Source organism: Coturnix japonica, chromosome 26 (assembly GCF_054131305.1).
Source record: "Coturnix japonica strain WE chromosome 26, WE-NBRP24, whole genome shotgun sequence".
Taxonomy (NCBI): Eukaryota; Metazoa; Chordata; class Aves; order Galliformes; family Phasianidae; genus Coturnix; species Coturnix japonica.
Window position 1 is genome coordinate 2297152 of NC_140688.1, and position 130349 is coordinate 2427500.

At 45.1% G+C, this 130349-nt stretch overlaps 2 protein-coding genes, 2 long non-coding RNA genes and 1 pseudogene across 5 annotated transcripts in view; 2 read left to right on the top strand and 3 right to left on the bottom strand.

Moving 5' to 3' along the window:
* The first annotated feature begins 9533 nt into the window (after window positions 1-9533).
* On the top strand, window positions 9534-11485 carry LOC146756590 (uncharacterized). Its single transcript, XR_014937320.1, has 2 exons — window positions 9534-9674; window positions 10267-11485. It is a non-coding gene; the product is annotated as an uncharacterized LOC146756590 (long non-coding RNA).
* A 3847-nt stretch (window positions 11486-15332) lies between these two features.
* On the top strand, window positions 15333-46847 carry LOC146756591 (class I histocompatibility antigen, F10 alpha chain-like; annotated as a pseudogene).
* A 992-nt stretch (window positions 46848-47839) lies between these two features.
* Window positions 47840-100944, bottom strand: LOC146756592 (ankyrin repeat domain-containing protein 26-like). The gene is made up of 32 exons (XM_085524237.1): window positions 100669-100944; window positions 99606-99720; window positions 99174-99347; window positions 98956-99062; window positions 98397-98530; window positions 97500-97652; window positions 94640-94690; window positions 92239-92272; window positions 92089-92158; window positions 90786-90846; window positions 90236-90420; window positions 89310-89457; window positions 88284-88426; window positions 71773-71821; window positions 71601-71629; window positions 71436-71499; window positions 71312-71347; window positions 68408-68493; window positions 65178-65395; window positions 63410-63593; window positions 61678-61824; window positions 60137-61093; window positions 59745-59897; window positions 58300-58475; window positions 58038-58104; window positions 55458-55570; window positions 54909-55050; window positions 53866-54159; window positions 52946-53178; window positions 52312-52558; window positions 50345-50390; window positions 47840-48831 (listed from the first exon to the last, which is right to left on the bottom strand). The coding sequence occupies exons 1-32, from the start codon at window positions 100869-100871 to the stop codon at window positions 48689-48691; spliced, it is 4962 nt and encodes a 1653-aa protein (XP_085380363.1). The 5' UTR covers window positions 100872-100944; the 3' UTR covers window positions 47840-48688.
* Window positions 100945-102539: 1595 nt separating this feature from the next.
* Window positions 102540-106332, bottom strand: LOC146756593 (uncharacterized). Of its 2 annotated transcripts, XR_014937263.1 has the most exons (3): window positions 106057-106332; window positions 104697-104756; window positions 102540-103639 (listed from the first exon to the last, which is right to left on the bottom strand). It is a non-coding gene; the product is annotated as an uncharacterized LOC146756593 (long non-coding RNA). The 2 variants fall into 2 exon arrangements; XR_014937264.1 differs by lacking the exons at window positions 104697-104756; window positions 106057-106332 and adding an exon at window positions 104528-104578.
* Window positions 106333-126706: 20374 nt separating this feature from the next.
* The window catches only part of LOC146756594 (uncharacterized), a 7918-nt gene continuing 4275 nt past the window's right edge, over window positions 126707-130349 (bottom strand). The window contains exons 3-8 of the mRNA XM_085524085.1: window positions 129628-129696; window positions 129415-129486; window positions 129222-129323; window positions 128375-128518; window positions 127709-127850; window positions 126707-127523 (exon numbers count right to left, since the gene is read on the bottom strand). Coding sequence (XP_085380211.1) covers window positions 127427-127523; window positions 127709-127850; window positions 128375-128518; window positions 129222-129323; window positions 129415-129486; window positions 129628-129696 — 626 coding nt within the window. The 3' untranslated portion in view covers window positions 126707-127426. The remainder of the gene's footprint in view (window positions 127524-127708; window positions 127851-128374; window positions 128519-129221; window positions 129324-129414; window positions 129487-129627; window positions 129697-130349) is intronic.

Here is a 130349-nt window from a genome sequence, read left to right on the forward strand (position 1 = left end):
CGGGGCAAAATAAGCGTAGGGGAGAGCAGCAGCGAAGTAGCAGGCCACAGATCGATGAAAAGCAGAGAAGATGGTCAGAATAGCGAGGTCTCAGGAAGTGGAGTCTTGGGCAGCGAGGTCCCTCAGAGCAGAGTCTCGAGCAGCAATCCCAGAAGAGATAATAGGCAGCAGTAGGACAACGGTGGAGGAATCTGAGGTCAGATACCTAGATGCCCACAAAGGTTCTTCAGCATGCAGGCATCTTCTTCAGCATGCAGGCGCTCGCGTAGAGAGGCATCTGATGACAGAAAACATCCTTGTTTCCATAGTGAGGCATCTGGTGTCAAAAAACCTCAAATTTGGGGTTTGTCCGTGCCCTTTTTATCCTTCTTTCCAGCCTTCGAGACATTTCGGGACCGCTCAGGTCAGAGTCCTGTGATTTCCTCAGAGTTGTCAATCTTCCTTGAGATGGGCCAACATGGAAGACCACTTGAGGGACATTAGTCCTCAGAGATGGCCATCTTCCTTGAGATAGGCCAACACAAAAGACCACTTAAGGGCCATTAATCAGTATCTTATCTCCCTTTGGTAGCTCCCCGACTTGTCCATCTCCTAAACAAAGGGATTTCTCGAACCTTGGTTCCTGTGTGTCTCAGTCCTGGAACCTTGGTCAGGACTTGCATGAACTTGTCCATTTCAGCAAACTTTGAGACAGTAATGTAAAAAGCATGGCCTCTTACAAGGGTCCATTGCGGGTCCTCAGTTCGGTGGGTGTCCCCATCTCAGCCATCGTGTCATGCTCCAGCACCACAACATGGTCTGCCTTCTCCAGCATCTGGGGTTGATGGCTGATGAGCAGCATTGACTGGTCCCCCCTGTTGGGTATTGGGTAGGTTTGTGGCGTGGCATTAAGCTGGTACATTCGGTGCTACACGCTGTGTGTGAGTCCCGTCTGTTCCCATGTGCGGAGGCACGGTACTTTCACACAGCAGCCTTGATTTGTCGCCGGATCGGGAGGCGACAGCCTTCATGTCAGAAATGTGGACAAATGCTTCTGTTGTCTGAACCGTCTCTTGGCCCTCAGCACAATGATGCGCTGCCTTTCCAACCCTTCACAGCACTGCTAGGTGCCAAGTGCTGTGCTTTAAGTCTGTTGTACGATGAGTGGCAGCAGAGACTTTCCAAGTGAAATGCTTCATGCTGTAGATAAACAACAACAACAAATACAGCTGGGTTAATGTGGTCGTCTTCCTGTGGCATATTAGTTGAAGCAAAAAAGAAAATCCCCATCCCTTCTTGCTGGTGCTCTTTGCCACCCCCAGGAAGGGCTGAAAAGCTCTTCCAGGTCCTTTCCTTTCAGCCTTTGCTGCAGAGGGTCCCCACAGATTCCATTCCAAGATCTCCCTAAGCCTCCCTGTTTCCTACAGCTGTAGGCACTGATCCTAAAACAGCTGGGCTCTGTTTCCAGCCTGTGGGACCACAGGAGTTCCTCACACCATCTTCTGCAAAGCCAGAGCTGCCCACAGTCCCCCACAGCCACTCTTCCCACTACATACGTCAGGGTGCGGATGCAGTGCGCTGAGTCCCAGATGTCCCCGTACTTTGATGTACGACGTTGACACGGTGAACACCAACCCCGTGTGGCTGCAGTACTTGATGGAAACAACATTATTTGGCTGACCCTTGAGGGAAGCAATTTCCTGACCTGTCACCAAGTTCCACATCTTACAGCTCCGGTCTGTAGGAAGAAGAACGTGCCTGAGAGAGTTGGGCTGGGGAGTTCCTCCGTGGCGTGGAGGCACCGACTCCTTCCCAAGCGCTGCCTCCCACCACCCACAGCTCCTCTCCAGGGCAATGGAGCCAGCCTGCTCCAGCACCTGGACATCAGAAGGCAGGGACAGGGGAGCAGCCCAGAAGGAGCCATCCCTGCCATGCACCCCAATTCCCCACGCCAGCCTGGGGAGATCTATGAGAATAGCGCATAAAAAGCCAGCAGCCCCCACACCTGTTCTGTCCAACAAATACCTTTTTAGGCAGTGAAAAGCAGTTCATCAGTGGCATCCAGGCAGAGCACAGGCTTGGTGTGTCCTTCTGCCACAGAGACGCACTGCAGTGGGGCTGTCCGGGCATTCTTGGTGCCACCCACTGGATTAATGATGCCCCCTGCATGGGAAAGAAAGAAGGTGGGGTAGGTATGTGGAAAGGCACAGCACTGTAAGGTCCTACAGGCATGGGAAAGCACGAGCTGCCTCACCCCCAAGCATCTTCCACTTCCTGGTAGGGCAATGGGCCCCTCCATCTGAACTCAGGCATATCTGAGCAATCATCTTCATGTTAAACCTTGGCATCTCCCCACTAGCAGCCCCTGCCTAACGGCTCTGCCCAGGTGACACAGACTGTGAGACATGATGCTCACGGCCTCTGCTCTGAGCCAGGAAACTCAGCTCATTGGACCTCAGCTCAGTTGAGGACAAACTGCACTTTCTCCATCCTGAAGCTCTGCCAGGAACGTTTCATTAGACCAATTTCATGGCAGTTCCTTCAAGCTGCCAGCCAGCCTGTGGTTGGCAACATTTGGAAACGGAGCTGTACTCCTTTTAAAAACAAAAGGATGACAGGGGGCAGCACTGGCATTTGCACCCAGCACCCTGTCCCCGATGCTGGCTCAGAGGATCCATCCTCACCAAACCTTCTTCCAAGGGATGCCCTGCAGGCACCTCATCCCTCCGGCCACAGCATCTGCCAATCACTTCCACATCAGAGTGTTCAGAACACTGAGGTCCAGCAGCCCCACTGTTGCAGTCCTGAGCTATGTGGACACCAGCAGCTCTTTCCTGCTGGCATTCCAAGTGCTGCCTGGGGCTCTGAGCTATGCTAAATCTTTTCCTATGAGTAGGCAAAACAAGGCAGGAGGCTGGAGAAGGGCAGGCCCAGGGCTGCATGAGGTCTGCATTAGTCAGGAGGGTGAAGGTAAGCTCATTAATTCGGGTTTCGAAGTCACACGCGTGCGATCTCCTTCTCAATTAGCAGCTTTGCTCACACATTCAGCAGCTCTCCTCTGACCCCTAGTGTTGCTACTGGTCTCGAAGTGACACCGAGACCAAAGGGAAATCCCGGCTCCCCAGGGTGAGATGCGATCAGAGAAAACAGCTCAAGGTGACAAAGCACACATGCGCCTGGAGCCGTGTATCCAGTGGTTGCTGAGAGCAGAGCACCCATCAGCACCAGAAGTGCTCCTAAAGGGCAATGAGAAGGTTGTCCTTGCACTGGGACAAACTCAGGAGCACATTCAGCCCGAGGCTGAGCTCTGCACAGCAGTGACTTGGCTTCTGGGGCAGAGAACTCTGCTCACACAGGACCCAGCACTGCAGAGATACAGCCAAGAGTGGGGAACGCCTGCACGTATTTCCCTGGAAGATGCTTGCAAGAAAAACACACTGACAGTGCCCAGTGTTGCTCACCCCAGCATTACAGTCCTGCTGGAGAGCCAGGGATGGGACAGGACATGCTGACAAGAAATGACACAGAGTGTGTGATGAGGACCTCAATTGCTTATTATGTGGATAACGTGGAGAGGTCTGGCTGACGGAGCTTCTCACTGTGTGAGTTGGTCAGCATTAGAGAAAGCCAGCATGGAGTTCTGTGAGCTTTTGCAGGGGACGAAGAGGCGCAGAAGCTGCTACCCACCCTTGGTGCTCTTAGAAAGTTAACTGAATCGGCCAAGGAGGAGCGGGAGTTATGGCTAACCTGTTTCCTGCAGGGGTGAACCCCAGAGGTTTGAGACCAAATGAGGTTTGGCAGCTGGATGTCACAGACTTCCCAGAGTTTGGGTGTTTCCGTCACTTGCATGTCACAACTGACACATGCAGTGGTTTTCTCTGGGCTGTGGCACAATCTGGACAGACCGCCATGCATTACATAAAAGCGTTGTGCATGGCCATCACTGTCATGGGTGTACCTCATGAGTTAAAGACTGACAATGACCCAGCATATAGAAATGCATGTTTTGGACGCTGGTGCACAGCTTGGGGCATTAAGCATATCTTCAGCATTCCCGGCAGCAGCACCTGCCAGGCTATTATGGAGTGTGCACATCAGACCTTGAAGGGGCGTCTTTGTGCGCTTAAAGAGGGGGGAGGGCTGGAGGGGCCTGAGCTGTGCCCACACGCTCTCCTCCTGCGTGAGAGAATCGGATGGGAGACCATCAGCTGACCGAATGGACACCAATAGGTCAGGTCCTGATCAGACCCGACGGAGGGCCATGGCTCCCAGACCCTATGCCACTCCTCGTCATGGGCAGGAAACACGTCTGTGTCGGGACCCCAAGTGGGCCCTGCTGGCTGCCGGCACGTTGGGTTAAGCCGGCACCAAATGACGAGCCATCCTGTGCACCGTGAGGATCCGAACATCTCAGCACCGGTTTTGGTCAATGTCTCCTTGGTTAATGTCTCCAGTGCAGCCAGTGATTTGACGTCAGCACTGGGCAGCGGCTGCTGGTAACGGCACATGAGACTGCGTTGATCCAAATGTTCCTGAAGGTCCGAACTGGGAATCCAGCCTTCATGCCGGACTGATAGTTCATGAGCGGGGGAGACCTTGTTCCTGGATAATCCCCCAGTGGTGGACATTCAGAAGGATTCTGCACAGCCAATATGTTTTTGTCTTGTTATTTGGTTATGGAGTGTGACATTATAATGCACACTGGACAGAACTGGATTGCCACAAAGATTCTGTACAATAGTGTTACATTGAACCTGGAGAAGTTGTAACTCCATTGTGTACTGTGCTGTTATCTTGAACTTGAATGCACCGTTCTCTACAAGTTGACTAAGTGTTGCCATACAGCATTTCACAATTGTTAGGCAGATTGCTGTTGTGTGCTTTCAGGATTGTAGGCACTACAGCTGCATCACTTTGGTATGTATTTATGACAGCTTAATTGTTTTTAGCATATGTTTAATGTTTGAATCATTTGCGGAATAGCCTTAAATGTGCGAATCACCTTTGGAGTAACAGGGAGTACGCGGGGGAACCTTTACAGGGGCTGGAGATGATAAAGAGGGGGGAGATGTTGGGTATTGGGCAGGTGGTGCCTGCGTGCACCAGGGCTGGAGTCAGGGAGGTCACAAGTATCTGATGAGGCGGTTCTAGATTCTAGAACCCTTCCAATTGTGAGAACAGAAGTGCTGAGCTGTGTGCGTGTTCCACGGTGCAGAGTCCAGTGGCAGTTGGTGCCCGGTGTCTGTGCTGAGCAGCATTGAGGTCTTTAGGATCGTAGGAATCTGCCAGAGAGGAATCTGTTGTGAAGGTACTAAAGGTAAAAAGGCAGCATTTCTATCAGTATTATAGGAGGGAAGGAAACTTTATCCTTAACTGCTGTTTTTGTTCCCTTTGTCATGCAGTCAGTCCAGCAACTAACTTGAGAACCCGACTTCTCCTCTCTTTAGTTTAGATTTGGGAAAATTCCCTGAAAAAAAAAATTATTTTTTGGAAAATTCACTAGTGTTTGTGTGAGTAAAAGGTTCCAGCCTTTCCTTACTGACTGTAGGAAATGCTTAGCACAGAAAAGTGCAGCACTTTAATGATAGAGTTCTGAATCACTTGAATTTGATCTTCTGTCTGTCCTGGTTGTAGGTTTTACTGCATTTGATACCTTAAAAAAAAAAAGCAACAAAACAAATCTAAAATATCAAAATATTTGATTTTTACATCAGAAAAGAAAAAAAACCGACCCAAACCCTTGTTGTGGCTGAGCAGAACGTGCTGCAGCTCCATGCAGTGCTGAGTTACAGTATTCAGGCACATGTGTGTGGATTTGTGTATCGATACGCACTGGCATGCTTTTGCTGTACAAGTAACAAAGACAGGGGAAGGTTTTAGTGTTTTCTTCGTAGGTGAAGAATCCTTGAAGACCAGAAATTCCAACTTACAGAATTTGACATAGGCAAAGTGAGGAGGAAAATTCTTCCTACCCCATTATTCTTAATTGACGGATTCAGTGTTGGTTCAGCCTACAGGAGAAGTGAACTGCAAGGCTTTGAAGATCGCTGTCTTTGCTGAGGTTGTCCAGGTGGGTGAGCTTGAAGACCTGCAGCGGTCAGACAAATGTGTTGGGGTTACTCACTGCTGTCACTCGTGGTGTTGAAGGAGGGGCTCCATTGGAGGGCTTGCAGCCGTGCAGCCCAGGGGCTCCGTGCTGAGTCAGGGTGATGTTACTAGAGTTTGACCAGTGTTGAGGAGGGCAATGTTTTGAAACAACTGCTCCTGAGAGACTGATTGAATGAAGAGAACAAAGCTGGGAAGACGGGTGGGCATTCCTCATTCTTTTCTGCTTTTTGGTGTTTTGCTTAGGGTTCCTTTTCAAAAGAAGATTTCACTGATCAAGACTGTAGAAGACTTTCAGTCCAAGGAAGCACGAGCCAGCTCTTTGAGAAGCACAGGAAGAGCTGCACAGAGATCCCCGAGACCAGAACCGCTTCTGTGCGCTCGTCCAGCATGTCGATTAAAGGAAATGATTGCTATTTCTACTTCTATTCCACTTGTAAAAAGGTCTGCTTGGGTTTTTTCCTTCATTTTTTCTTTCTTTCAGTTCTGAAGTTAAGAGGAATGGGTAGAATAAGTAGAAGTATTACTGGTCTTCAGCAAACTTCATAACTAATTGCATTGTACAATAGAGCAACTCGCTAAAAATGAGCTGAAAGCATGGCCAGTTCTCAGGCTGTACTATTTCATTTTCCTCTCTTGGTTTCCATTGGGTTACAGGGAGACAACTGTCCCTTCAGGCACTGTGAAGCCGCTTTGGGCAATGAAACCATCTGCACGCTGTGGAAGGAGGGCCGCTGCTTCAGGAATGTCTGCAGGTTCAGGCACATGGAGATCAGTGTGAGTGTTGGCTCCTCAGAGTTTATCACCAAACCCACTTCTCATTTCTTTAGGTGGGCTGAATGTGCTTTTGCAGATTAGGTTCATTTGCTTTGAAATGATGATGGTTCCTACGTTTAAGAATAGGGGAGGAAGCAGAGGGAAGAGAGCTCAATGGCATTGGTATATCATAGCAGAATATTCTTGTAGTTGATACCAACAGTGTTCTATCAACAGATACTAAAGAACCACATCAATCAGACAAGCATTCTGCAAGGTGTGTTAGTTTAACCCCTTCTAAACTGGTGTCCTCACCCACAGAATGCTAGGAAAGCTCAGTGAGCCTGGTGCTCCCAGCCTGCGCACTCTTCAGAGTGGTGTTTGAGTGCTGCTTTGTGGCAGTCTGCTCACTGGCACCATCTGGAGCTCAGTCTCCCTTTGCAGATCTTAGGTCCACGTTATCATCAGCTCTTCTTCCTTTCTGTCTTCAGAAAAAACGCAGCATGATTTCCTGCTACTGGGAGAACCAGCCAGGAGGCTGCCAGAAATCCAACTGTGCCTTCCATCACACCAAGGGACGTTACCTCAATGGGGTTTTCTTTCCACCAAGCCAAAGTGAGTTTGTCTTTTTTAGGTACGAAAGATTAACTCTATTACTCACAGGTGGGTCTAGTGTCATAAAGAACGCCAGGTAACGTTCACTTGTGAGCTGATAGATAGGTTCAGAGCTGAACTTTGTGTGCTTCTGATACCTCAGTTTTATCTTGCATGCTCAGCTTCTCTCTGCTCCTGTGGCCTTTGCCTTGCAGGTTGTTCTCCTGCATTTAAGCTTTTACTGGGTGTCAGGGAGATGAATGTTGTGTAGGGGGGGATTTCTTTGTTCACAGAGAAGCCATTTGGATGGGCAAGTGGAGACTCAGCATTTATCTGTGTGGGTTTTCAGCCTTGCCTGCCATCTTTGTGCAGTGGATAATCTGATTGAATTCCTACCGCATAACTGAAGAGACTGATTTTTTCTTTGCTTGTACAGACCAGCTTTCTAAGGAGGGAGAAGAAACAAAAACACCTGTCCAGCAACCAGCTGAAGAAAACCATCTTGGATTGCAGATAATTTCCACTACAAAATCTGATGCTGATACAAAACAAGGTATTCCAGGATTAATCAGAAGCACTTGCCAATTAACTCCAAAGCAATTCATTGTACAAACACAACAGAACATAGGGTTGCTGAATGGAATCAGCTATTTCCATGATCTTGTTCCTACCTTGTAACTTCATGTGCCTTTCAGATTAGGAAGGTAAACTCCTTTGTTTACATCATTAGAGCAAGACGAGGCCACAGCATGGAGTTTAAGGGCCTGTATGTGCATCTTTCCAACCAGTGGTGAAAGCCACATTTGCTGATAGAGGAATCTAATGTCATATGGATGGGATAAAGTAAGGGATAAAGCCTACTTTTAATATCCAGAAGGATGAAAGGAGGGCAGCAGACAGACATCAGGTCCATGGTGCTCTTAGCTGTTAGGAGAGCTGACAGGGTTTGTTCTGCATGCTTCTGAGCAGGAGGCAGTTTGCAGAGCTGTGGTCCTCAGCGTGTGCCTCTGTCCCTCAGTCTCATTTACTGCTCTGTGTTCCCAGATGACAGTTTGAATGCTGGAATAAAAACACTTGGATCAGAAGGACCTTCAGGAGCTCCTGCTCATCGGCTCAAATCTCAGATTGTTCGTGTGCCTAAGAAGGAGAATGTGCGGACACTGGTCAGCACTGTGATGCTGCCTGCAAAGCAGGGTAATGATGAGTACCTTTGCTTCCATTTGGTGGCTCCTAAGTGGAATGGATAAATTACAATTGGGACTTACCCTGAGTGCATTACAGTTGCAATATTATTTTGTGTCAGGGCTGTCAAAGTGGTGTCTTATGGTTGTATTTGTTTTGGGTGGGAAATGGGCTCACAAGACAGTAATTCTTTTGGTTTCTGTCAAATAAGCACTTTGTTTTTCTTTGTTTTAGGGGAGGTGCCTGTGAGTCAACTGAATACTGCTGATAAACCTGGAAAACGGAAATCCTCTGTAGGTAAGGGCTGCTTGTGAGCTGCTGTTTGGCTGCCTCCACGTAAATGGGAGGGCACTGCTGAAGCAGGAGGGAGGAAAGTGTGTCGTGGGTCTGTGATGACTCCAAGTGGCACACAAGTGTAGCAGCTGAAAGGTGAATTTGAGAACATACACTTGGAGAAACCAAAGTTTGTGGTTGACTTGTAAAAATCTTTCTCCAAAGGAATTATCTTAGGAATGTTGTTGTTTTCTCTCTGTAGCTGATGTCAGTGGCCTTCCGCTGAAGCGCAGCCTCGTAGAAAGGCTGGGGAAGAAGATCGAGGTTGACAGAGCACCAAGGAGAGGTAAATGGTCATCGGTGTTTGTTGCACAGATTCTCTAGGCTTTCTGCTTATTCTTTCTCAGGAGCGTTGTTGTTGGGAACACGTATATTCTGTAATATTATGACAAATCTGGAAACTTGAGCTCTCGTTGTAATTTCTTGTAATCCTTATGCTTCTCCTTTCTTGATGATGACAGAGAAGGGTGCCAAGCCAGCAGGGGAGATCTGGAAGAAGAGACGACTGGAAGAAGAGAAGCAAAAAGTAGAAGAGGTTCTTACTGAGAAGAGATCTAAGGATAAGCGCAAGAGGAAGAGAATTTTCCCTCCACCTGAGCCTGGTAACATGAAACTGGAAGAGCCACCGCGTAAAATCAAGCGATTGGAAGAAATGCATATTAAAAGCTTAGAAGAAATCAAGCAGGAGAAAGCCCTGCGGATGCAGCAGATCGCAAAGCCAGCAGGTAACGAGGTGTTTCACTGTCTGCTCTGCTGAAGTGCTTCCCCTGTCAAGCAAATGGAGTTTGCTTAGAATTGCCTGGGCTGTTTCTTACCAAATGCAAAGGCAGGAAGTGCCAGGATGTCCATCCATGTGTTTTTCCATTGAATCCGTGGTGTCTGCCTGCTTCATTCTGGAGAATTCATTCGCTGTGAGGTTTTGTAATTCAGTTTCTCCTGTACTTTCTTTCTGCCATGTTTTTGGTGTGGCATGTTCTGTGTGTTGACGCCAAGGTTATCTTCATCTTTGGCGTGTTGCTTGTTTTAATATGTAAATGTGTTTGTAAAGCATGGATTGAGTCCTTAACATGGGGGCCAACCTCTGTCACAAAGGTCAGGGGGGTGAGTTATTCATTGGGCAGGTGAGAGAGGCTTTGTGAAGAGACAGCATGTGAAGGAGGGAAGAGCTTGGATACTGTATGGACTGCGAGATGTCGCCTCTCTCGTGTTCTTTGTTATTGAATGTGAGGAAATAAGCACATGGAGGAAACACTGGCACTCAGGTTTCTTTCTATGCTTGCTGTTGACCAAGTGATTTTCTTTTTCCTTGTTTTAAAGCACCTGGAAGAGAAGGGGAAAAGACTGTGGAATGGAACAGGGCTGCTCCCAAAGCTGTCTCTGCACCCGCAGAGGTGAGTCCCTTCTGAAGATGGACACAGTGACACAATTTCTTCACATGTTCTCGTGTCTCACTGCTCACCATGTGCCACCATCATGAGTGCATTCCTACCTTCCTGCCTTTGGTGAAGAGCTGCAGCCATATTTCACAATCCTGATACTTTCAATGGCTTTCCCAGACAGCTTTGCACTCCTCAAACTCAGAATTGATCTGATTGTATCTGGCAGTGAGGCAGTAACCCTGCTGGCACCAGGTACAACTTGTGAGGTTAATGTGGGAGCGCTGGATACAAAAAGGCCACGATGGCTTCGTGTTCAATGAAATCAGACTGTGGGTGGATGTTGTGTAGGGGAACAGGAATGACTTTCTGTTGCTCAAATAGAATGTGGTATGTAACAGCTCTAGCACTGTGCTGATTTAAACGAGCACTGAAGAAGAGGAGCCTCCAGCTAAAAAAGCAGCTTTGGTAAGGAGGGGAAGAAGTGTCAGTGCTGTCCTGGTCAGGCTGATACTGAGATACAACTCCTGTAGAAAGTGTGGAGAACTGAAATGTTCTGCAGGTTTCCTTTCAAAGCAGTCGCTTTGTGCAGGATGCTGGATGAATGGCAGTGTGTGCACAATGCTCTGCAGCCCTGTGATTCCTCTGTAGTGTGAAGGAATTTGTCCATTAATGCTGCATTGTTAAAAAGACCTGAGGTGCTCTGCAGCCTTCATGTGGTTGTTAACATCCTTCAGGAGCCCCTTAGCCCCTGTGTTGGGTTCAGGATCAGCAGTGCTGAAGGAGAAGCGCTGCAGAGGAAGGATCTCCTGAGAAATCATTGACTTTGTCTTCCTTCTTCCCAGACTGCTGCTCCAGCCCTGCCGGAGGTCAGCCTGCTCACCAAGGCTGTAGAAGATGACACTGAAAAGTTCATCTCGGAAATCTCAGGAGGGGAAATGGAAGCAGAAATTGACTTGGACCTGGAGAAGGATGATGAGGATGATTTCCTTCGTGAACTTTCTGAGATGACTGACTGTTGAACTGCGTAGTAGTTATTATAGTATGTTAAAGAAAAGAAAAAAAAAACCAAAACCACAAACAAACAAAAAACCAAAAAAAACCAACAAAACAACAACAACAAAAAAAAACCTTTAATTTAATAAAAACCTTTTCTTTTTGGTTGGATACCCCAGGGTGATACTTTACTAAAGGAGGCTTCACAATAATGAGTCATAAAGCACAGCTGAACTGGTAAAAGATTGGCAGACTGCATTCCATTGTCCTGAGTTTTCCTGCTGGTCAGAGTTGAGGCCCTGTGCATCCATTCCCTGATCCTGGTTGGCTCCTTTCAGCAGCAAGAGGACAAAGCAGTTCTGTGACAGCCCAGAAGGACGTCCATCTGTGTGCTGCAGTGCCTGGCAATTGATCTCCTGATTCAGTGACGCTCTGAAGGCTTCAACCTCAAGCTCCTTCCTTCCTCCTCCCTTGGCCATGCTCAGCGTTGGGTGCAGCTGGAAGCTTCTTCGGTGCTCCCATTTCTCGGGCAGTCCCCATGTCTAGCCTGGAGTTCTGCCAGCTCTTGAGTTTTTTTGGTGTATGCTTTTGTTTATGACTTGAATCCTTTAAGGCAACTTAATGACAATGTGGGGGTGGGAGGGAGCAGAATTATTCTTTTGTTTTGGACCAAATGTGCCACCAAGGCGGGGGGTGCTCCCTGCTTTCCAGTTATCAGCAGTGATGCAGCAGCAGTGTGAGAAGTGGGAGCTGCATGCCACTGCTGCGTTATTCCCTCCTTTCCCTTTTGCTGGATTTCCAGTGCTGTTTGCTGGCAGAGCGCGATGCTGTGCTGATGATTTCTGGAAGCCAACACGTGTGCGCTTCGCTTGTCTCAGTTCAGAGTGCAGCCATCCCAGCCCTGCTGTGGGCACAGTGCAGCCCTGGCCCTGCTGGAGGACGCCGTGGTGACTCTGTGCTTCAGCAGGGTATTGAGTGGTTTTCTGCTGACTCTGGGTGGGACTGTGCCCATGTCGTGTCTGCCACTGTTACTGTAAATATTTTATCTTTTCCTTTTGTATTTGCCTTCTATTTAAGATATTGTATGAACGTAGTCAGGCTCCTCTGTTTATGCCGGCGGCTCTCAGCTGTGTTTTTAAATAAACCTGGCACAGGACAGCAGTGCTGTACGTCTGCCTGCAGCTCTTGGAGGGAGCAGGAGGGGAGCCAGGAGTGCTGCTCCAGCAACATCCTGGTGCTGCTGCCACCAGGGTTACTGCTGTGCTGCTGTTATGAGCTCCATGGAAGAGATGAGCTCCAGCACTGCCTCCTCACACTTATTTGGTTCTGAAGCCTTCAGTTGCTATTGGCCGTGGCACATTCCATGCAGTGTGAATCTCTCTAACAGACATAACTGTATCAGTGGAATTGTGGGGGCTGGGAGGGAGGACACAGTGCTGCTGAGAGCAGGGCCAGGCAGCCCAGCATGCTCAGCACCACAGCCAGGTGAGGCTGGCAGTTCAGTTACAGGTGTGTGTGCAGCTGGTCACCACTCAGCCTCCCCCATTGCAGCTCCCCGTGTCCCACAGTTCCCCCATCCCCGTTCTCCCGCTGTCCCATTGTCACCCTGCCACACCACTGCTGTGTGCACTAAACCTTTATTGCCCCCCGAAGAGGTCCTCATTGTACACCACCTGCGCCCGCTTGTCGCGGTGTGAGCCCTTGGCACTGTTCTTTACGGCTGTTGGGGCACAGGATGGGGGCAGGGACTCAGCACTGCTGGCACCCCCACACCGTCCCTGTGCCCCCCCAGTGCCCCCCAGCTCACCCAGGGATCCCCAGAGCCTGGTCAGCTGATTCCATCTTCTTGTAGGTGACAAAGGCACAGCTGTGGGGGGGTGAGGTCAGCACAGCTTCCACCCCATTCAGCACCACCCCACAACAGATTCACCCATACATCACTGAATCACCCACAGCTTTGCCCACGCCCCCTGCCCCTCTGCCCATCCTGCTCTCGCCTCCCCCGCTCCTCAGGCTCCGGCTCCTGCTCCCAGTCCAAGTGGCTGTCGCGCTCTCCCCTCTCAGGGGGGTCCCCACGTCCCCCACCAGCTTCAGAATCCCGCAGGTGCTTGCTGGTGCAGACGAAGCTGGTTTGAAAAAATTGCGGGGGTGGAGGGGGGGTGAGCAAAATAAACACAGAGTGAGGGCACAAATATGGGGGAGAGAACAAAATAAAGGGATAGGAACCACAAATAATGAGGTGGGGGCAATTAAGGAATGAGGGGGGTGGGGGATGGCACTCACCCCTCATCGGGGTACCATCCCGTTCTCTGCCATCCACGATGTTGTGGGAAGCTGTGGAGGAACTGCTCAAATGTATTCTCTCTAAGATAGGGGAGCAGGTATCTTCTAAATGCATATCCGAGCTGGTAAAATGGGCTCATATGAATGGACACCTTCAGGAGATGGCACTGATGTTCACTGTAGCCGAATGTCGAGAAATAGTCGACCATATGTAGGACTTTGTTATCTCCAAAAATAAGGAATACAAAATAAATACACTGAAGAATATGCAAGCCGAGCAGCAGATTACTGCTGCTTTGTTACAAGCTCTATCCGGACCTAGTGCTCAGTCAAGGTCAGAGCTTGACTCCCTGTTACCAGGAGGTTCGTACTCCGTTTGCTCATCAGCCTCACAAGTCAGGGCTGCCGCAGAAGCCCCGAATAATCCCCCGTCCTCGACCTCTTCAACGTCTCTGGCAGATCCGGTTTTGGCTGGTGAGGAAGGTGCGGTGGGGGGGGGCTGAGGGGTGTGCAGAGCAGCAAGAAGCTCCTGAGAGTGAAAGCGACTCGGATAATGGTGGGAATGAGAAAGCGTTGGAGGAACATAATAAAACATTAACTGAGGAGCTGCAGGACTTAGAACTGCGTACGAAGGAGGCATCAGTCTCTTCGAGCGTTTCACCAATGTCTTTACAGCCCCTGTCTATGCGATTCCCCCCCACACGTAGCGATCCTCCACCTTTGCGTTGGTCTGGAGTCATTAGAGACATGATATTGGAGGGACTGTGTCAAGCTGTGTTTCAGCTCGCTTGCCCGCTGATAGACGATCAGCAGGGAGCTGCTTGGTGGGAAGTGCATCATTGGAAATTGTTACTGCAGGCTGGTAAGACTGTGACTGACTATGGGATACAATCTGAAGCTTCTAAGCAAATCATTCAATGGATTTTCACTGAGGATACTCATATGACACTAGACACTTCTAATCTTGTGCGGTTGTTACTAACACCACCAGAATACGTTGTTGGTCTCATCTCAAGGCAGAAAATAGCATCCAGCCTTTATAGTAACTGTGTTGTGTGTTTCTTTCCTAGTGGAATTGCTTTGTAACTTGCGGTGTTATAAATAATATTAGTAATGGTTTGACATAGTGTGTGATTTTCAGTGTTACCAATGCAGTCTCAAGAATTAGAATTTTAGGCATTATCCATAGATCAAATGTGTGTTAAAGAAAGGATTTGATGTAATCAGTGCTGTAATCTATGGGAATAGCTCTTTTAGTATGTTAGTACTGCTCACTCATGATGTTATTAGCCTATTAATTAGCTTTTCTTAATTTGCAAAGACAAAACCTGGAAAGGAATCCCAGGCAAAGGGATGACCCTGTATTGTAGAATGGATACGTCTCTTACACCCAACTAATTGGGATTTTAAAAATATGACCATGCATCACTTGAGACAAAAGTGCATACTAATAGAACTAAATTTGATAGTTTATTCTGTTTTCCAGGCAGCTGTTCCACTTGGGCTCTGTATCACGCACTGGCCATGCGGATATGGTGTACAACTGGAAGAAATCCTTCAGACCCTGAATGCAGGAGAGAATCTGTGATGGGTGAGAGAGGAAAGCTGCACTTTGAAGCAGGGAAGGCCCTGCTGGCACCGCCTGTCGCAACCACCACCAACACGGTTTGCTGTTTCTCAAGGGTCAATAAGTAATAATGCCCCTAGTGATACTCCAGCACATTTGTCCTCTAAAACTGGTTCTATCTGACATGCAACTTCATAAAGTTCAATTATCAATTATTAGCTCAAAGGCATGGTTATGAGCATCCTAAAAGCATTTGTTGCACAAATTTTAGTGGCCATTAAAAATCAATATATCAGAGTATATGAAAGTTGAAGACTTTTCCTAACTAGTGACATGTGAACACAATGGGACCCTCATGGATTTATTTCCAGGTTGCAGAAACTTAGGTTGCAGAGCAAACGTGTTTGTTCTTTTTAGTAGGTTTAACAGTAATGTTGTTATGCTGTGTTTGACTTGTCTCTTTTTTCACTTCTAGAGTATTGTCAATCGAGGCCTTGATTGAGTTATAATGGTTATGTTATTAATATAAGTAGTGTTGTTATTCTATAGGCAGTAGCTTGCTAATTAATAAAAAAGGGGGGGTCGCCGCGCTCCGACCCCGCAGAGCTCCACTCCATGCGGTACTTGGAAATAGGGATGACGGATTCCGGCCCCGAGCAGCCCTGGTTCTTTGAAGTGGGGTACGTGGATGGCGAAATCTTCGTGCACTACAACAGCTCTGGTCGGAGGTACGTGCCCTGCACCGAGTGGATGAAGGCACCTGGAGCTGTGGATCCCGAGTACTGGGACAGGAACACCCAGAGAGCACTGAGCAATGAGCAGAATAGCCGCGTGAGCCTGGTCAATGCGGCACGGCGCCACAACCAGAGCGGCGGTGAGCACAGCTGGCACCGCGGCTCCATGCTGTGGGATGGGGCTCCATGGTGCATTGCCGCCCGCACCCCCCACGGCTGGTCCTGCCCGGCGGCACCGTCCCATGGCTGCCCGTCACAGCCCCACCGAGCTCGACCCTGGGGGACCCCAACCCCATCCCCACTACAGTGGGTCCCCTGGAGCTGGAGGGGCCCATCAACCCCTGCCTGGCTGTGTTTCAGGGTCTCACACATGGCAGCGGATGTTGGGCTGTGACATCCTCGAGGACGGCACCACCCGGGGCTATCATCAGTATGGCTATGATGGGAGAGACTTCATTGCCTTCGACAAAGACACGATGATGTTTACTGCAGCGGTTCCAGAGGCAGTTCCTACCAAGAGAGCGTGGGAGGAACCTGGTTATGCTGAGAGACGGAAACATTACCTGGAGCAAACCTGTGTGCAGTGGCTGCAGAGACATGTAGAGAACGGGAAGGTAGAGCTGGGGAGGACAGGTGAGGGGGGGCCTGCGGTGTGAGACTGCAGGTGGGGCGGGGGCTCAGCGTGGGGAGCTCAGCCCGGCCCTCACTGCCGCCCACCTTCAGAGCAACCCGAGGTGTGAGTGTGGGGGAAGAAGGCCGACGGGATCCTGACCTTGTCCTGCCACGCTCACGGCTTCTACCCACAGCCTATCGCCGTCAGTTGGATGAAGGACAGCATGGTGCTGGGCCAGGACACCCACTCGGGGGGCATCGTGCCCAACAGCTACGGCACCTACCACACCTTGGTCACCATCGATGCGGTGCCTGGGGACGGGGAAAAGTACCAGTGCTGCGTGGAGCACGCCAGCCTGCCCCAGCCCAGCCTCTACTCATGAGGTGAGTGAGGGGATGTGGGGCTGGGGGGCTCTGGGCTGCCCCTTCCCCTGCTGACAGCCCTGCCTTCCCCCAGAGCAGTCACAGTCCAGCCTGGTGCCCAACGTGGTGGGGGTGGTTGTCGCCGTTGTGGCCATTGCCATCATGGCTGGCGTTGGATTCATCATCTACAGACGCCATGCAGGTAAAAGTGGAGGGGTGTAGGAGGACAGTGGGGGCTGTGGGGGGATTTGAGGCTCCCTCAGGAGCCCTCAGCCTGGCTGTGATGTGAACCTGTGCTGATGCATCTCTCTGTCTGCAGGGAAGAAGGAGAAAGGCTACAACACGGCGCCCAGTGAGTGATGAGGGCAGCGCTGTCCCCCACCTCTGCCCAGTGCCAGGGCAGCATTGGGGTCCCCGCTTTCTCCCAGGGTTCCCCTTCCTGGTGCTCAAAGCTGCTCCATGCCCCACAGCAAGAACAGGGCTGGGGGTCATGGCTGTGAGAGTCCTTCCTTGTTTTCTGGCTCCAAGCTTGCTTCCTGAGGTGTTTCTTGTGAGAAGACTCTCAATGATTTATTGAAGTGGCAAGTAATGGGTGCTACCATGTGACAATCAATATCACTTTTTGGGTATTTGAATATTTGAAAGCACCTTCCTTCAGAGCTGTTTGCCTCCAGAAGAGTGCTCAGGACTGTTTATGAGCGGAAGATCTGGCCCGGGACTAAATAGCTCCAGCTTGGTGTGGGAAATCTGGGTAATGAAGCCATCGTGCCCTGTGAAAAACAGGATGCGGATGGGTATCCCTGCTCCCTCTTATCTGCTGGCAAGGCTCAGAAGATGGGAACAAAGGAATTTCTGCTAAGATCCCAGAGCCAGAAGCTTCCATTCCAAGGAGTGCTGACTCAACTACTTTGGATTCGAGCTGTCACTCCAAAGAGAGCTGACTTGACCACTTTGGACATATAAATAAGTTGGTGCTACCATTGGAAATTGTCATCGTGGTCACCATTAACAGAACAACGCCTGACGACCCACCACGACTGAAGACCAATGACTGAACTACAAACCTCGATGGATCCATGGTGGTGAATATCTCCCTCTTGCTTCCTACAGAGACTCCTTGCTTCTATTTCATATTTTTACTGCATTCCCTTCCCCATCACCCTACACCATAATAGCGTCCGTCCTCCCCTTCCCCATCTCCCTGATAAAGTCTTGTAATAAACTGGTCGGACCAATGTTTGAACCGTTGTTTCTTACTCCCGCACCAGGTATATGTATATCAAAGAACCTTGCCTCCCTCCTACAAACTGGGCTGAGACAATGGCTCTTCTTACCGTACAGGCCAGGAAGGTGGAACCAGCAACTCGAGCACAGCTGCGGTGTGGGGCTGGGGGTTGGAAGGGGTCCCTGTGCTCCTTGTGCTCCTTGTGGTGCTGCACCAGGGCTGGGCCGGGACTCTGCAGGGAGCTGAGGGTTGGGATGTGAACGTGGCCCTATGGGACACCATCTCTTCTTCTTCACACAGGAAGTAACCAAACCGTCTGAGTGCTGTGCTTCAGCCTGCAAGGGGCCAACTGGCCACACGAGCATTTGGGGTCGGTGATGAACACAGCCCCATCCCCTCTACCTCTCACATCTCCCTCTGCTTCCTATGCTGTTATGCTTTTCCTGTGCTGTTTCTTGTGAAATAAAGTGTTGGGCTGTTCTGTGCTCAGCCTGCCTGCATTCTGCTCTGTGCCGTACTCAGGGTTGGGGTGGATGAGGGGACCTCTCCTCATCCCTCCTCCCCCCACCCCACACTCTTTGCCCATTGCTCCATTTCACACTGCTGCTCTCCTCCTCCCCTTTGCACTCCCTGTGCTATCTGCACCGCTTTGGCATGAAGACATGACTGGAAAGTTCATCCAGTATTGGGCTGAGCTGTGCTTCCCCCCCATAACCCACAGTGCTGCCACAGCCACATTCTGAGGGCAGACACCCAGCTTCCATAACCAACCATGCACTGAGGCTGAGCTGCCCACACCCCACATCCCAACCTGCTCCTCTACAAAACATCTCCGCTTTATTCCATACAAATCCCAGAGCATCCCACTCTTCCCATCCTGCAGCGGGGAGCGGAGACAGCCACAGCTCCCCATGTCCCATTGCATCCCACTCCAGCTGCACTGTGGTCCTCAGTGCTGCAGCAGCCGGCTGTAGGATCCACTGTGGGTCCTCAGTTCGGTGGGTGTCCCCATCTCAGCCATGGTGTAATGCTCCGGCACCACAACATGGTCTGCCTTCTCCAGCATCTGGGGTTGATGGCTGATGAGCAGCATTGACTGGTCCCCCCTGTTGGGCATTGGGTAGGTTTGTGGCGTGGCATTAAACTGGTACATTCGGTGTTACACACTGTGTGTGAGTCCCGTCTGATCCCATGTGCGGAGGCACGGTACTTTCACACAGCAGCCTTGATTTGTCGCCGGATCGGGAGGCGACAGCCTTCATGTCAGAAATGTGGACAAATGCTTCTGTTGTCTGAACCGTCTCTTGGCCCTCAGCACAATGATGCGCTGCCTTTCCAACCCTTCACAGCACTGCTAGGTACCAAGTGTTGTGCTTTAAGTCTGTTGTACGATGAGTGGCAGCAGAGACTTTCCAAGTGAAATGCCACTCTTCCCACTACATACGTCAGGGTGCGGATGCAGCGCGCTGGGTCCTGGATGTTTCACACTTTGATGTACGACGTGGACACGGTGAACACCAACCCCGTGTGGCTGCAGTACTTGATGGAAACAACATTATTTGGCTGACCCTTGAGGGAAGCAATTTCCTGACCCGTCACCAAGTTCCACATCTTACAGCTCTGGTCTGTAGGAAGAAGAACGTGACTGAGAGAGTTGGGCTGGGGAGTTCCTCCGTGGCATGGAGGTACCGACTCCTTCCCAAGCGCTGCCTCCCACCACCCACAGCTCCTCTCCAGGGCAATGGAGCCAGCCTGCTCCAGCACCTGGACATCAAAACGCAGGGACAGGGGAGCAGCCCGGAAGGAGCCATCCCTGCCATGCACCCCAATTCCCCACGCCAGCCTGGGGAGATCTATGAGAATAGCGCATAAAAAGCCAACAGCCCCCACACCTGTTCTGTCCAACATATACCTTTTTAGGCAGTGAAAAGCAGTTCATCAGTGGCATCCAGGCAGAGCACAGGCTTGGTGTGTCCTTCTGCCACAGAGACACAATGCAGTGGGGCTGTCCGGGCATTCTTGGTGCCACCCACTGGATTAATGATGCCCCCTGCATGGGAAAGAAAGAAGGTGGGGTAGGTATGTGGAAAGGCACAGCACTGTAAGGTCCTACAGGCATGGGAAAGCACGAGCTGCCTCACCCCCAAGCATCTTCCACTTCCTGGTAGGGCAATGGGCCCCTCCATTTGAACTCAGGCATATCTGAGCAATCATCTTTATTGAAAAACTTGGCATCTCCCCACTAGCAGCCCCTGCCTAACGGCTCTGCCCAGGTGACACAGACTGTGAGACGTGATGCTCACGGCCTCTGCTCTGAGCCAGGAAACTCAGCTCATTGGACCTCAGCTCAGTTGAGGACAAACTGCACTTTCTCCATCCTGAAGCTCTGCCAGGAACGCTTCATTAGACCAATTTCATGGCAGTTCCTTCAAGCTGCCAGCCAGCCCATTGGCAAAGTTTGGAAACGGAGCTGTACTCCTTTTAAAACCAAAAGGATGACAGGGGGCAGCACTGGCATTTGCACCCAGCACCCTGTCCCCGATGCTGGTTCAGAGGATCCATCCTCCCCAAACCTTCTTCCAAAGGACGCCCTGCAGGCACCTCATCCCTCCGGCCACAGCATCTGCCAATCACTTCCACTTCAGAGTGTTCAGAACACTGAGGTCCAGCAGCCCCACTGCTGCAGTCCTGAGCTTTGTGGACACCAGCAGCTCTTTCCTGCTGGCATTCCAAGCGCCGCCTGGGGCTCTGAGCTGTGCTAAATCTTTTCCTATGAGTAGGCAAAACAAGGCAGGAGGCTGGAGAAGGGCAGGCCCAGGGCTGCATGAGGTCTGCATTAGTCAGGAGGGTGAAGGTAAGCTCATTAATTCGGGTTTCGAAGTCACACGCGTGCGATCTCCTTCTCAATTAGCAGCTTTGCTCACACATTCAGCAGCTCTCCTCTGACCCCTAGTGTTGCTACTGGTCTCGAAGTGACACCGAGACCAAAGGGAAATCCCGGCTCCCCAGGGTGAGATGCGATCAGAGCAAACAGCTCAAGGCGACAAAGCAAACATGCGCCTGGAGCCGTGTATCCAGTGGTTGCTGAGAGCAGAGCACCCATCAGCACCAGAGGTGCTCCTAAAGGGCAATGAGAAGGTTGTCCTTGCACTGGGACAAACTCAGGAGCACATTCACCCTGAGGCTGAGCTCTGCACAGCAGTGACTTGGCTTCTGGGGCAGAGAGCTCTGCTCACACAGGACCCAGCACTGCAGAGATACAGCCAAGAGTGGGGATCGCCTGCACATATTTCCCTGGAAGATGCTTGCAAGAAAAACACACTGACAGTGCCCAGTGTTGCTCACCCCAGCATTACAGTCCTGCTGGAGAGCCAGGGATGGGACAGGACATGCTGACAAGAAATGACACAGAGTGTGTGATGAGGACCTCAATCTGCTTATTATGTGGATAATGCGGAGAGGTCTGGCTGACGGAGCTTCTCACTGTGTGAGTCGGTCAGCATTAGAGAAAGCCAGCATGGAGTTCTGTGAGCTTTTGCAGGGGACGAAGAGGCGCAGAAGCTGCTACCCACCTTTGGTGCTCTTAGAAAGTTAACTGAGAGAATTGGAAGGGAGACCATCAGCTGACCAAATGGACACCAATAGGTCAGGTCCTGATCAGACCCGACGGAGGGCCATGGCTCCCAGACCCTATGCCACTCCTTGTCAAGGGCAGGAAACACGTTTGTGTCGGGACCCCATGTGGGCCCTGCTGGCTGCCGGCACATTGGGTTAAGCCGGCACAAAATGACGAGCCATCCTGTGCACCGTGAGGATCTGAACATCTCAGCACCAGTTTTGGCCAACAACTCCTTGGTTAATGTCTCCAGTGCAGCCAGTGATTTGACGTCAGCACTGGGCAGCGGCTGCTGGTAACGGCACATGAGACAGCGTTGCTCCCAATGTGCCTGAAGGTCCCAACTGGGAATCCAGCCTTCGTGCCGGACTGATAGTTCATGAGCGGGGGAGACCTTGTTCCTGGATAGTCCCCCAGTGGTGGACATTCAGAACGATTCTGCACAGCCAATATGTTTTTGTCTTCTTATTTGGTTATGGAGTGTGACATTATAATGCACACTGGACAGAACTGGATTGCCATGAAGATTCTGTACAATAGTGTTACATTGAATTTGGAGAAGTTGTAACTCCATTGTGTACTGTGCTGTTATCTTGAACTTGAATGCACCGTTCTCTACAAGTTGACTAAGTGTTGCCATACAGCATTTCACAATTTTTAGGCAGATTGCTGTTGTGTGCTTTCAGGTTTGTAGTCACTGCAGCTGCATCTCTTTGGTATGTTATTATGACAGTTTCATTGTTTTTCGCATATGTTTAATGATTGATTCATTTGCGGAATAGCCTTAAATGTGCAAATCACCTTTGGGCTAACAGGGAGTTTGCAGGGGAACCTTTACAGGGGCTGCAGATAATAAAGAGGGGGGAGATGTTGGGTATTGGGCAGGTGGTGCCTGCATGCACCAGCAGTGGAGTCATGGAGGTCATGGGTATCTGATAGGGGTGGTCACCTGTACCACTATATAGGGTTTGTGGTGCGGCATTAAACTGGTACTTTCAGCGTTACACACTGTGTGTTCTGGTTAGCATTTGGGCTGCTGTGCTAACAGATGTGTCTGGGGTTATCTTGTTTTAAAATGGAAGGGCTCGTAAGGAGCAGAGGGATGTGAGGTATTTCTAGTCCGCTTCATGCTCCCGATTCCAGAACCCTTCCAATTGTGAGGAAACAGAAGTGCTGAGCTGTGTGCGTGTTCTATGGTGCAGAGTCCAGTGACAGTTGGTGCCCGGCGTCTGTGCAGGGCAGCACTGAGGTTGTTAGAAGCATAGGAATCTGCCAGAGAGGAATCTGATGTGAAGGTACTAAAGGTAAAAGGCAGCATTTCTATCAGTACTGGAGGAGGGAAGGAAACTTTGTCCTTAAGTGCTGTTTTTGTTCCCTTTGTCATGCAGTCAATCCAGCAACTAACTTGAGAACCCGACTTCTCCTCTCTTTAGTTTAGATTTGGGGAAATTCCCTGGGAAAAAAAAAAAAAAAAAAAAAAAAAAAAAATTTCCTCGAAAATTCACTAGTGTCTGTGTGAGTAAAAGGTTCCAACCTTTATTGACTATCGGAAATGCTTAGCTCAGAAATGTGCAGCACTTTAATGAAAGAGTTCTGAATCACTTGAATTTGATCTTCTGTCTGGCCTGGTTGCAGGTTTTACTGCATTTGGTGCCTTAAAAAATACAACAACAAAACAAATCTAAAATACCAAAATATTTGATTTTTACATCAGAAAAGAAAAAAAAAAATGAACCAACCCAAACCCTTGTTGTGGCTGAGCAGAACGTGCTGCAGCTCCATGCAGTGCTGAGTTACAGTATACAGGCACATGTGTGTGGATTTGTGTATTGATACGCACTGGCATGCTTTTGCTGTACAGGTAATAAAGACGGAGGATGGTTTTTGTGGATTCTGCAAAGGTGAAGAATCCTTGAAGACCAGAAATTCCAACTTACAGAATTTGACATAGGCAAAGTGAGGAGGAAAATTCTTCCTAACCTGTTATAATTAATTAATTCACGGATTCAGTGTTGGTTCGGCCTACAGGAGAAGTGAACTGCAAAGCTTTGAAGATCACTGTATTTGCTGAGGTTGTCCAGGTGGTTGAGCTTGAAGACCTGCAGCGGTCAGACAAATGTGTTGGGGTTACTCACTGCTGTCACTCGTGGTGTTGAAGGAGGGGCTCCATTGGAGGGCTTGCAGCCGTGCAGCCCAGGGACTCCGTGCTGAGTCAGGGTGATGTTACTAGAGTTTGACCAGTGTTGAGGAGGGCAATGTTTTGAAACAACTGCTCCTGAGAGACTGATTGAATGAAGAGAACAAAGCTGGGAAGACGGGTGGGCATTCCTCATTCTTTTCTGCTTGTCGGTGTTTTGCTTAGGGTTCCTTTTCAAAAGAAGATTTCACTGATCAAGACTGTAGAAGACTTTCAGTCCAAGGAAGCACGAGCCAGCTCTTTGAGAAGCACAGGAAGAGCTGCACAGAGATCCCCGAGACCAGAACTGCTTCTGTGCGCTCGTCCAGCATGTCGATTAAAGGAAATGATTGCTATTTCTACTTCTATTCCACTTGTAAAAAGGTCTGCTTGGGTTTTTTCCTTCATTTTTTCTTTCTTTCAGTTCTGAAGTTAAGAGGAATGGGTAGAATAAGTAGAAGTATTACTGGTCTTCAGCAAACTTCATAACTAATTGCATTGTACAATAGAGCAACTCGCTAAAAATGAGCTCAAAGCATGGCCAGTTCTCAGGCTGTACTATTTCATTTTCCTCTCTTGGTTTCCATTGGGTTACAGGGAGACAACTGTCCCTTCAGGCACTGTGAAGCCGCTTTGGGCAATGAAACCATCTGCACGCTGTGGAAGGAGGGCCGCTGCTTCAGGAATGTCTGCAGGTTCAGGCACATGGAGATCACTGTGAGTGTTGGCTCCTCAGAGTTTATCACCAAACCCACTTCTCATTTCTTTAGGTGGGCTGAATGTGCTTTTGCAGATTAGGTTCATTTGCTTTGAAATGATGATGGTTCCTACGGTTAAGAATAGGGGAGGAAGCAGAGGGAAGAGAGCTCAATGGCATTGGTATATCATAGCAGAATATTCTTGTAGTTGATACCAACAGTGTTCTATCAACAGATACTAAAGAACCACATCAATCAGACAAGCATTCTGCAAGGTGTGTTAGTTTAACCCCTTCTAAACTGGTGTCCTCACCCACAGAATGCTAGGAAAGCTCAGTGAGCCTGGTGCTCCCAGCCTGCGCACTCTTCAGAGTGGTGTTTGAGTGCTGCTTTGTGGCAGTCTGCTCACTGGCACCATCTGGAGCTCAGTCTCCCTTTGCAGATCTTAGGTCCACGTTACCATCAGCTCTTCTTCCTTTCTGTCTTCAGAAAAAACGCAGCATGATTTCCTGCTACTGGGAGAACCAGCCAGGAGGCTGCCAGAAATCCAACTGTGCCTTCCATCACACCAAGGGACATTACCTCAATGGGGTTTTCTTTCCACCAAGCCAAAGTGAGTTTGTCTTTTTTAGGTACGAAAGATTAACTCTATTACTCACAGGTGGGTATAGTGTCATAAAGAACGCCAAGTAACGTTCACTTGTGAGCTGATAGATAGGTTCAGAGCTGAACTTTGTGCGCTTCTGATACCTCAGTTTTATCTTGCATGCTCAGCTTCTCTCTGCTCCTGTGGCCTTTGCCTTGCAGGTTGTTCTCCTGCATTTAAGCTTTTTCTGGGTGTCAGGGAGATGAATGTTGTGTAGGGGGGGATTTCTTTGTTCACAGAGAAGCCATTTGGATGGGCAAGTGGAGACTCAGCATTTATCTGTGTGGGTTTTCAGCCTTGCCTGCCATCTTTGTGCAGTGGATAATCTGATTGAATTCCTACCGCATAACTGAAGAGACTGATTTTTTCTTTGCTTGTACAGACCAGCTTTCTAAGGAGGGAGAAGAAACAAAAACACCTGTCCAGCAACCAGCTGAAGAAAACCATCTTGGATTGCAGATAATTTCCACTACAAAATCTGATGCTGATACAAAACAAGGTATTCCAGGATTAATCAGAAGCACTTGCCAATTAACTCCAAAGCAATTCATTGTACAAACACAACAGAACATAGGGTTGCTGAATGGAATCAGCTATTTCCATGATCTTGTTCCTACCTTGTAACTTCATGTGCCTTTCAGATTAGGAAGGTAAACTCCTTTGTTTACATCATTAGAGCAAGACGAGGCCACAGCATGGAGTTTAAGTGCCTGTATGTGCATCTTTTCAACCAGTGGTGAAAGCCACATTTGCTGATAGAGGAATCTAATGTCATATGGATGGGATAAAGTAAGGGATAAAGCCTACTTTTAATATCCAGAAGGATGAAAGGAGGGCAGCAGACAGACATCAGGTCCATGGTGCTCTTAGCTGTGGGGAGAGCTGACAGGGTTTGTTCTGCATGCTTCTGAGCAGGAGGCAGTTTGCAGAGCTGTGGTCCTCAGCGTGTGCCTCTGTCCCTCAGTCTCATTTACTGCTCTGTGTTCCCAGATGACAGTTTGAATGCTGGAATAAAAACACTTGGATCAGAAGGACCTTCAGGAGCTCCTGCTCATCGGCTCAAATCTCAGATTGTTCGTGTGCCTAAGAAGGAGAATGTGCGGACACTGGTCAGCACTGTGATGCTGCCTGCAAAGCAGGGTAATGATGAGTACCTTTGCTTCCATTTGGTGGCTCCTAAGTGGAATGGATAAATTACAATTGGGACTTACCCTGAGTGCATTACAGTTGCAATATTATTTTGTGTCAGGGCTGTCAAAGTGGTGTCTTTTGGTTGTATTTGTTTTGGGTGGGAAATGGGCTCACAAGACAGTAATTCTGTTGGTTTCTGTCAAATAAGCACTTTGTTTTTCTTTGTTTTAGGGGAGGTGCCTGTGAGTCAACCGAATACTGCTGATAAACCTGGAAAACGGAAATCCTCTGTAGGTAAGGGCTGCTTGTGAGCTGCTGTTTGGCTGCCTCCACGTAAATGGGAGGGCACTGCTGAAGCAGGAGGGAGGAAAGTGTGTCGTGGGTCTGTGATGACTCCAAGTGGCACACAAGTGTAGCAGCTGAAAGGTGAATTTGAGAACATACACTTGGAGAAACCAAAGTTTGTGGTTGACTTGTAAAAATCTTTCTCCAAAGGAATTATCTTAGGAATGTTGTTGTTTTCTCTCTGTAGCTGATGTCAGTGGCCTTCCGCTGAAGCGCAGCCTCGTAGAAAGGCTGGGGAAGAAGATCGAGGTTGACAGAGCACCAAGGAGAGGTAAATGGTCATCGGTGTTTGCTGCACAGATTCTCTAGGCTTTCTGCTTATTCTTTCTCAGGAGCGTTGTTGTTGGGAACACGTATATTCTGTAATATTATGACAAATCTGGAAACTTGAGCTCTCGTTGTAATTTCTTGTAATCCTTATGCTTCTCCTTTCTTGATGATGACAGAGAAGGGTGCCAAGCCAGCAGGGGAGATCTGGAAGAAGAGACGACTGGAAGAAGAGAAGCAAAAAGTAGAAGAGGTTCTTACTGAGAAGAGATCTAAGGATAAGCGCAAGAAGAAGAGAATTTTCCCTCCACCTGAGCCTGGTAACGTGAAACTGGAAGAGCCACCGCGTAAAATCAAGCGATTGGAAGAAATGCATATTAAAAGCTTAGAAGAAATCAAGCAGGAGAAAGCCCTGCGGATGCAGCAGATCGCAAAGCCAGCAGGTAACGAGGTGTTTCACTGTCTGCTCTGCTGAAGTGCTTCCCCTGTCAAGCAAATGGAGTTTGCTTAGAATTGCTTGGGCTGTTTCTTACCAAATGCAAAGGCAGGAAGTGCCAGGATGTCCATCCATGTGTTTTTCCATTGAATCCGTGGTGTCTGCCTGCTTCATTCTGGAGAATTCATTCGCTGTGAGGTTTTGTAATTCAGTTTCTCCTGTACTTTCTTTCTGACATGTTTTTGGTGTGGCATGTTCTGTGTGTTGACACCAAGGTTATCTTCATCTTTGGCGTGTTGCTTGTTTTAATATGTAAATGTGTTTGTAAAGCATGGATTGAGTTTTTAACATGGGGGCCAACCTCTGTCAGAAAGGTCAGGGGGGTGAGTTATTCATTGGGGAGGTGAGAGAGGCTTCGTGAAGAGACAGCATGTGAAGGAGGGAAGAGCTTGGATACTGTATGGACTGCGAGATGTCGCCTCTCTCGTGTTCTTTGTTATTGAATGTGAGGAAATAAGCACATGGAGGAAACACTGGCACTCAGGTTTCTTTCTATGCTTGCTGTTGACCAAGTGATTTTCTTTTTCCTTGTTTTAAAGCACCTGGAAGAGAAGAGGAAAAGACTGTGGAATGGAGCAGGGCTGCTCCCAAAGCTGTCTCTGCACCCGCAGAGGTGAGTCCCTTCTGTAGATGACACAGTGACACAATTTCTTCACATGTTCTTGTGTCTCACTGCTCACCATGTGCCACCATCATGAGTGCATTCCTACCTTCCTGCCTTTGGTGAAGAGCTGCAGCCATGTTTCACAATCCTGGTACTTTCAATGGCTTTCCCAGACAGCTTTGCACTCCTCAAACTCAGAATTGATCTGATTGTATCTGGCAGTGAGGCAGTAACCCTGCTGGCACCAGGTACAACTTGTGAGGTTAAGGTGGGAGCACTGGATACAAAAAGGTCACGATGGCTTCGTGTTCAATGAAATCAGACTGTGGGTGGATGTTGTGTAGGGGAACAGGAATGACTTTCTGTTGCTCAAATAGAATGTGGTATGTAACAGCTCTAGCACTGTGCTGATTTAAACGAGCACTGAAGAAGAGGAGCCTCCAGCTAAAAAAGCAGCTTTGGTAAGGAGGGGAAGAAGTGTCAGTGCTGTCCTCGTCAGGCTGATACTGAGATACAACTGCTGCAGAAAGTGTGGAGAACTGAAATGTTCTGCAGGTTTCCTTTCAAAGTAGTCACTGTGTGCAGGATGCTGGATGAATGGCAGTGTGCGCACAATGCTCTGCAGCCCTGTGATCCCTCTGTAGTGTGAAGGAATTTGTCCATTAATGCTGCATTGTTAAAAAGACCTGAGGTGCTCTGCAGCCTTCACGTGGTTGTTAACATCCTTCAGGAGCCCCTTAGCCCGCGTGTTGGGTTAAGGCTCAGCAGTGCTGAAGGAGAAGCACTGCAGAGGAAGGATCTCCTGAGCAATCATTGACTTTGTCTTCCTTCTTCCCAGACTGCTGCTCCAGCCCTGCCGGAGGTCAGCCTGCTCACCAAGGCTGTAGAAGATGACACTGAAAAGTTCATCTCGGAAATCTCAGGAGGGGAAATGGAAGCAGAAATTGACTTGGACCTGGAGAAGGATGAGGATGATTTCCTTCGTGAACTTTCTGAGATGACTGACTGTTGAACTGCGTAGTAGTTATTATAGTATGTTAAAAAAAAAAAAACAAAAAAAACCACAAACAAACAAAAAACCAAAAAAACAACAAAACAACAACAACAAAAAAAAACCCCTTTAATTTAATAAAAACCTTTTCTTTTTGGTTGGATACCCCAGGGTGATACTTTACTAAAGGAGGTTTCACAATAATGAGTCTTAAAGCACAGCTGAACTGGTAAAAGATTGGCAGACTGCATTCCATTGTCCTGAGTTTTCCTGCTGGTCAGAGTTGAGGCCCTGTGCATCCATTCCCTGATCCTGGTTGGCTCCTTTCAGCAGCAAGAGGACAAAGCAGTTCTGTGACAGCCCAGAAGGACGTCCATCTGTGTGCTGCAGTGCCTGGCAATTGATCTCCTGATTCAGTGACGCTCTGAAGGCTTCAACCTCAAGCTCCTTCCTTCCCCCTCCCTTGGCCATGCTCAGCATTGGGTGCAGCTGGAAGCTTCTTCGGTGCTCCCATTTCTCGGGCAGTCCCCATGTCTAGCCTGGAGTTCTGCCAGCTCTTGAGTTTTTTTGGTGTATGCTTTTGTTTATGACTCGAATCCTTTAAGGCAACTTAATGACAATGTGGGGGTGGGATGGAGCAGAATTATTCTTTTGTTTTGGACCAAATGTGCCACCAAGGCGGGGGGTGCTCCCTGCCTTCCAGTTATCAGCAGTGATGCAGCAGCAGTGTGAGAAGTGGGAGCTGCATGCCACTGCTGCGTTATTCCCTCCTTTCCCTTTTGCTGGATTTCCAGTGCTGTTTGCTGGCAGAGCTTGATGCTGTGCTGATGATTTCTGGAAGCCAACACGTGTGCGCTTCGCTTGTATCAGTTCAGAGTGCAGCCATCCCAGCCCTGCTGTGGGCACAGTGCAGCCCTGGCCCTGCTGGAGGACGCCGTGGTGACTCTGAGCTTCAGCAGGGTATTGAGTGGTTTTCTGCTGACTCTGGGTGGGACTGTGCCCATGTCGTGTCTGCCACTGTTACTGTAAATATTTTATCTTTTCCTTTTGTATTTGCCTTCTATTTAAGATATTGTATGAACGTAGTCAGGCTCCTCTGTTTATGCCGGCGGCTCTCAGCTGTGTTTTTAAATAAACCTGGCACAGGACAGCAGTGCTGTACGTCTGCCTGCAGCTCATGTAGGGAGCAGGAGGGGAGCCAGGAGTGCTGCTCCAGCAACATCCTGGTGCTGCTGCCACCAGGGTTACTGCTGTGCTGCTGTTATGAGCTCCATGGAAGAGATGAGCTCCAGCACGGCCTCCTCACACTTATTTGGTTCTGAAGCCTTCAGTTGCTATTGGCCGTGGCACATTCCATGCAGTGTGAATCTCTCTAACAGACATAACTGTATCAGTGGAATTGTGGGGGCTGGGAGGGAGGACACAGTGCTGCTGAGAGCAGGGCCAGGCAGCCCAGCATGCTCAGCACCACAGCCAGGTGAGGCTGGCAGTTCAGTTACAGGTGTGTGTGCAGCTGGTCACCACTCAGCCTCCCCCATTGCAGCTCCCCGTGTCCCACAGTTCCCCCATCCCCGTTCTCCCGCTGTCCCATTGTCACCCTGCCACACCACTGCTGTGTGCACTAAACCTTTATTGCCCCCCGAAGAGGTCCTCATTGTACACCACCTGCGCCCGCTTGTCGCGGTTTCAGAAGAGGGGAAGGGAGATTGCGATTAGGTCTAACAAAAAATGAGGGAGAAAAAAGGTGATCTGAGAACGAACGGCAGTTTAATAACCCAATAATGCTAAACAACAACAAGAGAGTTTCAACAAAGAGAATACCAAGTCCCCAATGTCACCGATGGAGCTGTGGAAGGCAGGAAACTCTGACCACGTTGTCTCCTTGCAGTGAGCCGGGCCAGCAACCCCTTGTCCCCTTTACTCCCATTATGAGGCATGGTGTTCTGATGTGGAATACCAACACCAACCAAATTGCAAAACCATAACATTCCACCCCTTATTACACATCATCACATCATGCCTAACTTTTATCAACATATAAACAGAACAGTAGTTAACATGCTTTACATATGTACATACATATATATATATATATACACACATGGAATCACAGGCTGCACTCCCCCAGCATCAAATTTCCCTGTGGCACACACTGAACATCCCCATCCTTCTGCATCACCCACCAGGTGAACCCAGGTCCCTGTGCAAAGACAGTTCCACGGAGGGGCCTCCCCTTTCCAGAGGCTGGGAGGACCCAAACCACTTTTCCCAGCATATTCTTTACATGCACCACAGGAACCTTGTCTCCCTCCACGGTACGCAGGGAGTTGGACTGTGTAGCGCCGTCTCGGTTGGCTGATCCTCGGGTGTTTACCAGCCAGGTGGCTTCTGCTAGATGTTTCTCCCAGTTCTTAAATGTTCCACCACCCATCGCTTTCAGCGTGGTTTTCAGCAAACCATTGTGGCGCTCGATCTTACCAGCGGCTCGTGCGTGATAGGGGATGTGATGGATCCACTCGATGCCATGTTCTTTGGCCCAAGTGCACACCAGTGAATTTTTGAAATGAGTCCCATTGTCTGATTCGATCCTCTCTGGGGTGCCATGTTGACACAGGATTTGTGTCTCTAGGCCTAATATGGTGTTTCTGGCAGTGGCATGGGGCACCGCATATGTCTCCAGTGCTGGGTCCTGTGTGAGCAGAGCTCTCTGCCCCAGAAGCCAAGTCACTGCTGTGCAGAGCTCAGCCTCGGGCTGAATGTGCTCCTGAGTTTGTCCCAGTGCAAGGACAACCTTCTCATTGCCCTTTAGGAGCACCTCTGGTGCTGATGGGTGCTCTGCTCTCAGCAACCACTGGATACACGGCTCCAGGCGCGTGTGTGCTTTGTCACCTTGAGCTGTTTGCTCTGATCGCATCTCACCCTGGGGAGCCGGGATTTCCCTTTGGTCTCGGTGTCACTTCGAGACCAGTAGCAACACTAGGGGTCAGAGGAGAGCTGCTGAATGTGTGAGCACAGCTACTAATTGAGAAGGAGGTCGCACTCGTGTGACTTCGAAACCCGAATTAATGAGCTTACCTTCACCCTCCTGACTAATGCAGACCTCTTGCAGCCCTGGGCCTGCCCTTCTCCAGCCTCCTGCCTTGTTTTGCCTACTCATAGGTAAAGATTTAGCACAGCTCAGAGCCCCAGGCGGCGCTTGGAATGCCAGCAGGAAAGAGCTGCTGGTGTCCACATAGCTCAGGACTGCAGCAGTGGGGCTGCTGGACCTCAGTGTTCTGAACACTCTGATGTGGAAGTGATTGGCAGATGCTGTGGCCGGAGGGATGAGGTGCCTGCAGGGCGTCCTTTGGAAGAAGGTTTGGGGAGGATGGATCCTCTGAGCCAGCATCGGGCACAGGGTGCTGGGTGCAAATGCCAGTGCTTCCCTCTGTCATCCTGTTGGTTTTAAAAGGAGTACAGCTCCGTTTCCAAATGTTGCCAACCACAGGCTGGCTGGCAGCTTGAAGGAACTGCCATTAAATAGGTCTAATGAAACGTTCCTGGCAGAGCTTCAGGATGGAGAAATTGCAGTTTGTCCTCAACTGAGCTGGGTTCCAATGAGCTGAGTTTCCTGGCTCAGAGCAGAGGCCGTGAGCATCACGTCTCACAGTCTGTGTCACCTGGGCAGAGCCGTTAGGCAGGGGCTGCTAGTGGGGAGATGCCAAGGTTTTCCATGAAGATGATTGCTCAGATATGCCCGAGTTCAGATGGAGGGGCCCATTGCCCTACCAGGAAGTGGAAGATGCTTGGGGATGAGGCAGCTCGTGCTTTCCCATGCCTGTAGGACCTTACAGTGCTGTGCCTTTCCACATACCTACCCCACCTTCTTTCTTTCCCATGCAGGGGGCATCATTAATCCAGTGGGTGGCACCAAGAATGCCCGGACAGCCCCACTGCAGTGCGTCTCTGTGGCAGAAGGACACACCAAGCCTGTGCTCTGCCTGGATGCCACCGATGAACTGCTTTTCACTGCCTAAAAAGGTATTTGTTGGACAGAACAGGTGTGGGGGCTGTTGGCTTTTTATGTGCTATTCTCATAGATCTCCCCAGGCTGGCATGGGGAATTGGGGTGCATGGCAGGGATGGCTCCTTCTGGGCTGCTCCCCTGTCCCTGCCTTCTGATGTCCAGGTGCTGGAGCAGGCTGGCTCCATTGCCCTGGAGAGGAGCTGTGGGTGGTGGGAGGCAGCGCTTGGGAAGGAGTCGGTGCCTCCACGCCACGGATGAACTCCCCAGCCCAACTCTCTCAGGCACGTTCTTCTTCCTACAGACCAGAGCTGTAAGATGTGGAACTTGGTGACGGGTCAGGAAATTGCTTCCCTCAAGGGTCACCCAAATAATGTCGTTTCCATCAAGTACTGCAGCCACACGGGGTTGGTGTTCACCGTGTCCACGTTGTACATCAAAGTGTGGGACATCCGGGACTCAGCGCACTGCATCCGCACCCTGACGTATGTAGTGGGAAGAGTGGCTGTGGGGGACTGTGGGCAGCTCTGGCTTTGCAGAAGATGGTGTGAGGAACTCCTGTGGTCCCACAGGCTGGAAACAGAGCCCAGCTGTTTTAGGATCAGTGCCTACAGCTGTAGGAAACAGGGAGGCTTAGGGAGATCTTGGAATGGAATCTGTGGGGACCCTCTGCAGCAAAGAGCACCAGCAAGAAGGGATGGGGATTTTTTTTGCTTCAACTAATATGTCACAGGAAGACGACCACATTAACCCAGCTGTATTTGTTGTTGTTGTTTATCTACAGCATGAAGCATTTCACTTGGAAAGTCTCTGCTGCCACTCATCGTACAACAGACTTAAAGCACAGCACTTGGCACATAGCAGTGCTGTGAAGGGTTGGAAAGGCAGCGCACCATTGTGCTGAGGGCCAAGAGACGGTTCAGACAACAGAAGCATTTGTCCACATTTCTAACATGAAGGCTGTCGCCTCCCGATCCGGCGACAAATCAAGGCTGCTGTGTGAAAGTACCGTGCCTCCGCACACGGGAACAGACGGGACTCACACACAGCGTGTAACACTGAATGTACCAGCTTAATGCCACGCCACAAACCTACCCAATGCCCAACAGGGGGGACCAGTCAATGCTGCTCATCAGCCATCAACTTCCAACCCGCACAAAACTATGAAACTATGAAACTATGAAACCCCGGATGCTGGAGAAGGCAGACCATGTTGTGGTGCTGGAGCATGACACCATGGCTGAGATGGGGACACCCACCGAACTGAGGACCCGCGGTGGACCCTACAGCCGGCTGCTGCAGCACTGAGGACCACAGGGCAGCTGGAGTGGGATGCGATGGGACATGGGGAGCTGTGGCTGTCTCCGCTCCCCGCTGCAGGATGGGAAGAGTGGGATGCTCTGGGATTTGTATGGAATAAAGCGGAGATGTTTTGTAGAGGAGCAGGTTGGGATGTGGGGTGTGGGCAGTTCAGCCTCAGTGCATGGTTGGTTATGGAAGCTGGGTGTCTGCCCTCAGAATGTGGCTGTGGCAGCACTGTGGGTTATGGGGGGGAAGCACAGCTCAGCTCAATACTGGATGAACTTTGCAGTCATGTCTTCATGCCAAAGCGGTGCAGATAGCACAGGGAGTGCAAAGACTGTAACTGAACTGCCAGCCTCACCTGGCTGTGGTGCTGAGCATGCTGGGCTGCCTGGCCCTGCTCTCAGCAGCACTGTGTCCTCCCTCCCAGCCCCCACAATTCCACTGATACAGTTATGTCTGTTAGAGAGATTCACACTGCATGGAATGTGCCACGGCCAATAGCAACTGAAGGCTTCAGAACCAAATAAGTGAGAGGAGGCAGTGCTGGAGCTCATCTCTTCCATGGAGCTCATAACAGCAGCACAGCAGTAACCCTGGTGGCAGCAGCACCAGGATGTTGTTGGAGCAGCACTCCTGGCTCCCCTCCTGCTCCCTACATGAGCTGCAGGCAGACGTACAGCACTGCTGTCCTGTGCCAGGTTTATTTAAAAACACAGCTGAGAGCCGCCAGCATAAACAGAGGAGCCTGTCTGCATTCATACAATATCTTAAATAGAAGGCAAATACAAAAGGAAAGGATAAAATATTTACAGTAACAATGGCAGACATGACATGGGCACAGTCCCACCCAGAGGCAGCAGAAAACCACTCAATACCCTGCTGAAGCTCAGAGTCACCACGACGTCCTCCAGCAGGGCCAGGGCTGCACTGTGCCCACAGCAGGGCTGGGATGGCTGCACACTGAACTGAGACAAGCGAAGCGCACACGTGTTGGCTTCCAGAAATCATCAGCACAGCATCGCGCTCTGCCAGCAAACAGCACTGGAAGTCCAGAAAAAGGGAAAGGGGGGAATAACGCAGCAGTGGCGTGCAGCTCCCGCTTCTCACACTGCTGCTGCATCACTGCTGATAAGTGGAAGGCAGGGGGCAGCCCCCATCATTGGTGGCACATTTGGTCCAAAACACCAGAATAATTCTGCTCCCTCCCACCCCCACACTGTCATTAAGTTGCCTTAAAGGATTCAAGTCAAAAACAAAAGCATACACCAACAAAACTCAAGAGCTGGCAGAACTCCAAGCTAGACATAGGGACTACCCAAGAAATGGGAGCACTGAAGAAGCTTCCAGCTGCACCCAACGCTGAGCATGGCCAAGGGAGGAGGAAGGAAGGAGCTTGAGGTTGAAGCCTTCAGAGCGTCACTGAATCAGGAGATCAATTGCCAGGCACTGCAGCACACAGATGGACGTCCTTCTGGGCTGTCACAGAACTGCTTTGTCCTCTTGCTGCTGAAAGGAGCCAACCAGGATCAGGGAATGGATGCACAGGGCCTCAACTCTGACCAGCAGGAAAACTCAGGACAATGGAATGCAGTCTGCCAATCTTTTACCAGTTCAGCTGTGCTTTAAGACTCATTATTGTGAAGCCTCCTTTAGTAAAGTATCACCCTGGGGTATCCAACCAAAAAGAAAAGGTTTTTATTAAATTAAAGGTTTTTTTGTTGTTGTTGTTGTTTTGTTGTTTTTTTGGTTTTTTGTTTGTTTGTTTGTGTTTTTTGTTTTTTTTTAAACATACTATAATAACTACTACGCAGTTCAACAGTCAGTCATCTCAGAAAGTTCACGAAGGAAATCATCCTCATCCTTCTCCAGGTCCAAGTCAATTTCTGCTTCCATTTCCCCTCCTGAGATTTCCGAGATGAACTTTTCAGTGTCATCTTCTACAGCCTTGGTGAGCAGGCTGACCTCCGGCAGGGCTGGAGCAGCAGTCTGGGAAGAAGGAAGACAAAGTCAAAGAAAGGAAGACAAAGTCAAAGAAAGACAAAGCTTGCTCAGGAGATCCTTCCTCTGCAGTGCTTCTCCTTCAGCACTGCTGATCCTGAACCCAACACGGGGGCTAAGGGGCTCCTGAAGGATGTTAACAACCACGTGAAGGCTGCAGAGCACCTCAGGTCTTTTTAACAATGCAGCATTAATGGACAAATTCCTTCACACCACAAAGGAATCACAGGGCTGCAGAGCATTGTGCGCACACTGCCATTCATCCAGCATCCTGCACAAAGCGACTGCTTTGAAAGGAAACCTGCAGAACATTTCAGTTCTCCACACTTTCTGCAGCAGTTGTATCTCAGTATCAGCCTGACCAGGACAGCACTGACACTTCTTCCCCTCCTTACCAAAGCTGCTTTTTTAGCTGGAGGCTCCTCTTCTTCAGTGCTTGTTTAAATCAGTACAGTGCTAGAGCTGTTACACACCACATTCTATTTGAGCAACAGAAAGTCATTCCTGTTCCCCTACACAACATCCACCCACAGTCTGATTTCATTGAACACGAAGCCATCGTGACCTTTTTGTATCCAGTGCTCCCACCTTAACCTCACAAGTTGTACCTGGTGCCAGCAGGGTTACTGCCTCACTGCCAGATACAATCAGATCAATTCTGAGTTTGAGGAGTGCAAAGCTGTCTGGGAAAGCCATTGAAAGTATCAGGATTGTGAAACATGGCTGCAGCTCTTCACCAAAGGCAGGAAGGTAGGAATGCACTCATGATGGTGGCACATGGTGAGCAGTGAGACACGAGAATATGTGAAGAAATTGTGTCACTGTGTCATCTACAGAAGGGACTCACCTCTGCGGGTGCAGAGACAGCTTTGGGAGCAGCCCTGCTCCATTCCACAGTCTTTTCCTCTTCTCTTCCAGGTGCTTTAAAACAAGGAAAAAGAAAATCACTTGGTCAACAGCAAGCATAGAAAGAAACCTGAGTGCCAGTGTTTCCTCCATGTGCTTATTTCCTCACATTCATTAACAAAGAACACGAGAGAGGCGACATCTCGCAGTCCATACAGTATCCAAGCTCTTCCCTCCTTCACATGCTGTCTCTTCACGAAGCCTCTCTCACCTCCCCAGTGAATAACTCACCCCCCTGACCTTTCTGACAGAGGTTGGCCCCCATGTTAAAAACTCAATCCATGCTTTACAAACACATTTACATATTAAAACAAGCAACACGCCAAAGATGAAGATAACCTTGGTGTCAACACACAGAACATGCCACACCAAAAACATGGCAGAAAGAAAGTACATGAGAAACTGAATTACAAAACCTCACAGCGAATGAATTCTCCAGAATGAAGCAGGCAGACACCACGGATTCAATGGAAAAACACATGGATGGACATCCTGGCACTTCCTGCCTTTGCATTTGGTAAGAAACAGCCCAGGCAATTCTAAGCAAACTCCATTTGCTTGACAGGGGAAGCACTTCAGCAGAGCAGACAGTGAAGCACCTCCTTACCTGCTGGCTTTGCGATCTGCTGCATCCGCAGGGCTTTCTCCTGCTTGATTTCTTCTAAGCTTTTAATATGCATTTCTTCCAATTGCTTGATTTTACGCGGTGGCTCTTCCAGTTTCATGTTACCAGGCTCAGGTGGAGGGAAAATTCTCTTCTTCTTGCGCTTATCCTTAGATCTCTTCTCAGTAAGAACCTCTTCTACTTTTTGCTTCTCTTCTTCCAGTCGTCTCTTCTTCCAGATCTCCCCTGCTGGCTTGGCACCCTTCTCTGTCATCATCAAGAAAGGAGAAGCATAAGGATTACAAGAAATTACAACGAGAGCTCAAGTTTCCAGATTTGTCATAATATTACAGAATATACGTGTTCCCAACAACAACGCTCCTGAGAAAGAATAAGCAGAAAGCCTAGAGAATCTGTGCAGCAAACACCGATGACCATTTACCTCTCCTTGGTGCTCTGTCAACCTCGATCTTCTTCCCCAGCCTTTCTACGAGGCTGCGCTTCAGCGGAAGGCCACTGACATCAGCTACAGAGAGAAAACAACAACATTCCTAAGATAATTCCTTTGGAGAAAGATTTTTACAAGTCAACCACAAACTTTGGTTTCTCCAAGTGTATGTTCTCAAATTCACCTTTCAGCTGCTACACTTGTGTGCCACTTGGAGTCATCACAGACCCACGACACACTTTCCTCCCTCCTGCTTCAGCAGTGCCCTCCCATTTACGTGGAGGCAGCCAAACAGCAGCTCACAAGCAGCCCTTACCTACAGAGGATTTCCGTTTTCCAGGTTTATCAGCAGTATTCGGTTGACTCACAGGCACCTCCCCTAAAACAAAGAAAAACAAAGTGCTTATTTGACAGAAACCAACAGAATTACTGTCTTGTGAGCCCATTTCCCACCCAAAACAAATACAACCAAAAGACACCACTTTGACAGCCCTGACACAAAATAATATTGCAACTGTAATGCACTCAGGGTAAGTCCCAATTGTAATTTATCCATTCCACTTAGGAGCCACCAAATGGAAGCAAAGGTACTCATCATTACCCTGCTTTGCAGGCAGCATCACAGTGCTGACCAGTGTCCGCACATTCTCCTTCTTAGGCACACGAACAATCTGAGATTTGAGCCGATGAGCAGGAGCTCCTGAAGGTCCTTCTGATCCAAGTGTTTTTATTCCAGCATTCAAACTGTCATCTGGGAACACAGAGCAGTAAATGAGACTGAGGGACAGAGGCACACGCTGAGGACCACAGCTCTGCAAACTGCCTCCTGCTCAGAAGCATGCAGAACAAACCCTGTCAGCTCTCCCCACAGCTAAGAGCACCATGGACCTGATGTCTGTCTGCTGCTCTCCTTTCAACCTTCTGGATATTAAAAGTAGGCTTTATCCCTTACTTTATCCCATCCATATGACATTAGATTCCTCTATCAGCAAATGTGGCTTTCACCACTGGTTGGAAAGATGCACATACAGGCACTTAAACTCCATGCTGTGGCCTCGTCTTGCTCTAATGATGTAAACAAAGGAGTTTACCTTCCTAATCTGAAAGGCACATGAAGTTACAAGGTAGGAACAAGATCATGGAAATAGCTGATTCCATTCAGCAACCCTATGTTCTGTTGTGTTTGTACAATGAATTGCTTTGGAGTTAATTGGCAAGTGCTTCTGATTAATCCTGGAATACCTTGTTTTGTATCAGCATCAGATTTTGTAGTGGAAATTATCTGCAATCCAAGATGGTTTTCTTCAGCTGGTTGCTGGACAGGTGTTTTTGTTTCTTCTCCCTCCTTAGAAAGCTGGTCTGTACAAGCAAAGAAAAAATCAGTCTCTTCAGTTATGCGGTAGGAATTCAATCAGATTATCCACTGCACAAAGATGGCAGGCAAGGCTGAAAACCCACACAGATAAATGCTGAGTCTCCACTTGCCCATCCAAATGGCTTCTCTGTGAACAAAGAAATCCCCCCCTACACAACATTCATCTCCCTGACACCCAGAAAAAGCTTAAATGCAGGAGAACAACCTGCAAGGCAAAGGCCACAGGAGCAGAGAGAAGCTGAGCATGCAAGATAAAACTGAGGTATCAGAAGCGCACAAAGTTCAGCTCTGAACCTATCTATCAGCTCACAAGTGAACGTTACTTGGCGTTCTTCATGACACTATACCCACCTGTGAGTAATAGAGTTAATCTTTCGTACCTAAAAAAGACAAACTCACTTTGGCTTGGTGGAAAGAAAACCCCATTGAGGTAACGTCCCTTGGTGTGATGGAAGGCACAGTTGGATTTCTGGCAGCCTCCTGGCTGGTTCTCCCAGTAGCAGGAAATCATGCTGCGTTTTTTCTGAAGACAGAAAGGAAGAAGAGCTGATGGTAACGTGGACCTAAGATCTGCAAAGGGAGACTGAGCTCCAGATGGTGCCAGTGAGCAGACTGCCACAAAGCAGCACTCAAACACCACTCTGAAGAGTGCGCAGGCTGGGAGCACCAGGCTCACTGAGCTTTCCTAGCATTCTGTGGGTGAGGACACCAGTTTAGAAGGGGTTAAACTAACACACCTTGCAGAATGCTTGTCTGATTGATGTGGTTCTTTAGTATCTGTTGATAGAACACTGTTGGTATCAACTACAAGAATATTCTGCTATGATATACCAATGCCATTGAGCTCTCTTCCCTCTGCTTCCTCCCCTATTCTTAACCGTAGGAACCATCATCATTTCAAAGCAAATGAACCTAATCTGCAAAAGCACATTCAGCCCACCTAAAGAAATGAGAAGTGGGTTTGGTGATAAACTCTGAGGAGCCAACACTCACAGTGATCTCCATGTGCCTGAACCTGCAGACATTCCTGAAGCAGCGGCCCTCCTTCCACAGCGTGCAGATGGTTTCATTGCCCAAAGCGGCTTCACAGTGCCTGAAGGGACAGTTGTCTCCCTGTAACCCAATGGAAACCAAGAGAGGAAAATGAAATAGTACAGCCTGAGAACTGGCCATGCTTTGAGCTCATTTTTAGCGAGTTGCTCTATTGTACAATGCAATTAGTTATGAAGTTTGCTGAAGACCAGTAATACTTCTACTTATTCTACCCATTCCTCTTAACTTCAGAACTGAAAGAAAGAAAAAATGAAGGAAAAAACCCAAGCAGACCTTTTTACAAGTGGAATAGAAGTAGAAATAGCAATCATTTCCTTTAATCGACATGCTGGACGAGCGCACAGAAGCAGTTCTGGTCTCGGGGATCTCTGTGCAGCTCTTCCTGTGCTTCTCAAAGAGCTGGCTCGTGCTTCCTTGGACTGAAAGTCTTCTACAGTCTTGATCAGTGAAATCTTCTTTTGAAAAGGAACCCTAAGCAAAACACCGACAAGCAGAAAAGAATGAGGAATGCCCACCCGTCTTCCCAGCTTTGTTCTCTTCATTCAATCAGTCTCTCAGGAGCAGTTGTTTCAAAACATTGCCCTCCTCAACACTGGTCAAACTCTAGTAACATCACCCTGACTCAGCACGGAGTCCCTGGGCTGCACGGCTGCAAGCCCTCCAATGGAGCCCCTCCTTCAACACCACGAGTGACAGCAGTGAGTAACCCCAACACATTTGTCTGACCGCTGCAGGTCTTCAAGCTCAACCACCTGGACAACCTCAGCAAATACAGTGATCTTCAAAGCTTTGCAGTTCACTTCTCCTATAGGCCGAACCAACACTGAATCCGTGAATTAATTAATTATAACAGGTTAGGAAGAATTTTCCTCCTCACTTTGCCTATGTCAAATTCTGTAAGTTGGAATTTCTGGTCTTCAAGGATTCTTCACCTTTGAAGAATCCACAAAAACCATCCTCCGTCTTTATTACCTGTACAGCAAAAGCATGCCAGTGCGTATCAATACACAAATCCACACACATGTGCCTGTATACTGTAACTCAGCACTGCATGGAGCTGCAGCACGATCTGCTCAGCCACAACAAGGGTTTGGGTTGGTTCATTTTTTTTTTTCTTTTCTGATGTAAAAATCAAATATTTTGATATTTTAGATTTGTTTTGTTGTTGTATTTTTTAAGGCACCAAATGCAGTAAAACCTGCAACCAGGCCAGACAGAAGATCAAATTCAAGTGATTCAGAACTCTTTCATTAAAGTGCTGCACATTTCTGAGCTAAGCATTTCCGATAGTCAATAAAGGTTGGAACCTTTTACTCACACAGACACTAGTGAATTTTCGAGGAAATTTTTTTTTTTTTTTTTTTTTTTCAGGGAATTTCCCCAAATCTAAACTAAAGAGAGGAGAAGTCGAGTTCTCAAGTTAGTTGCTGGATTGACTGCATGACAAAGGGAACAAAAACAGCACTTAAGGACAAAGTTTCCTACCCTCCTCCAGTACTGATTGAAATGCTGCCTTTTACCTTTAGTACCTTCACATCAGATTCCTCTCTGGCAGATTCCTATGCTTCTAACAACCTCGGTGCTGCCCTGCACAGACGCCGGGCACCAACTGTCACTGGACTCTGCACCATGGAACACGCACACAGCTCAGCACTTCTGTTTCCTCACAATTGGAAGGGTTCTGGAATCGGGAGCATGAAGCTGACTAGAAATACCTCACATCCCTCTGCTCCTTACAAGCCCTTCCATTTTAAAACAAGATAACCCCAGACACATCTGTTAGCACAGCAGCCCAAATGCTAACCAGAACACACAGTGTGTAACACTGAAAGTACCAGTTTAATGCCGCACCACAATCCCTATATAGTGGTACAGGTGACCACCCCTATCAGATACCCATGACCTCCATGACTCCACTGCTGGTGCACGCAGGCACCACCTGCCCAATACCCAACATCTCCCCCCTCTTTATTATCTGCAGCCCCTGTAAAGGTTCCCCTGCATACTCCCTGTTACCCCAAAGGTGATTTGCACATTTAAGGCTATTCCGCAAATGAATCAATCATTAAACATATGCGAAAAACAATGAAACTGTCATAATAACATACCAAAGAGATGCAGCTGCAGTGACTACAAACCTGAAAGCACACAACAGCAATCTGCCTAAAAATTGTGAAATGCTGTATGGCAACACTTAGTCAACTTGTAGAGAACGGTGCATTCAAGTTCAAGATAACAGCACAGTACACAATGGAGTTACAACTTCTCCAAGTTCAATGTAACACTATTGTACAGAATCTTCATGGCAATCCAGTTCTGTCCAGTGTGCATTATAATGTCACACTCCATAACCAAATAAGAAGACAAAAACATATTGGCTGTGCAGAATCATTCTGAATGTCCACCACTGGGGGATTATCCAGGAACAAGGTCTCCCCCGCTCACGAACTATCAGTCCGGCATGAAGGCTGGATTCCCAGTTCGGACCTTCAGGCACATTGGGAGCAACGCTGTCTCATTTGCCGTTACCAGCAGCCGCTGCCCAGTGCTGACGTCAAATCACTGGCTGCACTGGAGACATTAACCAAGGAGTTGTTGACCAAAACTGGTGCTGAGATGTTCGGATCCTCACGGTGCACAGGATGGCTCGTCATTTGGTGCCGGCTTAACCCAACGTGCCGGCAGCCAGCAGGGCCCACTTGGGGTCCCGACACAGACGTGTTTCCTGCCCTTGACAAGGAGTGGCATAGGGTCTGGGAGCCATGGCCCTGCGTCAGGTCTGATCAGGACCTGACCTATTGGTGTCCATTTGGTCAGCTGATGGTCTCCCTTCCAATTCTCTCAGTTAACTTTCTAAGAGCACCAAAGGTGGGTAGCAGCTTCTGCGCCTCTTCGTCCCCTGCAAAAGCTCACAGAACTCCATGCTGGCTTTCTCTAATGCTGACCGACTCACACAGTGAGAAGCTCCATCAGCCAGACCTCTCCGCATCATCCACATAATAAGCAGATTGAGGTCCTCATCACACACTCTGTGTCATTTCTTGTCAGCATGTCCTGTCGCATCCCTGGCTCTCCAGCAGGACTGTAATGCTGGGGTGAGCAACACTGGGCACTGTCAGTGTGTTTTTCTTGCAAGCATCTTCCAGGGAAATACGTGCAGGCGTTCCCCACTCTTGGCAGTACCTCTGCAGTGCTGGGTCCTGTGTGAGCAGAGCTCTCTGCCCCAGAAGCCAAGTCACTGCTGTGCAGAGCTCAGCCTCGGGGTGAATGTGCTCCTGAGTTTGTCCCAGTGCAAGGACAACCTTCTCATTGCCCTTTAGGAGCACCTCTGGTGCTGATGGGTGCTCTGCTCTCAGCAACCACTGGATACACGGCTCCAGGCGCGTGTGTGCTTTGTCGCCTTGAGCTGTTTGCTCTGATCGCATCTCACCCTGGGGAGCCGGGATTTCCCTTTGGTCTCGGTGTCACTTCGAGACCAGTAGCAACACTAGGGGTCAGAGGAGAGCTGCTGAATGTGTGAGCAAAGCTGCTAATTGAGAAGGAGATCGCACGCGGGTGACTTCAAAACCCGAATTAATGAGCTTACCTTCACCCTCCTGACTAATGCAGACCTCATGCAGCCCTGGGCCTGCCCTTCTCCAGCCTCCTGCCTTGTTTTGCCTACTCATGGGAAAAGATTTAGCATAGCTCAGAGCCCCAGGCAGCGCTTGGAATGCCAGCAGGAAAGAGCTGCTTGTGTCCACATAGCTCAGGACTGCAGCAGTGGGGCTGCTGGACCTCAGTGTTCTGAACACTCTGATGTGGAAGTGATTGGCAGATGCTGTGGCCGGAGGGATGAGGTGCCTGCAGGGCATCCCTTGGAAGAAGGTTTGGTGAGGATGGATCCTCTGAGCCAGCATCGGGGACAGGGTGCTGGGTGCAAATGCCAGTGCTGCCCCCTGTCATCCTGTTGGTTTTAAAAGGAGTACAGCTCCGTTTCCAAATGTTGCCAACCACAGGCTGGCTGGCAGCTTGAAGGAACTGCCATGAAATTGGTCTAATGAAGCGTTCCTGGCAGAGCTTCAGGATGGAGAAAGTGCAGTTTGTCCTCAACTGAGCTGAGGTCCAATGAGCTGAGTTTCCTGGCTCAGAGCAGAGGCCGTGAGCATCATGTCTCACAGTCTGTGTCACCTGGGCAGAGCCGTTAGGCAGGGGCTGCTAGTGGGGAGATGCCAAGGTTTTCCATGAAGATGATTGCTCAGATATGCCTGAGTTCAGATGGAGGGGCCCATTGCCCTACCAGGAAGTGGAAGATGCTTGGGGGTGAGGCAGCTCGTGCTTTCCCATGCCTGTAGGACCTTACAGTGCTGTGCCTTTCCACATACCTACCCCACCTTCTTTCTTTCCCATGCAGGGGGCATCATTAATCCAGTGGGTGGCACCAAGAATGCCCGGACAGCCCCACTGCAGTGCGTCTCTGTGGCAGAAGGACACACCAAGCCTGTGCTCTGCCTGGATGCCACCGATGAACTGCTTTTCACTGCCTAAAAAGGCATATATTGGACAGAACAGGTGTGGGGGCTGCTGGCTTTTTATGCGCTATTCTCATAGATCTCCCCAGGCTGGCGTGGGGAATTGGGGTGCATGTCAGGGATGGCTCCTTCTGGGCTGCTCCCCTGTCCCTGCCTTCTGATGTCCAGGTGCTGGAGCAGGCTGGCTCCATTGCCCTGGAGAGGAGCTGTGGGTGGTGGGAGGCAGCGCTTGGGAAGGAGTCGGTGCCTCCACGCCACGGATGAACTCCTTAGCCCAACTCTCTCAGGCACGTTCTTCTTCCTACAGACCGGAGCTGTAAGATGTGGAACTTGGTGACGGGTCAGGAAATTGCTTCCCTCAAGGGTCACCCAAATAATGTCGTTTCCATCAAGTACTGCAGCCACACGGGGTTGGTGTTCACCGTGTGTCATGGTTTTGTAATTTTGTAATTTTGCTATCAGTATTCCACATCATAACATCATGTAAAGTATGGATACTTCTATTGAATGTGCAGTCCACAGAAGAAGACTACGTTACCCCTGTTGTTCTCTGGGATATGATAAGTCACGGGACCAGGACGCTGTATAATCTCGTTCCCAGGCTGGAGTGCCCTCCTCCTTCTCTCGGACTTCTCGGAGAGTGGGAAGCGTTCCAGCCGTGTCGCATAGAGTTCACAGTAGGCCTCTCTGTTTTCGGGGACTCTCTCTCTCTCTGTTTGTTCGATTTGTTAGCCTCAATTATATTATATTGTGTTATCTTGTATTTCAATATCATATCCGCAGGCACCGAACCCCAAGGGGCCGCACACGCTCCGCCTCACTGCTCCGGCAGCCCAACTCTAACTCGGTCCGGTCCTGGGCTTGGCGCAGCTGCTAGTCTGATGGCAATGGAAATTATAATAATTGATCACAGACCGTTACAGATTTCTTTGTTCTTTCTCCACACCCACTGCTGCATTTGACTAGTCTTTAAAAAATCTGTCATGGGTTACTTAGATTTACCTATGCCCGTGACAGGGGAAGGCACCCCGTGGGCCCCACCCGGGGCCCAGAAAGGAGGGAGAAAAAGGGGAATGGGATAAAAACAGCGGCAATCTAAGGAGGAAAAACTTATTTTACTAAATATGATATCGAAATACAAGACTCCTCACAAATTGAGGATTTCCCCTGCAGTTTCCTTAAATGACAGCATTCCCTGTCCCTTCTCTATTACAAGGAACTATCCACTCCCTGCACTGAATCTAGTTTAAAGCGCTGGTAATCAATCCAACCAGCTTGCTCCCCAGCATGCTTTTGCCCCACCTGCTCTGTCACATTCTGTCTGATGTCCACATACCTGGTCTCTCAAAGGCCTGCCCAAGATCACAGTAACCAAAACCTTGATCTGACACCATTACCTGAGCCAGTAATTTACCTGGCCCATTCTCCCCCTTCATTTCTCAGCCCCCAGTCAGCAGTACAGAGAAGACTACTTGTGTTCCTGATCCCTTCAACATCTTCCCAAGGGATTCAAAGTCCCTTTTAATGTTCTGTAATTTCCTTTTTGCAGCCTCCTGGGACCCTACTTGAATGAGACCTTGAGTGGGTAGTAGCCTTCTATTTTATCAGAGGCAGTAGAGTCTTCTTAACATCTGTGACATGTGCCCCCAGATAACAGCAAACTGCTCTGGAGAGGTTATTTTTGGTGGCAAATTCGGGGCCTCAGTGCCTCCCAGCAAGGAGTCTCAATTACCAAGGCTCGTCAGCTGTTTTTGGTGGCACTAGTTTTAATAGGACTCCTTGGTTGGCCCTGCCCTGCATGCTTGTTGTATGCAGTGGAAGCAGGGACAGGTAGCTGGGAAGGGGCCAGGGATGCCGTCTGGACATGCATGGGATCAGGAAGGCTGAGGCACAGATGGAACTGAACTTGGCGAGGGATGTAAAATTAACCAGAAGGGAGCCTACAGGTGCACTGGGCAGAAGTGACAGACCTGGGAGAGTGCACTCCCTCTGACAAATGAGGAGGGAGAACTGGCTTTAACCAACATGGAGAAGCGCAAGGTACTCTATGAGTGCTTTTCTTTCTGGATTCTGCTGGAGATATTCTTCCACCTGGCTCCTGGCTTGTACCAGCTGGAGAGAGCACAAAGGGCCACCAGAAGTTATCTCATAAAGGAATGGCCAACCTGCAGAAAAGGCTCCAAAGATCCCCCTCCCAAGCATGGCCAGGTTTACAACAGAGACTTTACCCTCGGCTTCCTGTTAATGAATCACCACCGAAGACCTGAAAGTGGTTCAGCACACCCATTAAAATCACAACCCTCCACACTTGTTTCAAGCATATACCCCTTAATTTCTATGATGACAAACCTTATGACATATAGTAGCTGTTTGCCCCACTGCTTCAAGTACCCAGGAGGAAAAGAACACAAATGCATGCTGGCCACTTGTCTGATCTCAGGGCAGACTGAAGGCACCAGAAGGAGAGATGGAAGTGAGCAGAGGAGGACTGTAGCAAGTCATAGAGGCAAGGAATGAGGTGGAAAGCAAGTCAAGAAGGCCAACAGAATAAAACAAAGATGTACCAGATATGAAAGTTTATTAAATACCAAGTTGGAACATAAATATCTGGAATTAAATATAGCATATTAGTGTCATAAAATACATTCATATAAAAAGGTGCAGTACCAATTAGACAGAAGGTTGAAACATTAATTTTCCTTCTTCCCACTATGAACCGCTTCAGGTTCATCATGTGTTCATCTACCAACTGTGAATGTCTTAAGATGGGTCAAATTCTAATGCAAAATCCAACAAGGATATCAAGTCAGAAATATCAAAAAGGTCACATTAAAGCTTTCTTGGCAGTGCTACACAAGCACAGTATTTTTAAACCCTAGGTGCGTGAAAGTGACAGCAATGTAAAGTGCATTCTTCTCCAGCTTAATCACTGCTAAAACTTCCACTTAACCAGCAGAAATATTCACAGCATCAGGACGGAAACAGCTGGCAGGAATCCAGTCAAAATCTCCTATGCGTTAAAATAACACTGGAGACTCTACCACGAACAGTGGAAGGGTTAAATAGAACCAAAGGAATGCTTCTGGTAAAACCTTTAACAAAAAACATGGAGCAAAATAATGTGTCAAAAACATTTTGACAGTTCCGTCAAGTTCAAGAGCCAACCTTACTCAGTCTGACAGTAATTAAAAATAGATATGGTTCTTATCCTGAGTGCAAAATAAACTGACTACCCCCCGGTGACCAACAGGTAAGTGCAGAGTGTCAACCTATTTAATATATTTAAAATTTATATTCAAACCGCAGTAAAGATGTTTCCACACTAAGCTGCAGGATGGGAAGTCACAGACCTCCTATGTAAACAAATGATCTCCAGTACTTTTCCCTTTACATTTTAAATAAAAATATATTTAGATCAGGTAATTTTGGTTTAAAACATCCCGGTACTCCTGTACCGCTCTGCAAAGGGGATCCTGGTCAACATTGAGATTTTTTGAAGATCCATAAGTAGATTTCATTAGAGAAGCTCTAGCAGTTTCAAGCTCAGCGGTGGCTGGAAAGAAAAGAAACAAGATTGACGATGTTACTTTTACAGTAGATTGAGTCAAATCAGTCACTGTAAAAACATTACTGATAACTGATCAGGCTATGCTCTAGAGGGATATTTAAAAACTTCCAAGGAAAACACAAATCAAAAAGGAAGGCATAAAGGAAGAAACATTTTTTCACATTCAATGATCAGCCAATACAATTTTTAAAGCTAGTTAAAGAAATTCCAGGTTTTAGAAACACAGAATGGTTTGGGCTGGAAGGGACCTTTTAAGATCACCCAGTTCCAATCTCCCTTCTATAGGCAGGGACAGCTCCCTCTAGACCAGGTTCCTCAGAGCCCCATCCGGACTGGCTCTGAATGCCTGCAAGATGGGGGCTATGCACAACATCTCTAAGCAACCTGTTCCAGAGTCTCACCACCCTTACATTAGGAAGTAAAGAGTTTCTTCCTAATATCTAGTCTAAATCTACCTACTTTCAAGTTTACAGCCATTTCTCCGCATCCTGTTATTACATGCCCATATATATATATGAAAGTTTTAGCCTTAACTTTAACTGCCAGGGATGTCTTAACTTTCCCTGGCTCAACCCTCTTTCGTTCATGGAAACACATCTTCGATGGAAGCAGAAAAGGATTTTCAGTACTTCCATCCATCAGCCTTTTCCAGACAAGATCCCCAGACCAAGCAAATACTACGGCTCCTACTACACATGTAATTATGTTTGAATATGCAAATGAGCACATGGCAATGGGTTTCTGTCTATTCAGGGAAATTGGAAGAGCTGTGAAGCAACAGCTGGATTCTCAAGGGCTCCCTGCTTCAAAATAACTCTAGGAACAGCAGCAGTGACTCTGGCAGAATGCTAATTGTGAAACAGTATGAATTCTTCTCTGAAGACCTGGCCTTTTATTATAGAACAGGCTTTACACTGCATATTAAAAGCAATCAGTTCATGCTGTGTTTGCCTATATATTGCTGAATGATTTTTACCTAAAGAAAGGCTATCTTTTCCACTGATTCTTCTTTATCCAAAGACAAGTATGACAACATGTCAGGTACAAAAAAAAGCAATGAAAAAGAGCGAGCAAAAATTAAGAACACCAGAAAATGTATATGGTATATTTGAAGTGCTGAATGCAATGAATGTATGCAGAAAGCGAAGTAGTGACAGAAGTCCATAAAAATCTTATTTCTGGGCTTTTTTTTTTTTTTTTTTTACATTTGATGTTTGTGCCTGAGGATGAAAGGTGACTTGAACTTAAGCCAAGTGTATCTGTGCGGGGGAGATGGTTTGCTCTCCATGCTTCTTCTCAAAAGTAGCTGCAGAACATTCTGAAGAGTATATTGGTTAGCAGGAAGTTTTCCATTAAAACTCTCTAAGTTAGAGTTAAAAACAGCCCCACACTGTGCTTCAAACAGCACAAATCTTGACAACTTTTGAAAATAATTACATAGAAGTTACGAACAGTCATCACCTTCCTTAAAAACACTGATATCAGAGTAGCATATTACCTTGCTGAAGTTCCTTATTGATTTCTTCCTCCAATTCCTTCTGTACCTAGAATTATAAATAACACATGCATTATAAATAACACTGCACATTTTATTAAGTAACAGAAACCAGCTTGGATCGCTAGAAAGGAGCATTTGCCCCTCGCTCTCCCAGGAGATGTTTATTTACTGTCATTTATTCTGAATGCAAAGTTTTCATAAGGAGAAATTAGACCTTTTAAAGGGCCACAGTCCAAACACCGTATGCGATCATTTACATTTGAAGATATTTGCGACTCCTGTGTTATTTTCCATCAGGTCTTTAACGCATAGAAGTAATTGTCAAAACAGACAGCATATAGCTTCCAGACTCATGTCATTAGCAAATACAGTTAAGTGCTTGGAGCATGTGGCTTACGCGGAGAGGCTGAGAGCATCAGGACTGTTAAGCCTGGAGAACAGAAGGCTTGTGGTCTCACCTACAGGTGTAATTATCTGACTGTGGGATGCAGCATAAAGAAGACAGAGCAAGAAATTTCTCGGTGGTGCCAAGTAAAAGAACAAGAGGAACAGGCAGAAGTCAAAAGAGTGGAAATTTATAAGACTGCTAAAAATCAGGAGTGCAGACAGGAAATAAAATCAGAAAGGAAACAGAAACTGAGAGACGGAATGGGAAGTAGGTGTTCCCTTTCTTATGCTACCAGTAGGAAAACTGGTTTCATGAATCCATGCACTCACGCTGGTTGCAGCTAGCAGAAGTCACTATTATTTCCTGCACCCACTTTTCAGAGCTGCATTTCTTTCTCTTGTTTGTAATCAGTGCAATTTGTTTTTTCAAACAGTTGCATGGACAAAGTAATTGATACCAGCATTTTGAATAACAGCGGCGTAAAGTATTTTCAGCTTCTTATCCTTGAAGCTTTATCAAAGCTTTTGCAAAATCAAAGCCAAAATCTACACGAGCTTCCTCATCCCAGGAGATGCTCACACTCTACTTCAGATAACCTCCCTTACTTTGAAAAACACCAAATGTGCACTGAGAGCTTTACATAAAAACAAAAGTGCAAGATGACTACACGAGGCAAACTCCAATTTAAGTTCCTTAGTTTCCAGTTATTATGAACTTTACTGTCAGGAGAACTTGTAATCTCCTCCATCCAAGAAGGCAGCACTTAGTTTGAATTTAATGGCAATACAGAGGTGGGTTTTTTTGTTGTTTTTTTTTTTCCCAATAGAAGGAAACAGATTACTGGAAAAATCTGAGGTATAACTGCAGCAAAGACAAGGCTCAGAGTCAGGTAAACTCTTGTCTTTTTAAGTAGCCTGGTGAACAGGCCAAGTACTAAGCAGCACAACTGGCAAAGTACTTCAAAGCTATTGCAGAAGTTGCAATCATGTATAAATTGCTGCAAAATATTATAAAGCTGTGAAGACTTGAAGAGTAGGTTGTTGTTTTCTCAGGTAATAATACATAGCAGGAAGCACAAAAAGAAATGTTTACTAGGCACAGCATGCATCCCACAGCAGACTGTATAGGAAGAGGCAAAGCAATCATACTCACATCATCCTAGTTTTAAAGGATGTCTTTGTTAGTATTAATGTACTAAAAGAAACTAAAAATGAAGATCAGTAAGGAAAAAAACAACGTGGCTTGACCAGAGATGTCTGATGAGCTGAGCAAAGATGTCAAAGTTATCCATTTCAAGTATGTCATACACTTATGCACATTCTATACAGTAAAGTTTAATAAATAGCTTAGCTGGGAACTTCCAATGCCACAGCAGCTGCTTATTAAATTTTCTCTAGTTGAAAAAAAAGAAAAAAAAAACAATACAAAAACCTTACATAAGTACATAGTTATGTGTATATACAGTTAGATAGTTCATCATTTAGATGTCAGTATTTTTGCTGTCTGAGCACTCTAGGAATTCTGTACAATCTTAATGACCTAAAGTCTTCATCACTGAAGAGTATTTCACAATGCTTACCTTATCCATGTACACTTCAACTTTTTTTCTTGCCAATAATGCAGTCCCAGCAGCATCTAGGAAGCATTCCCCTTGGCTGGAGCTTCTGTTTAGTGTGGAATTGTTTCTGAGATTTCCCAGTTCAGCTGAATATTTTCCTGGACTTGCAGTAGGACCTCCACTGACAGTGCTGCTCGCAATTAAAGATTTGTTTCTTTGGCGTTCCTCAAAGAGCTTACAATTGGCTTCTGCAAGTCTCTTGGTTGTTCTGAAATATTTAAAAACACACAAAGAATTATCTTTGATAATATTTTTGCAGAGTCACTTCTTCCAGGTCTTTGACTACTATTCAGCTTTTGAAAAGAGAAGGCATTAGAAGTCCAAAATGAGAGGGGCCCAAAGGCCATGTGTTAAAATGCTATCAACTTCAAACATGGGCCAGTGATGCCATAACTAGTGGTGTGACTGCTAGAACACTGAAGTGAAATGATGGTGGTTCCAAAAATAAAGGGGAAAGGTTTTAGAGGGTTACGCTTACATCCATAGTGCTGACAAGACACAGAAAAAGGATTTTAGGAGGAAACAGTACAAGGTTTTTCATGCAAGCTACTGCTACTTCACGTCTTGTTACCACTCCAAAAAAGCACGCACTTACCTTTCCAGCTTATTTGCTAGCCTTATTCTCATTTTCATTTCTTCACGATGCAGCTCTTTGTATTTTTCCACTTCCGCAAGCATAGATTCGTTTTGAAAAATACTGTCTTTGGTATCTTTTATTTTGTCCAACTCACATTCAACCTCTTTTATTCTGCACTTCAGCTGGTCTCTCAGCGAGGCATGATGATTTTCTCTGATTTGTTCTATCTTGTCTTGTGAGGCTGCCTGGACCTGAAGCAGATAATACAATTTCAACCATTGCAAAGAAAAAGTGAACTGCATCTCCCTATACGGTTGCCCATAACCAATTTAAAGGGCCCAGTTTTACTCAACTGAGTCAACTGGACCTTTTCACTACTATCAGCAATCAAGGCAAAACCCTGGAACCAACACGTTAAATAACTGTTTTCATCCAGACAGATCTGCTCTTAGCAATATTACTTATGGGAGCAGCTACTAAAAGAATGCTATGGCTGAAGGACAGGGCACACAAAAAGGATTCTACAAAGAAATTATGAGAATCCCATCCCCACTCTTTCTGCCCCACGGTAACTTCAGTGACTTCTTCCCTGAGCATTTTATCCTGTACAATGATAAAACATAACCTGTACGTATGGCCAAGCCATCTCTAAGTTATAGCATTCATGTGATGAACAGCAATAACAAGATGACCAGATGGCCATAGCTTCTTCTAAGAACTGCAAAACAGAAGTCTGTCAAGGGACGGCTATTAGCTTGGGGACCTGCAGGCAAATTACACACACAAAAGCACTTTCGCCAAACAATTTTCCATTCTTCCACTTCCCTTCAGGAAATATAGAAGTATGGCACTAACACAAAAAAACAAAGTACGAACAAGAAATGGCAAAAAGAAGTTACATAATAAAAACTACAGACATACACAACAAATTCACTTACCTGCAAAAACAAATTGACTTCTTGAAGTTTTTGATTTATTTCTTGTGCAGCTCGCTCTTCCACTTCTTTCTTGTATCGTTCGATTTGGTTGTAAGTCATCATGTGCACATTGTGGACAGCCTCCAGATGTTGTCTCAGGTTTGCCACCTCTTCTTTCAGCTGGCATCTGGTCTTCTCTAGTTTTTCATGTTTTTTCATGTTTAGAGCCAGCAGTTCTTGCAAATAATGGTTTTGTCCTTGTAGTTGGACGCATTTTTTACACTCTAAATCCAGCTGATGAGAAAGTTCAGTAACCTACAGACAGTAATAAAATGAACTTAGAGGGGTGTAAAATTATTCTCTGAAAATTTATGAAGGGGAAGACCATCAAGTCTGTAACTGTCATCTGCTGACTCAGTACCCGAGTCAAAGGAAAGACAAGATCATCTTTTAAGGGAAGAACAACTTTTAAGTTCTTGCCAATAGGGTTCCTTGACTTACAACCTTCCTCAGTTCTGCAGCAAGTAAAAGATCAACAAGTAGCAAACTAGCAGAATTTCACTTACGGGAGTGTGCTGAAAGGCACTAGGGCCATTCTTTTGTGCACTGCTCTACTGCTCGATGGAAATCAAACCACTCTACCCAGACAGCAGAAAGAATGCCTATCATGCTTCAGGGGGAATGTTCCAGTACAGTTAACTGGGCACAGGAAACAAGTACTCCTCCTGCCATTGCTCTTGAAAGCTTTGTAAACAGTGCTTCAAAAAGCAGCTTCCACAGCAGTGGTAAAGGAAGGTATTTTCTCTCTAGGTCAAATCCAGTGTCTGGTTGCAAGAATATGTACAAAATATGAGATGTTTCAGTAGTTTCCAAGGTCAACTGTGAAGCCAATTTTCTCTCCCAGAAATATAACTTTTCCATACCTACTGAAAAGAATATTACAAGTCTCTAGAAATTAACATGACCCAAACAAAACAACAACAACAACAAACAAACAAACAACAACAAAAACAACAACAAAAAAAAAACACCAAAAAAACCAAAAAGAAACAACAAGAACTTGCCTTTGTTCTTGATTTTTCAACTTCATTCACCATTTCAGAATACCTGTTCTTCATTTCTCCCTGGAAATTGAACTGGGAGTCTCTTTCTTTGGCTTCATGCATCTTTAGTTTTTTCACAGCTTTCTTCAAAAGGCTCTTGAACCTGCACAACAAATCAGTCAAGAAAATAAGCAAAGGAACTAGGTATCTATTTGTCACGCTTGTACAAGAAAAGCATAGCTATGGCTTGCTTCATTTTTAACATGCTCAACAGGCCAAAAGTTAATAAGAAAAACCAGCATTTCAATGCAATAGATCACCTGGAGGGTCCAAATTTCACCTCAACAGAGGAAAAAAAGACTTCCCTCCCAGAAGTGCAAGGCAGCCTACATTTGCTCTTCTTATGGCAGCTACAGAAAATCATAGGCTCATGTACCAGAACTGTCTTGCAAGAACTGATGTGAGATCTGAATTTGCTCAGAGTTAAACACACCTGCTTTTACATGCAAGTTCCTTAAAGCCTGACTTCTAACCTACATGAGCTCTCTTTCAAGTACTAGTGAACCATACCTGTCACATTCCTTCTGCAGTTCAGTATTTCTTTCCCTTTCCTGGTCAAGACATGCTTCAAGTGGTCGTTTCAATTCTATCGGCTTCTTCACATTCTTTCTTTCATTCTCACACTTTCAAAAAACAAACAAACAAAAATACATGATACACTCAGCACAGGACAGTACACATAGCAACTGCAGATAGCACATATCCATCCTTTTGCCACATTCAGCAGAACACTGAGGCACAGGATTCTTGTAAACATTTAAATCACTTCAGGCTTCACACAAGCGGGCCAAGACCTAGGGATACCAATTAATGCCCCTGCTGAAGCAAATGCTCCTCTGCCCCCTTATTGGGCTTCGTCCCAAAAAGCTGGAAAAAAGATGCTAGAGAACAGCTTCCGCAGTTCCTCTGCTAATAGGTCAGCTTGCACAGGTAGCCACAGCCCTGGAGAACACTGCACACTCTACAGCATTCATTCCAATGACCAGCAGGCTCTTGTGGAAGAGTCTGCTTTTCTGGAATTCACCAGTGTCTTCTCAGTCATTACTTCCATATCTTATTTGTGGGTGTTTACTAATTTAGTTGCTGTTCCTCATGGTGTTTTTTCAGACAAACTACAGGAGAACTGGCAACTAGTTCTGTAGTTTGCATTTGCACCTTATTTATTCTGCAAGGGTTTTAAGCTCCTGTTATTCTGAAAACATGCAGCAGTTCCTCCGTACACTGCACTGAAAATAAGGGGTGTTTTAATCCTGCTTGGAAATCAAGGGGTCAGACAATAACCAGAAGGAAATCAAATAAAGAACACAGGAACTGCTGCCTTGCTCCATGTGCTAAACTGGTATCAAACCACACCGTCTTTCTGACAGCACAACTCCGAGATATTCTCTTGGCTTTTATTCAATTCCTTCATGACACCCAAATCACAATAGTACTCAGGGCCTGAGTAGCAGGGATATAAAATCAGAGTATGTAAGAACTCAAGAAAATGTCAGCATTGCTCTGGGTATTGGCTAGGTGTTAGGGACTGTTTTCTGGGCTCACTTCTTCTAAAAGCTCAGCATTTTCCCTACTCAGTTTAGCAATATGGTCTTCAAGGTGGGCTCTCGACTTTCGATCTTCCTCGCACATCATGCATGAGCCTCTGGATGTCATAGCCAACATATTCTGATTTTGTATCTATGGAAACAACAATGACAAAGGGAATGCCAAGATAACCAGAGAGACAACACTGCACATAAACTGCATTATAAACTATTAACTCAAATGGAGGCAGGGCTAAGCTCTCACAACTAAGGATCTATAGTGAATGTTACACTGAGTTTATAAAAGATGGCTTGAGAAGCACCATCAAGAATAGCACTTAATGCTAGTGGAAAAAGTGAATGCTCTCTATACGATAAAATGAGGTTACATCATTTGGAGATAAGAAGACACACATACAACATTAACTCACAGTTTTCTTAAAATTCCCTACACTTACTGACTGTGAAATAACTGCAGATCTCCTCAGAGCAAGAAAATGTTTTCAGAACAGCAATGTTACTTATCCTTTTACACAAAGGAGCAAAGATTTGCATCACAGATGCATTTGTGTGTAAACAAGTTTGCTTATTCAGTTCCCTTTGTAAAGAATGAAAGTTGTCTACATGCTTTGAATAGCACATTTTAAGAAAAAGAGAGACATCCCTGACGTACAGAAGGACATAAAAACCTGAGCTTAAAGGCTTATATGACAAACTCATAAAACTTCCTCATGTGTCTTTACAGGATATGTTAAATGTCGGTTCTCCCTATGTGACAATGTATGGGTAAAATACAGAAGTGTTAAAAATGCTAAAAACCTTCTAATTGGTATATCACCAAAAGAAGATGACAGGAAAGGAACCTGGAAAAGAACTCAGACTTTTCTGGTGCAGATAATCAACAGCTTTTCCCTTCCACTAGATCCTTCTTATTCTCCCCATAGCAGCTTAATTTTCCAACAGCAAACTAATTAAAGAATATTCCAAGGTTACACAAGATGCTAAGCCATGCATGCGCACCAGCTACTTCCCAGCTGCCTGCCACTGACTGCACAGCATTACTTCACCTAGTTGTTCTTTCCTTACCTCAGCCCCCTGCGGGGCAGTAAAGTACCAACACATATTCACAAATGGAAAAAGAACCTAATGAGCTCAGGTGGAAACTATGACAAAGCTCTGAAGATAAAATAGATTTCTCACATCCAGGTTTCCCCTCCCAGATCTCAACCACACATCTCCCTCCTGCTGACACTGTCCGTCCTATCCATCAAAAGAATCATGCTGATTAACACAAACATTTTCATACTACTGCAAAGACAGAAATGGCAGCAGTGAAAGGTGGAGATTTACAACCTTTACCTTATGGGAAAACTCTCAAAACTGGAGAATAGACCATCAGGATTTTCAGAGTACCCTACAGTCACACCACAGCTCAGATGACTCAGCTCCCCTATGATCCCCAGGAAAACCACATAACTTCCCCACGAAAAATATCTAAATAGGCTCAGAAGCTCACATAAAAAAATAAAAAATAAATAAATAAAAGGGAAGTTTATGACTGGCTTACTGAGGCTTCAGTTCTCTTGTCCTGGTGTTGCGCAGCAGCTTCCACCCTGGCATTTTCCATTTCAAGCCTTAAAGAGAAGCACAGATCTTATTAGACAAATCCATAATAGCGCACACTGCAAAAGAATGGTGTGAAAGAATGCTATTTAAAGCAAGAGCTTCTTTTAAAATCATGTTTTACCCTGATGATGCAACAAGGCAATTCTGACGTTTTCAGAGAATCCCAGAAAGCAAAACCTTGCTTCACTCTGTTATTTTCTTACCGTTGGACATGTTCTTCCAGCTGCTTTATTGTAGAACTGCTTCTGGAAGCTGCTAACAGAAGGTCTTTCATTTTTTGGTTAGAAGCTGATATTTGTCTTTCCTTATTATCTAGGTCAGTCTTCAAATCTTGAATGCAACGCTCATATTGAATACGCTGTTTTTCAGAGTCATGTAACTGTAAAGTAGCAATGAGAATCCTCAGCAGCCCAGTTAGGTTCAGTATAGAGAGCTCAGTGAGCACTGAAGAATTTGGATATTGCATGTATCTACATACACCCCCTACCCAAAGTACTGGAATCGTTTCCAATTCATTCAAGCCTTCATTTCTCTTAGCAAATGAACAATAACAGATGATATTTCATCATCTGTGACACTGGCCTCTCCCATCTGCACAAAGGATTTTCTATAACACCATTATGAGCATTGACACTGCCAATCCTACCTTCTCAGTGGCTTGTGACATCCTGAAATTACTTGTTTGCTATTCTATCGAAAATATTAACCAAAAAAACCTCATCCTTTTCCTAAAGTGATTTCACAGCTCATTAGTATGTTATTATGGTAGATGTTTCAGAAAAAACCCACAACTCTCACAGAGAGCAAAAAAGAAAAACTCAAATTCAGCTGTCCAGTATTTCTACTTTTTCTCAGAAATCAGACACCAAACTTGGCCAAACCAAAAGCGATAACCTGCTGAGACACCAGGTCATTTTGCAAAGCAGCTTATCAAATACAGATCTTCTCCAGTTAAAGACATAATGACTTCGTGTCGAAGACCACCCAGTCATGGACACCAAGTGCACAGAACAATGCAGTTCATATACTTGTCTTTAAATCTATACCCCTGAATTTATTTCTAGGATAGGAGGACATTTGCTTATACTTTGAACTCTCTGCTCTGATTTGGCACAGGCATGACTGTGATCACAGATGACAAGGGGCAAGTTGAGAAGACTAAGGGGATAAAGACCACCTTATAGTGTTTACAACCAACCTTATAAGACACAGAAAAACAATTTGTAAATTCAGAGCACCTGTGTAATGTTGCTTCAGATAGTTGGTAGTTTGTACACATCCCATCCACAAATAAATTCTTAATTGTGTTTGACACCAGGAGAGGGAAGTAAGTTGGGAAAAGAAAGAACACTGCTACAACACCCTGGAGCCACAAGAAGAACTTTAGCTGTGGGGCTGAAGAACGGCTCCTACTTGCAAAAGAAACTAGTTGGCTTTTTGATGATTCTAGTAACACTTATCTTTCACTACAGAGGAGGAGGCCAGCTGGCAAAGATTTCACCAGCTTCATGAATTATGACAGGGTATCACTGCTAACCTCCTTAGCTCTCTCTGGTACTTGCTCTCAGAACATTATTTTTCTCTTCTTCACCAGAAACAGGGAAAAATCACCCTCAGATTTTATGTGTAAGTTACAGCCTCTCTGTACCTTAGCTTTAATCCTGTCCAGTTCCTTCTGCAAGTGCAATTTGTCTTCCTCAAGGTCACTGCGGTAGCATGTAGTAACTACAAGGGAAGCTTCTGACATAGACTGCTTTTTAAGAGCATCAGCAAGCTCCTGCTGCAGCTGTCTGACCAAACCCTAAGGAAACAGATAAACATGAGGAAAAACATGAAACTTGACTTTACTCCTTTAAACTGACTATATTATACAGTTCAGTCATTTACCGGTCCTCCTTAATTCTAAGAGAAAAAACAATGAACCACAACAAAACAACACAATTTGGTCCTATGTGTAAAACTTACACCTGATGCATTTTAGAAATACAAAATCATTTTATGAATTGAAACATTTTAATTTATTCTAATTGTATAGCTTACCTCTCTTTCTACTTTGTCAGTCTCATATTTAAAGACTTGTTCCTTTAAATCAGTACACTTGGTATTTAATTCCTTGTTTCTCTCTTCCATGAGGTAAACCTGCTTTTCACTGTCAGCTCTGAGTTTGTTGAACATATCATGAAATCTGTCCTGGACATCATTCACAACCTTTTCTTTGATGATCTCCTTGTTCCGCAAATCTTCCAGCTGCTGACGGAGTAAAAGGTTTTCACTTTGGAGCTGGGCCAATTGTTCCTGCATAGATTCATGCTTTATCATAAATTTACTGACTTGATCTTTCTCAAGTTGCCACGCATGCTCATTTTCTTTTGCTTGACACTGGGCTTGATTTAAGTCTTTTTGTGTCATTTCTAAAAGCAGTGTTTTTTCTCGAAGTGTTTGTTCCAACTGGTGAAGCTCGTTTTCTAGACTATTAACTTTGCTTTCCGTTTTACTCAGCTGCTGAGACAAGCTCTTGTTGCTCTCTCGCACCTCAGAGAGCTCACGATGGAGCTTGTCTTGTAAACGAAGCCATTCATCACGTTCTCTCTGAAATGTTCGTTCGGCATCACTTTTCAATGACTGATGATGTTCGAGATCTTGAACCACTGCATTCAAGCGGGAACAGAATGATTCAATCTCTGTTTCCAGTCTGTCTTTGCTTTCTTTTTTCTGTTCAAGCTTGGAAGTTAGCATTGCAGATTCCGTCTTGAGTAAATTCAGCTGTCCATTGTACTGAAATACTGTCTGTGTTAAGGTTTCCTCACTCAGTTTAAGTTCCTTCTGATGAGAATCATTCTTTTCTTTCAAAGACTCATTTTCCTCTAAGTATTTTCCTTCATCCTCCTGGTGCTTAAGTTTTACTTGATCGAGTTCTAGTCTTAGCATAGCAATCTCTTCTTGCAGTAACTGATTTCTGTGTAGCAGATCCTTTTCTCTATCATTAGTGTCAGATTTCTGTGTGATAAAGGACAATAATGAATAGTTAGTTGGGAAATAAATTCAGGTTTAACCCATCAGGCAGCTAGGCACCACACTCTCATCACTAAGTGGGATGAGGGAGAGAACAGGAAACAAAACAGAACTCATGGGCTGTGATAAAAATAATTTATTAAGCAAAAAGATGAAGGACATGGAAACAAGAAAGTGATGACAGTATAATAACGAATTCAAAAGCCAAGTAATAGGATCACAAACAGCCTCAGCCAGCTTCTTTCCTAGTGAATCTCCAGATATCTGGACATTTCACGGGTAGAAACCTTAGAAATGATTGTAACAACTATACAGTGAAGAACAGCAGGCAGTTTAAGAGACTGGGAACACAATGTCTTATTTTCCAGTGGCTTCCTACTTCCACATGCAATTCAGGTCTATGTGGGATTGATGATGCTATTCAGAGTTTTTAGACAACAGTAACAAAATTTGGTTATATTGATAAACTGTAGATAATCCACGAAAAGGCACAAAAGGTTATTTTTCTTAAGGTTTTAGAATGAGCACAGTGAAGTATAACCAAATTAATTAGGAATGGAACTGCTTACCTCTGAATTTTTCCTAATAGTTTTTCTTGTCTCTTCTTCCAGCTCCTTCTGTCTCCACAGGTGGTTGCTCAAAATTCCTTCTTGCAGAGCTCTAGCACTCCTTTCATTAGAGAGCTGTCTCTGTGTTTCATCACGCTCTTCTTCAACCTACAGTAATATAGTTGAACTTGTGAATCTTGAACAAAATCAGAATTAGCAATACCTTCCTATTTCATTCTTTTTATTCTTACATTCTATTAATTCTATTAAGAGTCATTTATCATAAAATCATAGAATGACCTGCATATCAATTTTCCATGTTTGCAAACAAACATCTTTAGATTTATCTGAATTGAAAGTTATAAGGATAGTGTGAGTCCTTTGCACAAATCAGCATCATAGAAGTTTTATACTTAATGAATCTCCCTCTATAACACAAGAAAAAAACAAACAAACTAGAACTACTATTCTTGGAAACATACAGAGTTTAAGTAGAAACCCAAGTTATCTTTCTAACAAACTATATATACATACTAAAACCAGAGATGGACACTCATATGCTTACAGTCAAAGATTTAAAAACATCTATTCATCAATATGAGCACTAACACTAAGAACTGCACAAAACAAATGACTAAGATTTCCAAAAGCACAATAACTACACTTACTTTACCCCACTGCAAGGTCTTAAGTCTACATCTCTTCTACTAATATTTAGAAATGCTTCAGAAAATGTGCCAATCCATTTTCAGTTTACCAAAATCTAGCAATACTGCTGGATAAATTGAGTTGTATGAGATTTCCAAAGGCTATTAATGAAGTGAGACACAGAAGAGGACTGACCAGCTGAACAGCAGACCAGGAGGTGAACTAATGCCAATGATGTCCCTGTTAAATCCAGGCAGACTGAAAGAGGTGATGCTAACTACTTACTGCTTCTGCCAGAGCAACGTGGCCACTGAGGATCCTTAATGACCACTTTCACATGTTCTTAATATGTTTGCAAATACAAGTTCTGAAAATTTGAGGCTTACTATTTATGGGGAAAAATACAACACAACAGACCGAATTTCCGAGGTATATTTCAAACTGCGTAGAACCATGACAGGAATGCTGAAAAGTAGGTAAAGGCCAGTGAAAAGACCCTCAAAACTGTATGTAAGAACTGAAGAATTCATGCAGGTTGTGTACAGTGAGAACATCATCATCTCAATTGCATTAAATAAGCCACTAAACTTGTAATAAAAATAAAGGTGAGAGTTTTTCTGGATTCAGTCTTGATTGTAAGCAACTGAGGCAATTTACAGATTATCAGGTAAACAGTAACATTTAGGCCTAAATTTAAATTCATGTAAGTATACTTGAAAGAATACTACAAACAGTAACTGTAATTTCCTTCTGAAGAAAAAAAACAATAATAATAAAAACATTATATATATATATATATACACATATAATATATATATAGATATATAGATATAGACATACATATACACACACGCGCACAGAGTTCTGTAGTAATTAGGAAAAATAACTCAAAGAGAAGCTTTGCCTGAAGCACAAACCAAACTATAATTCTTAAAAATGTGAAAAGGTATCATGAACTTGTTTGTTCACGCTGGTTTCATGACGATGGTCCTCAAAATGCACCAAGATAATTGCCTAATGTCTCTTTCACCAACAAGTTGAACATACTAGCATAAAATATCAGTTTGAAAGAAACAGAAAAACAGAAGATATATATTTAATATACCTGTTTCTTGAGCTGTTTCAGCGTTATTAACTCTGTTTCTAAATTCCTTACACGAAACTCAAGTTGTTGTTTTTCCTCTGTCTCTCTAGAATATTGATCCTTTTCCCTCTTTAGTTGCTTTCTTGTTTTTTCATATCGCATTTCAGCTCTATGTCTCTTTTCCTCTTCTTGTTTCACAAAAAATCTGGGATTTAAAAGAGAGTATTTGAGGAATTAAAGCACTGACAAAAAAGTAAATATGCCACATCATGAACCAGGAGAAACAACTTAAAACTGTAGAAATGTCACACCTTTTCAAATATAGAAGTTTTTCTGCAATTTTAAACTTTTAACATCACTCTAATTTCATTCCATTAGTGGTGGAAGACACGTTATACATGAGCTGCACAAGACTGACAAATAAGCCCTTAAGTGATGTACAAAATTCATCATGTATTTCCATGTCGACATAGGTAAACATGAACAGTAAACCACGAACTTTTACTAACAAAAATACACTGTTTTTAATAAGTTGATCATCACCTATATAGTACAGATTCATAATGACTGCAAGTAATACCGATAAAACATCACATCACTTATCTAAGACAAATCAAAAACTTTTAAGAAGCCTTCCCTAAGACTATAACAACTGCTTACCATGTGCGGATGAACCTTTTCATTTCTTTTAATAAATTAAAGGATAAGGATAGTGTTCAAAAAAAGATTTGAATATCAGCAACCACTAACAAGTAGTTCAAAACATTGGCTGTAACATCAGTATTGAAGCAGCTTATTCTAAAGGAGAAAGATTTACATGTAGTCTTTAGCTTCCCAAAAAGTACAGCTTTTATCATGTATAGCTAATACTGTTTTGAGATTTTACATAGAAGAAAAAATTAATTCCTTCTATTTACAGATGTTTGGGAATTCTGAAAAATGTTTAGAATCAAATCCAGGCCAAATCAGGAACGGCTTTGTCTTACTTACAATCCCCTTCCACGTACTGGGAGACTGCTGGCACATCCTGAAGTTTATTTCCCTCAGCTTATTCTCACAGAGTTTCATGCTCTGTGATCAGCCTGGAAAGCCTCTACTGAACTCACACATGTTGACTACGATCTCTTGAAGGCCATAAAAAGAAATGCACACAAGTACTTGGAGGCCAAAAGTTGGACCCAGTGCTCCAGACACAGACCAACTAGATGCTAAGTAGGGATGGACTCCTCCCTTCAGCTTCTTGACTCTGCAACCCAGGATGCTGCTGGCCTTCTCAGCTGCAAGATCATTCTGACTCATGTTGCACTTAATCTCTGCCAAAGCCCCCAGAGGCTTCTCAGCGAATCAGCTCACCAGCCAGAGCATTTCACTGTGTACACAAGGGGTTCCTCCATCCCACGTGCAAGGGCTTTGAATTCGTTCTTGATTAATTTATTAGGCATAGGAGGTAAGATTCTAAAGACACGATTAGAGTCAGTGTTAAGGAAGAAATTCTCTGGGAAGCCTGGTCTGGTGGTTGGTGACCCTGCACATAGCAGGGGGGTTGAAACTAGATGATCATTGTGGTCCTTTTGAACCTGGGCCATTCTATGATTCTGTGATTAAGACCTCTATCACCTCCAGCAAAATTAATCTGAACCTCCACTGTGCATTTAGTTCTTTGAAAAATATACTTTTAAAACAGTTTGGGGAGCAGGGGACTACTCAGCATAGCTTTCAATACCGAGGAAAGTGCTTCAATTACAAGATTTAAAACAATCTAATTCTACGGATTATTTTATTAGCTTACCCTTTTACTGGCATTTCAAGTAATTTTGGTCTCTCCTCAGATGAAGAATTCTTTGTGTGTTTTTCTTCTATCATTTTTTCATTCTTCCTTAGAGCAAGCTTTTCTTTTACTGGTTGATGGGTAATATTGCCCACTGGTGTATTTGATTTATCAAGACTTTCCTGTTTCTCCACTGCTTGCATTTTGAAATGTTTCTGCTTCCTTTTTTCCTTCTCAACCTATGAAGAGAAAATTAAGCTTCATATATTTTTCTGATTCTAAAGGAGATCCAAGACCAAATAATCTAAGCTTGACTTTTAAAATAATGTAAAATAAAAAAGATTTTCCCCCAAAATTACTCTACAAAATGTACCAAGTCTACAAATATACTCTGAATTCACTCTTGATTTGAAGTATAACAATCAAACAAAAACAAAAAAGCAAAGCAGCCCTAAGGAAACAAACAATAGAAGCATTACTGATGGATAAGAAATCAGATGGACTACACAACAGTAGTTGTAGAAACACAAAGTATGAGTGGATGTATGATGTCATACTTCCTTAATGATGAGGAAAAAAGCAAACTGAACTCAAAAGCAGAAACAGCTTCACAGCAATCAGGAATTTTAGTGAGAGGCAATGAAGGCACACCATGCACAAACCACAGCAAATGAAGAGATAAATCAAGACCCTGTTCAGAAGCTATTTTCATTCCTTGATCGACAATCAAAACTGGTGTACTTGTATGAATTTCTTTTTATGGTAATGAGGTGATAACTACTTACACTGGAAATGACTGCCACCTATTGTCAAACTGAAACAATACACTTTGCTTTCTCAAAACCTTCTGATTACATTATGGGGAAAAGCACAGTTCTCCACTGCTTTCCTTATTTATGAGTAACGTTCTTCTCTTAAGACAAAAAAACCAATTTGCACAAAGCACCTTCTTTTAATGATCAATAGCTAACATGAACAGGACCACCGATACTGAGAAAGACTAAAGAATAAGGAAAAGCAGGTGAACTTCTACCTCTTTTTGTAGCTCTACCTTCTCTTTTTCCAAAGCCAGGAATACCATTTGCAGCATTCCTACCTTACTCTTAAATCTTTCCACATCTTGTTTTAGTTCTTCATCCAGATTCCTTTTCAGCATGCCACAAGGTTGCTGAGCATGCGGGAAAAGATTTTCGATTTCTGTTTCTCCTATTTCCTTGGTTTTGATAAGGCAGTCTCTGGGAACACTGTCACTAAGACAGATGTCCTTGCCAATTTTCTTCTCACTTATAAAGCCAAGTGTACTTTCACCATTTGTGGAAACAGGTCTTATATTAGGAAGATTATTAGAAATGTCATCCCAAATATTTGTTTTTAAACAATGTCTCAGGGAATACTCAGGACTTCCCTCTACATCTCTACTAATCCCATTCTCATTCTCTTCCATTTCCTCTGCTTTTGATAGATGTACTTTTGTATTATCTGTGTAATTAGTGCAGCCTTCTTCATCTGGTATTCTCCAGGTATTTTCCATGCTCGCATTTAAGTTATTGTGATCAGGAAGGACACAGAGACTCAGAATAACTATTTCAGGTTTGGGTTCTTTTAGGTCTACATTAAGTTTCACATCTCCAAATTCACCTTTACTTTCTAACTTATCACTTGATTCTGTCACACAAGACGAAACACAAAGACTCTTCAATTCTTCAATGAGGTCATCTTCTGACACTTCTGCCACAAGGGATGGAGCTTTCTCAGATTCATTAATTTCACCAAACAGCTGCTTCAGCTCTGCTGTAATGTTTGTAAAATTTCTTTTCAACTCCCTTTTCTCTTTTTCAATCCACATTTTTTGTATCTTTCTTCCCACAGCTTTAGACTTAACTGCTTGTCAGCACTGTGGGATTCCTCATTTTCTGCTAGGGCTTCCTGATGAGAAATTTCTGCTTTGTCAGTCTGCTTTTCATGTGCTGTATTTTCTATCAAGTTTCTAAAACATATTTATCCTTAAGTAAGCAGGTAAAGACAGAAAAATTACCAAGAAAAATGAAATTACCGTTAAGCCATATAATTTACATTGCAAACTCATCCCATCATACAACAACAACAAAACAAAGATACCTTATTTATTTTTTCCTCAAAACAGAAGGATCTAGTTTAGAAACATAAACCAATCAAACAGATCAAAACCAATCAGTAACAACAGAAAACACAACTGCCCAAATTTTCCCATACTCAACTTTCTACTGACTGTCCCTTTAAACCCCCTGCTGGTTAGCGTTCATAACAAGCGTGAGTGATCATAACAAGCTTTTTTACTAACCACAACAAGGGACTGGCTACATTACAATCACTTATGCTCCTCAGAGTCAGAATTATTAAATTCTATTCCAAGCTCCCAAGACAAATATTTACAAGGAATACCTGTTCATTCCTGCCCTCAGCCCAAAATCAAGAACTGAGACATCTATCCAAACGGTACCATGCCTCAAGCTCACTGACCAGCTCCTCTCTCCAGCCTTCTCACTATCTCTGACTTCACAGTCCCTGCAAAGTTGCCCTTGGTTTGTGTTCCCTTCTGAACAAGGTCTGCAGCCTTGGCATCCCAAGGAACCACAACTATTGTCCTTCTTACTCTGGTTATAGAGGCCCTTTTCTCCTTCCACATCGTAACTCCACAAAAATCTTTCACAATGGAGAGCATCTCAGTCACCACCTGCCTCAGCCACTTCATTTCCAAGCTCCATTCACTTTGCACATCTGCTACCACCTTCCAATACTTAAGTTCCGCTCTCTACCTGCTGAAATGAATCACATCCCTCTTCCACAGTGCCTTGGATGTATGATGATATTACTTCCTCCACTTCCCTTGAGGTATTACAGAAGACTCCAGACACTCAATGAAGATCCCTACCCAGTCCTGTATGCTCAATACAAACAGGACGCCTAGCCTATATTCCTCCATAATGACCTTCAAAAAATATTTTCGAACACTTACTAACTTGATCAGATAAGGAGATATTTTGCAGAGGCAGAGAAAGCACTGACAGATCATATTTCAGGTTTTTACTTAATCTTTCTAATACACAGAGGAAAATCTGGCGTGTTTTGTCAAAGAAATAATCACATGATATAAAATTTTGCTCCCAAATGAGTATGTATTTTGCATAGGAAAAAACAAAAAACCCACCACATGACTGCACTGTTTCTCAGAATTGCACGCAAGGAAAAACACAATATTTGGTTTCACATACCTGCCTCCCAAAGTTTTCAGTGGCATCCTTGACCATCTCTTTTTTAGCTGATGACGACACATGAACGGTAGATTCTGAGCGCTCACCTACAGTGAAAAAATTACATCTTTATAACGAACATGACTTATTACAAATTAATTATACCTAGAGTACATCCTGAATCATTGCATTTGTGAGAAAATAGCACAAACTAACACAGCCTCTCAAGCGTATGATTATTTACGATTTGAACATAATATTACAAAACAGTTTGAAGATGCCTCTGTGCGAACTAATCCCTCTCAGGGCATTTTCCCTTTCATTCCTAAGGGAAATTTGATGAAAATCAGTCAGAAATACACCTTTAAGAATCTCAAATGGTTTACATGTAGAACTATATTTATACATACATGACACACTGTATGCTAGACAGCAATCGGCTAGATTCCTCTAGCTACTTTCATTTCTCCTTGTTTTGTGCCACAAAGGGTCTCGTTTAACCCTTTTAGAGTTAGAAATACTTGTACCATAGGAATTATAACACTCTGCAGAAGAAATACAGCTTGCTGAAACCCAAACATAGGAGTTTGAGACAAACTTTCACATATATTTCTTAATACCTGATCTTTGAGCAAATACATGGATTATAGAAAAAAAACAGACACGAGGAAGGATGAACAGAAAATACATGAAATGATGACATAAAATGAGCTATGAAAAGACTGTTTTTCCTATCTAACTTTGCCACGTCCCACACCATCACTGGACTACATTTCACATGACTACATAAAACAGACAAAACAAGAACTCACAGAATCACAGAAACACAAAGGATGGAAAAGACCTCCAAGATCATGGGTAAATTAGGTTGCTAAGTCACTATCCACCATATTTAAAGAGTTGTGGCAGTCAGGTAAAACCCTTAGTGACAGGAGAAAGGGAAACATCACACTTGTTTTTAAAGAGTTTAAGAAAGGAGGTACTTTCCAAGGCCCAGACAACCTTCTATTATGGAGTGACTAGAGTGGAGGATAAAGAAATAGCAACTGATGTTAGCTACCTAGAGAGCTCATCTCTCTAAATTGGAGAAATATCATGGATGGATTCTTTGGTAGACAGGGAAGTGCTGCCAAGTGGTGTATCTGATATGTTAGTGAAAAGAGATCGCATTCAGACAGATACTGACAGCCTACAGAAGCAGGTCTTATGATGTTCAGCAAGGCCAAGCGCAAGATCCTGCACCTGGGTTGGGAAGTCATCAGCTTCAGCACAGGCTGGACAATGAACAGACTGAGAGCAGTCCTGTGGAAAAGGACTTGGGGATAATGCTGGATGAAGAATTACATATAAGCTGAGAATGCATGCTTGCAGTCCAAAAAGCCAATTGCACCCTGGGCCACAAAAAAAGAAGCACTGCATGGCCAGCAGGCCAAGAGAGGTGGTGTCCCCTTCTACTCCACTCTTTCAAAACCCTACCAGGAGCACCGAGTTCATCTCCGGGGCCCCCAGCACAAAAAATCTCTGGCTAGAGCAGGTCCAGGGAAGGGTCTCAAAAAACAATTTGAGGACTGGAACACTTTTCCTATGAGGAAAGCTGACAGAGTTGGGGAATATAAGAGTTTGCAGAGACCATATGATGGCCTTTCAATAATTAATGGGGGCTTACACGAAAGACTTTTAACTATGGCCTGTAGTGACAGAGCAAAGGGTAACAGTTTTAAACTAAAAGATTGTTCAGATTAGATATAAGGAATAAATTCTTGATGAGGGTGATGAGGCACTGCAACAGGTTACCCACAGCTGGGAAGTTTCAATTAGGTGATTTTTAAAGGTCCTTTCCAGCCCAATTCTATAATTCAATGATTCTAACCACCTTTTGTGCATCTTACAGAAACAATATCACTGCAGTAGAGAATCTCCTTTTCTTTATGCAAACACACGTACATTTTTTTTCTAGAAAGAAGTTTAACCTCTATTGTCATCAAAAGAAACAGTACCTTTTTTCCCAAGACATGGATGTCAAACAGCTTGGAGCAATTTCCATTCCATACTTAGAAGTTGCAATAGTTTTCTGAACTCTTATCTAATCATCTACTTCATATGCTTGCTTATATAGGTTTTCACCTGATTTGTAATTTTCAGGGCTCGTTGTAGAAATTCTAAGACCTTAATAGGGAACTGTTTTGTATCTCGCTAACAAATACTTAAATTCACATATATCAGAATTAAGAAACTAAGAACCCACTGAGGTTAGATATACTCCCTCCCATGTATAACAAATGATCTAGCTGCTTCACTTTTATTTATCTTTCCCAACCAAAAGGAATACCTGCCAACATACTTCCACTCACTACCTCCCACCTACACTCTCTTTCCCATGTCCTTCCACTAGCTCTAAACTCAGTGGCCAGTTTAAACAAAACATGAGAGGATGGCTTTGGAAGAGCATATGTAATACATGTTTTCATACAACTGCCAGAGAGGCAAAGAAAAAGCCAGGTAAATAATCAATCATGCTAATGAAGCATAAGCCTGTGAATCACCCATTCTGTCCCACCTGCAGCTCCTGGACAGCTCCACCTGCAGACCCTAGCCAGGAATCAGACACAGGACATGACCCTATTGCTCCTCTGCAGATTGGTATATTTGGCAATGAGAAGGAAATGAGTAAATGTGGACTGCCTGACAAGGGGTGATGATAGCAGGTATGCCGGAGGAACCTTACACTGTAGAAGGATGTTTAGAAATGTTGAATGGAGCTGTAGTGGAGAAAACACCCAAAGATAGAGCCATATTTCATTAAATCTGCTGCTGAAATAACATCTTGCTAGCAAAACATTAATTTAATATGAAGAATTTACAACTACAATGTATCTGCCCACAAAGGGACATGACAAAAAAAAAACAACAACTATTTATAAATACCTTCAATATCATCTACACTCAATTTCTCCTGTGGATCTGCAAAACAAATGAATCAAATGCTTAATTAAATATGCTTATCAGAAAGATTTTGAAGCTAAAATCAGAATATAAAAGACATCATTACCTGATTTTTGCTTTTCTGTTTTTGAAGATGTTTCATTCATCTCTAAAACTGCAGAAACCTTTAACTATGAAAGACAAACCAATGAAAAATAAACACCCATACATTCAAAGTAACCACATATTCATTAATGAGCAGGACAAGTAGATTTCAATGAAAAGCATTTACCTGCAAATTACTGGGTTTCTCTGAAAAGCCTGGAGATGAAAAATGAAAGCGTTATTTTATTTAATTGAAGATATCTTTTATTCTTTACAACATTAGTAGGCTCTGTAATTGTTTCTTGCACAAATTACTTCATTGAGAGTGAAATAGCTAATATCCAATTATCTTATCACACAGAACTTGTAGTAGTATATAAGAAATACAGAGTAATTCCCATCATCCAACTTTTATTTAAAAAAAAAAAAGAATCAAATCACAGAATGACAACAATTCATGTGAAGCATTAAGTCATGTCTATTAAGAGAACAAGATTAAAATATTTTGTTCCTTTTGGAAGCTGAATTCTGCTTTCTGGAAAAATTAATTAGAGCAGATAGCTTTGGCTTCTTAATGACCAATCAAGAAAGAACCCAGCAGAACTATGACTACTTCTATTCTAGCAGTGCATAATGTTGAGGCTACTTTCTCATTAACAGCTTATGGAGAGCAAGGGTACAGACACAGCAACCTCATACAAACATCATTCAATGAGGTAAAAACAATCTGGTTCTCAACTGACCTCTCTGGATCAGTTTGCAAGGAAATAAATGATACAAACATTGCTTGCTTGTAATGCACAACATGTGCGTTATTCCAAATCTTTTTCAAGTTTAGTGTCAAATTTTATTTCCTAACTCACACAACCTACTGCCCTGTGCTGCAGTCATCTTATACTTTACGACTCCATTCATGAAACAAGCATACAAAATGCTTCTACGAATTGTTCCACAAAATAATTTTTAGATTTAAATAAATACTAAAAACAAATCATCAAGACTTGATTTTCGAACACTAGGTGGTCAAGTAACATGGAAATACATTAGAAAGACTACCACAGTCACCTCTTCCCCCCTCCCACACTGATTTCAAGCTTAGCAGAATCATATGAAGCAGACATTAAAGACAATTGGTAAGTTGATTTATGGATTCCAGAAGCTTGCTAAGATTTGGTGTCTGCTTACAAAAATAAAATTGGACTTGCCTTTTAGGCTATGTCATTGAATCCATATTATAAGCCACATTGCCAAAGCACTCTCAAAAAGATAAAAGCTTTATTCCAATAGCAAAACTTTCCAGCACTTATGATCAATCAGGATGGTCATAAAGCAAATGCCATGAGCTGCAGGTGGAAACCCGCAGAAACATAACAAGAATTTGCCCACATATTTTAGTTTTTAAAGAAAAACAGGAAACTAAAAAAAATTAAATAAACAAACAAAAAGATCAACCAAATGATATTTTTCTTCTGCTGATTATCCAGAAATATCCAAATCCTCAGACAGATAAATCTTAAACCAGATACCACTCTCACCACTTTAAGCAACCACTTAAAGCAAAGAAAAACACCCGAACAAACACATATCCAAAAAGTATACATAATGAATGCAAGAACCGCCTGGACTAATCAAGCAGGCCAGCAAGTTCAGTGTTCACTGCTGTTAATTAACATCAGCCAAGCACTTCATTGCTACAGCACATACTCACTGAACAACAGGACTAACAAGGAAAACAAAAGAAAAAGTTCACTTGTCTATAAACACAGACAAATCCAATCTATGAGATAGTTACCCTTGTTGTGCTCCCCTGAAACACTCTGCAAGCGTACTCCATGTTCAACTGCAGGTGGGAGAAACACAGGAGGAGATGCTTTCCTCGAACCTTCAGAACACGGCTGTATAATACAGTACATACGCGTAAGAATTTGTACAAAACAATTTTTTTAAAATAAAATCTAACAAAGGCTTTTGCATTTTAAATAAAAGGGCAAAAAAATCCTCACAATTCATCTAAACTATTCCATAATGTTGATTAAGGCTGGCAAATCACAGAGCCACACAAGAAATTAACACAGGAAATCAAGATGTTGATTGTGAACAAGAAGCTGCAGCTCTGTGTTGATTGAACATTGGCATCAAATTTGCACCTGGCATTCAAATATCAGCCTACATTGCTGGGGCACATGTCCCACAATGTTGAGTGAGTGCATCACTACGTTGCAAAAGCAAGATTTGATTTGCTTAAAGGCCAAAAAGGCAAAGCTGATAGCGATTAAGCTATCTAGAAAGTCTTGTATTTTTAAGAAAGGAGTGGGGAATTAGTTTTTTTCCCAACAACAAAGGCTAGAGGGGAAGTAGCTACAGACCCTGCTCACTCTCATCTTGAGAATTATCAGACAGAAAGGATAAACACAGCCAGCACACTTGGTGTCTGCTGAACATGATTTTCAAAATCGGATTAAGTCTATCTAGAGAAGACAGAGGTTCTATACAGAAAAATCTAAATGTCTGGGTTGCTCAGTGTATTGGCATCCGTTAAACTCTGACTGGATCAGCAGAATAGATCTGAATAGTAGGAAAAAAAAAATCCTCACAAAAATATGCCTGAGAAGTTCATAAGTTTAAAAGCAGCAATAAACTGCTGTATTAAAACTGTGCTAGAAAATCAACTCCAAAGCCTGCAGCCAGGAGGCCAACGTAAGTAGTCTGACATAACTTTGTCCCAGTACTATCTCAACAGAGAACCTACGCTACAGGTATTTCAATGACCCTCAGATACAGGACATCGAGCAGCAGCAACATGGGGTAAATAAGCCTCACCAGGGGCGGGGCTCAACGCAAAGGCAAGCTCTGACGTAGTTCTCATCTGGCTCTCCCACAGACCGGGGAGATGCACATATCACAGAAAGTACCTCAGAATCCCAGGGAGAATCAGACTCTTCCTTTTTCTCTGTTCCTACTGCTGGCAGAGCACCTACAAAAAAATGGACAAAGAGAGACACTGAGAATTTACTGCACTCCACTTTTATACCCCATCAGTCAAACAAAGGATCTGAAAGATGAGTAACAGTACTACAGCAAAGGACAAACCAAGAAATGAGTTACACTCAACGGTAGCTTTACACCCAGTCACATCACAGTATTCTGTTTTCTCCTCTTCATTTCTTTTCCAGCAAAAGATGCATAAGAATGGTGGCTGACATGACAATGTCCCTCGTGTTGGGACAACGTTAAGGAAGAAACTCCAGCATGCTTCAGTCTCAGCATATGGACACCCTGAGTCATCTTCCCTCTTGCCTACACCTCCATCATCTGGCACTTACTATCACATTCCACTCTACAGGACATACCACAAAAGCACGATACAAAACAACCTCACACTAAGAGGAAGCTGCCAACACACACGGCTCCTTGCTTAGTGCTATCAAGGGATACCTCACCTGACCATGATTCATAATCCTGCAACTTCTGACCAGGTACATACATAAGAAACTGACATTTAGGAATGAAACAGAAGCTCACAGCTCCAATACAGTCCAGAACACTGCAAGCATTTTAAATCTTATCACTTCAAAGTCTAGTATCTTCTGACCACCAAACTCCCATCTAGAGCAGACCACAGTCAGTTCTCTCTTCTAAGCTACTCCATTATGTAAAACAAACTCAGGATTGACTCACACAGAAACGCAAGGAAAATTTACAGGAATGAGCCAGACAGGAGCAATGGCGTCCACTCTGGAAAACCATAACTGCTGATTCCAGCCTGAGTGCTGACTATTCACGCTTTTCCAAAATAAACTCTTTGCACATAAAATGCACTAAGAGAAAAGTGAATGCACCGTGAGTGCTGCTTCCACACCTTCTGAGCAGCAACTGACCAATAGCTACACGAGCTCTGAAAACATCTACAGCAACAAGATATCCTCTGGAGACGGACATACTATCTTCTGCTCTGAGACCCTGGGGTGAGTACCTAAGCACCCACCTCTCTCTGAGGTCATGCTCTCAAGCATACAAGTGAGTAGCACAGGAGAGATCTCCTACATTTTACAACTGAACAAGGTGAGGCACTGGAAGAGTCTTCTCCGACTTTGAATCAGGTCAGCTCTTGGCTGAAGCCCTGAAAAACCACAGCTTTTCAATCTGATAGTACCCATTAGAAAGGGAATCAATAGTGTCACACACAAGGCACACTAGACTACCTACTTGTTTTGTGCAGATCAAGGAGAACACAGCAACAAAATTAATAAAGAAACTTGCATCATACATAATCATTAGGAACCCAGCACCACCATTTGTGACCTTTAGGAAAGAACGAAAAGCAACAAAAGCTGCAGACCTTCTCTACCACAGCAGGCTAGGGTTCACAGCTAAATCTTAAACCAGATACCACTCCCACCACTTTAAGCAACCACTTAAAGCAAAGAAAAACACCCGAACAAACACATATCCAAAAAGTATACATAATGAATGCAAGAACCGCCTGGACTAATCAAGCAGGCCAGCAAGTTCAGTGTTCACTGCTGTTAATTAACATCAGCCAAGCACTTCATTGCTACAGCACATACTCACTGAACAACAGGACTAACAAGGGAAACAAAAGAAAAAGTTCACTTGTCTATAAACACAGACAAATCCAATCTATGAGATAGTTACCCTTGTTGTGCTCCCCTGAAACACTCTGCAAGCGTACTCCATGTTCAACTGCAGGTGGGAGAAACACAGGAGGAGATGCTTTCCTCGAACCTTCAGAACACGGCTGTATAATACAGTACATACGCGTAAGAATTTGTACAAAACAATTTTTTTAAAATAAAATCTAACAAAGGCTTTTGCATTTTAAATAAAAGGGCAAAAAAATCCTCACAATTCATCTAAACTATTCCATAATGTTGATTAAGGCTGGCAAATCACAGAGCCACACAAGAAATTAACACAGGAAATCAAGATGTTGATTGTGAACAAGAAGCTGCAGCTCTGTGTTGATTGAACATTGGCATCAAATTTGCACCTGGCATTCAAATATCAGCCTACATTGCTGGGGCACATGTCCCACAATGTTGAGTGAGTGCATCACTACGTTGCAAAAGCAAGATTTGATTTGCTTAAAGGCCAAAAAGGCAAAGCTGATAGCGATTAAGCTATCTAGAAAGTCTTGTATTTTTAAGAAAGGAGTGGGGAATTAGTTTTTTTCCCAACAACAAAGGCTAGAGGGGAAGTAGCTACAGACCCTGCTCACTCTCATCTTGAGAATTATCAGACAGAAAGGATAAACACAGCCAGCACACTTGGTGTCTGCTGAACATGATTTTCAAAATCGGATTAAGTCTATCTAGAGAAGACAGAGGTTCTATACAGAAAAATCTAAATGTCTGGGTTGCTCAGTGTATTGGCATCCGTTAAACTCTGACTGGATCAGCAGAATAGATCTGAATAGTAGGAAAAAAAAAAATCCTCACAAAAATATGCCTGAGAAGTTCATAAGTTTAAAAGCAGCAATAAACTGCTGTATTAAAACTGTGCTAGAAAATCAACTCCAAAGCCTGCAGCCAGGAGGCCAACGTAAGTAGTCTGACATAACTTTGTCCCAGTACTATCTCAACAGAGAACCTACGCTACAGGTATTTCAATGACCCTCAGATACAGGACATCGAGCAGCAGCAACATGGGGAAAATAAGCCTCACCAGGGGCGGGGCTCAACGCAAAGGCAAGCTCTCACGTAGTTCTCATCTGGCTCTCCCACAGACCGGGGAGATGCACATATCACAGAAAGTACCTCAGAATCCCAGGGAGAATCAGACTCTTCCTTTTTCTCTGTTCCTACTGCTGGCAGAGCACCTACAAAAAAATGGACAAAGAGAGACACTGAGAATTTACTGCACTCCACTTTTATACCCCATCAGTCAAACAAAGGATCTGAAAGATGAGTAACAGTACTACAGCAAAGGACAAACCAAGAAATGAGTTACACTCAACGGTAGCTTTACACCCAGTCACATCACAGTATTCTGTTTTCTCCTCTTCATTTCTTTTCCAGCAAAAGATGCATAAGAATGGTGGCTGACATGACAATGTCCCTCGTGTTGGGACAACGTTAAGGAAGAAACTCCAGCATGCTTCAGTCTCAGCATATGGACACCCTGAGTCATCTTCCCTCTTGCCTACACCTCCATCATCTGGCACTTACTATCACATTCCACTCTACAGGACATACCACAAAAGCACGATACAAAACAACCTCACACTAAGAGGAAGCTGCCAACACACACGGCTCCTTGCTTAGTGCTATCAAGGGATACCTCACCTGACCATGATTCATAATCCTGCAACTTCTGACCAGGTACATACATAAGAAACTGACATTTAGGAATGAAACAGAAGCTCACAGCTCCAATACAGTCCAGAACACTGCAAGCATTTTAAATCTTATCACTTCAAAGTCTAGTATCTTCTGACCACCAAACTCCCATCTAGAGCAGACCACAGTCAGTTCTCTCTTCTAAGCTACTCCATTATGTAAAACAAACTCAGGATTGACTCACACAGAAACGCAAGGAAAATTTACAGGAATGAGCCAGACAGGAGCAATGGCGTCCACTCTGGAAAACCATAACTGCTGATTCCAGCCTGAGTGCTGACTATTCACGCTTTTCCAAAATAAACTCTTTGCACATAAAATGCACTAAGAGAAAAGTGAATGCACCGTGAGTGCTGCTTCCACACCTTCTGAGCAGCAACTGACCAATAGCTACACGAGCTCTGAAAACATCTACAGCAACAAGATATCCTCTGGAGACGGACATACTATCTTCTGCTCTGAGACCCTGGGGTGAGTACCTAAGCACCCACCTCTCTCTGAGGTCATGCTCTCAAGCATACAAACGAGTAGCACAGGAGAGATCTCCTACATTTTACAACTGAACAAGGTGAGGCACTGGAAGAGTCTTCTCCGACTTTGAATCAGGTCAGCTCTTGGCTGAAGCCCTGAAAAACCACAGCTTTTCAATCTGATAGTACCCATTAGAAAGGGAATCAATAGTGTCACACACAAGGCACACTAGACTACCTACTTGTTTTGTGCAGATCAAGGAGAACACAGCAACAAAATTAATAAAGAAACTTGCATCATACATAATCATTAGGAACCCAGCACCACCATTTGTGACCTTTAGGAAAGAACGAAAAGCAACAAAAGCTGCAGACCTTCTCTACCACAGCAGGCTAGGGTTCACAGCTAAATCTTAAACCAGATACCACTCCCACCACTTTAAGCAACCACTTAAAGCAAAGAAAAACACCCGAACAAACACATATCCAAAAAGTATACATAATGAACGCACGAACCGCCTGGACTAATCAAGCAGGCCAGCAAGTTCAGTGTTCACTGCTGTTAATTAACATCAGCCAAGCACTTCATTGCTACAGCACATACTCACTGAACAACAGGACTAACAAGGAAAACAAAAGAAAAAGTTCACTTGTCTATAAACACAGACAAATCCAATCTATGAGATAGTTACCCTTGTTGTGCTCCCCTGAAACACTCTGCAAGCGTACTCCATGTTCAACTGCAGGTGGGAGAAACACAGGAGGAGATGCTTTCCTCGAACCTTCAGAACACGGCTGTATAATACAGTACATACGCGTAAGAATTTGTACAAAACAATTTTTTTAAAATAAAATCTAACAAAGGCTTTTGCATTTTAAATAAAAGGGCAAAAAAATCCTCACAATTCATCTAAACTATTCCATAATGTTGATTAAGGCTGGCAAATCACAGAGCCACACAAGAAATTAACACAGGAAATCAAGATGTTGATTGTGAACAAGAAGCTGCAGCTCTGTGTTGATTGAACATTGGCATCAAATTTGCACCTGGCATTCAAATATCAGCCTACATTGCTGGGGCACATGTCCCACAATGTTGAGTGAGTGCATCACTACGTTGCAAAAGCAAGATTTGATTTGCTTAAAGGCCAAAAAGGCAAAGCTGATAGCGATTAAGCTATCTAGAAAGTCTTGTATTTTTAAGAAAGGAGTGGGGAATTAGTTTTTTTCCCAACAACAAAGGCTAGAGGGGAAGTAGCTACAGACCCTGCTCACTCTCATCTTGAGAATTATCAGACAGAAAGGATAAACACAGCCAGCACACTTGGTGTCTGCTGAACATGATTTTCAAAATCGGATTAAGTCTATCTAGAGAAGACAGAGGTTCTATACAGAAAAATCTAAATGTCTGGGTTGCTCAGTGTATTGGCATCCGTTAAACTCTGACTGGATCAGCAGAATAGATCTGAATAGTAGGAAAAAAAAAAATCCTCACAAAAATATGCCTGAGAAGTTCATAAGTTTAAAAGCAGCAATAAACTGCTGTATTAAAACTGTGCTAGAAAATCAACTCCAAAGCCTGCAGCCAGGAGGCCAACGTAAGTAGTCTGACATAACTTTGTCCCAGTACTATCTCAACAGAGAACCTACGCTACAGGTATTTCAATGACCCTCAGATACAGGACATCGAGCAGCAGCAACATGGGGTAAATAAGCCTCACCAGGGGTGGGGCTCAACGCAAAGGCAAGCTCTCACGTAGTTCTCATCTGGCTCTCCCACAGACCGGGGAGATGCACATATCACAGAAATACCTCAGAATCCCAGGGAGAATCAGACTCTTCCTTTTTCTCTGTTCCTACTGCTGGCAGAGCACCTACAAAAAAATGGACAAAGAGAGACACTGAGAATTTACTGCACTCCACTTTTATACCCCATCAGTCAAACAAAGGATCTGAAAGATGAGTAACAGTACTACAGCAAAGGACAAACCAAGAAATGAGTTACACTCAACGGTAGCTTTACACCCAGTCACATCACAGTATTCTGTTTTCTCCTCTTCATTTCTTTTCCAGCAAAAGATGCATAAGAATGGTGGCTGACATGACAATGTCCCTCGTGTTGGGACAACGTTAAGGAAGAAACTCCAGCATGCTTCAGTCTCAGCATATGGACACCCTGAGTCATCTTCCCTCTTGCCTACACCTCCATCATCTGGCACTTACTATCACATTCCACTCTACAGGACATACCACAAAAGCACGATACAAAACAACCTCACACTAAGAGGAAGCTGCCAACACACACGGCTCCTTGCTTAGTGCTATCAAGGGATACCTCACCTGACCATGATTCATAATCCTGCAACTTCTGACCAGGTACATACATAAGAAACTGACATTTAGGAATGAAACAGAAGCTCACAGCTCCAATACAGTCCAGAACACTGCAAGCATTTTAAATCTTATCACTTCAAAGTCTAGTATCTTCTGACCACCAAACTCCCATCTAGAGCAGACCACAGTCAGTTCTCTCTTCTAAGCTACTCCATTATGTAAAACAAACTCAGGATTGACTCACATAGAAACGCAAGGAAAATTTACAGGAATGAGCCAGACAGGAGCAATGGCGTCCACTCTGGAAAACCGTAACTGCTGATTCCAGCCTGAGTGCTGACTATTCATGCTTTTCCAAAATAAACTCTTTGCACATAAAATGCACTAAGAGAAAAGTGAATGCACCGTGAGTGCTGCTTCCACACCTTCTGAGCAGCAACTGACCAATAGCTACACGAGCTCTGAAAACATCTACAGCAACAAGATATCCTCTGGAGACGGACATACTATCTTCTGCTCTGAGACCCTGGGGTGAGTACCTAAGCACCCACCTCTCTCTGAGGTCATGCTCTCAAGCATACAAACGAGTAGCACAGGAGAGATCTCCTACATTTTACAACTGAACAAGGTGAGGCACTGGAAGAGTCTTCTCTGACTTTGAATCAGGTCAGCTCTTGGCTGAAGCCCTGAAAAACCACAGCTTTTCAATCTGATAGTACCCATTAGAAAGGGAATCAATAGTGTCACACACAAGGCACACTAGACTACCTACTTGTTTTGTGCAGATCAAGGAGAACACAGCAACAAAATTAATAAAGAAACTTGCATCATACATAATCATTAGGAACCAGCACCACCATTTGTGACCTTTAGGAAAGAACGAAAAGCAACAAAAGCTGCAGACCTTCTCTACCACAGCAGGCTAGGGTTCACAGCTAAATCTTAAACCAGATACACCTCCCACCACTTTAAGCAACCACTTAAAGCAAAGAAAAACACCCGAACAAATACATATCCAAAAAGTATACATAATGAACGCAAGAACCGCCTGGACTAATCAAGCAGGCCAGCAAGTTCAGTGTTCACTGCTGTTAATTAACATCAGCCAAGCACTTCATTGCTACAGCACATACTCACTGAACAACAGGACTAACAAGGAAAACAAAAGAAAAAGTTCACTTGTCTATAAACACAGACAAATCCAATCTATGAGATAGTTACCCTTGTTGTGCTCCCCTGAAACACTCTGCAAGCGTACTCCATGTTCAACTGCAGGTGGGAGAAACACAGGAGGAGATGCTTTCCTCGAACCTTCAGAACACGGCTGTACAATACAGTACATACGCGTAAGAATTTGTACAAAACAATTTTTTTAAAATAAAATCTAAGAAAGGCTTTTGCATTTTAAATAAAAGGGCAAAAAAATCCTCACAATTCATCTAAACTATTCCATAATGTTGATTAAGGCTGGCAAATCACAGAGCCACACAAGAAATTAACACAGGAAATCAAGATGTTGATTGTGAACAAGAAGCTGCAGCTCTGTGTTGATTGAACATTGGCATCAAATTTGCACCTGGCATTCAAATATCAGCCTACATTGCTGGGGCACATGTCCCACAATGTTGAGTGAGTGCATCACTACGTTGCAAAAGCAAGATTTGATTTGCTTAAAGGCCAAAAAGGCAAAGCTGATAGCGATTAAGCTATCTAGAAAGTCTTGTATTTTTAAGAAAGGAGTGGGGAATTAGTTTTTTTCCCAACAACAAAGGCTAGAGGGGAAGTAGCTACAGACCCTGCTCACTCTCATCTTGAGAATTATCAGACAGAAAGGATAAAAACAGCCAGCACACTTGGTGTCTGCTGAACATGATTTTCAAAATCGGATTAAGTCTATCTAGAGAAGACAGAGGTTCTATACAGAAAAATCTAAATGTCTGGGTTGCTCAGTGTATTGGCATCCGTTAAACTCTGACTGGATCAGCAGAATAGATCTGAATAGTAGGAAAAAAAAAAATCCTCACAAAAATATGCCTGAGAAGTTCATAAGTTTAAAAGCAGCAATAAACTGCTGTATTAAAACTGTGCTAGAAAATCAACTCCAAAGCCTGCAGCCAGGAGGCCAACGTAAGTAGTCTGACATAACTTTGTCCCAGTACTATCTCAACAGAGAACCTACGCTACAGGTATTTCAATGACCCTCAGATACAGGACATCGAGCAGCAGCAACATGGGGTAAATAAGCCTCACCAGGGGCGGGGCTCAACGCAAAGGCAAGCTCTCACGTAGTTCTCATCTGGCTCTCCCACAGACCGGGGAGATGCACATATCACAGAAAGTACCTCAGAATCCCAGGGAGAATCAGACTCTTCCTTTTTCTCTGTTCCTACTGCTGGCAGAGCACCTACAAAAAAATGGACAGAGAGACACTGAGAATTTACTGCACTCCACTTTTATACCCCATCAGTCAAACAAAGGATCTGAAAGATGAGTAACAGTACTACAGCAAAGGACAAACCAAGAAATGAGTTACACTCAACGGTAGCTTTACACCCAGTCACATCACAGTATTCTGTTTTCTCCTCTTCATTTCTTTTCCAGCAAAAGATGCATAAGAATGGTGGCTGACATGACAATGTCCCTCGTGTTGGGACAACGTTAAGGAAGAAACTCCAGCATGCTTCAGTCTCAGCATATGGACACCCTGAGTCATCTTCCCTCTTGCCTACACCTCCATCATCTGGCACTTACTATCACATTCCACTCTACAGGACATACCACAAAAGCACGATACAAAACAACCTCACACTAAGAGGAAGCTGCCAACACACACGGCTCCTTGCTTAGTGCTATCAAGGGATACCTCACCTGACCATGATTCATAATCCTGCAACTTCTGACCAGGTACATACATAAGGACAGACATTTAGGAATGAAACAGAAGCTCACAGCTCCAATACAGTCCAGAACACTGCAAGCATTTTAAATCTTATCACTTCAAAGTCTAGTATCTTCTGACCACCAAACTCCCATCTAGAGCAGACCACAGTCAGTTCTCTCTTCTAAGCTACTCCATTATGTAAAACAAACTCAGGATTGACTCACACAGAAACGCAAGGAAAATTTACAGGAATGAGCCAGACAGGAGCAATGGCGTCCACTCTGGAAAACCATAACTGCTGATTCCAGCCTGAGTGCTGACTATTCATGCTTTTCCAAAATAAACTCTTTGCACATAAAATGCACTAAGAGAAAAGTGAATGCACCGTGAGTGCTGCTTCCACACCTTCTGAGCAGCAACTGACCAATAGCTACACGAGCTCTGAAAACATCTACAGCAACAAGATATCCTCTGGAGACGGACATACTATCTTCTGCTCTGAGACCCTGGGGTGAGTACCTAAGCACCCACCTCTCTCTGAGGTCATGCTCTCAAGCATACAAACGAGTAGCACAGGAGAGATCTCCTACATTTTACAACTGAACAAGGTGAGGCACTGGAAGAGTCTTCTCTGACTTTGAATCAGGTCAGCTCTTGGCTGAAGCCCTGAAAAACCACAGCTTTTCAATCTGATAGTACCCATTAGAAAGGGAATCAATAGTGTCACACACAAGGCACACTAGACTACCTACTTGTTTTGTGCAGATCAAGGAGAACACAGCAACAAAATTAATAAAGAAACTTGCATCATACATAATCATTAGGAACCCAGCACCACCATTTGTGACCTTTAGGAAAGAACGAAAAGCAACAAAAGCTGCAGACCTTCTCTACCACAGCAGGCTAGGGTTCACAGCTAAATCTTAAACCAGATACCACTCCCACCACTTTAAGCAACCACTTAAAGCAAAGAAAAACACCCGAACAAACACATATCCAAAAAGTATACATAATGAACGCACGAACCGCCTGGACTAATCAAGCAGGCCAGCAAGTTCAGTGTTCACTGCTGTTAATTAACATCAGCCAAGCACTTCATTGCTACAGCACATACTCACTGAACAACAGGACTAACAAGGAAAACAAAAGAAAAAGTTCACTTGTCTATAAACACAGACAAATCCAATCTATGAGATAGTTACCCTTGTTGTGCTCCCCTGAAACACTCTGCAAGCGTACTCCATGTTCAACTGCAGGTGGGAGAAACACAGGAGGAGATGCTTTCCTCGAACCTTCAGAACACGGCTGTATAATACAGTACATACGCGTAAGAATTTGTACAAAACAATTTTTTTAAAATAAAATCTAACAAAGGCTTTTGCATTTTAAATAAAAGGGCAAAAAAATCCTCACAATTCATCTAAACTATTCCATAATGTTGATTAAGGCTGGCAAATCACAGAGCCACACAAGAAATTAACACAGGAAATCAAGATGTTGATTGTGAACAAGAAGCTGCAGCTCTGTGTTGATTGAACATTGGCATCAAATTTGCACCTGGCATTCAAATATCAGCCTACATTGCTGGGGCACATGTCCCACAATGTTGAGTGAGTGCACCACTACGTTGCAAAAGCAAAGATTTGATTTGCTTAAAGGCCAAAAAGGCAAAGCTGATAGCGATTAAGCTATCTAGAAAGTCTTGTATTTTTAAGAAAGGAGTGGGGAATTAGTTTTTTTCCCAACAACAAAGGCTAGAGGGGAAGTAGCTACAGACCCTGCTCACTCTCATCTTGAGAATTATCAGACAGAAAGGATAAACACAGCCAGCACACTTGGTGTCTGCTGAACATGATTTTCAAAATCGGATTAAGTCTATCTAGAGAAGACAGAGGTTCTATACAGAAAAATCTAAATGTCTGGGTTGCTCAGTGTATTGGCATCCGTTAAACTCTGACTGGATCAGCAGAATAGATCTGAATAGTAGGAAAAAAAAAAATCCTCACAAAAATATGCCTGAGAAGTTCATAAGTTTAAAAGCAGCAATAAACTGCTGTATTAAAACTGTGCTAGAAAATCAACTCCAAAGCCTGCAGCCAGGAGGCCAACGTAAGTAGTCTGACATAACTTTGTCCCAGTACTATCTCAACAGAGAACCTACGCTACAGGTATTTCAATGACCCTCAGATACAGGACATCGAGCAGCAGCAACATGGGGTAAATAAGCCTCACCAGGGGCGGGGCTCAACGCAAAGGCAAGCTCTCACGTAGTTCTCATCTGGCTCTCCCACAGACCGGGGAGATGCACATATCACAGAAATACCTCAGAATCCCAGGGAGAATCAGACTCTTCCTTTTTCTCTGTTCCTACTGCTGGCAGAGCACCTACAAAAAAATGGACAAAGAGAGACTCTGAGAATTTACTGCACTCCACTTTTATACCCCATCAGTCAAACAAAGGATCTGAAAGATGAGTAACAGTACTACAGCAAAGGACAAACCAAGAAATGAGTTACACTCAACGGTAGCTTTACACCCAGTCACATCACAGTATTCTGTTTTCTCCTCTTCATTTCTTTTCCAGCAAAAGATGCATAAGAATGGTGGCTGACATGACAATGTCCCTCGTGTTGGGACAACGTTAAGGAAGAAACTCCAGCATGCTTCAGTCTCAGCATATGGACACCCTGAGTCATCTTCCCTCTTGCCTACACCTCCATCATCTGGCACTTACTATCACATTCCACTCTACAGGACATACCACAAAAGCACGATACAAAACAACCTCACACTAAGAGGAAGCTGCCAACACACACGGCTCCTTGCTTAGTGCTATCAAGGGAGACCTCACCTGACCATGATTCATAATCCTGCAACTTCTGACCAGTACATACATAAGGACTGACATTTAGGAATGAAACAGAAGCTCACAGCTCCAATACAGTCCAGAACACTGCAAGCATTTTAAATCTTATCACTTCAAAGTCTAGTATCTTCTGACCACCAAACTCCCATCTAGAGCAGACCACAGTCAGTTCTCTCTTCTAAGCTACTCCATTATGTAAAACAAACTCAGGATTGACTCACACAGAAACGCAAGGAAAATTTACAGGAATGAGCCAGACAGGAGCAATGGCGTCCACTCTGGAAAACCGTAACTGCTGATTCCAGCCTGAGTGCTGACTATTCACGCTTTTCCAAAATAAACTCTTTGCACATAAAATGCACTAAGAGAAAAGTGAATGCACCGTGAGTGCTGCTTCCACACCTTCTGAGCAGCAACTGACCAATAGCTACACGAGCTCTGAAAACATCTACAGCAACAAGATATCCTCTGGAGACGGACATACTATCTTCTGCTCTGAGACCCTGGGGTGAGTACCTAAGCACCCACCTCTCTCTGAGGTCATGCTCTCAAGCATACAAACGAGTAGCACAGGAGAGATCTCCTACATTTTACAACTGAACAAGGTGAGGCACTGGAAGAGTCTTCTCTGACTTTGAATCAGGTCAGCTCTTGGCTGAAGCCCTGAAAAACCACAGCTTTTCAATCTGATAGTACCCATTAGAAAGGGAATCAATAGTGTCACACACAAGGCACACTAGACTACCTACTTGTTTTGTGCAGATCAAGGAGAACACAGCAACAAAATTAATAAAGAAACTTGCATCATACATAATCATTAGGAACCCAGCACCACCATTTGTGACCTTTAGGAAAGAACGAAAAGCAACAAAAGCTGCAGACCTTCTCTACCACAGCAGGCTAGGGTTCACAGCTAAATCTTAAACCAGATACACCTCCCACCACTTTAAGCAACCACTTAAAGCAATGAAAAACACCCGAACAAATACATATCCAAAAAGTATACATAATGAACGCAAGAACCGCCTGGACTAATCAAGCAGGCCAGCAAGTTCAGTGTTCACTGCTGTTAATTAACATCAGCCAAGCACTTCATTGCTACAGCACATACTCACTGAACAACAGGACTAACAAGGAAAACAAAAGAAAAAGTTCACTTGTCTATAAACACAGACAAATCCAATCTATGAGATAGTTACCCTTGTTGTGCTCCCCTGAAACACTCTGCAAGCGTACTCCATGTTCAACTGCAGGTGGGAGAAACACAGGAGGAGATGCTTTCCTCGGACCTTCAGAACACAGCTGTACAATACAGTACATACGCGTAAGAATTTGTACAAAACAATTTTTTTAAAATAAAATCTAACAAAGGCTTTTGCATTTTAAATAAAAGGGCAAAAAAATCCTCACAATTCATCTAAACTATTCCATAATGTTGATTAAGGCTGGCAAATCACAGAGCCACACAAGAAATTAACACAGGAAATCAAGATGTTGATTGTGAACAAGAAGCTGCAGCTCTGTGTTGATTGAACATTGGCATCAAATTTGCACCTGGCATTCAAATATCAGCCTACATTGCTGGGGCACATGTCCCACAATGTTGAGTGAGTGCATCACTACGTTGCAAAAGCAAGATTTGATTTGCTTAAAGGCCAAAAAGGCAAAGCTGATAGCGATTAAGCTATCTAGAAACTCTCGTATTTTTAAGAAAGGAGTGGGGAATTAGTTTTTTTCCCAACAACAAAGGCTAGAGGGGAAGTAGTTATTCTGTTTCACTACTGTGCTAGAAAATCAACTCAAAAGCCTGCAACCAAAGGGCCGATACAAGAAGCTTAACCTAACTTTGTCCCAGTACTATCTCCACACAGAACCTACACTACAAGTATTTCGTTGACCCTCAGATACAGGACATAGAGCAGCAGCAATATGGGGTAAATAAGCCTCACCAGGGGCAGGGCTCAACGCAAAGGCAAGCTCTCACGTAGTTCTCATCTGGCTCTCCCACAGACCGGGGAGATGCACATATCACAGAAAGTACCTCAGAATCCCAGGGAGAATCAGACTCTTCCTTTTTCTCTGCTCCTACTGTGGGTTGGGCTTCTACAAAAAAAAAGGAGAAATACAGACACTGAGAAATATACTGCACTACACTTTTATACCCCATCAGTCAAATAAAGGATCTGAAAGACGAGCAGTAATTCTACAGCAAAGAACAAACCAAACAGTGAGTCCCACTCAAGGGTAACTTTACATCCAGTCACATCACAGTATTCTCTTCACTCCTCTTCATCTGTTTTCCAGCAGAAGATGCCCAAGCAGGACAGCTGACATGGCTACGTTCACCATGTTTGGACAATGTTCTGTGCAGCATCTGACCAATAGCTACACATGCTCTGAAGAAGTCTACTGCAACAAGCAGTGCTCTGGAGTCAGACAATGGAAATAGTATCTTCTGTTTTCACACCCTGGGGTCTATGCCAAATTACCCAACTCTCTCTGAGCTGGTCATGCTCTCAAGCCCACAAAGGTTTAGCAAAGGAGAGATCTCCTACATTCTACAACTGAACAAGTTGAGGTACTGGAAGAGTCTTCTCTGAGTTTGACTCAGGTCTGCTTTTGGCTGAAGCCCTGAAAAAACACAGCTTTTCAATCAGATAGTAGCATCGGAAAGGGAAACAATATTGTCACACAGAAGATAGATTAGATTAGCTTCTTGTTTTGTTCAGACGGCATCAAGGAGAACACAGCAACAAAATTAATAAAGAAACTTGCATCATACGTAATCATTAGGAATCCAGCACCACCATTTGTGACCGTTAGGTAAGAACGAAAATAACAAAAGCTGCAGACCTTCTCTACCACAGCAGGCTAGGGTTCACAGGTAACAGGAAAGTTTATCATCTTTGAGGATAATCATCATTTTACTTTATTTACTGAACATTAATACTTATAGAGGAGCAATCAGGATCATATTTAAACTCACTTCTCGCATAAGCTGTGTCTTCTGAAACTTTACGGACTTGATGTTTATTACTAGAAACAGAATGTTTCACATCCCCCAAAACTGTCGTTTGCAGCTTCCTTCTAGTATCTTCCTTCTCCTGTTCTTCTTTCCATTTAGGTGACTCCTTCTAAAACAGATTGACCAAAACAGCTGAAAAGCACAGAAATCAATATCTACTTCACCACCCATTAACAACTTGGAAAACGGTTTTCTTGGGTAAGACTTAAATGAAGCAAAGTGCAACATGGTTTCTAAAGGCCTACAATTTTTAGTGGGAATCTGCACAATTAAACTGCAGTGCCTCATGTTGTAAACCTCATCTCTGGCTATGCAAAACCTCTGAGAAGCACTTCCTTGTGTCAATCTAAATGCAGTTTCATTGATATTATTCAGAAAGTCTTCTTTCTGCCTACATATCTCACAATTTCACTAGTTTCCTGCCCTCAATTTCATTCAAAACTTCCTTTTGTTTCTTCATTTCCAGTCATTACCTCATGAATTCTACTAAATGGCTACAACTTCTAATGGATATTATCCATTCCCTCAGTTTTACACAACAGAAAGTGCACAGATTCCAGAAAGAATGAAGTTTCCTGTCTTTCTCCTTCCAAAACTCTCCAATCTCATAATAAAAATATTGAAAATAATGTCTGAGTTTGGCTATGAACAAGATGTTTTCAGTATCAAAATACAATGATTGAATACAGATACGTGATTGAGTATTAACAGGAAAATAGTTTACTGTCGCTTACCTGTATTACCCTTAACAAACTCTTCCAATTGAATCATCCCTGTACACTTACTTTTGTGCTTGAGGGAAATGCTGCCCATAGATTTTCCTCATATCTATTTAGGCCCAGGTTTTCACTTTCTTGTTTTAGTGTTTCATGGAATTTATTATGTACCTCTTTGCACTGCCCTTCTTCCTCTTCCACCAATTCATCTTCCTCAAGGTTGCTTGAATCTGAGACATCTTGTTTCAACAACTCTCCACATTCTCCTCTGCTCAGATTTGCACCTGTTGGTTTTTTTTGTTTGAGGCTTTTCTTCTGTGACTTAGGAATTTCAATTCTAGAACTATCACCACCACCTTAAAGCATGAGAAAGGGAAAGAGGAATATGAATCAAATGGGTTATATAAATAGCAGCAGGCATTTTACCCATTAAAAACACAGGAAAGTAGTCATCTGGGACTGTATGGAAAAGAAGCCAGGTAAGGGCAGGATGGGAGAAGGACACATCAGACACAAAGGCTTAGGAGGGGACTCAGTATGGTCATTTCCATTATCTTACTTATTTTATTCTGACATGACCATCTGTTCTGTTCTTATAACACTACTTTCCTCAATTACTACAGCCAAGTGAAAACAACAACAACAAAAACCGAAATGAAATTACTTAGTAAGTTTACTTTTGTATGTCATTGTATTATGAAGTACTTTCCAAATAACTTACCATTATTTCTGAACTTTTGGGGAACATTCATTAACGATGTCAAGTTTGGCTTCTGTGGCTTCTGCAAATAAAAACACATTTTAAAAGAATTATTTGATCTGTTTTTGTTTGCTTTTTTGTTTTAAAGCAAATCCTTTACTTACATCAAATCTTGAACAGTAAATACAACCAGGCTGTCCCCTTTTGAAAGGACTAAGATACTTGCTAGATCCTTCAACTTTAATTACACAAACATTCCTCTCCTCTTGTGTACAAGTCAGTGACTATTCAAAACTATCTGTAAATGCGTAACAATTCTAAAAAGGTATTTTAATCCATTGGTAAAATACAACTACACTCGCGATTACTTACTTGTAAGTATGCACAACTCAAGTATCAATTAAAGTTCCTGAAGCTTGAAGAATAAATTAGTTAATATAACTCCACTTAGTGAAATATCTGTAAATTTCAAAATAATGCTAGAAATTTGAATCACTTCCCCTAAAATCAATGTAAGAAAATAGAAAAAATTTTAAAGTACACATGCTTACATCTCCAGCATTACAGAGTGTGCTGAACTAACAAACTAAAGTTCCTAATCACTGCAGAATCCCAGTGCAACAGACTAAATACTCCAGACGCCATTGAAAAAACTGGTAATCCTTTGGAACATTCATAAAAACAGCAGGATAAGCACATGGAGCTTATAAAGAGAAAAGTCCAAATATTCAAAAAATGAAGATAGTCATGCAGTGTGAGATTATATACAAGCACGGAATGTCATCCCACAGAAGGAAAAAAGAAAGAAAAAATAATTATTTGAGCAACTCAAGTATCGAACACTTGAGGAACCTAGTGAGGAAGGAAAGAGAACCAGGTGATGAACAATTTCACTAGATTTTGATAAATAAATGTTCTTTTTCATTATCGTGTTCTTTTTCATTAATCATCCTATCATGTAAATTAGGGGAAACAATTGTGAAGTTTGAAAGAGAACAGAACAGGTTATTTATTAACTTATCAATTCCTAGGGTTGGCAAATCTCACTCAATGAACAACTAATACAATGTGGTAGTTTATCTTAATATCTACTCTTTTGCCTCAAACCACAAATCTACTGCATGTTCTGCCAAAGCAACAATTTTTAGGAAAAACTTACAGCAGAAGAAAGGTTGGCAGATGAGAGACTCTTCTTAAGGAGGAAAAAAAAAACAAAAAAAAAAAAACAAAGAATTGGCTGGAAAAAGAGTTTCCTTCTATCTCATAGGAAATTGCCTTCAAATCACTTATTTTACACAACTATTTTCCCATAAAGGCACCATACCTTGGCTGTAAAATCCAGTTCTTCTTCCTCAGAATTATTCCAGGTGCCATTACTGCCCTCTTTTTCAGAACTTCAAAAACAACGAAAAGTAAGTACTGGTCCTCTCAAATAATTCCTCAAATAAGCATTTGGTATTTTTATAAGACTCACCTTGTTGAGTATCCTTCGAAAAAGTCATCCATTGCTGTTCAAATATAAATCGACATGTTGAGATTAGATTTTGCATACTAAAAATTAACCAATACAGACATTTAACATGAAAACAGCTCATAAGAGTACAGAAGCTGAAGTGGCCAATTCAATAAGAACAGCATGAAGGAAAGTATTTACAAAACAAATGCTTTTTCAAATTATACTGAAAAACAAATCAGACATATCTACAATATCTACCATTTTTTGCTGCCGTACCTTGCTATGGATTATAAATAAAGTATATTTATAAATACAAAGAAAATCAAAAAGCATACTCAGGAGCTATAGGTTATCCCTAGCTAGAAGAATCACCAGCATTTCTCTACAGTGAATCAAAAAATGATATACTTGAGACAAAAGGAGCATTAGCAGGGCATGCTATACTACACCCCCAAGTTTTTATCAGTTCAGTGAAGGTAGTAACTCACACCTAAGACTATAGGATAGGTCAGGTCAAAAGGGATCTCTGGAAGTCTCTCAACCAACTACTTAAAGCCAGCTCAGCTTTCAGGTCAGGAAAAGTTGGTCAGGGTTTTATTCAGTCTAGTCTTGAACACCTCCAAGAGAAGGTTCACAACTTCTCTATTTTGCCATCCTTATCATGGCAACACTTTTCATCTCCAGCTAGAAACCATCTTGCTTCCATTTATACCTCTTGCCATCTTCGCTTCCTGTCAAGTATCACAGGGAAGCATCTGGCTTTGTCTTCTCATCTGCATTGGACGCTGCAGTTAGGGCCCTTCAAAGCTGCCTCTTCTTCAGGCTGAGTAAGTCCACTTTCTCAGCCCTCTCTCACAGGGCAAATACTCCTTCACAAATATGATGGCTCCCTAGAGAATTAGCTTGCTATTGATCCATCGACCTCTCACGTAGAAGGAACTCAAAATTACAGCCAAGGCACAGTCAAGTGAGTGCTAAACAGGGGCTGACAATCGCTTCTCTCAGTCTCCTGGCTTTGCTACTCTTAGCACAGTGCAAGCTGCAGCCCTTAGCTGCCAGAGCACCCTGCTGCCTCATGCTCAGCTTGCCTTCTGACAGGTCTGTGTCCTTTCTCAGCAGAGCTGCTCCCCTGCCGTGCAGTCCCATCATGTTTTGTAGGAAGGGGCTTTTTCACCCCAAATGGGTCTTGGTATTTGCCCCCGATGGATTTCTTAAGATGCCTGCCAGTCTATTGCCCTGGCTCATTGAAGTCCCTCTGAATGCCAGCTCTGTGCTGAAGCATATCCAACAATCGCTCTTACTTCAGATCATTAGCAACCCTGATGAGAGCGCCCTGCAGTAAATCCTTCAGGTCACCGTTCTAATGAAAACTGCAGTCTAGGAACACAATTTTTGAAGCGCTAACACCTCTTAACAACTAAAACATAATAGAAGGACTTTCTGATTCCCAGCACAGAAGGGAAAACAGACATATCTGATCTCCACATAGAAATCATAATTCCTGAAGTTTCTGAACTGTTAAATATTATAACAAAAAGAAGGGTTACTACTAACAACCTACAAATGAGTGTACAAATTTTGCCTTTCCTAAACACAGTATGCGAGAATATTCCCTGATCTGAACACAGCTTTCTGAGATGCAGTACAGTATAAATGTTCAAAGAAATCTCATGGAGAAAAAAGCTAGAGGCTGAAACTTCCCATCTGAGGGCATCTTAAATGGTTCAAATGCTAACAATCTGATTTTTGATGTTTTCCACTACAGAAAACACAGAATATTCTTAAATGCTAATGGAATCCTGCTGTATGTAAAGCTAAATAACTAACTCAGTACTATGACTCTATCTGCTAACTTTCCACGCAGAACAGAAAATTGCTGCTGTGTGGAACAGTTAAACTCTGGACGAACGACTTCAGTTACATCTTCAATGAGTACCACTAGAAGTAAGGAAAACAGCTCATTAAATTACCTACACTTTTGCTTTCAACATATAAATACTGCCAATGATCCTGCTATCCTTTAGAAGGCGAGACAGGAATTTGATGAGATAGCTTTCAGCTAGACCAAAACCACAGCCATGATGCACTGACACAGAAATGAGATCTAGTCTCCAGGGACCCGTTTCCACTTTAACTGAAGCCTATATCACCATTTCTGAGCAAGAGGAGAACAGATTACAAAACAAACAACCCCAAAACCAACACTATCACAAGTGATAAAAGCAAATGCTGAATTCAGTAAGAAGGGACTCATGCAAAACATGCAAAGAAACAAAAGCTGCCCCAAATCCACTCTAACTCATAGATCTTAAATCATCAAGATACAGATCTGCAAGATAATAAGCACCTATGATGAATAAGTATTTGTGTATCACAAGACATGTGTGGTATTTAAAATACTGCTGTGCAGAATGAATACCTTCACTCGATTCTCCTGTTCTCAGAGTCTGCTCAGGGGACCGTTGCATTTCTATATCCATTAAGGGAAAGGCATGGAAAGGACAGACAACAATGACATCAGAATAAATGCGGAATCTCACAAGTTTGGAAAATACAAAAAGCACACACACAAAGCTACAGCACTGGGAGAATGCGCTGTGACTATGACATGCATTTGTGTGCATGTGTACATCTGTGTGTCAAAAGAGAAACTGTGGAACACTACCTTGACATCAAATTCTTTCACAATAAATCTGTTACTTTTCTCTGGAGCAGAAGATTGTCCTACTTACATGGATTTTATCACATACACATGCAGTGCTGTGGAAAAACAGCTACTATCAGAAACATACACTTAAGAGAAAGTTTAAAAGAATCATAGGATGGCTTGGGTTGAAAAGAACCTCAAGATGATTTCTCATCCCTTCTGGCTTTTCTCTGTTTCCTTAAGAGGGAATACAGGAAAAGTTTTATCTGACCTCAGGAGATAAAAATCACACAGAAGTGATAATTTACTTTTGTAAAGAGTTTTACAATGCTGAGACAATTCCTCTAATCATAGAAACACTAAGGTTGGAAAAGATTATCAAGTCCAATTGCAAATGACTCAGGGAAACGCTGAACAATACACTAGTATGTGCTGCAGTGGCCAAACATACTGTCACTGCAAACATACTAGAAACAGAAATAGCACAACTACTGTTTTCCTCAAAAATAAATTGTTACTTAAAATCTAAGAGATCGGTCATTCAATATGTTCTGGAAGCCAATCTGTACGTGATTAATAAAAGGGTTCATGTTCTGACATCCAAATAATCATGAGCAAACTTGTTGAAAAATGCTGACCTGTTCAACATTCTTCAGAATCTCCTCTTCTAATTAGAAAGTACAAAAGTAGCAGAAAGGATAAGGTCAAAATTTTAGATAGCAGAAAAATAAAACAGAAGAGCAAAAGACAATAAAAGAATTCCAAAGTGGGTATTTCTCTGGTCTCTCTCTCAACATCCCGGCTTCTCTAAAGGACACTTTTAAGACTGTTACTGTGGCATATTAAAAGGACTCTCATGATTCAGGGTGTGGATGCAATCAGAGACTGCAGAATTAATTCCAATATTGTTTCTACTACGCTACTGAACTTTCTCTCTGCTCCCTCCTACTCCTCATGCTGGTGTCATCTTTAAGAGACTGAGCACAGGGAGAATCACAGAATGGTTTGAGTTGGAACAGACCTTTAATATCATCTAAATCCAACTCCCTGCTATAGGCAGGGACACCTCCCTCTAGACCAGGTTGCTCAAAGCCCCATGCACCTTTGGCTTTGAATGCTTGCAGGGAGGGAGCATTTACAACCTCTCTGGGCAACCTGTTCCAGTGTCTCATCCCCCTCACAGTAAAGAATTTCTTCCTGATATCTAGTCTAAATGTACCCTCTACTTGGAAGAAGAAACCCTCAAATCACATATTTTAAATTAACCCAGGCCTGTTAGTCCTTACAATGGGGTACCAGAGCAACTATCTATGTGCATGGAAGGTAGCAACTGAGTGGATTTGGATAAAAAAAAGTATTTCAATGATCAAACCAACTGTATCGAGCCCCACTGAAAAACAAGCAAACAAAACTTCAAAACCAAGCTACGAAGAAACTTTTTCAACCACTCTCTAGTTCAAAGTAACTGCTCCTAAGTCAAAGGCAACATCACTTGGGTCTAAAATCTATACTTCCATCTGGGATAAGTCCAGGAAGAAAAAATATGCCATGTATTCTTTGATCATATTTCTCAGTCTTTATAATAAAAAAGTAATGACTTGTGTTTGAACAGTCTGCTGCCCATCTGACACATGATTCTCACAAAACCCTTAAAAATAAGGAACAAATAAAACCTCGTACGTTGGGGCTTGAAACGTAAACTGCAAGGCAATCTCATTCATACTAAAATAGCAACTTTCTAAGATTCATTTAGGGCAATTTGAGCTTATAAACGCTGCCTGGATTTTACAAATTCATTGAAGGAATGTATTTCTTTTATTTACAAGGCAATGAGAAAATGTAACAGTTTTTCTGGATCACAAAGTCTTTCTCAGTTGTTTTTTTTTTTTTCTTTTTTAAATAAAAGTAATTGAAAAAAACATTATTTGATTATAAATCAAACCATGTCCAAAAAGATACGGTATATACAAACAATGTACTGTTGTTGCTTATGAAGTTATTTTTCCAAGACAATTTTTGTTACGTCTCCACAACACAAACAAAAGCAATTGTAATTGAAGGTGAGAAATTATGTCTCCCAAAAAAGGAGCTTTATGCAGGTGAAACTATTAAAATTAAAACAAAGTGACAGAAATCCACTGGTAATCAACAAAAGATGCATCTTCTTGCAATTTATCTGCTGCTTCGCTGCTACAGAAGATAAAACTACTATTTGGGATGAAACTACAGCTTTTGCAATTGGATTTTCTGAACAACAATCTAAATGAGCATCTCTAAGAAAAATTGCACACCCATAAAACAAGGCTACTTTAACCTATTTTGTTTCTTCTCTTCCCTCCTCCCCCTTGCTAAAGGGACAATTTAAATAAATGGGCAACTTGATGTGCTGAAAGTGACAACTGTATGAGCAGATGGATGTAGTGCACACAAATCACAACTGTCCCCACAGCCTGTGGAGATGCAGTGTAAACTAGCAGCAAGCAAACACATTCATAACACTTCTTATTACAGTCCACCTGATGCTTCCACTGAAGTCCACACTGAGCACGGTGAATTTAAAAGATGCAAACCGACCTAAGGAAGGGGCCACCACGATTCTGCCCATTAGCTCTACCACAGTTAAGTATCCTACCTCCTCTGCTCGAAGCAGCTGCACCCAACGTAAAGCCAGCAGCTCTTGCCTGGTGAGGAGTCACTGGCACAGGGATGCCTCCTTTAGCACCTGCAGAAGCTTCCCCTGCGTTCTCATGGTCTGCATATTCTGCCAGTGTTTTACTAAGACTATGGAGAGCAAAAAAGGAAATGCATTTGGGAAAAATAATCCCATAGCTACATAAACACTTAATGGGATAATAAGAGCCTTATACTATCCATCCTAAACATAACCATAGCCAAAACAATTTTCATATTCAGTAAGTGTAACATACTCTACTTTTTGCAAACCGTAACATACTCAAATATAATGGACACATCTATTTTATAGATGCACATCCAGATCTATGAAGTTATTTACTTCTGCTCGGTACCCTTTGCAGTCCAGTTTTTACAAATACAACCACTCTTATGAATGAACACCCATGGGTAAAATACTTATGTGTAGGAGGAGTTAAACTGCTTAGTAATTTAACAAAAGAAATAACAGCTAGATCTCCTCTGAAACAAAACAGGTGGTTCCTGGTCAGTGGAACTGAAGACAGTAATAACAAGGGTTCTGTTTTGAGAAGAATTTACAAACATTTCAGTTTTTCAAGTTGAACTTCTGCGTCTGTGGGCTACAGACACATTTTAATAGTGTATAGCAGGCAGACATCAGCTTAGAAACAAACACTTGAAATCTTACAGAGAATTTTGAGCAGAAGCCCTTTTCTCAACTTTCAAATTAACACCAGACACATGAACAGTATATGTGAGAAGATGTCAATGAACACATCTTCAAAATAGCACCGTTAAACTTGGTGCTGTTACCAAAAAGGTTCAAACTCAACACTGATAACTAAAAACCTAGCAATAAATTTAAAAGTTTATCTAGCATTTCCATGAAGAATAGCATAGTCCTCAGCTGTCCATCCATTAACGTCTTTATGGAAAATTTCAGCACCATAGCGAAGAAGTATTTCTACCAACTTAAGCTCCCCACTGGCTGCTGCAGTCATAAGTGGGGTTCTACAGCATCCAAAATACAAGACAAACCATACAATTTAGTCAGACATTGTAATTATTTTAATTCCCATTTGCTCAATCTCAAAGAAAATCACTTTATGAACAGAAAAAAAAGCTTCCATATTAACAACACTTGCATACAAACTTGGCATCAATTTGAAAAACTCTCTCTGGCATAACAGCAATGTTGCTGGCACAATAGCAATTTTCCTGCCACAGCGGCTACCAGAAACAATGTTTTCTTGCAGTTCTCAATGCAGAAAACATGCAATAATGCATGCCACCTGCCAAGCTGAGACCTGCTTTCGCCAGTCACTCAACGAGCTCTTTCTCTGTGTCTTTCTACTTCAATGCTCATTCCCATCCCTCCCATCAGTCCAACCTGAAGACAACTAAGGTGACCTGCAGAGTTTAGACCATCTCCTCACCTTTCACACGGATCTCGAGTGTGAACATCAGCTCCTTTTTTAAGAAGGAGCTCTACCATTTCTTTGTGATTTTCAGAGATAGCAAGAGTAAGAGGAGTACATCCGTCCTGAAAGAACAGAAATAATTCAAGTTAAAAATCAAAAGAAACAAACAAAAAATCTACAATAAAAATATCAATGCAACTTTTTGAACTTCTCTATTGAATCTCGAAATGTACCTTATTCTGAGCATTGATACGGGCACTGTGCTCAATTAACATCCCTGCTAGAAATGTGTTAGGAGTTACAGCAGCCAAGTGAAGGGCAGTGTTGCCACCAGCATCTGCCAGGTTCGGATCAGCACCATGCTCTAGCAGGATCACTGCACATCTTTCTTTCTGGCATTGTACTGCCTGGAAACAACACACACACACACACAAAAAAAAAAAAAGGTAAAATTTCCAGCAGTCATATTTCACTGTGTCACTACTACTACAACTTCCCATTCCTGGAATATAAAAGCATCTGCCAAGATTAGCTAGCACATGCCAAAGCCACACTGATTACAGCATGCATGCTTCTACACAGACTTACTTAAAGAATCTGGAAAGACATCATTTAATACATAATCAATAATTCCTACTTGCAGCAACATAGTATGTTCTACTTACCTTCATCAGTGGAGATCTGTTATCACTGTCAAAAAGATTTAGCTTACACTTGTTTTCTACTAGAAACGTAACGACATCCTCACGTCCATTTGCACAAGCAAGATGCAGTGGTGTCCTAAAAGTGAAACGTGTAAATTGAAACAGACAGCTAAATAAATATTTTCACTCTGTGGTACATGAACAGGGCAAATTGCATTTCTTTATCCCAATTACCTCCCAAAATAAACAAAATCAAATAAAAACAAGCTTATTCCATTACCAGCGTGCACCAAACCATGTCGCTTAGTACAACATCTACATGTTTCTTGAACACCTCCAGGGACGGTGACTTTACCACCAACCTGGGCAGCCCATTCCAGTGCACAACCACTCTCTGGAGAGGCTTATCCTAGCATCCAACGTGAACCTCCCCTGGTGCAAGCTGAGGCTGTTCCCTCTTGTCCTAACAGCTCCCATCACAGGCAGGCTGATGAGTACCCTCCATAAGACCAGCTTCCTCCAAGGCAGAGAAGATGAGGACGAAATAACAGGCAGAACGTCAAATAACTCATCATGCCTTGTCACAGACATGGAACAACTCGAGGGTGACTGTCCCCACTGAGAAATTCCCAAATAAGTATACAAGATCCTTCACCTCCGAATAGAAGCCTGACAATATTGATCTGAGCACTGTATTTATTATTTATTTAGCACAGTGTACCGCAAAGAGCTCGAATGAGTAATTTAACTGTAACAAACACAACTTTGTGCAGGAGCCCCTCCTCACCCAAAAGCAGCCGTTACCAAGCACTGGGGAATATGACAACCTAAAGGAACCACCATCAGCTTCGCAAGCAAGAAAGCCTTCATGAAGCCAGCAGCCTTATCGCTGCCCTTTCTCACCAGCCCCCAACAGAGCTCTCAGCTCGGAGGAATGCCGAGCAGCCCTACGAGGGATCCAGGCCGGGAGGGCACATCGGAGCGGCCTCTACCGGCCGTCCCAGCCACGCGCGGCCCCCGTTAACAGCAGCCCTCTGTGCCCAGGTCATGCAGCGGGGATCCCGGCCCGGCCCGCCGCCCTTACCGCTGCGCCTTGTCGCGCTCGTCGATGTCGTGCTTCTTCAGTCCTTGCTGCACCAGGGCCAGGTCTCCGGCGGCGGCCCCTCGGTGCAGCTTGGTCAGCTCCTTCCGGCGGATCTCGTACGCACCGGCGGAGCACGCCAAGGCGGCGCTGCCGGGCGGCGGATCCCGTTTTTTCTTCTTTACGAAGCTGAGTATCTTCTTCATGTCGTCTTAAAACTCTGCCGGGCCGAGCCCCGAGCAGGACGCGGAAACACGGCGCATGCTCAGGAAGCCGCGGCCCAACCCACAGGCTGCAGGGCAGCCTCAGGCTCCCAGCCGGAGCCGGGAGCCCCACGTATGCGTTATACGTGCGATATTAAGCGATAGTAAGCGATATGAAGCGATAGTAAGCGATATCAAGAGGATACACACCCGCGGAGAGCAGGAGTGTGCGCGTCTGTAGGCTCGGCTGCCTCAGAAAGCGGTTGGCAACGGTGTGTCCTGGGGCCGTTGCCTTTGGAATAGTCACGGGGATAACCGTCTGCAGGGTTATTTCTTGCCCTACTTGTGGGTATTATTTAATAGGGATCTCAAAGCACGCGTTTTTAACCTGTTACTAAACCAGTTGTCAGCTTTCTGTCTTCAGTTTTCCCATCTTCCCCTCCCCCCCTCCACCTTTGTTCATACTGTTTATTAAATCTTTAATATGGGTGATTTTGAATAATATTTTAAATTAATTCCTGTTAAAAACAAATAGTTCCATTTAATTTTTATTTTTCTTCAGAAATTGGTATTTCCTGTCACAGTTCCTCATATTCTCAGTGTGTTCTCTTTGATAATCTGGAGCTTTCTCTAAGAACCATTGAGCAATTGCTATTCCTGTTGCTGTCTGCATGAGGTGATTCCTCTTCTCTTACCCAGTACTAGATCCACGTAGCACAGTAAGATTTTCAAGTAAGGGCTTAAGTGTGGCTTAAGTGTTGCGTAAGCATTGGCATTTGGGTTAGTCTGCTAAAGACTCACCTTTCCTTTGACATAACAATACGGCTGGATAATTTAGCTCACAATCCTTGCAGCTCTGAGGTACAAAATGGCAGTCTGAAGCTCTCTTTTTGCAGTCTTTATTTTTCCCCTATTAAATCACTGTGTGTATTTTGCTTATTGAAGAGTAACAATGGTAGTAAAGGCTTGTGTGCTGCGTGTTGTCTGGTCATAGAATCTTTTAATCATAGAATGGAATGGCCTGGATTGAAAAGGCCCACAATGACCATCTAGTTTCAACCCCCCTGGATATAGCCACATCCAGCCTGGCCTTGAATGTCTCCAGGGATGGGGCATCCTCAACCCCCTTGGGCAACCTGTTTCAGTGAGTTACCACCCTCTGTGTGAAAAACTTCCTCCTAATATCTAACCTAAACCTCCCCTGCCTTAGTTTCAAACCATTCCCCTTGTCCTATCAGTATCCACAGGTGATTTACTACGCCTGATTTGCAGCTGATGTGTTTACAAGCTGGGAAATCTGGCTGGGCAGATAGCATGTTTCTGCATTGCTTGCTCCAGGGCTTTGAAGAGAACTGGGCAGTTGCAGGTAGAGACTATAGCAGCTCCAGCTCTGTCTAGGTTGGAGAGCTGGAGCTGAGGTGGTGCTTTTGATGTTACACTCTTGCTTCCCTATGCAGCCAATGTGTATGCTTAAATACAGTTTTGCTTGTTCCTGGTCCAGTCTGAAGCTCTCACACTGTATCTCATGCACATGGTCTGTTAATCCTCAGCTGGATTAACAGCTAGTTTCTATTGATAATGCTGAAAGAATTCCTTTTGGCTTACTCTAAATGAAAAAGATGCAGCTATGCTTCCCATTTTAACAATGAAAATTAAGAATAGGTTTCAAGATTGAAAAAAAAAATATATCATTTATTTGCTTTCTTTATGACTCCATTTTCAGTTGACATAAATACATGACTTGCAGATTTTCAAATGGAATATATGGAGTTGCAACTAAAAGTTTGATCATGTCTCTCTACCAGACCTCTACAAGTCTCATTTTACCAGAGAGAAATATCCTCCTTCTTACTTGTGTCACCGCTTCTGGCAGTAAATACATTTGTGAGTGACTGTTTTTCAAGGCTGAAGCACAGGAAGAGTAAAATTTCATCAAAACTGTGATCAAAACCTGGAGTTCTCACTGAGAATGGCAATCACTGCCATTAAAGCAGCCTCATGTGGTTGTTTCACAGAAACAAGATCACATATCCCACTAGTTTTGTGGGTTTTTTGGTCTCTTTTTTACATGCTTTAATAATAAAGACTAAAAATTAAGTTTTGTTATTTTGTATATGCAGTGTTTCTTCCTGAAGTTCACACCTTATTGCCACTCTTGCCAGTATCAGTACAGCACAGGGCCTGCAGTCACCTCCCTACCTCCCCAGACCAAATCCATGAATCATTTGCTTCTCATAGGCCTCAGATGAAAATACTATTTTATAACAACTCTAACCACGTTAAGGACAGTGAGACACTTTAATGCAGTGCTGTGCAGTTCTACAAACTTGGCAAATACCTCTAATGCAGGAGGAATGTCTAACGTGCAGCCTGAGGTCTTCGATACCACAACTAAAGCAGATCTAAACCTGAAAATACTTACACCAGCATGTTAGTGTAAACCCTTACCTTCTCTAGTGTTAACTATGGCTTGCCATAGCATCGTGGCAAGTCTCAAAACCACAAACGTGGGGAAATAACGAATGGCAGGATTTTCAGAGTAGCCTATGGTCAGCACAGCTTGGGAATTCAGCTCTCCTAGGCCCTCCAGGAAAATGTCATCATGCATTTTCCTCACAGAATTACTTAACTAGTCTCAGGAGCTTGCAAAACCCACAGAGGTTTTTAACTAGCTTACTGAAGCAAAGGCTTGAAGGTTGTCCTGAGGGGCTTCATTCGTTTTGCTTTGTTGCTGAGCTGTGGTTTCCAGTCTGTCACTTCCAGCCTTGAGCCTGAAAGAGAGACAGGCCTTGCTGTGGACATTCACAAGAGCACAACTTCTGAAAGAGCAGTCTTTATGGAGGGAAACTGACAACTTCTACTTTCAAAAACTCACGTTACTTCATTGCATTCCCTTCTATTAGAATTCAAAAAATAGCTTTTTGAAAGGAACATGCACACAATTCTCCCAGCATGGAAAAAGCAACTTCTTGATTGGCAGCCCTCCTAATTACAGGTTAGTAAAACAAGGCAACCAACTTTCATATCACTGAATCTACCCTGCTGAAACGATGCTCAGTGTGCTACAGCAACCTGAGCTCATGCCCCCACTGTAACCTTAAGCTGCTCATAGGAGCAGACACGGAATGCAGCAGCCCCATTCCTTCCCAGTCACTGTCATAGCTGAGTGCACGCTGAAGCATCCTGAGCTACAGAAATGTCCCAGAGAAGGAATCAGCTCTCCACTCTGGGTTGTTACAGCAAAGACCTGAGCACCACTCTCTGGGAACTACGTGGAAACTTAGGACGGACATGGAGAAACCTCAGAGTCCAGAGCTTTGATGTGAGTATATGGCTTGTGTTGTCGTGTAATTTGGTGCCTGTTTACATTAAACATCCCCAATATGGCTGCAGTCTTTCATGTGGCACAAGCTTAGCAAAAGGGCCAATTCACAGTTGGGCATTGAAGGCAGGAGCTTGGGCTCCTCCTAGAATCAGGGATGGGGAGAATTCAGAAATACCCATTGCTCATCCACTGTTAGGTTCATGTCAGCTTCAGTGCAGAAACCTGCAGGGGGAGCAAAGTGTTTCTGTGTATCCACTAGAAGGCTGTTTCTAACACAGTGCTTTGCCTCTCCAGCTTGTGAAAAGCACCCAGGCCTGCTAGCAGCATTATGTACCTTGAACAGCTGGCCTAGAGCTTAAGTATTTCAAGGTCTCATTGTTCAGAAGCATAAGGCAGAGGCAGCAGCAGAGGGAGGTGGGTCCAGAGGTGACAAGCCTAGAAGTAAGCAAGCCAAGAAGTAAGCAAGCCAACAGGGGTCCCTGCACATCCTTCAGAGAAAGTACCTCAGAGTACTGGGGAGATTCAGTCTTCCTCTTGCTCTGCTCCTGCTGCGGGCAGGGCACCTATGAAGAATGGACAAAGTGAGACACATTCAGTCTCTTGCAGTGAGTTTTCCTAAGTCTGTTAAGCCCTGTCATCAAAGCTTTGCCATGCTCTCTGTGGGGAAGTGCAGCTGCAAGCTTTGTTAAAAATTGGTGTTATCTAGCTTTACAACGTGAGTTTTCCAGTTATCATGTTCTGTGTTTTTTTTCAAGATTGTAATAGGGCCCTCTGTCAAAAGAAGCCCAACTCTATGCAGAGAGATGTGCATAATCAGGCAGAGCTTTCTAAAGAACAGCACCTGTTGCAGAACGGCGGGAGAAAAGCAAACGATCACACCTTTCATTGACATATGATCAGCTAATCTCGTTTATTCCTTGGCTGCGTGTACATTTATAATACGGATAATTAGCTCATACATATTGCAAAAGTGGAGCTCATCATTGGTTCCCAATTACATACCATCCCCAAGTATCTTTGCAGCTTCTTGTTATCATCCTGAAAGCTACTCCCTTGCTGAGTTCCCAGAACCATGGCTAGTTTCTCACCATCCCAGGGCATCCTGTTGTTCTCACTGTCCTTGCAGGTGTTATGGCTGCTTGATTAACTGCACCGTGTTTATGACCCTTCTCAGCTAACTAGCTGTAAAAAACACTCTCTACATTTCCCTCGTTTTCTTTTAGGCTGAAAAGGCTCAGTTTACCGACCGACTAACCATATTTAACAAGCAATTCAGTTCATTTGTTCAATTAGTTCTCATGTAGTTTTATCCTGCTCCGTAGCTGCTGCTCTGTGAACTCCTTATCTTGATCCATGGCTGCTGCTCCATAAAATTCTTCTTGTATTACAACAATTTCAAGATACTGCCTATAGAATAACAACACTACTTATATTAATAACATAACTATGATAACTCAATCAAGGCCTTGATTGACAATACTCTAAAAGTGAAAAAAGAGACAAGTCAAATACAACATAACAACATTACTGTTAAACCCACTAAAAAGAACAAATATGTCTGTACTGCAACCTAAGTTTCTGCAACCTGAAAATAAATCTGTGAGGGTCCCATTGTGTTAATCTGTACCTGATTTGGAAAAGTCTTCAATTTTCATATACTCTGATACATTGATTTTTTAATGACCACTAAAATTTGTGCAATAAATGCTTTTAAGATGCTCATAACCATGCTCTACTGACTGAGTTATCCGGGCTAATAATTGATTAATGATCGCGCAATTTAATGGAATAGCATGTCAAATAGAACCAATTTTAGAGGACAAATGTACTAGAGTATCACTAGGGGCATTATTACTTACTGACCCTTGAGAAACAGCAAACCGTGTTGGTGGTGGTTGCGACAGGCTGTGCCAGCAGGGCCTTCCCTGCTTCAAAGTGCACCTTTCCTCTCTCACCCATCACAGATTCTCTCCTGCATTCAGGGTCTGAAGGATTTCTTCCAGTTGTACACCACATCCGCATGGCCAGTGCATGATATAGAGCCCAAGTGGAACACCTGCTTGGAAAACAGAATAAACTATCAAATTTAGTTCTATTAGCGTGCACTTTTGTCTAAAATGATGCATGGTTATATTTTCAGGTCCCAATTAGTTGGATGTAAGCATGTGCAGGGTCACCCTGCCATGGACAGGATGGTGGCTGCTCCTGGGTCACAGCTGAGCCCTGTGCTGTGGGGCTGGGCAGGATGGATCACAGGCCCCATGGTTGCCCTGTGACGCACAGCACTGGGAGGTGGGGGCAACGCTGCCCTCTCAGCCTGTTCTTTTCCATTGGGATGTGTATGTCTGCGTTCGTGTGGCTGTAGCTGGGTGTACCATAGGTACTGGTGTCTCAGTACCTGTGTGGGTCGGTATCTCCCATGTGGAAGAGTGGGGGGGTGTTGATCTGGGGAGATGGAGGGTGTGTGTTGATTTGGTGTAGCTACCTCACGGTTCAAGCTGGGTGCTGTTGTCATTGATTTCATTTTGGGGGTGGGCTGGGGAGCTCAAGGGTTTCTGGTGTTGTAACAGCCTCTGCCTGAGGTCGAGGCAATCTGAGTTAAACTGAATCTCGTAATGCTGTTAAGAGTTGTTGTCCCCAAAATGCAGTTCAATCTAGATCCTGTCCCAGGCACTGAACATGATGAGGACAGCCCCAGGAAGCTGGCACAGAGCTCTGCCCTGCTCCCCATCACAGGGGGCTGTGGGGGGGCAGCTCTGAGCCATGCTGTCAGGTTGGGGGGGCAGGTCCCCCAAATGCTAAAGCACAAAGTCCCAACTCAGCTGCAGTCCAGTGAGCGTGGCTTCTTGGCCTCTGCTTCTTCAGATCCTTCCCTTGCTGCCCTGCCTCTGCCTGTGGGCAGGCAGCAGGAGGCCCTGGGGCTGCACTTGCCTGTTTTGCCATCTGTTCCATGCCCCAGAGCACGGTGCCTGCAGGCCCCGTGCTGGGGCTGAGGGCTTTGGCCACAGAGGGTGAAGGTTCAGGGCTGGGCTGCAGATGGGCTCCGTCCTTTCACACTGTGCTGGGTGCTCCTTTAGGGCTCAGGACTTGCACTGCTTTCTTGTGGTCTCTGAGCCTCTGTGCACCTAATTTTGCTTCTCCCTCGGTGCCTTTGGTGGTGTCAAGCATGGAGATAATAACTGCTATCCAGGGAGGGAGCTCCTTCCTTTGCTGAGAGCTGGGGGACTTCTTCTTCCTGGCTTCTGCCTCTTGCTCCTGGATCTCCTCCTCCCAGCACACAGGAGCCAGCTTCATGCTCTGCTAAGGGCACTGCACTGCCTGGAGCTGAGCTTTGCACACAAGGGCTGGAGTTGACCCAGAAGTCCAAATGTTTGGGCCCCCAAACCAACCACTGTGAGCCCCTCCAGGGAGCTGCAGCTCTCCCGGCACAAAAGACAAGGCTGTAGGGCTGTCCCCAGCCTGGCCAGCTGCGAGAAGCACAAGGATGCGTTGTTCCTCCCCAGCGCCTCCAAAAGCACAGCTGCTTTGGGCTCCCTGCCTGGGCAGTCTGCTCCCAGGGATGCCCTCCCATCCCACACTGGATGGGCTCCAGGTACGATCCCACAGAGCACCTGTCACTTGTCCCCTTGCCTTGCAGCGTGCTCACCCCTGCTTTGCTCCATCCTGCAGGCAGCATCACCCTCCCCAGGGCTCCCACCAGCTGCCCCTCTCTCCCCGTGCTGCTCCCACCCCAACTGTGAGGGATCCCAGCACAGTCCCACTCCCCCCCCAGGCCTTTCCAGCAAAGCGTTGCCCTTCACCTTCCTGCCACCCCGGGCCTTTGTCCCCATTCCCAGTGGAGCAGCTCTGCCCCTTTAGCTGCTCACTGCTCTGCATCCCACCACCACCCTGCACTCTGCTCCCTGCTCTGCAGTGCTGCACTGCCTGCTCCATCAGCCCATCCCACACAGCAGCAGGTGCCTTTTCTTGCTCAGAGCTGTTGTACAGAGCCCAACTCCTGTTGGTGAAGGCTTTTTTTCTCTGCTGGGTGGTGCAGCCCAGCACTGCGCTCTGGGTTTGTCAAGGTGTGTACAAATATTTGATCCCTCGATGTGTTCCTGTAAATAGTGTAACTTATTTCGCTCTCATGATGTACGTTGGTTTGAATTGTTTCCCGATGGATGTGTTTGTTCCTCGCCTCTTTGTCTTCACAAATAAAGCGTTACTGAAAGGAAGAGACAAAGCAGTGCTGACTGTTATGGGGAAGAACAGAGCTGGGAGCCGCCCGTCCTGATGTGCATCCTGTCCTTCTGTGCCGTGGGTGCTGTGAGGAAGTGAGCACATGGGAACAGGGTCCTCAGGGACTGCAGGGATGTCCCCGTGGCTCTGGGATGTACCTGAGCAGCTGCCTGGGCTCAGTGAGCCAGCTCAGGGAGCAAAGTGCATTTTGGGGCACTCCACCCTACAAAAAGGTCCTTGAAAGCATCGCAAGGAGGCGACAAAGCTGGTAAGGGCTACGAGGTTCATCCTGTAGGAGAGGCTGAGGACCCCCGGCTCGTCCGAGCTGCAGGAGATGGGGCTGAGAATCCGTCCCGTTGCTCGTTGTGGCTTCCTAAGCAGGGGAATGGCACAGAGCTGCCCGTAACTGATGAAGGAAGCGGGGGAGGGCTGAGAAACGCGTCTTTGCCGTGGGGGTGGTCCAACGCAGGCACGGGCCCTTCTGGGGGGTGGTGGATGCCCCGAGCCCGTCACTGACCGAGTGGCGTTTGGACAATGCCCCGAATGTGGTGCTTAACTTCAGGGCAGCCCTGAAGCGCTCAGGACCCGCTCGGTCCCTTCCGGCTCCTCCATCCAATTTAATTGCCCCCGCATTTGTCCCATCCTGGGGGCGGCCCGGCTGCTGGAACCCCCGGCAGCGCTGCGGGGACAGCCGCCAGGTGGCAGCGCGGGCTGCGGTGCGGGGACGGCGGGCGGTGGGCGGTGTTGGCACCGGGGCCGTTTGCGGGATGTTGTGAGGTTCCTCCCTCCCTCCCAACTCCTTTCTGCCCCCCCCCGCCCCCGAGCCGCGCTGACTGCGCTGCAGTGCCCGCAGAGATGATGATGCTGGCACCGCGTTGTGCCCCACTCCGGGGTGATGGCGTCAGTGGGTCATACCTCGCACACTGGTTTGAAGGGAGCAGCAGGGAGAACCCGCTGGGCTCCCCCCTCATCCCAGCACCACACGTGCCAGGGGCAGCACCAGGCAGGTCGGTGCCAGGCTGGAGGCTTGGGCACATCCCAGGGCACAGATCCCCACTGCTTTCTTCTCTTGCTGCTGAAAGGAGCCAACCAGGATCAGGGACAGGACCTCAACTCTGACCAGCAGGAAAACTCAGGACAATGGAATGCAGTCTGCCAATCTTTTACCAGTTCAGCTGTGCTTTATGACTCATTATTGCAAAGACTCTTTTAGTAAAGTACCACCCTGGGGTATCCAACCAAAAAGAAAAGGTTTTTATTAAATTAAAGGGGTTTTTTTTGTTTTTTTTGTTTTTTGTTTTTTTAAACATACTATAATAACTACTATGCAGTTCAACTGTCAATCATCTCAGAAAGTTCAAGAAGGAGATCATCCTCCTCCTTCTCCAGGTCCAAGTCAATTTCTGCTACCATTTCCCCTCCTGAGATTTCCAAGATGAACTTTTCAGTGTCATCTTCTACAGCCTTGGTGAGCAGGCTGACCTCCGGCAGGGCTGGAGCAGCAGTCTGGGAAGAAGGAAGACAAAGTCAATGATTGCTCAGGAGATCCTTCCTCTGCAGTGCTTCTCCTTCAGCACTGCTGATCCTGAACCCAACACGGGGGCTAAGGGGCTCCTGAAGGATGTTAACAACCACGGGAAGTCTGCAGAGCACCTCAGGTCTTTTTAACAATGCAGCATTAATGGACAAATTCCTTCACACTACAGAGGAATCACAGGGCTGCAGAGCATTGTGCACACACTGCCATTCATCCAGCATCCTGCACACAGTGACTACTTTGAAAGGAAACCTGCAGAACATTTCAGTTCTCCACACTTTCTACAAGAGTTGTATCTCAGTATCAGCCTGACCAGGACAGCACTGACACTTCTTCCCCTCCTTACCAAAGCTGCTTTTTTAGCTGGAGGCTCCTCTTCTTCAGTGCTCGTTTAAATCAGCACAGAGCTAGAGCTGTTACATACCACATTCTATTTGAGCAACAGAAAGTCATTCCTGTTCCCCTACACAACATCCACCCACAGTCTGATTTCATTGAACACGAAGCCATCGTGACCTTTTTGTATCCAGTGCTCCCACGTTAACCTCACAAGTTGTACCTGGTGCCAGCAGGGTTACTGCCTCACTGCCAGATACAATCAGATCAATTCTGAGTTTGAGGAGTGCAAAGCTGTCTGGGAAAGCCATTGAAAGTACCAGGATTGTGAAACATGGCTGCAGCTCTTCACCAAAGGCAGGAAGGTAGGAATGCACTCATGATGGTGGCACATGGTGAGCAGTGAGACACAAGAACATGTGAAGAAATTGAGTTACTGTGTCCATCTTCAGAAGGGACTCACCTCTGCGGGTGCAGAGACAGCTTTGGGAGCAGCCCTGCTCCATTCCACAGTCTTTTCCTCTTCTCTTCCAGGTGCTTTAAAACAAGGAAAAAGAAAATCACTTGGTCAACAGCAAGCATAGAAAGAAACCTGAGTGCCAGCGTTTCCTCCATGTGCTTATTTCCTCACATTCAATAACAAAGAACACGAGAGAGGCGACATCTCGCAGTCCATACAGTATCCAAGCTCTTCCCTCCTTCACATGCTGTCTCTTCACGAAGCCTCTCTCACCTCCCCAATGAATAACTCACCCCCTGACCTTTCTGACAGAGGTTGGCCCCCATGTTAAAAACTCAATCCATGCTTTACAAACACATTTACATATTAAAACAAGCAACACGCCAAAGATGAAGATAACCTTGGCGTCAACACACAGAACATGCCACACCTAAAACATGGCAGAAAGAAAGTACAGGAGAAACTGAATTACAAAACCTCACAGCGAATGAATTCTCCAGAATGAAGCAGGCAGACACCACGGATTCAATGGAAAAACACATGGATGGACATCCTGGCACTTCCTGCCTTTGCATTTGGTAAGAAACAGCCCAGGCAATTCTAAGCAAACTCCATTTGCTTGACAGGGGAAGCACTTCAGCAGAGCAGACAGTGAAGCACCTCGTTACCTGCTGGCTTTGCGATCTGCTGCATCCGCAGGGCTTTCTCCTGCTTGATTTCTTCTAAGCTTTTAATATGCATTTCTTCCAATCGCTTGATTTTACGCGGTGGCTCTTCCAGTTTCACGTTACCAGGCTCAGGTGGAGGGAAAATTCTCTTCTTCTTGCGCTTATCCTTAGATCTCTTCTCAGTAAGAACCTCTTCTACTTTTTGCTTCTCTTCTTCCAGTCGTCTCTTCTTCCAGATCTCCCCTGCTGGCTTGGCACCCTTCTCTGTCATCATCAAGAAAGGAGAAGCATAAGGATTACAAGAAATTACAACGAGAGCTCAAGTTTCCAGATTTGTCATAATATTACAGAATATACGTGTTCCCAACAACAACGCTCCTGAGAAAGAATAAGCAGAAAGCCTAGAGAATCTGTGCAGCAAACACCGATGACCATTTACCTCTCCTTGGTGCTCTGTCAACCTCGATCTTCTTCCCCAGCCTTTCTACGAGGCTGCGCTTCAGCGGAAGGCCACTGACATCAGCTACAGAGAGAAAACAACAACATTCCTAAGATAATTCCTTTGGAGAAAGATTTTTACAAGTCAACCACAAACTTTGGTTTCTCCAAGTGTATGTTCTCAAATTCACCTTTCAGCTGCTACACTTGTGTGCCACTTGGAGTCATCACAGACCCACGACACACTTTCCTCCCTCCTGCTTCAGCAGTGCCCTCCCATTTACGTGGAGGCAGCCAAACAGCAGCTCACAAGCAGCCCTTACCTACAGAGGATTTCCGTTTTCCAGGTTTATCAGCAGTATTCCGTTGACTCACAGGCACCTCCCCTAAAACAAAGAAAAACAAAGTGCTTATTTGACAGAAACTAACAGAATTACTGTCTTGTGAGCCCATTTCCCACCCAAAACAAATACAACCAAAAGACACCACTTTGACAGCCCTGACACAAAATTATATTGCAACTGTAATGCACTCAGGGTAAGTCCCAATTGTAATTTCTCCATTCCACTTAGGAGCCACCAAATGGAAGCAAAGGTACTCATCATTACCCTGCTTTGCAGGCAGCATCACAGTGCTGACCAGTGTCCGCACATTCTCCTTCTTAGGCACACGAACAATCTGAGATTTGAGCCGATGAGCAGGAGCTCCTGAAGGTCCTTCTGATCCAAGTGTTTTTATTCCAGCATTCAAACTGTCATCTGGGAACACAGAGCAGTAAATGAGACCGAGGGACAGAGGCACACGCTGAAGATCACAGCTCTGCAAACTGCCTCCTGCTCAGAAGCATGCAGAACAAACCCTGTCAGCTCTCCCCACAGCTAAGAGCACCATGGACCTGATGTCTGTCTGCTGCCCTCCTTTCATCCTTCTGGATATTAAAAGTAGGCTTTATCCCTTACTTTATCCCATCCATATGACATTAGATTCCTCTATCAGCAAATGTGGCTTTCACCAGTGGTTGAAAAGATGCACATACAGGCACTTAAACTCCATGCTGTGGCCTCGTCTTGCTCTAATGATGTAAACAAAGGAGTTTACCTTCCTAATCTGAAAGGCACATGAAGTTACAAGGTAGGAACAAGATCATGGAAATAGCTGATTCCATTCAGCAACCCTATGTTCTGTTGTGTTTGTACAATGAATTGCTTTGGAGTTAATTGGCAAGTGCTTCTGATTAATCCTGGAATACCTTGTTTTGTATCAGCATCAGATTTTGTAGTGGAAATTATCTGCAATCCAAGATGGTTTTCTTCAGCTGGTTGCTGGACAGGTGTTTTTGTTTCTTCTCCCTCCTTAGAAAGCTGGTCTGTACAAGCAAAGAAAAAATCAGTCTCTTCAGTTATGCGGTAGGAATTCAATCAGATTATCCACTGCACAAAGATGGCAGGCAAGGCTGAAAACCCACACAGATAAATGCTGAGTCTCCACTTGCCCATCCAAATGGCTTCTCTGTGAACAAAGAAATCCCCCCCTACACAACATTCATCTCCCTGACACCCAGAAAAAGCTTAAATGCAGGAGAACAACCTGCAAGGCAAAGGCCACAGGAGCAGAGAGAAGCTGAGCATGCAAGATAAACTGAGGTATCAGAAGCGCACAAAGTTCAGCTCTGAACCTATCTATCAGCTCACAAGTGAACGTTACCTGGCATTCTTTATGACACTATACCCACCTGTGAGTAATAGAGTTAATCTTTCGTACCTAAAAAAGACAAACTCACTTTGGCTTGGTGGAAAGAAAACCCCATTGAGGTAACGTCCCTTGGTGTGATGGAAGGCACAGTTGGATTTCTGGCAGCCTCCTGGCTGGTTCTCCCAGTAGCAGGAAATCATGCTGCGTTTTTTCTGAAGACAGAAAGGAAGAAGAGCTGATGGTAACGTGGACCTAAGATCTGCAAAGGGAGACTGAGCTCCAGATTGTGCCAGTGAGCAGACTGCCACAAAGCAGCACTCAAACACCACTCTGAAGCGTGCGCAGGCTGGGAGCACCAGGCTCACTGAGCTTTCCTAGCATTCTGTGGGTGAGGACACCAGTTTAGAAGGGGTTAAACTAACACACCTTGCAGAATGCTTGTCTGATTGATGTGGTTCTTTAGCATCTGTTGATAGAACACTGTTGGTATCAACTACAAGAATATTCTGCTATGATATACCAATGCCATTGAGCTCTCTTCCCTCTGCTTCCTCCCCTATTCTTAACCGTAGGAACCATCATCATTTCAAAGCAAATGAACCTAATCTGCAAAAGCACATTCAGCCCACCTAAAGAAATGAGAAGTGGGTTTGGTGATAAACTCTGAGGAGCCAACACTCACACTGATCTCCATGTGCCTGAACCTGCAGACATTCCTGAAGCAGCGGCCCTCCTTCCACAGCGTGCAGATGGTTTCATTGCCCAAAGCGGCTTCACAGTGCCTGAAGGGACAGTTGTCTCCCTGTAACCCAATGGAAACCAAGAGAGGAAAATGAAATAGTACAGCCTGAGAACTGGCCATGCTTTGAGCTCATTTTTAGCGAGTTGCTCTATTGTACAATGCAATTAGTTATGAAGTTTGCTGAAGACCAGTAATACTTCTACTTATTCTACCCATTCCTCTTAACTTCAGAACTGAAAGAAAGAAAAAATGAAGGAAAAAACCCAAGCAGACCTTTTTACAAGTGGAATAGAAGTAGAAATAGCAATCATTTCCTTTAATCGACATGCTGGACGAGCGCACAGAAGCAGTTCTGGTCTCGGGGATCTCTGTGCAGCTCTTCCTGTGCTTCTCAAAGAGCTGGCTCGTGCTTCCTTGGACTGAAAGTCTTCTACAGTCTTGATCAGTGAAATCTTCTTTTGAAAAGGAACCCTAAGCAAAACACCGACAAGCAGAAAAGAATGAGGAATGCCCACCCGTCTTCCCAGCTTTGTTCTCTTCATTCAATCAGTCTCTCAGGAGCAGTTGTTTCAAAACATTGCCCTCCTCAACACTGGTCAAACTCTAGTAACATCACCCTGACTCAGCACGGAGTCCCTGGGCTGCACGGCTGCAAGCCCTCCAATGGAGCCCCTCCTTCAACACCACGAGTGACAGCAGTGAGTAACCCCAACACATTTGTCTGACCGCTGCAGGTCTTCAAGCTCAACCACCTGGACAACCTCAGCAAATACAGTGATCTTCAAAGCTTTGCAGTTCACTTCTCCTGTAGGCCGAACCAACACTGAATCCGTGAATTAATTAATTATAACAGGTTAGGAAGAATTTTCCTCCTCACTTTGCCTATGTCAAATTCTGTAAGTTGGAATTTCTGGTCTTCAAGGATTTTTCACCTTTGAAGAATCCACAAAAACCATCCTCCGTCTTTATTACCTGTACAGCAAAAGCATGACAGTGCGTATCAATACACAAATCCACACACATGTGCCTGTATACTGTAACTCAGCACTGCATGGAGCTGCAGCACGATCTGCTCAGCCACAACAAGGGTTTGGGTTGGTTCATTTTTTTTTTTCTTTTCTGATGTAAAAATCAAATATTTTGATATTTTAGATTTGTTTTGTTGTTGTATTTTTTAAGGTACCAAATGCAGTAAAACCTGCAACCAGGCCAGACAGAAGATCAAATTCAAGTGATTCAGAACTCTTTCATTAAAGTGCTGCACATTTCTGAGCTAAGCATTTCCAATAGTCAATAAAGGTTGGAACCTTTTACTCACACAGACACTAGTGAATTTTCGGGGAATTTTTTTTTTTTTTTTTTTTTTTTTTTTTTTTTTTTTTTTTCAGGGAATTTCCCCAAATCTAAACTAAAGAGAGGAGAAGTCGGGTTCTCAAGTTAGTTGCTGGATTGACTGCATGACAAAGGGAACAAAAACAGCACTTAAGGACAAAGTTTCCTACCCTCCTCCAGTACTGATAGAAATGCTGCCTTTTACCTTTAGTACCTTCACATCAGATTCCTCTCTGGCAGATTCCTATGCTTCTAACAACCTCGGTGCTGCCCTGCACAGACGCCGGGCACCAACTGTCACTGGACTCTGCACCATGGAACACGCACACAGCTCAGCACTTCTGTTTCCTCACAATTGGAAGGGTTCTGGAATCGGGAGCATGAAGCGGACTAGAAATACCTCACATCCCTCTGCTCCTTACGAGCCCATCCATTTTAAAACAAGATAACCCCAGACACATCTGTTAGCACAGCAGCCCAAATGCTAACCAGAACACACAGTGTGTAACACCGAAAGTACCAGTTTAATGCCATGCCACAAACCCTATTTAATGGTGCAGGTGACCGCCCCTATCAGATACCCGTGACCTCCATGACTCCAGCCCTGGTGCATGCAGGCACCACCTGCCCAATACCCAACATCTCCCCCCTCTTTATCATCTCCAGCCCCTGTAAAGGTTCCCCTGCATACTCCCTGTTACCCCAAAGGTGATTTGCACATTTAAGGCTATTCCGCAAATGAATCAATCATTAAACATATGTGAAAAACAATGAAACTGTCATAATAACATACCAAAGAGATGCAGCTGCAGTGACTACAAACCTGAAAGCACACAACAGCAATCTGCCTAAAAATTGAAATGCTGTATGGCAACACTTAGTCAACTTGTAGAGAACGGTGCATTCAAGTTCAAGATAACAGCACAGTACACAATGGAGTTACAACTTCTCCAAGTTCAATGTAACACTATGTCATGGTTTTGTAATTTTGTAATTTTGCTATCAGTATTCCACATCATAACATCATGTCAAGTATGGATACTTCTGTTGAATGTGCAGTCCACAGAAGAAGACTACATATCCCAGAGAACAACAGGAGTAACAATAAGTCACGGGACCAGGACTCTATATAATCTCGTTCCCAGGCTGGAGTGCCCTCCTTCTTCTCTCGAACTTCTCGGAGAGTGGGAAGCGTTCCAGCCGTGTCGCCTAGAGTTCACAGTAGGCCTCTCGGTTTTCGGAGACTCTCTCTCTCTGTTTCGTTCGATTTGTTAGCCTTAATTATATTATATTGTGTTATCTTGTATTTCGATATCATATTTAGTAAAATAAGTTTTTCCTCCTTAGATTGTTGCTGTTTTATCCCACTCCCCTTTTTCCCCTCCTTTCCGGGCCCCGGGGGGGGGCGTGGGGTGGTTTCCCCTGTCACGGGCATAGGTAAATCTAAGTAACCCGTGACAGACTTTTTGGTGGGGAGGCGTGGCAGGTTGATTATATCACCTTGCCACGATCTCGCAGTGGTAAGTGTTATGTACTCACTATGGTAGAGGCAACCACTGGGTGGCTTGAAACATACGCAGTACCCCATGCAACTGCTCGAAACACCATATTAGGTCTTGAGAAACAAGTCCTGTGGCGACATGGCACCCCAGAAAGAATTGAATCTGATAATGGGACACATTTCAAAAATTCTCTTATAAATACTTGGGCCAAAGATCATGGCATTGAGTGGATTTATCATATTCCCTACCATGCACCAGCTTCTGGTAAAATTGAACGATATAATGGGTTGTTGAAAACTATGTTGAAAGCAATGGGTGGTGGAACATTTAAGCACTGGGAGAAGAATCTGGCAGAAGCCACTTGGTTGGTCAATACTAGAGGATCTGTCAATCGTGATGGTCCTAGTCAATCTAGCCCCCTACACACTGTAGAAGGAGATAAGGTCCCTGTTATACATGTAAAGAACATGTTGGGAAAAGCTGTTTGGGTCCTTCCAGCTTCTGGAAAGGGCAAACCTATCCGTGGAACTGTCTTTGCCCAGGGACCTGGGTGCACTTGGTGGGTAATGCAGAAGGATGGGGATGTTCAATGTGTGCCACAAGGGAATTTGATGCTGGGGGAGTGCAGTCAATAATTTTATGTATCTATATATATATATATCTGTTTGCATGTGTAGTGTATTTTAGTTATTATAGTTGTACATTTAGTTATGTTACATGCAATTCTACTATTTAGCTATCACAATCTTACATACGTGTATATATATGTATATATATGTATATATTAACCATGATGTAATAATGTAGAATAAGGGGTGGAATGTCATGGTTTTGTAATTTTGTAATTTTGCTATCAGTATTCCACATCATAACATCATGTCAAGTATGGATACTTCTGTTGAATGTGCAGTCCACAGAAGAAGACTACATATCCCAGAGAACAACAGGAGTAACAATAAGTCACGGGACCAGGACTCTATATAATCTCGTTCCCAGGCTGGAGTGCCCTCCTTCTTCTCTCGAACTTCTCGGAGAGTGGGAAGCGTTCCAGCCGTGTCGCCTAGAGTTCACAGTAGGCCTCTCGGTTTTCGGAGACTCTCTCTCTCTGTTTCGTTCGATTTGTTAGCCTTAATTATATTATATTGTGTTATCTTGTATTTCGATATCATATTTAGTAAAATAAGTTTTTCCTCCTTAGATTGTTGCTGTTTTATCCCACTCCCCTTTTTCCCCTCCTTTCCGGGCCCCGGGGGGGGGCGTGGGGTGGTTTCCCCTGTCACGGGCATAGGTAAATCTAAGTAACCCGTGACACACTATTGTACAGAATCTTCATGGCAATCCAGTTCTGTCCAGTGTGCATTATAATGTCACACTCCATAACCAAATAAGAAGACAAAAACATATTGGCTGTGCAGAATCGTTCTGAATGTCCACCACTGGGGGACTATCCAGGAACAAGGTCTCCCCCGCTCACGAACTATCAGTCCGGCATGAAGGCTGGATTCCCAGTTCGGACCTTCAGGCACATTGGGAGCAACGCAGTCTCATGTGCCGTTACCAGCAGCCGCTGCCCAGTGCTGACGTCAAATCACTGGCTGCACTGGAGACATTAACCAAGGAGACGTTGACCAAAACCGGTGCTGAGATGTTCGGATCCTCACGGTGCACAGGATGGCTCGTCGTTTGGTGCCGGCTTAACCCAACGTGCCGGCAGCCAGCAGGGCCCACTTGGGGTCCCGACACAGACGTGTTTCCTGCCCTTGACAAGGAGTGGCATAGGGTCTGGGAGCCATGGCCCTCCGTCGGGTCTGATCAGGACCTGACCTATTGGTGTCCATTTGGTCAGCTGATGGTCTCCCTTCCAATTCTCTCAGTTAACTTTCTAAGAGCACCAAAGGTGGGTAGCAGCTTCTGCGCCTCTTCGTCCCCTGCAAAAGCTCACAGAACTCCATGCTGGCTTTCTCTAATGCTGACCGACTCACACAGTGAGAAGCTCCGTCAGCCAGACCTCTCCGCATTATCCACATAATAAGCAGATTGAGGTCCTCATCACACACTCTGTGTCATTTCTTGTCAGCATGTCCTGTCCCATCCCTGGCTCTCCAGCAGGACTGTAATGCTGGGGTGAGCAACACTGGGCACTGTCAGTGTGTTTTTCTTGCAAGCATCTTCCAGGGAAATACGTGCAGGCGTTCCCCACTCTTGGCTGTATCTCTGCAGTGCTGGGTCCTGTGTGAGCAGAGTTCTCTGCCCCAGAAGCCAAGTCACTGCTGTGCAGAGCTCAGCCTCGGGCTGAATGTGCTCCTGAGTTTGTCCCAGTGCAAGGACAACCTTCTCATTGCCCTTTAGGAGCACCTCTGGTGCTGATGGGTGCTCTGCTCTCAGCAACCACTGGATACACGGCGCCAGACACGTGTGTGCTTTGTCGCCTTGAGCTGTTTGCTCTGATCGCATCTCACCCTGGGGAGCCGGGATTTCCCTTTGGTCTCGGTGTCACTTCAAGACCAGTAGCAACACTAGGGGTCAGAGGAGAGATGCTGAATGTGTGAGCAAAGCTGCTAATTGAGAAGGAGATCGCACACGGGTGACTTCGAAACCCGAATTAATGAGCTTACCTTCACCCTCCTGACTAATGCAGACCTCATGCAGCCCTGGGCCTGCCCTTCTCCAGCCTCCTGCCTTGTTTTGCCTACTCATAGGAAAAGATTTAGCATAGCTCAGAGCCCCAGGCGGCGCTTGGAATGCCAGCAGGAAAGAGCTGCTGGTGTCCACATAGCTCAGGACTGCAGCAGTGGGGCTGCTGGACCTCAGTGTTCTGAACACTCTGATGTGGAAGTGATTGGCAGATGCTGTGGCCGGAGGGATGAGGTGCCTGCAGGGCATCCCTTGGAAGAAGGTTTGGTGAGGATGGATCCTCTGAGCCAGCATCGGGGACAGGGTGCTGGGTGCAAATGCCAGTGCTGCCCCCTGTCATCCTGTTGGTTTTAAAAGGAGTACAGCTCCGTTTCCAAACTTTGCCAACCACGGGCTGGCTGGCAGCTTGAAGGAACTGCCATGAAATAGGTCTAATGAAGCGTTCCTGGCAGAGCTTCAGGATGGAGAAAGTGCAGTTTGTCCTCAACTGAGCTGAGGTCCAATGAGCTGAGTTTCCTGGCTCAGAGCAGAGGCCGTGAGCATCATGTCTCACAGTCTGTGTCACCTGGGCAGAGCCGTTAGGCAGGGGCTGCCAGTGGGGAGATGCCAAGGTTTTCCATGAAGATGATTGCTCAGATATGCCTGAGTTCAGATGGAGGGGCCCATTGCCCTACCAGGAAGTGGAAGATGCTTGGGGGTGAGGCAGCTCGTGCTTTCCCATGCCTGTAGGACCTTACAGTGCTGTGCCTTTCCACATACCTACCCCACCTTCTTTCTTTCGCATGCAGGGGGCATCATTAATCCAGTGGGTGGCACCAAGAATGCCCGGACAGCCCCACTGCATTGTGTCTCTGTGGCAGAAGGACACACCAAGCCTGTGCTCTGCCTGGATGCCACCGATGAACTGCTTTTCACTGCCTAAAAAGATATATGTTGGACAGAACAGGTGTGGGGGCTGTTGGCTTTTTATGTGCTATTCTCATAGATCTCCCCAGGCTGGCGTGGGGAATTGGGGTGCATGGCAGGGATGGCTCCTTCTGGGCTGCTCCCCTGTCCCTGCCTTCTGATGTCCAGGTGCTGGAGCAGGCTGGCTCCATTGCCCTGGAGAGGAGCTGTGGGTGGTGGGAGGCAGCGCTTGGGAAGGAGTCGGTGCCTCCACGCCACGGAGGAACTCCCCAGCCCAACTCTCTCAGTCACGTTCTTCTTCCTACAGACCGGAGCTGTAAGATGTGGAACTTGGTGACGGGTCAGGAAATTGCTTCCCTCAAGGGTCACCCAAATAATGTTGTTTCCATCAAGTACTGCAGCCACACGGGGTTGGTGTTCACCGTGTCCACGTTGTACATCAAAGTGTGAAACATCCGGGACTCAGCGCGCTGCATCCACACCCTGATGTATGTAGTGGGAAGAGTGGCTGTGGGGGACTGTTGGCAGCTCTGGCTTTGCAGAAGATGGTGTGAGGAACTCCTGGGGTCCCACAGGCTGGAAACAGAGCCCAGCTGTTTTAGGATCAGTGCCTACAGCTGTAGGAAACAGGGAGGCTTAGGGAGATCTTGGAATGGAATCTGTGGGGACCCTCTGCAGCAAAGGCTCAAGGGAAAGGACCTGGAATAAATTTTTAGCCCTTCCTGGGGGTGGCCAAGAGCACCAGCAAGAAGGGATGGGGATTTTCTTTTTTGGTTCAACTAATATGCCAGAGGAAGACGACCACATTAACCCAGCTGTATTTGTTGTTGTTGTTTATCTACAGCATGAAGCATTTCACTTGGAAAGTCTCTGCTGCCACTCATCGTACAACAGACTTAAAGCACAGCACTTGGCACCTAGCAGTGCTGTGAAGGGTTGGAAAGGCAGCGCATCATTGTGCTGAGGGCCAAGAGACGGTTCAGACAACAGAAGCATTTGTCCACATTTCTGACATGAAGGCTGTCGCCTCCCGATCCGGCGACAAATCAAGGCTGCTGTGTGAAAGTACCGTGCCTCCGCACATGGGAACAGACGGGACTCACACACAGTGTGTAACACCGAATGTACCAGTTTAATGCCACGCCACAAACCTACCCAATGCCCAACAGGGGGGACCAGTCAATGCTGCTCATCAGCCATCAACCCCAGATGCTGGAGAAGGCAGACCATGTTGTGGTGCCGGAGCATTACACCATGGCTGAGATGGGGACACCCACCGAACTGAGGACCCGCAGTGGATCCTACAGCCGGCTGCTGCAGCACTGAGGACCACAGTGCAGCTGGAGTGGGATGCGATGGGACATGGGGAGCTGTGGCTGTCTCCGCTCCCCGCTGCAGGATGGAAAGAGTGGGATGCTCTGGGATTTGTATGGAATAAAGCGGAGATGTTTTGTAGAGGAGCAGGTTGGGATGTGGGGTGTGGGCAGCTCAGCCTCAGTGCATGGTTGGTTATGGAAGCTGGGTGTCTGCCCTCAGAATGTGGCTGTGGCAGCACTGTGGGTTATGGGGGAGAAGCACAGCTCAGCCCAATACTGGATGAACTTTCCAGTCACGTCTTCATGCCAAAGTGTTGCAGATAGCACAGGGAGTGCAAAGGAAAGGAGGAGAGCAGCAGTGTGAAATGGAGCAATGGGCAAAGAGTGTGGGGTGGGGGGAGGAGGGATGAGGAGAGGTCCCCTCATCCACCCCAACCCTGAGCACGGCACAGAGCAGAATGCAGGCAGGCTGAGCACAGAACAGCCCAACACTTTATTTCACAAGAAGCAGCACAGGAAAAGCATAACAGCATAGGAAGCAGAGGGAGATGTGAGAGGTAGAGGGGATGGGGCTGTGTTCATCACCGACCCCAAATGCTCGTGTGGCCAGTTGGCCCCTTGCAGGCTGAAGCACAGCACTCAGACGGTTTGGTTACTTCCTGTGTGAAGAAGAAGAGATGGTGTCCCATAGGGCCACGTTCACATCCCAACCCTCAGCTCCCTGCAGAGTCCCGGCCCAGCCCTGGTGCAGCACCACAAGGAGCACAAGGAGCACAGGGACCCCTTCCAACCCCCAGCCCCACACCGCAGCTGTGCTCGAGTTGCTGGTTCCACCTTCCTGGCCTGTAAGGTAAGAAGAGCCATTGTCTCAGCCCAGTTTGTAGGAGGGAGGCAAGGTTCTTTGATATACATATACCTGGTGCGGGATTAAGAAACAATGGTTCAAACATTGGTCCGACCAGTTTATTACAAGACTTTATCAGGGAGATGGGGAAGGGGAGGACAGACGCTATTATGGTGTAGGGTGATGGGGAAGGGAATGCAGTAAAAATATGAAATAGAAGCAAGGAGTCTCTGTAGGAAGCAAGAGGGAGATATTCACCACCATGGATCCATCGAGGTTTGTAGTTCAGTCATTGGTCTTCAGTCGTGGTGGGTCGTCAGGCGTTGTTCTGTTAATGGTGACCACGATGACAATTTCCAATGGTAGCACCAACTTATTTATATGTCCAAAGTGGTCAAGTCAGCTCACTTTGGAGTGACAGCTCGAATCCAAAGTAGTTGAGTCAGCACTCCTTGGAATGGAAGCTTCTGGCTCTGGGATCTTAGCAGAAATTCCTTTGTTCCCATCTTCTGAGCCTTGCCAGCAGATAAGAGGGAGCAGGGATACCCATCCGCATCCTGTTTTTCACAGGGCACGATGGCTTCATTACCCAGATTTCCCACACCAAGCTGGAGCTATTTAGTCCCGGGCCAGATCTTCCGCTCATAAACAGTCCTGAGCACTCTTCTGGAGGCAAACAGCTCTCAAGGAAGGTACTTTCAAATATTCAAATACCCAAAAAGTGATATTGATTGTCACACGGTAGCACCCATTACTTGCCACTTCAATAAATCATTGAGAGTCTTCTCACAAGAAACACCTCAGGAAGCAAGCTTGGAGCCAGAAAACAAGGAAGGACTCTCACAGCCATGACCCCCAGCCCTGTTCTTGCTGTGGGGCATGGAGCAGCTTTGAGCACCAGGAAGGGGAACCCTGGGAGAAATCGGGGACCTCAATGCTGCCCTGGCACTGGGCAGAGGTGGGGGACAGCGCTGCCCTCATCACTCACTGGGCGCCGTGTTGTAGCCTTTCTCCTTCTTCCCTGCAGACAGAGAGATGCATCAGCACAGGTTCACATCACAGCCAGGCTGAGGGCTCCTGAGGGAGCCTCAAATCCCCCCACAGCCCCCACTGTCCTCCTACACCCCTCCACTTTTACCTGCATGGCGTCTGTAGATGATGAATCCAACGCCAGCCATGATGGCAATGGCCACAACGGCGACAACCACCCCCACCACGTTGGGCACCAGGCTGGACTGTGACTGCTCTGGGGGAAGGCAGGGCTGTCAGCAGGGGAAGGGGCAGCCCAGAGCCCCCCAGCCCCACATCCCCTCACTCACCTCATGAGTAGAGGCTGGGCTGGGGCAGGCTGGCGTGCTCCACGCAGCACTGGTACTTGTCCCCGTGCGGGGCACGTACCTCCGACCGGAGCTGTTGTAGTGCACGAAGATTTCGCCATCCACGTACCCCACTTCAAAGAACCGGCTCGGGGCCGGATTCCGTCATCCCTATTTCAAAGTACCGCATGGAGTGGAGCTCTGCGGGGTCGGAGCGCGGCGACCCCCCCTTTTTTATTAATTAGCAAGCTACTGCCTATAGAATAACAACACTACTTATATTAATAACATAACCATTATAACTCAATCAAGACCTCGATTGACAATCCTCTAGAAGTGAAAAAAGAGACAAGTCAAACACAGCATAACAACATTACTGTTAAACCTACTAAAAAGAACAAACTCGTTTGCTCTGCAACCTAAGTTTCTGCAACCTGGAAATAAATCCATGAGGGTCCCATTGTGTTCACATGTCACTAGTTAGGAAAAGTCTTCAACTTTCATATACTCTGATATATTGATTTTTAATGGCCACTAACTATTGTGCAACAAATGCTTTTAGGATGCTCATAACCATGCCTTTGAGCTAATAATTGATAATTGAACTTTATGAAGTTGCATGTCAGATAGAACCAGTTTTAGAGGACAAATGTGCTGGAGTATCACTAGGGGCATTATTACTTATTGACCCTTGAGAAACAGCAAACCGTGTTGGTGGTGGCTGCGACAGGCGGTGCCAGCAGGGCCTTCCCTGCTTCAAAGTGCACCTTTCCTCTCTCACCCATCACAGATTCTCTCCTGCATTCAGGGTCTGAAGGATTTCTTCCAGTTGTACACCATATCCGCATGGCCAGTGCGTGATACAGAGCCCAAGTGGAACAGCTGCCTGGAAAACAGAATAAACTATCAAATTTAGTTCTATTAGTATGCACTTTTGTCTCAAGTGATGCATGGTCATATTTTTAAAATCCCAATTAGTTGGGTGTAAGAGACGTATCCATTCTACAATACAGGGTCATCCCTTTGCCTGGGATTCCTTTCCAGGTTTTGTCTTTGCAAATTAAGAAAAGCTAATTAATAGGCTAATAACATCATGAGTGAGCAGTACTAACATACTAAAAGAGCTATTCCCATAGATTACAGCACTGATTACATCAAATCCTTTCTTTAACACACATTTGATGGATAATGCCTAAAATTCTAATTCTTGAGACTGCATTGGTAACACAGAAAATCACACACTATGTCAAACCATTACTAATATTATTTATAACACCGCAAGTTACAAAGCAATTCCACTAGGAAAGAAACACACAAACACAGTTACTATAAAGGCTGGATGCTATTTTCTGCCTTGAGATGAGACCAACAACGTATTCTGGTGGTGTTAGTAACAACCGCACAAGATTAGAAGTGTCTAGTGTCATATGAGTATCCTCAGTGAAAATCCATTGAATGATTTGCTTAGAAGCTTCAGATCTATCCCATAGTCAGTCACAGTCTTACCAGCCTGCTGTAACAATTTCCAATGATGCACTTCCCACCGAGCAGCTCCCTGCTGATCGTCTATCAGCGGGCAAGCGAGCTGAAACACAGCTTGACACGGTCCCTCCAATATCATGTCTCTAATGACTCCAGACCAACGCAAAGGTGGAGGATCGCTACATGTGGGGGGGAATCGCATAGACAGGGGCTGTAAAGACATCGGTGAAACGCTCAAAGAGACTGATGCCTCCTTCGTACGCAGTTCTAAGTCCTGCAGCTCCTCAGTTAATGTTTTATTATGTTCCTCCAACGCTTTCTCATTCCCACCATTATCCGAGTCGCTTTCACTCTCAGGAGCTTCTTGCTGCTCTGCACACCCCTCAGCCCCCCCCCACCGCACCTTCCTCACCAGCCAAAACCGGATCTGCCAGAGACGTTGAAGAGGTCGAGGACGGGGGATTATTCGGGGCTTCTGCGGCAGCCCTGACTTGTGAGGCTGATGAGCAAACAGAGTACGAACCTCCTGGTAACAGGGAGTCAAGCTCTGACCTTGACTGAGCACTAGGTCCGGATAGAGCTTGTACCACAGCAGCAGCAATCTGCCGCTCGGCTTGCATATTCTTCAATGTATTTATTTTGTATTCCTTATTTTTGGAGATAACAAAGTCCCACATATGGTCGACTATTTCTCGCCATTCGGCTACAGTGAACATCAGTGCCACCTCCTGAAGATGTCCATTCATATGAGCCCATTTTACCAGCTCGGATATGCATTTAGGAGATACCTGCTCCCCTCTCTTAGAGAGAATACATTTCCTCCACAGCTTCCCACAACATCGTGGCTTGCAGAGAACGGGATGGTACCCCGATGAGAGGTGAGTGCCACCCCCCCCCCCAGTTCTTTATTGCCCCCGCACCGCGCTGTTAGAGAGGGGAGGTTCTTTGTTCCTTCTCTCCCTGGGTTTGTTCCCGCTGTCACCGAGTGAGCTCTAGAGAGAACTCCGTGACACAAACTCATTGCAAAGTCTAAGCTAGAAGAAGCGTCACCTCAGTGTATCCCAGAAAAAGAACAGCGTTGAGATTTTAATTGGTTTTGGTTTTTTGTTTTATTGAGGGTGGGTTGTTTTTTGTTGTTTTTTTAGGGTTTTTTGGGGGTTTTTTTGTCTTTTTTTGGGGGGGGGGTAGGGGGGTGCGAGGGGAAGGGAGAGGGAGGGGACAGTTGTTTGGTTGTTTTTCATATACAATAAAGCTATGCAGTTCCGCTGTCAGTCACCTCAGAGAGTTCCCGAAGGAGCTCAACCACATTCTGCTCAACATCGAGTTGTTCCATTGAGTGGAACAATGGTAGTCTTGCAGATGGAGCAATGCAGGAATTCTGACAGGATCTCCAGGTGTACCCAGTTCATCATCTGAAAGCTCCGCAACCAAATTGGAAGGGACCAGTCCTCTTGTGCCATCTGTCAGCTCTCCCTGAAACCAGCCATTCTCACCCACATCTCCAAAGACATTACGCATTGTCCGGCAGTCAGAGGAAGCTCGTTTTCTGGGTCCTCATTAGGACCCTCAACAGGAATGTAGCTGTGTCGAGCTAAGAATCTTCAAACTGCTGGTGATACCTGTCCTGGAGAGTGCAGGATGAAGGACAAAAGCTCTGCTCTCACATTCAGGGCCATCCTCTGACAGAAGGCAGCACTCAGGACTGTTCCCAAGGATCTCTTTCATGGCTTTGAGTTCAAGCTCCAGGTCTTCCAGATGACCTTGAAGACTTCTGGCCTCTTCAATGGCAGAATGGAACGGACTGGAGCTATTACGGAGACTCTTGTTTGACTGGGTCAGAGTCTGTCTCGTTGCCTTCCCCAGCTCCATCTGCTGCTTCTGCTGCTCTCTTTTCCCTCTTGCGCGCTCTGTGAGAATGAGTTTCAGAAAGCACTACTCACTGACAGGAAATAAGGGGAAACTTGAAAGACTTTGCAACCTGAGTCCTGGCAGTGTACTGCCAGCGGCTGATTTGGCCGTCCAGGATCCTGGCACCACAAATGCTTCATTGCCAAATGCAGCAATAAGGTGTTCTGGGGAAAGGCCAACTCACAGGTAGTTTTTGAGCACCCATATCACAGTACCAACGGCCAGCACCAGCGCAGGCAGCAGCATCGCTGAGACCATCACCGGAATGCGGCGCTTCCGCACAGATGTGTGAGCAGCAGCCTCTGTGCTTTTGCCTGTGTTCATCCCTGGAAGAAATGAGACAATGTCCCACGTTACCTTCAGCTGCGCTACAGATAATCTCTCAGTGTGCTTCATGGACCCAAGAGGTCATTTTGTCAGTGGGTGCCTCCGTCTCTGGTGCCGAAGCACCGGAGGACAAGAAGGATTGCTTCCACCTCTCGTTGGGTACGAAGAGGCTGCACAGGCACTACCCGTGTCCTCCTCTGGGCCGAGAGCTGGGGCTGTACTCTGGGGTCTGGGCTTGGTCTGTGGGGAGAGCTACAGAGCAGAATCCCTCATGCTTTTCCCGGCATGCGTGTCCTGAGCTCTCCTGTGGGACGCCCCCCAGGCTGAAGGTCAGGCTTCAGCCAGCACAGGGCACAGCCAGAGCCAGCCCAGGGGAGAAACACTCCTGCTTCTTTTACATGTGCTCTATGCTCACACGCTCAGGTCTGGCTGCTGACCTGGTGTGCAAGAGCTGGCAGCAAGAGCCTGCAGGCACGCAGTGACTCTGGTTTGTGACACCGTATGATCATGGGACAGAAATTACCTGGCATGCTGGTTGGTGCTGCCTGCATTCCTCTGTCCGGGATGGGCAGTGTGGGATATCCACCTTCCTGGAGTGCATCCGGGACCGGCAGTGTGGGATATCCACCTTCCTGGAGTGCATCCCGCTCACTTTGTTGGTCCGTTCCTTTAGAAAGAAAGCGGGGCAGTAGGAGTGGGATGTCACGTGCCCTCATCAAAAACTGAGCTTCTCCAATCCCGAGCTCAGGTAAAGTCCAGGCCCCCCACCCCCAAGTACACTGTGAGCCCCTCTGTTACCCAAAGGCATTTGGGCCCTCCCAGCTATTGGACAATGCTGACTCCCTCACACCTCTTGAGGAATCAGCTCCTGTGCAAGGCCCTCACATTCTGTGCTGTCACCAGCCCATCACAGCCAGGTAGCTGCAGGCTGAAATCCAAGCTCTAACACACAGTCCAAGCCTTCAGAATTAGCATCTCCACCTCATTTCCAGCATTAGCAAAGGCAGCCAACCCTGCTCGGGATGCTTCTCCTGCCTTGAACTTGCTCAGCTGCACGGAGGGCTTTGGATGAACAGAAGCACAGCGCTTGCCACTTGCTGCCATCTGGGTGCCAACGACTGCACAAAGCAGCTCTGACAAGTAATGGTTGTGCTGGGGGAGCAGCTGCCTCTGGGTCTTGGCTGGATGCAGACCATCTGGCAGCAGACCAGCTCTGGTGCTTGACAGCACCTGCAAGGTGATACATGGAACAAGGCTGCAGCACGGCTCTGACCCATTCCTTCCTGCTGTGCAGGCTACAGCCTGCCCACACCTGCATATCACACCTCAGCTTCCCAGGTCCCACAGTGAACAGACTGAAGTATACCCACCACGCTCTGCCTTCTCCATTTCCTTCAGCAGTCGCTTCAGGAGACGGGATGAGCCCTGAGAGTATTTTCCTCGTTTGGATTCATCCTCTTCTCTTTCCGGACCTTAACAGAATGTATGAAGTTAAATATCAAGTGCATGAAGTTTTGAAGATCAGCGGCGAGTCAGCCAAGTCAGTGAAGACAGAGTACTCACTGCTGGGATTCCAGCTGGGCTCCAGCACAGGAGGAAACCGATGACCGGGCAGGGCCCACACTGGGGGCACTTCTGCAACCAAAGACCCATGAAAAGTTTCAGCCACACACTACAGCATCAACTGAGTAGCAGAGCGTACAGGGGACTGTGCCATGAAATGGCACTGAAACGGGCAGCAAAAGCTCTCTAAAGAATTTCAAAGCTATGACGTACCTGCGCGATCCGACAGAGTTTCAGTTCCAGATCTCAGAGAGGAAGCTGGATCAACTCCTCTAGTCAAATCTGCAAATGAACACAGGACAAAGCAACTGCTACTGAGCATCCCTTCAGCCACAAGGTCGCAGGATGCAATTAAAGCCAGGGATTCCTTCACAACACTATTCTCTCCCTTCCGCACAGGGAAACAAGGGGCCTGGGAGAGCAGGAAGGATGCAGATAAGGAGTGAGACCTCACGGAAGTCATCAGGCAAGGAGGAGAATAGATGTTGTAAATACCAGAAGAGGAGTTGCATCCCCCTGATAAGAACAAGAGGGGGTCTGCATGCTAAACAACTATTGAATATGTATCAGAATTCCGAGAAATCATTGACTATGTATGAGATGTACCTATATCTGTGTCACGATTTTACAAGTCCATGTGCAAGTTTGGTGGAGCTATCCCCCTTGCACCCAGCACTGGAATAAACATACCTGCTTTATAACCCATCTATGTGTTATAGAGTTTGATTCCGCAAGTCACTTACACCCCATATTTTCCCTAACAGCCACAATGGGTTATCTGGATTCGTTACATTTATCCATTGTTGCTGGCAGATGTTTCTCTCTCTCTCTCTGTCTTTAATCCCCACACAGCCCATCTTCCCAACTGTGGGTTTCGGTTAGGAGGTATGCACCCATAGGGTCCATGCCCTACTTGTAGATATTTATCCTGCCCA

What these genes read in the sequence shown, in the direction of transcription:
- LOC146756592 (XM_085524237.1), bottom strand. Translation starts at nt 100,871, where the DNA reads ATGAAGAAGATACTCAGCTTCGTAAAGAAGAAAAAACGGGATCCGCCG. An exon ending in AGAAACCCAGTAATTTGCAG is followed by an intron (nt 71,500 to 71,600) that starts GTAAATGCTTTT and finishes TGTCTTTCATAG; the next exon opens with TTAAAGGTTTCTGCAGTTTT. An exon ending in TGGACAGGATTAAAGCTAAG is followed by an intron (nt 58,476 to 59,744) that starts GTACAGAGAGGC and finishes GCTACTTTACAG; the next exon opens with TTACATGACTCTGAAAAACA.